A 144,179-nucleotide genomic window follows, 5' to 3' on the forward strand; every position below is an offset into this window, starting at 1 on the left:
TGAAATAATTTTTTTTTAAATGCATATTTAAAGAGGTATTCCAGTTTAACTCATTGCATTTATTTATGTAGAGACTAGGATGTTCAACAATTTTCTAATATACATCTGCTCATAAACCTTTATTATATCCATACAGTAGCCTCTCCCTAAAGAAGAGCAATGGCACTGCCCAATTTAGTCCCGTAAAATCCATCCATAGGAGAGCTGAATAGAACTAAACATGGCATCAGTCATGTGACCCTCACAAGTATCATGTGACCTCGTTTTTGGTTAACTGCCCAGGTATGAATAGCAGTGTAGTGAGCCGTCATGTGTCAGTTAACTGCCCAGGTATCTAACAGATGAATAGTGGTATACTGAAGAGCAGAACATGTAGTATTACAGTATTACTACCTGCAGCAACACCTCATCATGTCTGTCAGTGTCTGTGAGGAAGCAGAGCTCTGTGAGTGTGTTTTTGTTTTTTAACATTAAACTTTACTAACAACATCACCTAGAGACAGGCAGCCATTTCACAACATCAGCTAGAGGCAGGCGGCCATGTAAATACGCACAGTAATGTAGTTACTGTAATAACTACAATAAAATGATTCCAGCACTAGTCTTATGTGTGCTGACCCAGCACATGTACGTCATGTAACATTGCTGCTTACTGAATGTCTGGGATTATATGATTTGAAGAGTGCTGCATGACTGATGCTATGTTTCAGTAAGGCCATGGATCATTTACACAGGCTTTACTTCTTCCATCCAAGATGGCCGCACTACTACCTGCATACTGTGCATTTGGTAGTTCAACACTCTTACTGCTGGCCAATCCAAGAGTAAGGCTGGAAAAGTAACAAGTGTTTTGGACCACCAAAAGCACAGTATGCTCCAGGTAGTCTGAGAAGTGGTACAACCATCTTGGATGGCAGAAGAGAAGCCCTGGAATCGGCAGATCTGTAGCTGAAAAGATGAAAAGGAGGTTTCCGGATAAGGCTACTTTCACATCTGCGTTTGTAATTCAGGTTTTCAGATCCAGAAGAGGATCTCAAAACGTGAACTAAGGGTCAGTTCCATTTTAGTGTTCTGTTCCTTCTCCAGTTAATGTGAATTTTTTCCTTGAACCAGAGGGCCACTTTAACTTCCACAGCTTCCATCATATTCTACCAATATTTAAGGTCTGCTGCCAGAGTTATCAGAGTTTCATGAAAAGTTATAAAGAAATAGATTTTCAGCAATGGCCTCTCTACTTTCTGGACTGGAGTGGCTATTCTTTTCCCATCCAGTCATGCCACCGTTTTATCTGTACTAATCAGTACATTGAGCTGTAGAGAGGTCATACTGTACTGCACACTACTCCATTACCTCGAACAGCAATACCACGCTTCTACTGACCATTGGTTACCAAATATAATAACAAAACTCTTAGGCTGGGTTCAGACCTGAGCGTATTTTATATGCGCGTTTAACGCGCGTTTTTGTCGCGCGTTTTTATGCAATAGTAAACGCGCGTTTGACGCGCCTTTGTGTGATTGACTGCAGTGTCCTATGGCCACAAACGCGCGTCAAAACGCCCCAAAGAAGCTCAAGAACTTGTTTGAGCGTAGGGCGTTTTTCAGCGCGTTCAAACGCGCTGTAAAACGCTCAAGTGAGAACCAGGGCCATAGGGAAGCATTGGTTTTCATGTGTTGAGCGTTTTACAGCGCGTTTGAACGCGCTGTAAAACGCTCAAGTGTGAACCCAGCCTTAAAAAAAACAAAAACACAAAGCTCCTCAGTACTACTATCAACGTTGCTGCAGACGATGTACATCAAACACATACAAAACTAAACATGTTAAAAAAATATATAAAAAAACACCAAAGAGTTCCAGATACTAAACAAGTGCTAAAAGCAACACAATACCCAACACAATAAAATGGCCCAAGTGCCCCTCGGCCAGAGATGCTGATTCCCAGCCACTTTTATACAGGGATCTGAATCAACATCACAATTCACATAAAAATACCACATCAAAACTGACCAATATTAGAAACAGAAGGGGTTTCCAAGCTAAACAAAAGAACAGTATTAATAATAATACCTACATGTTTTTGAACACTCATGAGATAATGCCACTATAGCTCAAAAATAGTCATTTTTCATTGTCACAATCTTGGCTAGTTTTCTGCTGCACCTTTGTTTTTATTTTGCCAGGGCTTGCTGATGGCAGAATTACCATGGTTTAGAAGTACTGTTTTCATAATTACAAGGAGACCTACATCACTCTTAAGGCTCATGCACACGACCGTATGTATTTTGCGGTCCGCAAAAAATACAGATGACCTCCGTGTGCATTTAGTATTTTGCGGAACGGAAAAGCTGGCCCTTTATAGAACAGTACTATCCTTGTCCGTAATGCGGACAATAATAGGACATGTTCTATTTTTTTTGCAGAACGGAAATACGGAAACTGAATGTACACGGAGTAACTTTCATTTTTTTTATGGACCCATTGAAGTGAACAGTTGCGCATACAGACAGGGAAAGAAAATACATGTGTGCATGAGCCCTTAGGCTTCATGCACATGGCTGTATTTTTCATCTGTGCCCAGTCCCAGACTCTTCATTTCTATGGGACTGCAAAAAAACAAAAACAAAAAAACAGCACATGAATGCCGTCTGTACTGTAGACAGGAATAGTGATGGGACTGAGAAAAATGTGGAATGCCAGCGGAAGGTACTTGTTGTTTGCGGACCACAATACGGACATGGTTGTGTGCATGAAGCCTCAATCTGATGTGCTTGAATAGGATCCAATACACCAATCGTAACGAAAGGGCCCTTTACATGGGCCAAGAATCCTAAAGATAATCGCTAACAATTACACGCAAAAATCGTTGTTAGGCGGGAAACAACGAGTCAGTATGGGCAAAAGCGATTTGTGATTGCTCCTCCCCATACTGGTAGTAATAATGGTTTTGATCCACACATCATACACTATGACCGTACACAATTACAGCTGCCGAATGCTGGAAGGACCATAGGGACTACAGTAAAGCTGCACTTGTAGAAAGTGTCTAGATCTTCAAGACAAGATTTCTCAATTAGGATAAAAGTGGTTTACATTTGTTTGCACATTTGGTGAGTGCACCATAGGGACACCTACATACAGCTATATTCATTTTCTTTCTAATAAGCTTTAGGCTTTCTCTGTGCATTCATGACCATACACAAAGGCTGGAACTATAAGGCCCCTTTCACACGGGCGAGTATTCCGCGCGGATGCGATGCGTGAGGTGAACGCATTGCACCCGCACTGAATACCGACCATTCAGTTCTATGGGGCTGTTCAGATGAGCGGTGATTTTCACGCATCACTTATGCGTTGCGTGAAAATCGCAGCATGCTCTATATTCTGCGTTTTTCACGCAACGCAGGCCCCATAGAAGCGAATGGGGTTGCGTGAAAATCACAAGCATCCGCAAGCAAGTGCGAATGCGGTGCGATTTTCACGCATGGTTGCTAGGTGACAGTCTATTCACTGTATTATTTTCCCTTATAACATGGTTATAAGGGAAAATAATAGCATTCTGAATACAGAATGCAAAGTAAAACAGCGCTGGAGGGGTTAAAATAATAATAATAATAATAATTTAACTCACCTTAATCCACTTGATCGCGATGTCGGCATCTCCTTCTGTCCCCTTTACTGAATAGGACCTGTGGTGAGCATTAATTATAGTTCAAGGACCTTTGATGACGTCACTCCGGTCATCACATGGTACGTCACATGATCTTTTACCATGGTGAATCACCATGGTAAAAGATCATGTGACGTACCATGTGATGACGTCACCACAGGTCCTGTTGCTGCACAGAGATCAGATGAAGCCAGAAGGAGATGCCGGGCCGCGAACAAGTGGACTAAGGTGAGTTAAATTTTATTTTTATTTTTTTTAACCCCTCCAGCGATGTTTTACTATGCATTCTGTATTCAGAATGCTATTATTTTCCCTTATAATCATGTTATAAGGGAAAATAATACTATTTACAGAACACCGATCCCAAGCCCGAACTTCTGTGAAGAAGTTCGGGTTTGGGTACCAAACACGCGCGATTTTTCTCACGCGAGTGCAAAACGCATGACAATGTTTTGCACTCGCGCAGAAAAATCGCGGGTGTTCCCGCAACGCACCCGCACATTTTCCAGCAACGCCCGTCTGAAAGAGGCCTAAGGCCCCCTTCACACAAGCGAGTTTTCCACGTGGGTGCAATGTGTGACGTGAACGCATTGCACCCGCACTGAATCCTGACCCATTCATTTCAATGGGTCTGTGTACATGAGCGTTTTTATTTCACGCATCAGTTCTTTGTTGCGTGAAAATCGCAGCATGTTCTATATTCAGCGTTTTTCTCGCAGCCCTGGTCCCATAGAAGTGAATGGGGCTTCAGTGAAAAACGCATTGCATCCGCAAGCAAGTGCTAAGAGATGTTGTTTGTAAACCTTCAGTTTTTTTATCACGAGCGTGAAAAACGCATCAAAACGCATTGCACCCGCGTGGAAAAAACTGAACAACTGAATGCAATTGCAGACAAAACTGACTGAACTTGCTTGCAAAATTCTGCGAGTTTCACTGAACGCACCTGGACCTAATCCGTCACGCTCGTGTGAAAGGGGCCTAAAGCTTTACCTCCACAATGGATTTTAGAAAAACATCACGGAATAATAGTAACCGATTACAAGAAAGTATATATAGCTCTGCTCTATTCCCTACATACACTAAATCAAGACCATAATTCAGACTCCACCGCCCTATAATATTTTAAAGCAGTGCAATATTCCTGTTAACGACATTGCAGAATTCCCAGCCTTGTCAGCCATACAGATGAAAGGTCAGGCTACCGGCAGGAAAATCCCCTTCAATATTACATCGAGCAAACAAATACTGACATATCCAAGATCTCTGACATTCAGACACGCCACACAATTTACTGAATCCCCCATGTTTGTCAAAGAACTGAAGGACACCCAGCGGATTTTACTGAAAGAACTGTATGATCTATGTGGCATTAAACTCCGCAAACAATGCGCTAAAATTTCACCGCAATTCAGCGTACTCAGTAAACCCAATAATTATTCTCAGGTAGAGTATATGAAAACGTCTTGTATAACAGCATACTATAATAAGGAAAAGAAAAAACAAGATATCCTGTACGGTCCATTGCTGTATTGCCCCCAATGCTTACAATGCAAGCAACCCACTGCGGGTGGGACGGCAGTGTGATGGACATATTAGCTCTGAAGTTACAGTTCACGCAGCCATGAACACCAAGGCCAGTTTTACACGAGTGTGTTCAGTGTGGGAAACGTGCTCCATGCGGTATTTCCCAGACTGAACACTGCTCCTCTAAAGTGAACTCGCAGTATCAAAGATTTACGGCGCTGTGAATTCACGGCTCACTGAGGATCTACTGAACTGTAGTCACAGCATATTATGGGACTACAGTTCAGTAGGCCTGCCGTGAGACGGGAATTCACAGCGCCATAAATCATTTTGATGCTGCAAGTTCATTTTAAGGCTCCGTTCACACGTCCGTGGTGTGTTGCGGATCCGCAACACACCCGCCCGGCACCCCTATAGAAATGCCTATTCTTGTCCGCAGCTGCGGACAAGAATGGGACATGTTCTATCTTTTGCGGAGCTGCGGACCCCGAAGATCGAAGCCGCGCTCCGCAATTGCGGATGCGGACAGCACACTGTGTGCTGTCTGCATCCATTCCGTCCCCATAGAGAGTGAATGGGTCCGCACCCGTTCCGCAAATTCGCGGAACGGATGCGGACCCATTTGCGGACGTGTGAATGGAGCCTAAAGGAGCAGTGTTTAGTCCCGGAAATACTGCTCCCGCATGGAGCGTTTCCCTGGCTGAATACGCTTGTGTGAAACTGGCCGAAGGGCTCTTTCAGACAAGTCATATGAAACTTGTTTGTGATCCAGGCTGAAAAAACGGAAAGGTTTTTATGGTTCAATAAGATTTTATTATTATTATCAATTACAAACATAAGAGAACAACACAAATTGCAGTATACATACCGCATACAAAGATACATTGCGACATGCAATCATGAACATCAGTACAGCATAAAGGACAAGGTATAAGCATGTATCTGTATAACAAATAGTCAGCTGTCAAGAAGTCAACGGAAACAAAGGCCCTAAAGGGCTAAATAAGGCCTCAAACAAATCATGTATAGGCCAATCAATCTAGAAAAGGTTTTTAAATAGACCTCACACGGGTATCATCCTTGCGCAGTCTATTTTTGTCACCCACCAATTGAAGCTGGATGGTGAATGCTGTGATTTCCTCTGCACGTAATGATGGTCCGTGCGGAAAAATTGCACATGTGAGCTGGCCCATCGACTTTAATAGATCAGTGTCTATCCCACAATCACACAGCATCTGGACGTGAATATGAGCATTAATTTATAATAATGTGAGCATTAAATAATAATACTATTCATGTGATCTGCTGATGACTGCGGGCCTGACTTCAGTAATCACGAGCAGTTATCGTCCAGGGAATCTACCCTACATTGCAGTATTACAGCACCCAATCTAATGGGCTACAATGGCTCGTCACATCGAGTCCACCAGAGCAAGATAGGCTCATTTCAGCATCCGAAATAGTGGTCTAGGTTGGAGGACCTCACCTCTGGGACATCCCTAACCTTTAAGGCCAGACACACAAACGAGTTCAATGCGAGAAACTCGCAGCGTGTGATTTCCCGTTCTGACCTTGGCTCCTCGGACAGGATTGTACAGCATTATAATGAACTTAGAACGGGACCTCACACTTCCACATGTCGCAAGTTTCTGGAATTGAACTTGCTCATGTGTGTCTGGTCTTGATAGGGATATAGTTACCATGCCGATAAAATATGGTACCAGATATAGTACCAACTACTGTCTAGCTCCAATAAAGCAACTGCATAGGGCCAATAGAAAAGTAATGTAAAGAACAATATAAAGTAGTTAGGATCTGCAGCTCAGACACGGTCCTCTCCAAAACCAGCCCAGAAAAAAACAGACCCTTATGGACTGTCTATACATTTAGAGGCAGAGGACAACCCCCCTCCAGTGCTCAGTAGTCTTTACTAAGGCAATAATAGTGCATTATTAAAGGTCCCCTGTCAGCAGGATCAACACTACTAAACCACCAGTCCTAATGCCTGGTAGATCCACTGACATGTTTAGGTGATATAAGGGTTCTGAACGGGAACCTATCACCATGGTACATAGTGCAGCCTGCAGGCAGGAGGAGCCGAGCAGATTGATGTATAGTTTTAAGCCTCATGCACACGGCCGTTGTTTTGGTCCGCATCCGAGCCGCAGTATTTGCGGCTTGGATGCGGACCCATTAACTTCAATGGGGCCGCAAAAGAAGTGGACAGCACTCCGTGTGCTGTCCGGATCCGTTGCTCCGTTCCGTGGTCTACAAAAAAAAATATATAACCTGTCCTATTCTTGTCCGTTTTGCGGACAAGAATAGGCAGTTATATTAATGGCTGTCCGTGCCTTTTCCGCAAATTGCGTAACGCACACGGACGCCATCCGTGTTTTGAGGATCCGCAAAACACACAACGGTCATGTGCATGAGGCCATAGACCTCCTGCACACGAACGTGTGTTCCCCGTGGTCGCCCCGGACCGCAATGCACGAACACCGTCCGTGGGGCAGCCGCAGCGGAACGCGGACCCATTCACTTTAACGGGTCCGCGATCCGGCAGTTCCGCAAAAAGATAGGACATGTTCTATCTTTTTGCGGAACGGAAGTACGGGACGAAACCCCACGGAAGCACTCCGTAGTGCTCCGTTCCGTGCCACACCATTCCGCATCTCAGGATTTACGGACCCATTGAAGTGAATGGGTCCGCATCCAGGATGCGGAATGCATACGGAACGGTGCACATGTATTGCGGATCCGCAAATGCGGTCCGCAATACGGCCACGGAGCGCACACATTTGTGTGCAGGAGGCCTTATGAGAAGGGAAAAAAAACTGATGGCTTTGCATGCAAGATCAGTCAGTTTTGTCTGCGATTGCGTTCAGCGTTTCAGTTTTTCCCGCACGGATGCAATAAGTTTTGGATGCGTTTTTCATGCGCGTGAAAAAAATAATAATTAAGAAGAATAATCTACATCTCCTAACAACCATCTGGGAAAAACGGACTGCATCCATATGCAATGCGTTTTTCACACAAGCCTCATTCACTTCTATGGAGCCAGAGCTGAGTGAAAAAACACAGAATATAGAACACGCTGCCATTTTTCCTGAACGCAGAAATGATGCGTGAAAAACTAAATGAATGGGTCAGGATTCGGTGCGGATGGAAAACTCCCTTGTGTGACAGAAGCCTTAATGGTCAATCAGTAAGTAGGATCGCCCACAGGACTCCTAAGGATAGAAAGGGCAGAGGTTTTAATGACTGGATGACAAGTCTTTTCAAACTACAACTCTGCTCAGCTCCTCCTGCTCTATAACATGCTGCCTGCAGACTGCACTGTGTTTCATGGCGACAGGTTCCCTTTAAAAATATGCAAATTAGGGCTTCCGTGCATCAATAGCGGTCCCTAGCAATCGTGCATGGTAATTCCCCTGCTCTGCTTCCCTGGACACCCTCCCCTCCACCTGGATGTCTGACCCTGTCAATAAAATGTAGGGGGATCTGTCCAGAGAAGCAACGGAGCAAATAGTTGCTAGGGCCCGCCCTCAGTGCACTTAAGCCCTAAAGTGCATATTTTTAAAAAACACTTATTTGTCCTAAATGCAGCCACGGATTGCAAAAAAGAAAATCATGATTTCAATCAGCCCTACCAGACATTATGGTTGTTTCATAGGGTTGATCCTGCTGGCCCATGTCCTTTACCTGCACAGATCATTAATCGACAATGCATACTTTCTGCTATTGTTTTATGCTGTCATGGAGAAAAAACTGTAGTTAATATCAGTAAGAAGAGCAGAAAGAAGGGATTTAACGTGGAGGAGGAGGAGGAGGAGCCAGGTCTCACAGGCCGTCATTGTGACGGGGGTGCTAGTCCTCAACATAGCTGGTGTCCCCCATGCCAGTCAGACCCCAAATGTAATTTATCATGGCAAGTGGATTATTTCTATAAAATGTTTGTATATCTGTACCCCTTTAACACCACAGGACGAGGCCACACAGACGGGGTGAAGTAACACGGCCCTGAGCGTCTCCTGCTCGTGTATTCCGTATAGGCAGAATTATTTCAAAGTAAATATGTAGAGGAAATTCACAGCGCGGCACCGCCCTGATGGAGATATCAGCGTCCTATACTTCTAAAAACATCCTGTTATGTATACGTAACAATAGGGGGACTGAGATATCAGCAGAAAGCCACTTCTGGAATCAAGGATGGAAACGGTCCTAATAAAGGAAAATTCCGACTGTAATCAGCTGCTTTTTCCCATTTCCATCAATTACTAATCAAAGTATATAACCCCAGTGATCAGGTCATTATGGGAAGCGCCGAGTGTCCGATACTAAACAGGACGGTCAAAGAGTGGATTGTGATGTTTTTGTTTCAAGGGAAACTTCAGTCAAAAGCGGGTATTTTTTTAATTCAAAATTCATTAAAAAAAACTATTTTCGGCAGGTTTTTTTATTTTATTCTGGCACTACTATGCCATAGAACATTAAATACAAAATACTGCCTTTCTGGATCAGTCACCACAGAGAGATAAAGCTCCGGCATCAATAGGGAATCCATTGTCAGTTTACTGCTGCAGTGAGGGAAAGAGGTTATCTACTAGTAAAATAGTAGATGGTAGAATTTGGATAAAGGCTAATGCACATGACCGTATGTATTTTGCAGACCACAAAACATGGATCCGCAAAAATAAAAACCGCATGACATCAGTGTTGCATCAGTTTTTTTGCTGATCCATTGTAATGCAAAACGGACAAGAAAAGGACTGACAGCTCTATTCTCTTGATAGGTCTAGATAAAGATGTCCCCAGAAGAGCACTGCACTTATCAGCATAAGGTTGCATTAACAAGACTATACGTATTTTGCGGACTGCAGAAAAATATGGATGCCGTCCATATTGCATCCTTTTTTTTGTTGTTGAAAATCCGTTGTAACAATTCCTTTTCTTGTCCGCAATTTTTTTTTGCAAGGCTACAGAACGCACATATGGATGCGGACAGCACACAGACCCATTTAAATGAATGAGACCGCATCCTATCCGCAAAAAATGCAGATCGGAGGCGGACCAAAAATAGGGTTGTGTGAATGGGGCCTAACGGTGATGCTCTAATTCAGTCACTCATCCCTCTTTCCCCTCTGGTCAAAATGAATGGTCTGACTGAGAAAGTCAAGCGAGGCTGTTTGTCGTGATAAAAGGCCAAACAAAGAGGAAGTTAAAGAGCGGGGACAGGAAGGAGTGACCAGAAAACCATATACATTTTATGTTAAAAAAAATAAAAAAAATAAAATAAAAAATACATATAATATTTGCATATAGGCTGTTAATATGTGATAAAAAAAAATAAAAAATGTTGATGATGATGTCGTCCCCTTTATGCGTTTCATGAAAAAAGAATTCTGATGCATGGTGTCCTAGAAATATAGAAAGAAATTGACAACTGGGTGTCACCAGTTGGGGACTTGCTTTTACAAGTATCAGACTGCATAGGGAAATACCCCTTTGATAAAGGGAATGGTAACCTACCAATTTATTCACAAGAGAAAAAAAAAGGTCAGTGTTTTCCTAGAAACCGCTCCAGTTCACAGTCTGAGTCTGGTATTACAGCCTTTCCCCAATCGAGGGCTCAACTTCAGTCCCAAATACAGGCCACGGACAAGAATTTACTAGGAAGGAAAAAAAAAAAAAGCCTGTTTCTGAAACTTCCCTTTTAAAGAGGTTTTCCAGTGCTTAGATATGATGGCCTGTTCTCAGGACAGGTCATCAATATCAGATTGGTGGGGGTCCTGAATAACTTATTTCAGCTCATCGGAGCCCATACCTTCTAATACAGGAATTTTTTTGCGAAGCGGCTTCAGATGTAGCATCCGAAGCTCATCCCATCTCAGTCACTGAGTAGTCACTGTGTGAATGCGAGCCGAGCTGCAGTATTGTCGGACCACACTGATCCAATATTGAGAATAGGCCTTCAATATCCAAGTACTGGAAAAACCCATTTAAAGGGTTTGTTCACTATTTTGATATTGATGACCAATCCTGAGGATAGTCCATCAATCTCAAAATCCCGGACAACCCCTTTTATAGCCCGGGGTCAACTACTGGGCCCTGCCATGTGAGGCTTGCACGACTGGCTTACCATTTAGATGCAGAGGTGCCAAGTGTAGCCTATGACCGTTAAAGGTTGTCAGGCTAATGTAACGTGGAGCTGTACCCCCTGAAAGTCACCTTAATCACCACTCCAATATACAGAAACCCATCTAACATATAGTATTTTGTGCACATAAACGGAGACGCTGTCTGGCTTCCACAAAACACCAGGATCTAAAAATCTAAAGTTGGGAAGAGATAGAGACCTTCTGCAACCATCCCAGAACTGGGCTCTTGCACACGACCATACTGGCTCAGTGGAAGCACGACAAAGCACTTCCGAGGGCTTTCTGGTCTATGCCTCCGCACCGCAAAAAGATAGAACATGTTCTATGTTTGCCCTATGTTGCAGATCGCGGACCCATTCAAGTCAATGGGTTTATATCCGCAAATGGAGTGCACACGGCCAGTGCCCGGGCATTGCGGACCGTCGCACAGGCACTGAGCCATTACTGTCGTTTGCATGAGGCCTAAAGGGAACCCTAGAGCCAGGCCTCTCCGCTGGCATCGCTTGTGTGTGTATATAAGGCTTTGTTAGAATGGGTATCCAATGCCAGACTGAAATCAATCACAGACGCTCCAGAGGAAAAATGTTCAGCAGCGGAGGGAATGGGGGCGGGGGGGCACCATTGTCACCAAGCACTGTAAGCTAAAAAGGCAAATAATGCAAGTTAAGCATACAGTAAAATAATGCCGGAGACAGAAGTGCTGCCGAGGTAAGGTAAGCAAATATAGAAATGAATTATAGCCCGAGCAGACAAAGGGCTCTGTGAATTTCCTACAGTAACGCACAAACGGGCCTTGAAAACCATGACTAAGCTCTGTAATCAGGAGAAAGGGGAGCAAAGCCAATCCACCGAATACTATGTCACCAGGGTAGGCGTCTGTGGATCAGCACTCACTAAATGGCATCTTTAAACAGGGGCATCACTTTTAGGCTACTTTCACACTAGCGTTTCTATTTTCCGGTATTGAAATCCGTCATAGGGTCTCAATACTGGAAAAAAATGCTTCCCCTGGGGACAAAATGGAAGCATTTTTTTCCAGTAGAGACCCTATGACGGATTTCAATACCGGAGAATAGAAACGCTAGTGTGAAAGTAGCCTAAAAGTGATGCCCCTGTTTAAAGATGTCAATGGAGGCAAAACGTAACTGAACAGAACGGAATGCTCCAAAATGCATGCCGTTCCGTTTGGTTGCGCTCTCATACTGTAGAGCAAACTGCAGCAAGCTGCGGGTTTCTTAACGTCATGGGATGCGGAGCAAAACGGATCCGTCATGACCCACAATGCAAGTCAATGGTGATGGATCCGTTGGACTCTGACACAATAGAAAACAGATCCGTCCTCCATTGACTTTCAATGGAGTTTATGACGGATCCGTCTTGGCTATGTTACAGATAATACAAACTGATCCGTCCATAACGGATGCAGACGGTTGTATGATCAGTAACGGAAGCGTTTTTGCTGAACCATGACAGATCCAGCAAAAACGCTAGTGTGAAAGTAGCCTTACACACTTGTGGTCAGAGGGGGCTCCACCTTCTTAAAGAGGTCCTCTCACCTCCCCTGACATGTTTTACTATATACTCATGAACTGACAACTGGCTGTTACTATTCCTCTTGTCGATGGGCATGTCCCCAACAATTCTAATAGTTCTGACAGTGCCAGACTGTATGGAGGCAACACCCTCTTGACACAGGAAACGGTAACATCCAGTTGTCAATTTAATCATACATTTCTGGTAGGTATAACAGAGGAAAGGCACAATGCACAGTTGCTCCGGAATTATATCTATGGTTTTCTGGGCTCCATTTTAAATTTGCTTCTTAATGAGTGGTACCTGTGGCGAATTACGTACTCCCCTGCAGAACGGTTCCCGGCTCCCTGGTTCACTTCACCAGACTTTCGGTCCTCGCCTGTCAACTGAAGCACATGCTCCGCAGTAGCCAATGACTGGCCTCAGCGGTCATGTGTTCCCAAGCGAAGCGGCACATGCAGTAAATGTCTGGACACATGTGACTCAGTCTACGAATGGAAAATTACAAGAATGTCTTCTTTTCCCCACTGATAGCTTCATTTCTAGCCAATTCTGATTGTAAGGGCTCAAGCACACAAACGTATTTACTTTCTGTGTCCATTCCGTTTTTTTTTTGTGGACCGTATGCGGAACCATTCATTTCAATGGGTCCGCAAAAAAAAAAAAAAAACAGAAGTTATGTCCATTTGCAAAAAAATAAGACTTTTCCTATTATTGTCTGCATTACAGACAAAAAAAAAAGAACTGTTCTATTAGGGACCAGCTGTTACGTTCTGCAAAATACGGAATGCACATGGACGTCATCCGTATTTTTTTCAAATCCGTTTTTTTTTGCGGACTGCAAAACACATATGGTCGTGTGCATGAGCCCTAATAGAAATCAGAGCTACAACCATTAAATTAGTGAACTTGTGCTAATTAATGCACAGCAATGAAAAGTGTGCAGCGCTGCAGTATAAATCATGGGAGAGAGACATAGCAGCAGCCTGCGGTGGAGTAGCCATCACAATCAGATAATCCAGTATATAGTATATAGCCGATGCATCAGGGCCCCATATCACCGCCATGTTCTGCTATACCTGCGGTTATGCCCTTCAGCAGAAATAAAGCACCATTCATCCAGTCCCAGCTCTTTATTATACAAAGCTCCTTGTCCTTGTTTCTAGCAATCATCAGAATAATGTTTATTTCCCTTGGGTTAGTCTATGACAACACATTGCGGGCTGACCTGGCAGAAAAATGCAGAATTACTTTTATCCGTATTACCGCCATTGTGTGCTACATCGCTCAGCACTCAAGACTCTGGCTGCTATGTGACAGCAGCCAAGTTCATAAGACGGCAGTAATTGCGAGACAATTAAATACAGTATATGCTGTGCACAACTGAAAAGCATGCCCACTGTAATAGAGATCAGTGTAGATTAATACTTCTTCTCATGGGAAGAGCTAACATTTGGTACAGTATAAGACAGGAGAGATGGAAGAGAGTAAAGCCTGTATTACACCTGCCGATTTTTCGGAAGATGATGCGTTCGTAGGAACGCTCATTAGCGATCATCTGGCACGTTCATCAGGCAATCCAAATCTTTTGACAAGTTAAAAAATTATCGTCTGCAGGCGGCAGACTATGGTGTCTAATAGCGATCTGCTGCGGGCAAACCAGTATGCAGTGAGCTCCCTCTAGTGGCAGATACAGACAGCTAGAATTCTTATTATTTAAAGGGCATCTGTCAGCAGATCTGTCCCTATAACACTGACTGACCTGTTACATGTGCACTTGGCAGCTGAGGGCATCTGTGTTGGTCCCATGTTCATATGTGCCTGCTGACTAGGGCTGAAACGATTACTTAAATTAATCGATTAACTCAACACGAAAAAATCCTCAATGCTAATTTTTTGAATCGATGATTCGTTTGTGCCATGTGGCCACAGAGTGTGAGTGAGGAGCTTGCCATTACGCACGGTCCGTGGTAACCCGCCTGCCCGCACAGCGCTGCACTGGATCCTGACAGACACACATCGTCAGGACATAGTGCGCGATGACCTGATGCTGTGTGACATCAGGTCCCAGTGCAGAGCGTGAAGAAGAGGATGGAAAGGTATGTATTTTCCCCGACAGGAAAGGTAAGTATTTTAGTTCACTGGCGCTGCGGCTGGGCACTGATGGCTAGGAGGGGGAGTGGGGGAACTGATGGTAGTCGGGGCAGCTGGTGGCATTGGGGGAGCAGCTGGTGGCATTGGAGGGGGAACTGTTGGCACTGCTGGAGGAAGTAATTGCAATGGAGGGGAAGCAACTGATGACACTGAGGGAGGAACTGATGGCACAAGGGAGGGTGAGCGACTGATGGAAGGGGGGCTGATGGAGTTTTTATAGGAAACGTTATTTTAATTAGTTTTTTCTTATTAGAGTACTCGATTAATCGTTGCATTGGATAGGCCATCAATATCTGATCAAACCCCTGAACTAGACAACTCCTTTCAATGCTGTTCCCATTCACTTCAGTTGGCGCAGCGCTGTGGTTATCAGCTCCGTCCATGCATGCTCAACCATCGCTCCATCAAACTCCTGGTTGTCAGGCAGCCTGGGGGGGGGTTTACAGGGGACCTATTGATCAGACTACCACCAATTTAACATTTATCACCTATCCATTAAGGGTACTTTCACACTTGCGGCAGGACGGATCCGACAGGCTGTTCACCCTGTCGGATATGTCCTTCCGCTATTTCGCCGTGCCGCTGGACTGCCGCTCCTTCCCCATCGGGACGGGGCGGAGCTCCAGTGCAGTACGGCAGTTCGCGGTGAGAGGCCACCGGACTAAAAAGTCGGACATGCAGGACTTTTATTCCGGCGGCCTTTCGCCGTGCATTGCAGTGCTGCGCCGCAGCTCCGCCCCCGTCGGATCCATGAACAGCCTGTCGGATCCGTCCTGCCGCAAGTGTGAAAGTAGCCTAATAGATGACCATACATCTACCCATATCAGATGTCTTAATTGAATAATATGAGAAACTTGAGACGTTTACGGAGATACATTTTGGTCGATAGAAGTTACATCCTCCATGCCACTAACAACTGATGTGGAACCCACCAGCAGCATAAAAGCACCATGGATGCTCTAACAAACAGTAAGGTGGCCCTTGTGCACAGGTTGTGTGTGGTATTGTAGCTCAACCCCAGTTAAAGGAGTGCACAGGAAATGAAAACGTGAGCAGGACTGGTTGCCACCACCTGATAATAATGCGATCCTGCCTACGATGTGTCATCATGGCTGAGCAGCCTGACAGGAACGCTCACTACGAATGAGTAGTGATGGCCAGTTCGCAGTGTTCCCCGACGAACACATTCGATCTGCCATCTTTATTCCCAAGGCCGGCGATGCAGAGGTAAGTCCTTACCTGTGCCTGCGCCGCGAGCCGCTCTGAACCAACATGCGGTCACCAGGAGCAGGCTGTTCTCCGAACTGCCTGCTCACGGTGACCGCATGTGTTTCACAGCGGCTCGCGGCGCAGGTAAGGACTTACCTCTGCATCGCCAGCCTTGGGAATAAAGATGGCAGATCGCATGTGTGCGTCGGCGAACACTGCGAACTGGCCATCACTACGAATGAGCGAATTGACTTCGGATGTTGATTTGTATAAAACTTTGTTTCAATGCTGTACGGAGCGAGCGCTCCATACAGTATTAGAATGTATTGGCTCCGATGAGCCGAAGGTATTACTTTGCGAAGTCTCGTGAGATTTCGCGTAATAACTTCAGAAATTGATTTCTACTGTAAAAAAAAAAAAAAAAACACATTTCCCGAACGCGGGTTCGGTTCCAGGGTACCACTTGGAACTCACTCCGTACAGTATTGAAACAAAGTTTTATGCCAATTGACTTCGGATGTTCACCAATGTGTAGTATATCCAAGTGTCCGAGTGTGGTGTGTAGTGAGACCCCAGCATCTCACCCCCTAGGAGGCTCTGCAAGTGGAGGCAACCAGTCCTGGTGGATTTTAAATCATTCCTGGAGAACACTTTTAATTCAATCGTGCTGAGCTGCAATACCAGTGGTGCTGTTAGCGGCAGAAGGTAGCCATCTTTTTCTAATCCTATAAAACACCTTTAAGAAAGGCTTATCTGAAAACTAGGAAGCGCCTTTGATACCCTTTTGAATTTCTGCACAACAGCTACGCTGTTCCATTATTTTCTGAACATATTATTGTAGCAGTATTTCTCCCGATCTTAAACTTTCTTCATTTTACATTCTAAGAGACATAAAAATTACACGGTACACACAATGCACTGATAACAAGTGTATTATTTATTCAGAAATTATACCTGACATGGTCTATGTCTGAATAGTGCGAGGCACGATAGGATGACAGAGCGCAGCGCCAATAACAATAAGGCACAATGCTGCAGAAACAGGATGATTGATCACCGGGCTCGGTAATGACTGCAGACCGCTGGCTCATAACTCTGCCACAGCCATGGATAATTACGTTACTTAATACAATGCCTCTCAATTACAAAGTTTGCGGCAATTACGTGTCAAAAGCAGTTGTGCAGCCATGTCAGTGATAAAATCCTGCTGGCACAAAGCGTCTGCTGCTACTACTACACGGCAGGATAACGGCAAAAAACACCAACATTCGCCTGCATGTAAAACACAATAGTGACTAAGAAGACATAAGGCCACATAAAAAGCTATCAATACCTGGTTTATTGCTGCTTTTATCACTGTAATTCACCACAGCAACCAGATGTGATGTCCTCTAGGTTGCACATTGCACTTTCATGCTGCAATTTCACTGCCGTATCCCCACTGACTGTAATGGGATTTGGAGGTGATCCGGCCTCTCTCAAGTATAAATGACGGGGTCCAGATGGACAAAAGCTGTTGAATGCAACCGTTGTTAGTCCGGCTGACATTCGGCATTTGTGCCAGATCAGGCAGTTGGATCATCTTGCCAGAGATATGAACGCAGCTTTATGACTCTTTGGGTAGGGCTCACACAGTTTTTTGGAGTACATTTTGGAGAAGATTTTCCTGCAGCCAGAATTGGATCCAGCAGGAAGGAGAAGTCCGTCCTTTATATTTCAGATCCCTTTGGAAGACACGAAAATCTGACTCAAAACCACATCCAAAGAATTCTGTGTAAGCCTATCCATTCACATGTCAGTGAACCGTGGGCATATGGTGTCCGTGGTCTCCACACACCACTCACGTATCCATTGACTTTAATGTCAGCATTCACACCTCAGTGACCAGTGTTCCGTTGACCGTGCGTCTGTGGTGACACCATGGGAGCACGCCTTATTACGGATCCCCCATGCACATTATACTCTATGGGTCCATGAAAGCCACAGACACAACATGGATGCCAGCCAAAATCTCCCATTTGCTTGAGGACCCAAAACGGACACACCTGTTTAAGTAATGCACATGACCGTGTCCGTATTAGGCCTCTTTCACATGAACGATACGGATTGTGTCAGGATGCGTTCAGGCACCATTGAAACTCGCACCATTTCGCAAGCAAGTTCAGTCAGTTTTGTCTGCAATTGCGTTCAGTGTTTCAGTGAAAAATGCAGAATATAGAGCTTGCTGCGATTCTCACGCAACGCACAAGTGATGCGTGAAAAACAACGCTGATGTACTCACTTCTCACATTGCACCCGTGCGGGAAAACTCGCTTGTGTGAAAGGGGCCTTATAGTCCACAAACCACAGATCCCCAAAATACTGTCTGCACCTTCTGTCATTCCCATCAATAGAAATTACTATTCCCGTCTGCAATACAAACCAGAATAGGGCATGTTCTATAATTTGCGGGACAGACACATGAAATTAATGGGTCACTGTGCTGTCCGCAAAAACATGCAGACAGCACATAGATGAAAAATACGGTAGTGTACATGAGGCCTTACTCTGAGGCTGGTATCCCATGCAGCCGCTGCGGCATGGACAAAATTAGGCCAAAAGTCCAGATTCCACACTGTTTGCAAATGAATAAAGGGCAGAATTTATCCTATCAGATCGGTGAAGCGCAGATCAGCACTCCTGTGAGCGCCGCTGACTTCTCGCAGCTTACAAAGCACAGCACAGCACATTGTACAGCAACAGTTCAGCCCGATTCACTTCTATGGAGCAGAGCTGTGCCTATGCCATGTGACCGATGAATGCGACACTGGCCTAGGAAAAGCTGGAGAAGGCCGCGGCGCTACTGCCTTCTCAAACAGCTGATTGGTATTAAAAGCTGGGAAAACCCCTTCAAGCTGTCGCTCTGCGATTCTCAGAGGTGCCTCTCATTGAAATGAATGGCAAGCAGAAACCACTTGGCCGCAGGCGGGATTTCGGCACAGCTTCCCACGCCAAAATTCCACGGTAACAGCTCTGCTGGATCTGTCACGCAATGGACACTAGCGACACCCCATGATCTGTAGTTTTGACAAGAATCTGCCACAGAAGCTCCTTAATGAACGGTGTCTGGCTGTAAGACAGCTGGCTGCTTCACAGGCCTCCTCCTCTCTCTCTAACCGGTCTGCGGTAGGACAAAATGAGTGCCGCCACCACAACAGCCTATAAACAAATAGAGGCGAGGACCACAGCGGCAGAGCAGAAATGATGGGAGATTAACTGGTCACTATACCACCTTTTATTATTTTAACACATTTTAAGGGAGATTTTCAAATGTCAAATAACCCCTTTAAGGCGCCGCTGTTCTTTCCCTGTACTGAATTTTAGCTTCTGTAGCAATACAGGTCTCTGTGAGATGAATGCCAGTGTTTGGCATAGCAGGTTTTCCTTTATAAATTCCTCCGGTTAGAAATCTCAGCTCCCCCGCCGGCTCCTAACTGTTCCACACGTAAGCTTTTAAATAGAGATTGTGATTATTTATTGACTTCTCGGGAGTGTGCAATAAAACTTCACAACATGCGGCTGAAGCCGCTCTCATGGCTCAGCGAAAGGTATGTTCTTTGTCTCACACTGCAGAGAAAACTCAGCTTGGGCTAATGAATTCACACAGTATTCTGTAAACCGGCGCAATCTCTCCACGCCGAACCAGACGGGATCAATCAATACCCTGATTCTCATTAAAGGGGGTAGGCTGAAAACCAATATCGGGAACGAGGTGGAGATACGCACTCTGCAAGGTCTTCTAGCTACAGATGACCTCCACAAAGAGGACAAGCTTGGTTATGGTTCATTCAGTGCCTTTCATGGAATACACATTAAAGGGAACCTGTCACCGGGATTTTGTGTATAGAGCTGAGGACATGGGCTGCTAGATGGCCGCTAGCACATCCGCAATACCCAGTCCCCATAGCTCTGTGTGCTTTTATTGAGTAAAAAAAAATATTTGATCCATATGCAAATTAACCTGAGATGTGTCCTGTACGTGAGATGAGTCCAGCGTGAAGGAGTCCAGCACCGCCTGCATCCTCAGAATCTCCTCCTTGCTCCCTGACGTCAGAAAGCTAGAGCGCCGTAATCTCATGATGCGTGAGCTAGCGCATGCGCAGTTCCTTCCCTGAGGCTGATGCCAGCACAGGGAAGGAACACTATGACGACACTGCGCATGCGCTAGCTCGCACATCGTGAGATTACGGCGCTCTGGCTTTCTGACGTCGGGGAGCAAGGAGGAGATTCTGAGGATGCAGGCGGTGCTGGGCTCCTTAACGCTGGACTCATCTCACGTACAGGACACATCTCAGGTTAATTTGCATATGGATAAAATCAGGTTTTTTTACTCAATAAAAGCACACAGAGCTATGGGGACTGGGTATTGCGGATGTGCTAGCGGCCATCTAGCAACCCATGTCCTCAGCTCTATACATCAAATCCCGGTGACAGGTTCCCTTTAAGGACTCGTACACACAACTGTATGTATACTGCGATTTGCAAATAGATTATATGCAAAATACGGATAACATCCGTATTGAATCTGCATTTTTTGCAGACCCACTGGAGTCAACAGGTCCGGGGTCTACATTGTGCGGCCAAGTATAGGACATGTTCTATCTCTTTGCAGAGACATACGGATGCAGAATGCACACAGATTACGCAAGCTGAAGTCAACGGGTCTGTAAAAAAATAGGGATGGCACACAGACCGCATCCGAATTTTGCAGCTCCACAGTCTGCGGCAGAGGTCTGAATAACACCTGTAGTCATAGACGCGCGTTCAGGCGATTTTACTCCTTAAAAAAGGGTTAAGGCGTAAAGGTTAAAAAAGGGTTAAGGTTAAGGCGTACCAATACACCTTAGAATCAGCGCAGTGAGCCCTGTAAATGGCACGGGCAGCGCAGTAATGCTGCCTGTGTCTGAAATGACCCTTAACAAAGCTCCTTACATCAAGGAGCTTTGTTATTGGGCAGTTCAAGTGGGCAGCCAGACCATTCAGCACACTGCTCTGAAGTGAGGAGGAAGAGTCCTGCAGCGGCGTGAGGTTCTCACAGGGTGGCGCGTGGCGGGGTAAGTGGTCTTGGGCTGTGGGTCACTTCCTCCATGTGCTCACAGTGTCCTCTCCAGTGAAGAACGTGCGCACAAACTCCATAGTAACTAGATACCAACAGACTCCCCCCCAGGGCACTATATGTCTGAGCATGCTTGCCCTGGTCAGATGAATAAAATGATCGGGGTCCATGCCCGGCGAGTCGGGCGCAGCGCATGTTGACAAGGAGATTGAGGGGGGAATGATGGTGATGTGTTGGGGTGGGCTATGAGTTTGGGCGCACGTTCTTCACTGGAGAGAACCCTGTGAGCACATGGAGAAAGTGACCCGCAGCCCGACCGCCCAGAACTTCATAAAGCGAATGTGACAATTGGACTAGTAGCTTGTCATCACATGGAAGACTTATGATAGTTGAGCACATTAAATGAATCTATCGTAATTAGACAGCACAATTTGTGATTGGTACAATGTTATATATGTCCTGCTGGGTTCTAAGAGAAAAACCAAGCAGGGTTGGCAAATAGGCAATAGATTGTCCCAGATATACAGTGAGGAACAGAAGTATTTGAACACCCTGCGATTTTGCAAGTTCTCCCACTTAGAAATCATGTAGGGGTCTGAAATTCACATTGTAGGGGCATTCCCCCTCAGAGACAGAATAAATTGTATGATTTTTAAAGAATTTATTTGTCTTGCACTGCTGAACATAAGTATTTGAACACCTGAGAAAATTAGTGTTAATATTTGGTACAGAAGCCTTTGTTTGCAATTACAGAGGTCAAACGTTTCCTGTAGTTCTTGACCAGGTTTGCAGACAATGCAACAGGGATTTTGGCCCACTCCTCCACACAGATCTCCTCTAGAGTTTCAGCTCCCTCCAAAGATGTTCTATTGGATTTAGGTCTAGAGACTGGCTAGGCCACTACAGAACCTTGATATGCTTCTTACGGAGCCACTCCTTGGTTATCCTGGCTGTGTGCTTCGGGTCGTTGTCATGTTGGAAGACCCTGCCATGACCGATCTTCAATGCTCTGACTGAGGGAAGGAGGTTGTTGCTCAAAATCTCACAATAAATGGCTCCATTCATCCTCTCCTTAATACAGTGCAGTCGTCCAGTCCCCTTCGCAGAAAAGCACCCCCAAAGCATGATGTTACCCCCCCCCCATGCTTCACAGTAGGGATGGTGTTCTTGGGATGCAACTCATCCTTTTTCCTCCAAACACGACGAGTGAAGTTTAGACCAAAAAGTTCTACTTTGGTCTCATCTGACCACATGACTCTCCCATGCCTCCTCTGGATCATCCAGATGGTCATTGGTAAACTTCAGAGAGACCTGGACATGTGATGACTTGAGTAGGGGAACCTTCCATGCAATGCATGATTTGAAACCATGACGGCGTAGTGTTCTACCAACTGTGAAACTGTGGTCCCAGCTCTCTTCAGGTTATTGACCAGCTCCTCCCTTGTAGTTCTGGGCTGATTCCTCACCTTTCTTATCATCAGTGATACCCCACGACGCAAGATCTTGCATGGAGACCTAGTCCGAGGGAGACTGACAGCCGTCTTTAGCCTCATCCATTTTTTAACAATTGCTCCAACAGTTGATCTACAGTACAGACCAAAAGTTTGGACACACATTCTCATTCAAAGAGTTTTCTTTATTTTCATGACTATGAAAATTGTAGATTCACACTGAAGGCATCAAAACTATGAATTAACACATGTGGAATTATATACATAACAAACAAGTGTGAAACAACTGAAAATATGTCATATTCTAGGTTCTTCAAAGTAGCCACCTTTTGCTTTGATTACTGCTTTGCACACTCTTGGCATTCTCTTGATGAGCTTCAAGAGGTAGTCCCCTTAAATGGTTTTCACTTCACAGGTGTGCCCTGTCAGGTTTAATAAGTGGGATTTCTTGCCTTATGAATGGGGTTGGGACCATCAGTTGCGTTGAGGAGAAGTCAGGTGGATACACAGCTGATAGTCCTACTGAATAGACTATTAGAATTTGTATTATGGCAAGAAAAAAGCAGCTAAGTAAAGAAAAACGAGTGGCCATAATTACTTTAAGAAATGAAGGTCAGTCAGTCAGCCGAAAAATTGGGAAAACTTTGAAAGTAAGGTCTATTTGACCATGAAGGAGAGTGATGGGGTGCTGCGCCAGATGACCTGTCCTCCACAGTCACCGGACCTGAACCCAACCGAGATGGTTTGGGGTGAGCTGGACCGCAGAGTGAAGGCAAAAGGGCCAACAAGTGCTAAGCATCTCTGGGAACTCCTTCAAGACTGTTGGAAGACCATTTCAGGGGACTACCTCTTGAAGCTCATCAAGAGAATGCCAAGAGTGTGCAAAGCAGTAATCAAAGCAAAAAGGTGGCTACTTTGAAGAACCTAGAATATGACATATTTTCAGTTGTTTCACACTTGTTTGTTATGTATATAATTCCACATTCATAGTTTTGATGCCTTCATAGTCATGAAAATAAAGAAAACTCTTTGAATGAGAAGTTGTGTCCAAACTTTTGGTCTGTACTGTATTTTCACCAAGCTGCTTGGCAATTGCCCCGTAGCCCTTTCCAGCCTTGTGGAGGTCCACAATTTTGTCTCTGGTATCTTTTGACAGCTCTTTGTTCTTGCCCATGGTAGTAGTTGGCATCTGACTGACTGTGGGATGGACAGGGATGGAAAGAGCTCAGACAGGTGCTACTAAGTTAGATTAATGAGTGGAGTAGAGGTGGACTTTTTAAAAAGGCACAGTAACAGTTCTTTGAGAGCCAAAATTCTTGCTGTTTCTCAGGTGTTCAAATACTTCTGTTCAGCAGTGCAAGACAAATAAATTCTTAAAAAATCATACAATGAGATTTCCTTTTTTTTATTTTTTATTCTGTCTCTCAGAGTGGGAATGCACCTACAATGTGAATTTCAGACCCGTCCATGATTTCTAAGTGGGAGAACTTTCAAAATTGCAGGGTGTCCAAATACTTCTGTCCCTCACTGTAGGGACAGCCATTTTGCCCCCATTAGGTCTCATGTACACGACAGTATCCATTTTGAGGTCTGTAAACCGCAGATCCACAAAATATGCACATCCATGTGCTATCCTCATCTCCATACTGCAAAAGATAGAGCATAGCATGTCCTGTTATGGCGGACCCACAAGAAAATGCGGATTGCACACTGACCACATCCGTGATTTGCATACCGCAAAAAGGATACAGTCGTGTGCTTGAGACCTTATAGTGAAAGCCACAGTGCCCACAGATATAAAGTACACTATACTGTTCAATAGTCACATATATCGTGTATAAGACTGTCCTATAACTGCCTCCTGTGCATTCGTCCCAGACCCCACCCAGTGCCACCAAGCCACAACGACCAGACGTCCCTGTTCAATTCTTATTGCATTGAGTTTTGCACAATCTGCAGCTCCAATCCCTACAGGACAGATTTGGTGCTTCAAGAAAGGTAGGGATTTGGTCTTCTGAGAGATAAATTTTTCGGTGGCTCACCTATTGATTACAACAAAATGGGTGCACACCTCCTGGACTCGCCCCCATACCAAGAAAAGAAAAATGTATAGAATTGTGGAGGGGCACTCCCTATATGGGAATTATGGTACACAACAATATTTATTACAATCGCTTCAATTAATTACACATATATAAAATACATATATTAAAACGCATGCGGTTATTAAAACTTCAAAAACAGGCACAAATGATGAAATGGTTCCAAGGGCACTGTAATATCCTGATTACATACAGCCCGTAGTTGATATGTCCCCCGGATCAGGTAGTATCTAATTCAAATCGTAGGGGAGTCCAGACTAGTGCTAAATAACCAGCAGTTTATAAGCGCACAGCCCGACTCAATAAATAGCAGTATGGCCGTGTTAGTAGATATGGTATTCCTCCCTCAATTTGGGTGGAAGGATGTTAGTAACACTACACTTGTAGTACTTTACCACTCCCGAGGTGTCCGGTTCGTGCAATCGACGGTTCTAATTCTGCCAGGACCAGCGCGGTGTCCCGCGCAGTCTCTGGGTTCAAACGTGGCGTCCCACGTGACCCTGCAGCCGCCTACAGCAACTTCCTTGCAGTCTGCTGGGTCCTAGATCCCCCTCAGCCTCCGGAACAACCGCCTTGGAAGCAAAGATATGTACGGAATTATGAATGTCCATACTTAGAATTCTCTGTATGAGATAAGTCTATTGTCCAACTCCAAACGCGTTTCAGGGTCTACACCCCTTCATCAGTGGCCATAACAATAGACTGCTTCAATGGGCTTTTTATACCCCAAGTTCTTTGAGATGATATGGACACTTATAAATCCTGGAACTGAACTCAGTGTTGAAATGAATCGATCTCGGGTATAATTTACTCACATATACCACCATATTTCAGTATACAGTCCCTATTAAATTACCATATAGACAAATAGGCTCCCATACATGACCATATATATATATATATATATATATATATATATATATATATATATATAATAAAAATGGTCAAAATTTGCTATTTCTGCATAGAAGACATTATAGAGGAGACTGGTAATGGTTTCCTTGCAGAAATAGCAACTTCTTAACATTATTTAGGCCTATGTATTATATATATGAATTACCGCAAATTTCGTACTCCTCCTCGGCTAAAAATACTCCTCAAAATTGGTAATAAGGAGTATTTTTACTGTTCCAGAAAAAAATGTAGCGCGACGTCTGGTCCGCGGACTGCTAAACGTACCTGGAAGCTCTCCTGACATGGCTGTTTTATTAACTACCTGCATTTCCATTTCCATAAATTACCAATTCTGGATCATCTTTTCTTATAACTGTATGCTGTGCAGTTCCTACATTATTCCTGCTAGAAGTTCATGAATGAATTACCAGCTGGGGTGTGTCCATGAACAGTCTGCCACTAGCAGCACTAATCCGAATATGTCAGATTGTGCAGGGACACACCCCAACCAATAACACCCAGTTGGCGGAGGAATTGCACAAACTTGCAAACGGTTGGAAAAAGCGCCAGCCTCTGTGTTGGCAGGAACAATGGCAGCGCACTCCCATCACGGCCACCTCGTATCTGTGCTGCAGCGGTGGCCATAACCGCAGGTTAAGAGCAGTATATAATGTGATGGAAAAGTGCCTTGTAGCAACTTCTCTACATAATAAATGCCATTTGCTGAAGTGAGACAAACCCCTTTAAGGGACCTTTTAGACCGGCTTATTTCAGCACAGAACTGGCACCATTTGACCATATAACTATAAGTCATAATCAAAACATGCAAGTCAAACGGCGCTTGGTTAAAAGAACCTTTTAGACAGGCCTGCGCAACCCGAAAAGGGGGATGATTGGCATTATAATCTTTTGTCCGCCAATCAGTCGGCACATTGTTGGCAGCAGTGTGCATTTTTATGGATTGCTTGTTAGTTGGCTAGGGCTAGGCAATTATCAGGAACAGGCGTTCTTCTGAATGCTCATTTAGCTGATCATCGTCCGGTGTAAACGCCCTGATGTCACTTGACCCGCCGGCCGCTGGGTACGCATCCTGTACCGACTGACTCATCATTGTCCCTCATAGGCAGAGGTCGCACTACATTTTTTCCGGAAGAGTAAAAATACTCCTTTTACCATTTTTGAGAAGTATTTTTAGCTGAGGAGGAGTTGCAGTTATATATATATATATATATACACACACACACACATATATATATATAATACGTAGTGCTACATTCCCTGAAGAGGTTGGTATTTATGCAAGGAAACCATTACCAGTCTCCTCTATAATGTCTTCTATGCAGAAATAGCACATTTTGACCATTTTAAATTTCTCTCTCAGAAGACCAAATCTGTCACGTAGGGATCAGAGCGGGAGATTGCGCAAACTCAATGCAATAAGAATTGAACAGGGACGTCTGGTCATTATGACAGGGAGCAGTGGGTGGGTTCTGGGACGAATGCGCAGGAGGCATATATAGGACAGTCCTATACACAATATATCGGACTGCTGCACAGTATAGTGTACCGTGTAGTCTTCTCTGATCTGTGGGCAGTGCGCTCCATACATAAACCATACAGGAAAATAGACCCCTCAGTGGTCCAGGGTACTTACATAGAAAAACTAATAGCCAAGAGGCTAAACAAAACCCTGTTTCTGACCCTTACGTTAAAGGGAACCTGTCATCAACTTTATGCTACCCATACTAATGGCAGTATAAAGTAGTGACAGGCGAGTTGATTTCAGCGGTCGGTCATTTATAACTTAAAAGTAAGTGGTTGCCGAGAACCAACATCACAATCATTGCAGACTGGGACTGGAAAAGAGTCACGGCCGCCTGAGAAGAGTCCTGGTTATCCATGAATCCCTGCTCTCCTGCCCACCTGCTGATGACTGACCGTCTTCTACCTAGTTTTCTCCCTTTCTCTCTAGGAGAGAACTGCCAGTCATCAGCAGATGGTGAGAGAGCAGGAGATTAGGAATAACCAGGACTCTTCTCAGGTAGATTTGACTCTTTTCAAGGCCTGGGCTGCAATGATTATGATGCTGGTTCTCAGCGACCACTTACCTTTAGCTCCTGAGTGACACACCGCTAAGATAAGCATTTCTGTCACTATTTTATGCTGCCCTCAGTGAGGTTAGCATAAAGTTGATGACAGGTTCTCTTTAAAACATAACTTTCATTTGATTGCTCTAATACCTAAACACCCACAGGAAAAACTGAATTTGAAAAACCTGCTGTTTCTCTAGATGACCTTATGTTGATAGTAGTGGTAATAGAGTGGGTACCCTGCTTTTTGAGACTCTATTAACACTACTATCATCATAAGGTCATCTAGAGAGCCTTTTTTTTTGTTTGTTTTTTTAAATCCTGTGGGCGTTTAGGTATTAGAGCAATCAAATGAAAGTTAAGATTTAGGCTACATGCACAGAGCAGTGGTTTTTTGCGGCCTCCATTCCAATTTTTTTGCGGATCAGATGGTTTCCCATTCATTTCTATGGATCCGTGGACTCAACCATTTCTTGTCCGCTGTCCGTTTTTCACGTCCGCGAAAAAAATATGGCATGTCCTATTCTTGTCAGTAAAAAACTGCAGACCCATAGAAGTCAATGGGTCCGCAAAAAATGCGGATGACCAACGGAAGCCATCCATATGTCATCTGCATCCGTTTTTGTTTTTTTGCGGATGGTTGCTGGGAAACCTGTAAATACCTGTATCCTGGGTGGGGATATTTAAATTTCAAGAATTACAGCCTTCAAGGTTTTTTTTGCGGACTGCAAAAAAAAAACTGAAGACACACGGAAACACAACCTACAAAATTTGCGGACGAACGGAACGGATGTGGATGTAAAAAAAACAAAAAAAAACAAAACACAGGAACACGGATCCGCTATTTGAGGACCGCAGAAAACAACTGTCGTGTGCATGTAGCCTTAACGTATAAGGGTCAGAAACAAGGTTTTGTTTAGCCTCTTGGCTATTAGTTTTTCCATTCATAAACCTCCACATTGAGCTCCCAGCAGCAGATAGAAGCCTGCAGGGCACGCTGGGACTTCTGGTGTGAAATCACCTGGGCACATGGTCTTTCCTCAGCAGAGGCTCCGTTTCTGCCATGCTTTCCCTTCAGCAGCAGTACTTCATCCGCAGCCGGCAATGGCGCGGGGGGTGGCGCGCGCTCCCCAGTTTCATAACAACTAAAAAGGAAGCTGGTGTGTTCAGCGCGCGGGAAAAGGGGTGTGAGAGGATCGGCCAATGGCGTGGCAGCCCGCTGATACTGGCAAATCAGCAGCCTCCTCCCTAATAACAAAGCTGTGTACGGGGCTCTGTTATTGGAGCTTTCAGGCACCAGCGGCATTGTGCTGCCTGTGCCGTTCACAGCGCTCAGGAATGGCAGTGAAATTATTGTGAGTATTTATACGCATTAGACATTTTTTAGGGAGTAAAACTGCCTGTCCAGGCGTCTATGACACTTGTACAGGCGTTATTGCGACCTCTGAATTATTCCTGGACAGAATTAGAAAACTTTCAACCTATTCTTGTAGAATACTGATCTGACCTACACAAGAAATGTTGTACCGACAATTCCCGCTTGCTCATAATATGATAAAAAGAGCCAGAAAACATGTGAAATTACTGTTCAACGCACATGTCACTGACCAGAAAAGGCATTTTCTATTATAGTGTCTGCGATATGCGGTCCGTACATTGCAGGTGTCCCTGTTTTGCGGATCCGCAAAACACTTACGGACGTGTAAATGGACCCTAAATGTGTGACCATTGGGGGACAGGCTAGCAGTTACCAGAACAGGGTTCCCGGGCCCCAATCTTCACTGCATGACCACAGCGAGGAGAAGTTTGAACGGAGCAGCAGCATTCAATGACCACAGGACTGACAGACGGCGGAGTACAGGGCTCGACTCAGTCCCAAAAACTTTGGAACTCCTCCTCACTGTAGTGGTGCAGAGAGAAGAAATGGAGGTCATATTAGTGGTGCATCCAGAGATCAAACATTTATCTCCTACCGGACGGATCCGTTGTGCAGCCCATAGACCTCCATTATGACGGAATAAATAACGGAATGCCTCTAAAGGAATTCTGTCATGGAATTGCGTTATGGTCCGTGGTAACGGAATCCATAACGCAATTCAGTAAATACCACAACACGAACTTCAAAATATGAAATTCGCTCATCCCTAGATACTATATAACATGACTAGGTATGGCGGGACTAGACCACTCGCCCCGATCACAATCATATCTGCATAACAACAGGGCACCACACCAGACTGCCCTCCTTATGAAGAGAAGCGAAAATTAAATCAATTCCTACGTCCTCTTGTGCTGCAATGCTTTCGAACAGCTGATTGGTGCGAGTGCTGAGACTCGGGCTCCGAGTGCCTATCCTGGGAAAAGGCTGATCCCGGAAAACCCCTATAGGCCTCATGCACACGACCGTATCCGCTTTGCGGTCCACAAATTACGGTTGCGGTCCGTGCGCCATCAGCATTTTTTTCCGGACTCATATACTTCCATGGGTCCGCGGTTCAGATTTTGCAGACATATTCTTTTGCGGAACGGACATACAGATGCTGAAAGCACATTCTGCAAAACGATAGAACATTTCCTATACTAGGCTGCAAAATGTGGACATGTGGATATGGGATAGCTTCTAACAGCTGGAATACCCCTTTAAGCTGCTGCGGAATTATGAACTCCAAATGTTCAGGTATTAGGAGACTGAACTCCGGGCTTTTAATATAGATGACCTATCCTCAGGATAGGTCATCAATATCAGATCTGTGGGGGTCCAACACCTGGCACCCCCACAGCTCAGCTGTATGAGAAGAAGGGGTAAGCCATGCGTGCCGTCTCTCTTCCTGCTGGCCCCCTTCTGTGGTCCACCAAGCACTAGCACAGGAGCCCATGTTCCTCCTTTTCAATGGAAAGCCTAACACATGCATGTCCAATGCTCCATATAACACTACGTGGGCTGCTGGAGATAGCCGAACACAGGCTAATGCTATGTCCGTCCTCCATGCTTCACACTGCAGCTCTGCTTGTTCAGAAAGATGGCAATATACAAGCTTCCAGCATCGAATAAGCCAACATAAGGGGAATTTAGAGGGGCTTTAAGGTTTTTTTTTCTCCTGTACATTTTCACATAAAATAAGCTGAAAGAAATCAAAGCAGCAGAAGTGACGGGGAATGAGAGACGGTATTACACAGTGTACAGTACAGTACTACCGTGTACAGTACTAAAAGTTTATAGGGGTCACAGCCGGCTTAGCGCCTCGGACGGTTGGCCTGGTTATAAATCCATTCGCCTCAAAGTGGATTATTGAGTGAAAGGTGCGGAATCCTTCCTGTCATCATGTGGTTTTGATAAGCACAGGATGGGCCGTAATGTTTATTCATACCCTGAACTGCGGCTTCACACAGCGCAGACACTGCACCAATGTGCACAAGCGCCATCGATCTAAATCTAAGCTCTACAAATAGGCTTTTATCTAATTCCTGTTAAAGGGAGTCTGTCACCACTTACATGGCTCTCTAGCACACCTATCCATGATTCAAATGGTACCTTCATAATTTTCTTCTGACTTTCACCAGCAGGAAAAACGCACTTTAATCCATATGCAAATGAGGGCTCGCAAGTGCCCAGGGGCGGCATTCTGTGTGTAGGTGCCCAGGCTGCTCTGCCTTCTTTTTTACGTTACTCCTCCCCAGCCTCTTCCTTGGCCCGCCCTGCAAGTCCCTTGCGTCATCCACAGGACCGGCCGATATACCGTGCGTGCGCGGTGCACCGCCGGCACGGGCATGCGCACTGTGATGCCAATTGTGGGCACGGCATCTCTACATGTAGCCAGCACAGGCATGAAACCAGTGACTAGAGGGTGGACCAGAAGCAAACAGGAGGACTGCACATGCGCACTACATGTGCACATGCTCGCGCTGGCGGTGCACTGCGCACGCGCGGGATATCGGCCGGTCCTGTGGATGACACAAGGGACTTGCAGGGCGGGCCAAGGAAGAGGCTGGGGAGGAGTAACGTAAAAAGAAGGCAGAGCAGCCTGGGCACCTACACACAGAATGCCGCCCCTGGGCACTTGCGAGTCCTCATTTGCATATGGATTAAAGTGCGTTTTTCCTGCTGGTGAAACTCAGAAGAAAATTATAAAGGTACCATTTGAATCATGGATAGGTGTGCTAGAGAGCCATGTAAGTGGTGTACAATGTCATATTTGGGTGACAGACTCTTTAATTAGTTCTTGCCACTCTTTTTGGCAGAGAAAGGATTCAATACAGTTCAAGAAACTTAAAACTGTCTTACAGACAGTGGGGGTCATTTCTCCAAGACTGGCGGTTTACACGCTGAATTTAGGACTTGCTTGAAAACTGTATCCAGGCGTAAATGTTAGTGAATTTGCAGGGGCCGATGGCCCGGCCCCCTTCTCCTCAGCAGTGAGGACAGCGGACAAAGTTTTGTCACACTGGTGTCTAAATAGTCAGAAAACAGGGTCTTGCAACTTTTTTTATGCCAAAAATTTGGTTAGACTTCTTAGTAAATGGCCCGGAAATGCAGCGGGGCTCCTCCATACAAATCCATTACTGCAATACAAAGGGGATTAAGGCTGGAACCTAGCAGAGTAGACACGTGTTGTAATAACTTTCTGTCTTCTATTGTATATTACATATATAATTTACTTAATTTCACCTAACAGTATCCAAAAGGTCACAAAACACAATAACGTCATATCAAGTATCCAAAGAATGCACTGCACTATAGGTAACAGATGATAAAATAATATAAGGCCACTTTCACACGAGCGAGTTTTCCGCCCGGGTGCAATGCGTGACGTGAACGCATTGCACCCGCACTGAATCTGGACCCATTCATTTCTATGGGGCTGTGCACACGAGCGGTTATTTTCACGCATCACTTGTGCGTTGCGTGAAAATCGGAGCATGTTCTATATTCTGCGTTTTTCACGCAACGCAGCCCCCATAGAAGTGAATGGGGCTGCGTGAAAATCGCAAGCATCCGCAAGCATGTGCGGATGCGGTGCGATTTTCACGCACGGTTGCTAGGAGACGATCGGGATGGGGACCCGATCATTATTATTTTCCCTTATAACATGGTTATAAGGGAAAATAATAGCATTCTTAATACAGAATGCATAGTACAATAGGGCTGGAGGGGTTAAAAAATAAATAGATAATATAACTTACCTTAATCCACTTGATCGCGCAGCAGGCATCTCTTCTGTCTTCTTCTTTGCTATGCACAGGAAAAGGACCTTTGATGACGTCACTGCGCTTATCACATGGTCCGTCACATGACCATCACCATGTCAAAAGATCATGTGATGGACCGTGTGATGAGCACAGTGACGTCATCAAAGGTCGCATTCCTCAAAGAAGAAGACAGAAGAGAAGCCGGGCTGCGCGATCAAGTGGATTAAGGTGAGTTAAATTATTTTAGATTTTTTTTTTTAACCCCTCCAGCGCTATTGTACTATGCATTCTGTATTAAAAATGCTATTATTTTCCCTTATAACCATGTAATAAGGGAAAATAAAAAAAATGTACACAACACCTAACCCAAAGCCGAACTGTGAAGAAGTCCGGGTTCGGGTCTGGGTACAAAACATGTCGATTTTTCTCACACGCGTGCAAAACGCATTACAATGTTTGGCACCCGGCGGGAAAAACGCGAACATGGAACGCAATCGCAGTGAAAACTGACTTGTTTTAGTCCATTTTCCCTGAACGCATCCAGCCCCAATCTGCAACGCCCGTGTGAAAGGGGCCTTAATGTTGTCATTTAAAGGCGAGCTCCAAATACTGAAATATATGGCATCACTACAAGGAATGGCATACGAGACTAACAGGTCGACCGCCATCTATTGGGAAAATGGGAAAGAGTGGCTATGTGTAGTTTTCTCCATTGAAGAGGACCAGTCACCTCTCCTGATAAGTAACTACTTCCATTCATTCCCCTTGTAATAAAATTTCTGGAGCATCTATTCGTATGACTCTAAGCTGTGTACCAATGGAGCGGGGAACCCCGGGTTTCCCGGGTCCAGCCATCACCAAGTGCTCTCCCCATAGAAGTGAATGGGAACGCACCGCGCTTGCGCGGCCACCGCTCCTATTTATTTCTATGGGGCCAGCGCTCGGCTATATTCAGCGGCCCCATAGAAATGAATGGGGGCGGCTGCGCATACGCCCTCCACCACTTTCAGGGCTCCGTTCTTGGTGTAGATGTAAGTCCCAGAGGTGGGACCCACACCTATCAGACAAACGGGGCATATCCTAGCGATATGCCCCCATTGTCTGAGATGGGAATACCCCTTTAAGCGCATCCTCCAGTGGATTATGAGATATCAAGACTGGCATTGAAAATGCCAGTTTTGATAAATCTGCCCCACTGTTGGCAAAAAACGCCAAAAAATTCTAAAAAAAACCACAAATAATAATAATAATAAAAGAGCAAATCTGTGTGTGTACGACACTTACAGTTTTTATGGTAAGGATCTGTATGGCCCTTACAGTTTTTGTATGTATTATTACTAAAGCGCCATTTATTCCTTGGCGCTGTACATATGAAAAGGGGTATACACATACATAAAAAAAAAAAAAAGCATGAACAAGACAAGCTACAAACTGGTACAGAAGTAGAGACGACTCTGCCCGCAAGGGCTTACAATCTACAGGGGTGTATGTATATGTATGGCCCGTACGGGTTTTGGGACAATTTTTATGTCTCTCTTGCCCTTTAAGGATGCAATGGAAGCTGCACAAGCCGGCTTTATAATGACAGCCCGGAACTGACTGAACAGAACAGCCAAACACCACAGGCACAAAGAACAAGCAACACAGCAAAACAAGTCATGATCTCAATGCAGGGAAGATGTCTACAAATTTCCTCAGTCACTGACATTGCTCTAAATCAGTGATGGTGAACCTTTTACAGACCGAGTGCCCAAACTGCAACCCAAAACCCACTTATTTATCGCAAACTGCCAACACGGCAATTTAAAGGGTTTCTGTCACCTGAAAAATGGGTATCAAGCTGGATGACATTAGCTGAACATAACTATATTACTGCCATCTCACTGCCTGCCGCCGTTATTGAGAAAAACAAAACTTTTATAATATGCTAATTAGCCTCTAGGAGTGGGGGGGGGGCGGTGTTCCCGCTCCTAGAGGCTCCGTTCTCCCACCTCAGGCCGCGCCCTGCTACACTAGATGGACAGGGGCAGGCAGCGTTGGTCTCCTACCTCCGGCCCTGTCTGTAGTGGAAATCTTACGCCATTCGGTATACGGCGCAGGTGCAGTGAGGAAGCTGGCAGCTGGCGAGCGCCCTTCACTCACTGAGCCTGCGCCGAATACTGAACGGCGTGAGATTTACACTGCAGACAGAGACGGAGGTAGGAGATCTACCGAGCACAATGGAAGTCAATGGGAGAACCCGAGCATTAAACCATGCACCCCCTGCTCTGAAGAGGGGAGGGTGTCTGGTTCATAGGAAAAGGTCAGAAATTGATGAAAACACCACCGAAATGGTTCGGGAGCAGCATGGGGAGGATGTCTGGATGCATCTTGGACTCCCAGGTCACTGCTGGGAACGATGTTGTCCGAGTAGTACGCCAATTTTACAGACTGACAATAATACGCACAAAACTGAAGCTAAAATCGATTTTAGAGGAAAAATTGTTAGGAAACATTCTTCCCTGTATATTTACTTGTATATAAAGTGCAAGTGCTGCCAAAAATTACAAGGAAGAGGCACTCCGATACAACCTGTATATCACATAATAGAGGGCCTCATTCACATTGTGGTACAATTGTTCAGGTAGTGGGAATCCTACACTCATAAAGCCAATGCACTAAGTGAAAGGGCTGCCAAAAATTACAAGGAACCGGCACTCCAATACACCCTTCATTACACATAAAGGAGGGCTTCATACAACCTTGAAAAATGATGATTGATGGCCTGCTGGTGACCCTCAAAAACATTATGGGCGAGGGCCTGCTGCTGAGCTGACCATCTAAAACATTAGGGGTGAGGATCTGCAGCAGAGCTGACTCTCTAAAAAGCGTTGTCAGCTGGAAATTTTTGGAGCAATTTTTCCACAAGTACCTTCTGGTATTGCACCATTTTGCTCGTCCTCTCCACCAGAGGAATGAGAGATGAGAAGTTCTCTTTGTAGCGGGGGTCGAGAAGGGTGAACAAAGTCAGCCATGTGTGCCAGAGTCCCAACAGGCAAGACTTCGCTGTCATTATCAGGAGGATGACTCAATCTCCTCATCCTCTTCTGCCCATCCACGCTGAACAGATGGAATTAAACTTCCATGAGTACTACCCTCTGTAGCGGAGGCAACCGTCTCCTGTTCCTCCTCCTCATCCAATTTGCGCTGAGAAGACGAACAGAGGGTGGTCTGGCTATCACCCTGTGTAATGTCTTCCGACATTTCATCCTCTTCCACATGCAAAGCGTCGGCCTTAATTGTGAGCAGCGAGCATTTGAGTAGACACAGAAGTGGGATGGTGACGCTGATAATAGCGGCATCGCCGCTCACCATCTGTGTTGATTCCTCAAAGTTTCTTAAAACCTCACAGAGGTCAGACATCAATGCCCACTCCTCGCTTGTGAAGAGCGGAAGCTGACTGGAAAGGCGACGACCATTTGGCAGCTGGTATTCCACTACTGCCCTCTGCTGCTCACAAAGCCTGGCCAACATGTGGAACGTCGAGTTCCAGCGCGTGCTCACGTCGCACAACAGTCGGTGAGCTGGCAATCGTAAGCGCTGCTGCAGCGTTGCCAGACCGACGGCAGCTGTAGATGACTTGCGGAAATGGGAACACATGCGGCGCACCTTCACCAGTAGCTCAGGCAAATTGGGGTAGGTTTTGAGAACCAACTGAACCACTAAGTTGAACACGTGGGCTAGGCATGGGATGTGTGTGAGCTTGCCGAGCTCCAAAGCCGCCACCAAGTTACGGCCATTATCAGACACAACCATGCCTGGTTCTAGGTTGAGTGGCGAGAGCCACAGCTCAGTCTGGTCTCTTATCCCCTGGCACAGCTCTGCGGCGGTGTGCCGTTTGTCACATAAGCAGATCAGCTTAAAGGGACACCGACAGGCCCAATTAGCATATTTAGGCATATATGTGTCAGTACAGGTCTTATAAAGTCTATTAAAATCATCTAAGTATCCCCCCTGTCCACCTTATAAATACCGAAATATTAAGTTTTATAACCTGCTTGTCCGGTCACAAATCTGCCCAAGGCGCGGCGTTTCATCTGAAAATGCGCCCAGCCAGCCGCTCCCAACTGCCGTCTGAAGCCCCGCCCAGCTCATCAATATTCACTTCGCTGGGCGGCGGCTACAACTCTCCCGACTCAAGTGCCCGGCGCATGCGCATAAAGCAGGGGCTCTGTACGCAGGCGCGATGTGACCCCGGCCGGGCGCATGCGCTGAAGATTGGACGGAGGACGTGCCCAGAGGATCGAATGGGCTGTGCGCAGAATCTTGAGTCAGGAGAGTTGTAGCCGCCGCCCAGCGAAGTGAATAATGATGAGCTGGGCGGGGCTTCAGACGGCAGTTGGGAGCGGCTGGCTGGGCGCATTTTCAGATGAAACGCCGCCCCTTGGGCAGATTGGTGACCGGACAAGCAGGTTATAAAACTTAATATTTCGGTATTTAGAAGGTGGACAGGGGGGATACTTAGATGATTTTAATAGACTTTATAAGACCTGTACTGACAGATATATGCCTAAATATGCTAATTGGGCCTGTCAGTGTCCCTTTAAGCACGGCCTGTTGCCGGCTTCTCACTGCAGTGCTACACTGCTTCTAGCTACCGACTGATGGCTGACTGGTGCTGCAAGAGGATAATTCTGAGGTGGAAGTGGAGGAGGAGAAGGGGGGGTTGGAGCACACCGTGAAAAACAGTGGCGGCTGGGGACTGCGTAACGAGGGACGGCTGCTGACATCAGGCTGCGGAAGGCCTGTGTCCAAAATGGCAACATTTCCAGGGCCCGTAATTTTGAAAGTTGCGCATTTAGTGCTATGGCCTGTGGGTGGGTGGCTGGGTATTTGCGCTTGCTTTCAAATGCCTGGGGTAAGGACATTTGTACGCTGAGCTGGGACATGGAAGTGGATGTGGTCACTGATGGTGCTTGCGAAGGTCCAGGTGCAGGGCGGGAGGCATCCGGGCCTGCGCCTTCGACAGGGGATTGGCCAGCACGTAACACAGCGGAAGAGGAGGCAGTGGTGTGACCTGCAGACACAGATTGTGGACCCAGGCAATCGGCTCATCTATTACGGTGCTTTGATGCCATGTGGCGGATCATGCTGGTGGTGGTGAGGTTGCTAGTGTTCACGCCCCGACTCATTTTTGTATGGCACAGGTTGCAAATGAATTTTCTTTTGTCGTCCGCACTTTCCTCAAAAAAGCGCCAGACTGCGGAACACCTACCCCTTGGCAAGGGAAATTTCCGCAAGGGTGTGCTCTGGGGAACAGTTGTGGGCCTGTTTGGTGTGGCCCGCCTTCTCCCTTTTGCCACCCCACTGCCTCTTCCAGCCTGTTGCGGATTCCTCCCCCTCTGTACTGCTGTCCTCACTCGGCTTGCCACCTTCCCAGGTTGTGTCAGTAACTTCATTGTCCACCACCTCCACTTTTTCACTCTGCTCATCCTCCTGACTTGTTGAACAACCTCAGTTATTGACAACTGTGTCTTATACTCATCAACCTCTTGAGACACTAATTGCTGTTGACTTATTGGCAACTGTGTCTCATCATCATCATCATCATCCACCTCGTGAAACACTAACTGCCGGTCCCCACCGTCATCTTCTTGTGACTGTGGATGCTCAAGAGTTTGGGAATCAGGGCACAAGACCTCCTCATGCCCCTCTTTAAGCGGGCTTGTCGAGAGGCCCAAATTAAGGAATGGCGCTGAAAATAACTCCTCGGAATATCAGAGTGTGGGATAAATTGTTTGGCAAGACTCTCCATGGTGGGAGGAAAGAGGATCAGGGTGAGGATTGTGTTGACCAGACTCTTGGCTATCGAGACTGGACTTGGTGGAAGACAGGGTGGTGATTAATCGACTGGAAGCATTATCTGCTGCAATCCAACCAACCACCTGGTCACACTGGTCTGACTTTGAGAGCGTTGTCCTGCAAACTGGTACATGAAGCTAGGTATAATGGTTGATTTTTTTTTCCTTGTGCTCTGACAGCAGGCACAGTTTCAACGCGCCCAGGACCACGGCCTCTGCGTGCACCATCAGCAGCATGGCCACTTCCCCGTCCCTTACTGCTCGCCTTCTTCATATTAAATGTTATATATGCTTGGACGTATGTCACACGTACAGTAGTGTAGGATTTGAAAGTATGCGCCAAAAAATTTAAAAAGGTATTTGGGATGTGGAAACGTCACACAGGAGATATACTGCAGATAATGTCGCTGATGTCAGCAGCGGCTAATATAAAATTACAGGGAATGTCACAGGTTTTTGGATGTGGAAACGTTATACAGGTAATGTCACTGTCCACAGAGGACACCGTCTATGGAAAAAGTACACTGGATGTCAGACATTTTTGGGATGAGCACACGTTACACAGGAGATGTAGCGCAGATAATGTCGCTGTCTGCAGCGGCCTAACTATTGCACACTATTGCGCTAAAAATATATATTGCTGCTACCACACACAACAATAGTCCTTAAAAGGACTTTTGGGCCTCTGACAAGTTCTTCAACTTCCCCCCAAAAAAATTCACTCCCTACAGTATCTTTCCCATCTTAAGCACAGCTCTCCCTGACTAACACTGAGCCGAACAAGTCTCATCGGGTGCTATATAGCACCCGATGAAGCGTCTTGGCCAGCCAATCACTGTAATGCCAATAACCAACATGGCTACGGCATTACAGTGAGGGCAGTACTTACCTGCACGTTTATTGGCTGCGTAGAAGCCAACAAACATGCGAGGAGGAGACTAGAGCATGGCGCTCGAGCACATGCGGTATTCGGCCGAACACCGCCATGTGCCGAGCATCGAGATGCTCGAGCCGAACTAGTGTTTGGCCAAGCATGCTCGATCAACACTAGTGCAGACAGTAAATCTTTAGCCCATCCTTAATGAAAATGAAAAGCACATAACAACATGTCCCAACCAATGGCAATCTTCTGAACTGCTGGTAAATGACAGGATCAGTCGGTATAATGGCGGTATGTAACCTGATCGGACGGTGGAGCCTATATGAAATCTCTACCATGCACATGAGATGTAGAGGACATTCTGCAGCCTCAGATAACACACACTGCCCTGGAAGAAGTTCCACAGGAGACATGGTGATGAATGGGAGCATGCACTGCGGAGGAGGCGGCTGCTGCTGCTGACAGGTGCACAGGATCTCTTTGCAGATCTCATTAATCATGACCTTGTTCCATCCAGCACAGCAGCAATGATGTGACGGTCCTGCTGCCGCCAGCACTCAGTATAGGACAGCACAGCCCCCATACACCCTGGCGGTAGATGCCCCTGTCACTAGAGCCCGCGGAGCAGCGGCTGCCAGGCTCCGTCTATGAGCAGTTACACAGACATATGGGGAGCAGCGGCTGCCGGTAACTTACCTGGAGTCCACGGCCGCGGAACTATGCAGAGGATGCTTCCCCAGCACACAGCGGAGGGCCGGGCTCAGTCCGGGATCACACACCGGAAGTGACGTCGGCGCCTCACTCACACGTGCAGTGTCAGGGAACTCCATAGTAGAAGAGGGCAGTGAGCGCCTAGTGACGGGACAATGCAATGTAGTATTCAGACCTGCCGTCTGCCTTCTGTACTGAGTGGAGTTCAGGGTCAATGATATTACAGAATGAGGTCTTGGATAAAAATAAAAGAATAGGGGTCATTTATGTAACTGGTGTAAAGTAGAACTGGTTTAGTTGCCCATAGCAACCAATCAGATTCCACCTTTCATTTTGGACAGCTCCTTTGGAAAATGAAAGGAGCAATCTGATTGGTTGCTATGGGCAACTAAGCCTGTTTTACTTTACAAAACGAGCCCCAATGACTTTAAAAAAAGAATGTTGTAAGATTGCGCCCCTTGGATTTCTAGTTGCAATAATTCCTGTAAAATCACATTGCCATAAGACGGGTTAATAGAAAGAAACACCCCTCAATACACAAAGAGGCTTATATGGAGAAAAGTCTCACAGAAACTGTCTTCGCTGCCTATGACAACCAATCGCAGCTTTTACAACTCTCATTTCATAAAGATGCTCATGACAAATAAAAGTTGCCTTATGATTAGTTGCTATGAGCAATCAATTTTTCAGTTTGGGTATATTCACATGGGCAGGTTTTTTGTTTTTTTTAAAGGGAACCTGTGACCGTGATTTTGTGCATAGAGCTGAGGACATGGGCTGCTAGATGGCCGCTAGCACATCCGCAATACCCAGTCCCCATAGCTCTGTGTGCTTTTATTGTGTAAAAAAACAGATTTGATACATATGCAAATTAACCTGAGATGAGTCCTGTACGTGAGATGTGTCAGGGACAGGACTCATCTCAGGTTAATTTGCATATGTATCAAATCGTTTTTTTTACACAATAAAAGCACACAGAGCTTTGGGGACTGGGTATTGCGGATGTGCTAGCGGCCATCTAGCAGCCCATGGCCTCAGCTCTATACCCAAAATCCCGATGACAGGTTCCCTTTAATGCAGTTTTTGAAGCCAAAACCAGAAGTGGATTTCAGTAAAGAGAAGACGTCATATCTGTCTTTAAAGGGGAAGGTAGTTTGTAAAAATGATTGCAGATAAGTCCTAATCTTTTTATTGTGTGACAAACCTCTGTCCCCATAGGGTGCAAGATGATGATGGTGGTGACGTCATTCACCCTCATCACCAGCGCTGTCCTCTTCTGCGCATGCACTGAGCAGTCAATGATGTGCTCCTCGGGGCAGTAAAGTGTGACATCCAGATGTATGTCACAATAAATAGATTGAGACCTATTTGCAATGATTTTTACAAACTGGCCATTCCCTTTCGGTTTCGGCTACATGCCTATTTTGGGTTTGACCCAGGTATCGCAGTGTAACAGGGCAGCCATAGCAATTAATGGGATCGCGGCATGACTCTCACGTTTTCCGCAAGCCCGGAATCGCAAAAAAAATACAGCAGTGTCAAGCCATGTAGCCGCTTCATTTGTCAATAAACCTTTGTCATGAATCTCCCCCATTGTTAAAACTACTCCATACTCCAATATGGTGCCCAAATAATACCTCTAGGGATGAGCGAATCAAGTTTGGATGAAACATCCGTAGTCGATTCGCATAAAACTTTGTTTCAATACTGTACGGAGCGAGCGCTCCATATAACATTAGAATGTATTGGCTCCGATGAGCTGAAGTTATTACTTCGTGAAGTTTCGCATAATAACTTCAGAAATTGATTTATACTGTAAAAAAACATTTCCCGAACTCTGTTCGGTTCCAAGGTACCTCTCGCTCCGTACAGTATTGAAACGGTTTTATACGAGTCGACTTCGGATGTTTCATCAGAAGTTGATTCGCTCATCCCTAAATACCACCATACAGCAGTAATACTGTCATACTGCATCCAATGTACTACCATATAGTGGTCAAATTATACTACCACATAGTGGCCAAAATACTACCACACAATTCACAAAAATACTGCCACTAGTGGCAAATTAAAACCTTCATATAGTGCTCAAATAGCAGATCTAGCCCTGCGGCTCCAGTTCTCTACACTGGGCTAAGCTTACCTGACTGCATCACTCAGATAGCACATGACCACTGCTGCCAATCACTTGCCTTCTTAATGCAACTCTGAAGCCAGTGATTGGCTGCAACGGTCACATATTTTTAACTTGTTGTTACATGCAGCGGTAGTGCAGGATCCACTAGGTACGTACAGCTCACTTCTTTATAGCTGCCTATTTCCAGTGTTTTCCATTTTCTTACTGAAATGAAGTGGCCAAAAAAAGTATTTTAATAAGCCGCAAATTGTTTGCATAAATTTTTGCAACTGAAAATCAAATCTTTTACGGTACTTTCATTAGATGTGGATTTCTCAAAGTCCCATACTACAATAGAAGACTGGGGGCCATTTACTAATATCTCTATGCCACTATTTGGCTTAAAAAAAAGTTGCAAGACCCCATTTTAACACCCGTGTGATGTCATTTTTGCTGCATGGTAATTTTTACGCTGTCCTCGCCTCTTGGGACTGGTGGGGGCTGGACCGGGACATCAGCCCCGGCACATTTAATAACATTTATGCCTGGAAACATTTTTTCGTCACTTAGGCTACTTTCACACTAGCGTTCGGAGCGGATCCGTCTGATGTTTCATCAGACGGATCCGCTCCGATAATGCAGACGTTCGCATCCGTTCAGAACGGATGCGTCTGCATTAAAACTTAGAAAATTTTCTAAGTGTGAAAGTTGTCTGAGCGGATCCGTTCAGACTTTACATTGAAAGTCAATGGGGAACGGATCCGCTTGAAGATTGAGCCATATTGTGTCATCTTCAAGCGGATCCGTCCCCATTGACTTACATTGTAAGTGTGGACGGATCCGCTCGCCTCCGCACGGCCAGGCGGATAACCCGAACGCTGCAAGCAGCGTTCAGGTGTCCGCTCACTGAGCGGAGCGGAGGCTGAACGCTGGCAGGCGGATGCATTCTCAGTGGATCCGCCTCCACTGAGAATGCATTGGGGCCAGACGGATGCGTTCGGGGCCGCTCGTGAGCCCCTTCAAACGGTGCGCACGAGCGGACACCCGAACGCTAGTGTGAAAGTAGCCTTAACACCCCCCCCCCCCCCCAAAAAAAAAAAAAACTGAAAAAAAAATTATCAAAAAGTCATACACATTCCAAAATTATATAATTGAAAAGTACAGATAGCCCCCCCCCAAAAAAAAATAATTATTTTTTTTTAAAATAAAATGAGTCCTCACATCATCTCCGCAGACTCAAATATAAAAAAGTTATTGGTCAGAACATGGCGATAAAAATAACAACTTTAAAAAAAAAAAAGTTTTGTTCAGTATTAAAACACAATAAAAACTATATAAATATGGTGTTGTAATCGTACTGACCCAGAGCATGAAGGTAACATGTCAGTTTTACTGCTTAGGAAAACAAGACCCGTAAAACTGAGGCAGAATTGCAGGGTTTTTTTTCCAATTCCACCCCGTTTCGAATTTTTTTCCAGCTTCTCACTTCATCGTATGCGATTAGAAAGTACAACTTGTCCCGCAAAAAAAAAAACATGCCCTCGGGCGGCTATGTGAAGGGAAAAATAAAAAAAGTTATGAGTCTAGGAAGGCAGAGACTCAGAGAGTAAAGAGAGAGACCCTGCTCACAAGGGCTTACAATCTACAAGGGATGGGAGAAGGACGCAGTAGGAGAGGGTAAAGCTGGTCATGGTGGTATGGCAGCAGCAGGGTCACTGGTTGTAGGCTTGTCTGAAGAGGTGGGTTTTCAGGTTTCTCTGAAGGTCTCCACGGTAGGTGAGCGTCTATGTTGGGGTAGAGTTCCAGAGTATGGGGGATGCACTGGAGAAATCCTGGAGGCGATTTGGGGATGGGTGATAGAGATTAGAGAAGGAGGTCTTGTGAGGATCGGAGATTACATGTGGGGATGCATCGGGAAGGTAGCTCAGAGATGTACGGAGGAGACAGGTTGTCGATGTCCTTATACGTAATTGTTAGTGTTTTAAAGGACATCTGTCAGCAGATGTGTCCCTATGACACTGACTGACCTGTTACATGTGCGCTTGGCAGCTGAAGGCGTCTGTGTTGGTCCCATGTTCATATGTGCCCGCATTGCTGAGAAAAAGAAAGTTTTAATATATGCAAGAGAGAGCAGAGCCTCTAGGTGTAATGTCAAGGGCTTTTTATGGAGATCTGGTGACGTACCAGGCTTCTGCCTAGCAGTGAGCCCAGTGATATTACCGGCACTGCCCAAGCCCGCCCATCAGAGCCAGTCACGTCACTGGGAACACAGCTAGGCAGAAGCCTTCACCTAGCAGTGTCAAAATATAACAAACAAGCCCTTGCCCTGCGCGATACAGCGCAGGGCAAGGGAGAGCATCGGAGCATTTCATGTTAGAGGGGCCAGAGGGGTGAAAATGGGGATATGTCCGGGATCAGCTCTGAACCCAGACAACCCCTTTAAGGTACACTCACACGCAACAGGTTTGTTGCAGAAATGTATGACTGTCCTATAGGACCTTATTCACACACAGCAGATATGGTCAGTATTTTGAACCTAAAGCCAGAAGCAGATCCTAAACTTAGGGGGCACACTTATCAAGCTCGCCTGTTTTTAGGTGTACAATTAGACGGGTGTATTTGCCTTGTCTTTCTTTCTTTTGCCAACTATTTATCAAAAGTCGCACGACACTTCATAAATGAGACTAGGCGTATTGTTATTAGTCTGACCTCTAGTGGTTATTTATCAGTACGACAGGCTCATACTCACTAAGGCTACTTTCACACTAGCATTTCTATTTTCCGGTATTGAGATCCGTCATAGGGTCTCAATACCGGAAAAAAACGCTTCCGTTTTGTCCCCATTCATTGTCAATGGGGACAAAAACGTAACTGAACAGAACTGAGTGCTCCAAAATGCATGCCATTCCGTTTGGTTGCGCTCTCATACTGGAAAGCAAACTGCAGCATGTTGTAGTTTGCTTTCCGTAATGGGATGCGGCTCAAGGCGGATCCGTCATGACCCCCAATGCAAGATGGGGGATGCAGACGGTTGTATTATCAGCAACGGAAGCGTTTTTGTTGAGCCCTGCCGGATCCAGTACAAACGCTAGTGTGAAAGCAGCCTAGGACTGGTCTAATTAGTATGTGCATGAAAGCGTGGCACAAGCGAGCTGAAAGTAGGCACACGTCTCCATGAAAGGGCGACTTTTTAGGCAAAATGTGGCGCAACTCACCACTCACAACTGAAGTGCCCCAGGGAATATAATGGAAAGATTTCTACTTCTCTTCATTGCATCCACTCCTGATTTTGGCATCTAAATACTGGTGCTAAATATTAATAAAATCTGCAAGGTATGATTAGGAGCTGTATCTGTATGGAGTTTTCATAAATCCATGCACAAGCTGAAGAAACGACCACATGCAGTGCAATTAACTCAATGAACAGACTGCATGGGTTTTAAAAAAGTCAAAAAAATTAGGTCTTGTGACTTTTTTACACCAAAAACATTTACTTTGTAAATGACTCCCCAAGACTAGCATTGAGCGAACTTCTGTTTTCAAGTTTGGCGTACAAGATTCGGGTTACCTAAGAATTCCGTTATGGATTCCGCCACCACGGACCATCAGTTACGGTCCGTGGTAGCGGAAACCATAACGTAATTCTTAGATAACCCGAACCTTGTAAGCCGAACTTAAAAACAGAAGTTTGCTCAACACTACCCAAAACCTCATGAACCTGCGGCGAAAAAGTTATAAAAATATATATATATATTAAATTATGTCTCTCAGAGTGACACAAAAACAATAATTAAACAAATTGTTTAGGGGGGAAATGGTGCGTGCATAAGAAACAAAACGTGTCCTAATACAGGTATAAAGCCAGGGCAGCCAGACATATTACTATTCTACACTACATTTATACAGTTTGGTAATATCACCCCCCTAAATGTTAAAATCATAGGCCAGCAGGGTGCCACGTCATTATCCACGGATTTGAACAGGAAAAGGTTTGCAAAACAGTAAAACTCGTGGTTTGGAGCATTACAAGCGTTTCCTATTGCCCAGAGTAAAGATGGCGTCGGTGCGCGCTCGTCCTGTCGCAGACACGGCGTCACCAAGTGAGACGACAGGTGTACAATATGGCGGCGCCCACGAGTCCAGGAGTGATCTAATAACCAGGGGCCAGTGAGAAGGATGTGGTGCGCGGTGCTCAGGTCGGTCCGAGCCGTCCGTGTGGTGGCTGAGAGCAAAGGGGCAGGTCAGTGATGGCGCGCCGTGATGACGTACCTCCTGTCAGGGAGCTGCACCAACAAGCTTGTAGAGAGCGCTGGGACTTGTAGTTCTTCAGCAGCAAGTTACCTTGGTCTTTGCTGTGTGTGCCTGATACGCTTATTACACTATACAACGATTAGGACTGCAACATGTCAGACTGCTACTCCCAGCATGTCCAGTCAGCCTGTAACCAGGTGCTGGATTGTCAAAATCTGAGGTGTCCTCATCTTTGTGCAGCTTAGCAAGCAGACTGTAACTGTAATATGACCTCTGTGACGTCCTTGCCCTTGGACCTTCACCATATTTACCAAGGGATTTTCTTATAGGGGGTTGTCCTGTTTTTTGTTTTTGTTTTTTCATGTTTTTTTTTTTTTTTTGTCTTTGGGCTGAGCAATTTCAGGGCCATAAGTTAAATTGCTGTGGGGGTGCACAACCTATTTAAAGGGGTTATACAAAGACCTAGACCAATTGCACAGAATACAAAATGACATCACTGTGAACCTGTCGCCGTCCTGAAGACTAGGTTGGTAGCAGCTTAGCTTCAATCCAGAAGACAAACTCCCTTAAAGGGGTTATCAAAGACCTATAATAATAAATAAAATGGCCGCAGTCTTATTACACACAAAACCTGTCCTAATCACACAGGAGGACAAGTTACTTCACAACACTGAGCTAAAGAGCTGCCTCATCCTCCTCTCTGCTTGTCAGGGATTATATTCCTGAATACAGTTTAATATGGTCTTCAGCTGAATATCTATAGGAATGGAGTTCATGAGGAGACGAGCAGCACTTGTATGCAGTCTCCATTACCACAGCCTGTCCTGTCCGTCCTCTCTATACTTCATGTCTCCTCATGAACTCCATTCTTACAGAGATTGAGTTGAAAATCTTATTATCTGTATTCATAATCCCTGACAAGTAGGATAGGAGGATGAGGCAGCTCTTTATCTCAGTGTTGTGATGTAACTTGTCCTGCTGTGTGATTATTACAGGTTTTGTGTGTACTAATAGGACGGCGGCCATTTTATTTTCCTAATGATTGCTCACCAGACAATACAAGCTATTATTTTTTTTTGTCCAAATCTTATTTTATTGTTATGACAGACATGTTACAACAACAAAAGAGAACAACATAGTACTCCATATTCAAACATTGGTCGATAAGCAAGATTACATTAAAAGATAATAAATTGGGTGTAATATGCAGAGTGACAACTTAGCATCATACATGTGGAAACAGCTTCTATGTATTTAGTCATGATATCGCACACCTAGTTCCACAACTTTGGCTAACCATACGATTTAACATTAAAGTAATTCCTCTTGTTCCTTAAAGTAACTCCTCCTGTTCCTTACCCCTAATGTAACTTCCCTTATTTATTGCGTTCCTTATGCCAATCCACCCATTTCACCCAAGTCAGCAAAAACTTGTCATGAGACAATGACTCCCAGCTTGTCAATTCCTCTAGTTGACATATCTCCTGAACCTTATTGACCCATTCTTGAAGGCTAGGAGTTTCTTTGGATAGCCAATATTTAGGTATGAGCAGTTTCGCTGCAGCTATGAGGTGCGCCGACAATGAGTGTCTGGCAAGTGGATAATTGCAATCTGGCAGGTTCAAGAGTGCTACGGTCGGGGATATAGGTGAGCCCACCCGGCAAATCTCCTGCACTGCTTTACTAATCCTATCCCAATATTCTGATATAATAGGGCAAGACCACCAGATGTGATACATAGTTCCACTATCTCCGCCACACCTCCAGCAATCAGCTGAGTATGTAGGGGAAATAGAATGCATTCTCACTGGGGTCTTATACCATCTGGTTATTATCTTATAGGAATTTTCTTGTAATTTAATACATCTTGAGTGGCCATGTGAGTGTGATAATATTCGGCTTGTGATCTCTTCAGTCAATGACTGCCCTATCTCCTTCTCCCACTGCTCGATAAACCAGGGTCTGGTGTCCGTACTTGACTCCAAAATTTTTCTATATAAAAGTGATATCATGCCTTTCTTACCTACAGATTGGTTCCACACTACATCATACCAAGTGGGAGTATAGCTACTTGGAGAAGTGGATAAATATAACTTACAGTACCAATTAAGCTGGGAATATTGTGGAGTCGTCCAAGGGATATGCTCAAATCTAGCCTTCAAATCCGATACTTCTGGTACTTGACGCCCTATAAGGAAGTCTCCGACTGCTACATCGCCTAGCGCAGCCCATAGACCTAAAGCATCTTGAAAATCAGCATTTAACAAGTAGGGTAAATGCCGAACAGGTGTGAGAGGGGACACTGAGGTAGAGGCGCATAAATGACTTGATAGTTTGTGCCAACAATCTGCCACTCCCTTCAATGATGCCGGTAATCTAGAGAAGTGTCGGGAAGGCCCACCCGGATCCCATAACAAGGCCAGAGCTTTTGATCCCAATACTCTCCTAGCAATTAAGCATCCTAACTTATTAACTTTGGGATTTATTATCTCTGCGTGTAACCTCAACTGTATAGCCTTATAATAGCTGCTGATGTCCGGCAAACTAATGCCCCCCTTAGATCTAGAAAGGGTCAACCTCCGGTAAGCTAGTCTAGGACGGGTCGGGTTCCATACAAACGCTGAAAAGATTTTTCTAAGGGCTCATTCAGACGGCCGTATGCTGTCCGCAAAAATACTGAATGCTATCAGTTTTTTTGCGGATCCGCAAAAAAAATGAAACATGTCCTATACTTGTCCGTGAAAATCAGGACATGGCCCCATTGAAGTCTATGGGTCCGCAAAAATACTGAATGCTATCCGTTTTTTTGCAGATCCGTTTTTTTTGCGGATCCGCAAAAAAACGGATAGCATTCAGTATTTTTGCGGACAGCATACGGCCGTCTGAATGAGCCCTAACTTGCGTCAAAAAGTGGTGGGGTAGTTGCACCGGTAACGCCTGCATTAAATAAAGTAGTTTGGGGAGGATATAGGTCTTTAAAATATTTTTTCTCCCCAGCCAGGACAGGAACGGTATTTTCAACTCTTTCAATTGAAGTTTAATGTCAGCTAAAAGTTTAGGATAATTCCGGGAGAAAAGTTGTTCCGGATCCCTAGTAATTTGAACCCCTAAGTATTTAATGTGATCTTTTTCCCATTGGAAGGGGTAATTCTTCTCTAATTGGGCTATAATCGCCGGAGGGGTATTAACTCCTAGTGCCACACACTTGGCCAGATTTATTTTAAAATTGGAGATATAACCAAAGACATCTAATTGTCTCAGCAAAGCGGGAAACGCAACCTTGGGGTCAGATAGTAGGAGAAGCATATCATCCGCAAATGCCGCTATAGTATGCGTCTGGGACCCTATACGTAAGCCTTCTATCTCCTTGTCTTGCCTAATAGCTTGCAGGAAAGTTTCCAAACAAAGAATGAAAAGTGTGGGGGAGAGTGGGCAACCCTGTCGGGTCCCATTCCTTATCTCGAAGTGAGGAGTGAGGATGCCATTTATGCGGATTTTAGCCGTGGGGCAGGAGTACAAGGACAGCACAGCAGTCACAAACTGAGAGGGAAAACCAAATTTGTGTAAGGTAGCTTCCATGTAGCACCAATCTACTCTATCAAATGCCTTTTCTGCATCTGTACTCAATAGGGCAAGTCTCTTACCATGAGTCAAGGCATATTGTTGTGCTTGCATTACCCTAAATGTGCTGTCCCTGCACTCTCTACCGCTCACAAACCCAGACTGCTCTGGGGAAACCAGGCCCCCCAACCAGGCTGCTATACGGTGAGCCAGGATCTTCGCCCAAAGCTTGATATCAGCATTAAGCAATGAAATTGGGCGATAGCTAGATGGGAGGTTCAAGTCCTTCCCAGGCTTAGGCAAGACCGTAATGTGGGCCTCTAATGACTGTTTGGGGAGGGTCGTTCCATTCATCAGGGAATTGAACAGTGACACTAGTTGTGGGCCTAATATGCTGAAAAATTTCTTATAATATGCAACGGTTAGGCCGTCTGGTCCTGGACTCTTACCTGTAGGGGTCGATTTTAGGATTTTCTTAACCTCATCTAAAGTCACTGGAGCCACTAGCGCCTCTCTGCCGGCGTCTGATAAGACTGGCAGGTTAAGAGACTGCAAGTATGCGGTCGTTTTTTCCCGACGGTCGTTCTACACTTCTTCAGTATCATTTTTCTGTATATTATACAAATCATGATAGTACGTGGTAAACACTTGTGACACGACTTTAGCGTCAGTGGAGAGACTACCATCTTGAGTCATCATCTGCTTAATATACGACTGCTCTGTCCTCTTTTTAACCTCTTGCCGCCACGCTAACGCCGAAAGGCGTCATTTCTGCGGCGCTCCCAGGTCACACTAACGCCAATAGGCGTCATCTCGCGTGAGCCGAGATTTCCTGTGAACGCGCGCACACAGGCGCGCGCGCTCACAGGAACGGAAGGTAAGAGAGTTGATCTCCAGCCTGCCAGCGGCGATCGTTCGCTGGCAGGCTGGAGATGTGTTTTTTTTAACCCCTAACAGGTATATTAGACGCTGTTTTGATAACAGCGTCTAATATACCTGCTACCTGGTCCTCTGGTGGTCCCCTTTGTTTGGATCGACCACCAGAGGACACAGGTAGCTCAGTAAAGTCCCACCAAGCACCACTACACTACACTACACCCCCCCCCCGTCACTTATTAACCCCTTATTAGCCCCTGATCACCCCATATAGACTCCCTGATCACCCCCCTGTCATTGATTACCCCCCTGTCATTGATTACCCCCCTGTAAAGCTCCATTCAGACGTCCGCATGATTTTTACGGATCCACTGATAGATGGATCGGATCCGCAAAACGCATCCGGACGTCTGAATGAAGCCTTACAGGGGCATGATCAATGACTGTGGTGATCACCCCATATAGACTCCCTGATCACCCCCCTGTCATTGATTACCCCCCTGTCATTGATTACCCCCCTGTAAAGCTCCATTCAGACGTCCGCATGATTTTTACGGATCCACTGATAGATGGATCGGATCCGCAAAACGCATCCGGACGTCTGAATGAAGCCTTACAGGGGCATGATCAATGACTGTGGTTATCACCCCATATAGACTCCCTGATCACCCCCCTGTCATTGATTACCCCCCTGTAAAGCTCCATTCAGACGTCCGCATGATTTTTACGGATCCACTGATAGATGGATCGGATCCGCAAAACGCATCCGGACGTCTGAATGAAGCCTTACAGGGGCATGATCAATGACTGTGGTGATCACCCCATATAGACTCCCTGATCACCCCCCTGTCATTGATTACCCCCCTGTAAAGCTCCATTCAGATGTCCGCATGATTTTTACGGATGCACTGATAGATGGATCGGATCCGCAAAACGCATCCGGACGTCTGAATGAAGCCTTACAGGGGCATGATCAATGACTGTGGTGATCACCCCCCTGTCATTGATTACCCCCCTGTCATTGATTACCCCCCTGTAAAGCTCCATTCAGATGTCCGCATTATTTTTACGGATGCACTGATAGATGGATCGGATCCGCAAAACGCATCCGGACGTCTGAATGAAGCCTTACAGGGGCGTGATCAATGACTGTGGTGATCACCCCATATAGACTCCCTGATCACCCCCCTGTCATTGATCACCCCCCTGTCATTGATCACCCCCCCTGTCATTGATCACCCCTCTGTAAGGCTCCATTCAGACATTTTTTTGGCCCAAGTTAGCGGAATTATTATTATTTTTTTCTTACAAAGTCTCATATTCCACTAACTTGTGTCAAAAAATAAAATCTCACATGAACTCACCATACCCCTCACGGAAACCAAATGAGTAAAATTTTTTAGACATTTATATTCCAGACTTCTTCTCACGCTTTAGGGCCCCTAGAATGCCAGGGCAGTATAAATACCCCACATGTGACCCCATTTCGGAAAGAAGACACCCCCAGGTATTCCGTGAGGGGCATATTGAGTCCATGAAAGATTGAAATTTTTGTCCCAAGTTAGCGGAACGGGAGACTTTGTGAGAAAAAAATTAAAAATATCAATTTCCGCTAACTTGTGCCAAAAAAAAAAAATTTCTATGAACTCGCCATGCCCCTCATTGAATACCTTGGGGTGTCTTCTTTCCAAAATGGGGTCACATGTGGGGTATTTATACTGCCCTGGCATTCTAGGGGCCCCAAAGCGTGAGAAGAAGTCTGGTATCCAAATGTCTAAAAATGCCCTCCTAAAAGGAATTTGGGCACCTTTGCGCATCTAGGCTGCAAAAAAGTGTCACACATCTGGTATCGCCGTACTCAGGAGAAGTTGGGGAATGTGTTTTGGGGTGTCATTTTACATATACCCATGCTGGGTGAGAGAAATATCTTGGTCAAATGCCAACTTTGTATAAAAAAATGGGAAAAGTTGTCTTTTGCCAAGATATTTCTCTCACCCAGCATGGGTATATGTAAAATGACACCCCAAAACACATTCCCCAACTTCTCCTGAATACGGCGATACCACATGTGTGACACTTTTTTGCAGCCTAGGTGGGCAAAGGGGCCCATGTTCCAAAGAGCACCTTTAGGATTTCACAGGTCATTTACCTACTTACCACACATTAGGGCCCCTGGAAAATGCCAGGGCAGTATAACTACCCCACAAGTGACCCCATTTTGGAAAGAAGACACCCCAAGGTATTCCGTGAGGGGCATGGCAAGTTCCTAGAATTTTTTATTTTTTGTCACAAGTTAGTGGAAAATGCTGATTTTTTTTTTTTTTTTTTTTTTCATACAAAGTCTCATATTCCACCAACTTGTGACAAAAAATAAAAACTTCCATGAACTCACTATGCCCATCAGCGAATACCTTGGGGTCTCTTCTTTCCAAAATGGGGTCACTTGTGGGGTAGTTATACTGCCCTGGCATTCTAGGGGCCCAAATGTGTGGTAAGGAGTTTGAAATCAAATTCTGTAAAAAATGACCTGTGAAATCCGAAAGGTGCTCTTTGGAATATGGGCCCCTTTGCCCACCTAGGCTGCAAAAAAGTGTCACACATCTGGTATCCCCGTACTCAGGAGAAGGTGGGGAATGTGTTTTGGGGTGTCATTTTACATATACCCCTGCTGGGTGAGAGAAATATCTTGGCAAAAGACAACTTTTCCCATTTTTTTATACAAAGTTGGCATTTGACCAAGATATTTATCTCACCCAGCATGGGTATATGTAAAAAGACACCCCAAAACACATTCCTCAACTTCTCCTGAATACGGAGATACCAGATGTGTGACACTTTTTTGCAGCCTAGGTGGGCAAAGGGGCCCATATTCCAAAGAGCACCTTTCGGATTTCACAGGTCATTTTTTACAGAATTTGATTTCAAACTCCTTACCACACATTCGGGCCCCTAGAATGCCAGGGCAGTATAACTACCCCACAAGTGACCCCATTTTGGAAAGAAGAGACCCCAAGGTATTCGCTGATGGGCATAGTGAGTTCATGGAAGTTTTTATTTTTTGTCACAAGTTAGTGGAATATGAGACTTTGTATGAAAAAAAAAAAAAAAAAAAAAAAATCATCATTTTCCACTAACTTGTGACAAAAAATAAAAAATTCTAGGAACTTGCCATGCCCCTCACGGAATACCTTGGGGTGTCTTCTTTCCAAAATGGGGTCACTTGTGGGGTAGTTATACTGCTCTGGCATTCTAGGGGCCCAAATGTGTGGTAAGGAGTTTGAAATCAAATTCTGTAAAAAATGACCTGTGAAATCCGTAAAGGTGCTCTTTGGAATATGGGCCCCTTTGCCCACCTAGGCTGCAAAAAAGTGTCACACATCTGGTATTGCCGTACTCAGGAGAAGGTGGGGAATGTGTTTTGGGGTGTCATTTTACATATACCCCTGCTGGGTGAGAGAAATATCTTGGCAAAAGACAACTTTTCCCATTTTTTTATACAAAGTTGGCATTTGACCAAGATATTTATCTCACCCAGCATGGGTATATGTAAAATGACACCCCAAAACACATTCCTCAACTTCTCCTGAGTACGGAGATACCAGATGTGTGACACTTTTTTGCAGCCTAGGTGGGCAAAGGGGCCCACATTCCAAAGAGCACCTTTCGAATTTCACTGGTCATTTTTTTACAGAATTTGATTTCAAACTCCTTACCACACATTTGGGCCCCTAGAATGCCAGGGCAGTATAACTACCCCACAAGTGACCCCATTTTGGAAAGAAGACACCCCAAGGTATTCGCTGATGGGCATAGTGAGTTCATAGAAGTTTTTATTTTTTGTCACAAGTTAGTGGAATATGAGACTTTGTAAGAAAAAAATAAATAAAAAAAAAATCATCATTTTCCGCTAACTTGTGACAAAAAATAAAAAGTTCTATGAACTCACTATGCCCATCAGCGAATACCTTAGGGTGTGTACTTTCCGAAATGGGGTCATTTGTGGGGTGTTTGTACTGTCTGGGCATTGTAGAACCTCAGGAAACATGACAGGTGCTCAGAAAGTCAGAGCTGCTTCAAAAAGCGGAAATTCACATTTTTGTACCATAGTTTGTAAACGCTATAACTTTTACCCAAACCATTTTTTTTTTACCCAAACATTTTTTTTTTATCAAAGACATGTAGAACTATAAATTTAGAGCAAAATTTCTATATGGATCTCGTTTTTTTTGCAAAATTTTACAACTGAAAGTGAAAAATGTCATTTTTTTTGCAAAAAAATCGTTAAATTTCGATTAATAACAAAAAAAGTAAAAATGTCAGCAGCAATGAAATACCACCAAATGAAAGCTCTATTAGTGAGAAGAAAAGGAGGTAAAATTCATTTGGGTGGTAAGTTGCATGACCGAGCAATAAACGGTGAAAGTAGTGTAGTGCCGATTTGTAAAAAAGGGCCTGGTCTTTAGGGGGGTATAAACCTGTGGTCCTTAAGTGGTTAATCATTGCAGTCATTACCTTACCGCCTCTATTTCCATGTATATAGTGTTTGTGTTTGACCCGCATGTAAGCCTTAGCTACCTTAACATTTAGTACCGACTTCAATTCCTGCCGTAGTGACACAAGTTGTTCTAATTCCCGCTCTGCTAGGGACTTTTTGTGTATTCTTTCTAGTTGGGATATGCGGGTCAGGAGTTCAGAGATGCGTTTTGCCCTTTCTTTCTTGATATAAGAGCCCAATGCAATGAATTCCCCTCGAATTACCGCCTTATGCGCCTCCCAAGAGATAGCTGGGGAAGTAACAGAATTCACATTAAGTTCAAAGTAAGTTTGTAATTTCTTCGTGATGGTCTCTGTATGCGCTTGCGTATCCAGTATTGTGTGATTCAGTTTCCAGGTCCACTCTCTCCCGACTAAGTCAGGAATCTGAATGACACAAGACACCATGGCGTGGTCTGACACAGTTATATTATCTATGTTGGCAGATTTCACTAGAGGTAAGCTATTTTCTGGTAACATGAGATAATCCAGCCTCTGGTACGACCTATGTGGGTTGGAATAAAAGGTGTAATCTCTTCTGCTCCCATGTACAGACCTCCAGATATCGGCTAATCGTAGGGCCTGTAATCTGACTTGTATGGATTTCAGGGCCCTAAAAGAGATAGCTGAACGCTGAGTCGAGGAATCTAACAAGGGGTTCAAGGTTAAATTGAAGTCGCCTCCTAGTAGTATTTCACCAAATGCAAAGGCTGAGATTTTGTCTAGCATCTCCAGTAGCCACTGGACTGTTCTAACATTAGGGGCATATAAATTACATAGCGTAAATTTTTTATGACCTATTTCGCAGTTTACTAGTAAGTAACGCCCCTCCGGGTCAATCAGCTGGGAGTGCAAAGTAAAGGGGACATGTTTCCGTAGCCCAATACTAACTCCTTTGGACGCACTCCTATCGGAACAGGAATGGAGCCAATAATGAAAGTTGGAATTACCTAAATTGGGAATATGATTAACCGAGAAATGTGTCTCTTGCAGCATAATAATGTCCACCGATGATGTCTTGATAGTTCTGAAAATCCTACCCCGTTTCACCGGGCCCTTGCAACCGTGGACATTAAATGTCCCAATGTTAATAACTAATGGTGCCATTCCTATTCCTTATAGAAGAAGTCACTCTGCCTTTGCCTATTAGGACCAGAATTAGAGTACATAACATAAAACATTTCAAAACAACAGTTAAACGTACAATATAAGATACAAGCAAAAATACTCTTGGGCCAGGCTTTTAGGCATGACCCTGTACCTTGGGGGGTGATCGTCTGTAACATGAACAAACCCTGATCGGCCTAGATCCTTTTTAGAATACCCGATAGGTTAAATCAACTCCATCAGGAGTAATATATTATTTTGCTTACAAACCCAAAACCCCATATTTCGGTAACATATATATATATAATAGAGTGGAATTATAAGGTGCTATAGCACGTCCTGCGGTTCTCGGACGCACAGACTGATACTAGTGGGTAATGGTAATAAGATATAAACAATATGTGCAATACTTTCTTGATGAACAGTCAGAAATAAAGGGGAAAAAAATGAATGCTGTCCTTCAACAGGCACATACTTTGATTAAGGCTGATTCCTTTGGCATCAAATCTCCATATTATTCCTGGCCGCTTTCCTATATCTCCCGCTCCTTTGCTGCTTAGGCTTCAGCCATGGAGATGTCTCTGGTAGAGGCGGCAGTTCTTCTTCTGCAGGAACCGGCAACCAGGAGGCGATCTCTACAGGTGCTGTATCCGTCATATTCCAGAAGGGTACCAAATCTGCTGGAGATCTTACTGTAAAACGGCGATTTCCAGCTGTAATCAGGATTCCAAATGGGAATAACCACCGATACGGAAACTTCAAGGTACGCAGCAAATCCGTTAATGGTTTCAATATTCTCCTTTTTTGTAAGGTAGATGCTGCCAGGTCTTGAAATAACTGGATGCTCCTGCCCTGCAGTGTCACTTCTTTTAGCTCTCTGGCCTTTTGCAATATTTCCTCAGTGTCCCTGTAGCTCAATATGCCACATATAATGTCCCTGGGGTTCTCTGAGGTATTTGGCTTGGGTCTCAGTGCACGATGCACCCTTTCTATAATTACACTCTGGGCTCTCTCTGGGCCTAACAGAGTGGCGAACAATGAGACCATTACTTGTGTTAGGTCCTCTTTATCTGCTGCCTCAGGAAGGCCCCGTATTCTGATGTTGCAACGGCGGCTCCTATTTTCCTGGTCTTCCATTTGTAATAGCAGGCTGTTCATTGCTCTAGAATGAGAGCTTAGTGAGTCCTTGACCGCTGTGTTAAAAGTGAGCAAGGAATCTTGTACCTGCTCTAAAGACTCCACTCTGTCCCCAATATGCCGGACATCCGTCTTTATGGCGGCTAAATCTGCAGCGATAGGTGCCAGGGCTCTTTGTAATGCCTGTTCAATAAAATCCCTAGTGAGCGCCGCTCTCCCCGGCTCTGCCTGCTCCCCGCTCACCTCGCTCGCATCGTCACACTGGGCTCCAGGGCTTGAGGCCTCGCAGGCGCCATCTTAGAAGTGCGTGCTGGAACCTGGGAAGCCGGTTTCTGAAGGTATTTCTCCATATCCGACTGGTGCGGTGAGTCCCTCCTTTGCTCTGAGGTAATTCTAGACTGTTCCTTGGACTGGATCTTCATTTCTGTGGTTCGGGTATCGCTGTTACAAGGCGTACTTAGGATCTAGTGGCGGGAGCTCCGCTCTCAAGCAGCCACCATCAAGCTCGGTCAGGCCACGCCCCAATACAAGCTATTATAACTAAAGAAAGGTATTTGGGAATATATTTATAATAAAGTAATATTTAAGTATTTTCATTTTCTTAGTTCCCAGAGAACCCCTTTAACTTCTGCATAGATTTTACTCTTTTGTGTAGCTTTGACTAGTTTTATTTCTCTAATATGGTTTGTGTTCCTTTTTATTTTCACAGGAACTGTCATACTCCTAAGGAAGAGAGGGCATCAAAGGGTTAATAGATTAGCCGCATGTCTATATGGAAAAGACTCTGCTATTGGAACCCTGTTGGGGGTGAACAAGCATGAGTCCACCAGTGAACTTCTCAGCCCACAGGCCCCAGCTATCTCCTTCAATAAAGGTGAATATGTCCATGGAACAGTTGTATCGCTGAACGCTTCTTCAACCGACGCCCATCTCTCCCAACTTCCCCATACACATAAACACTCAGTTCATCAGACCGCTATCTCTCCTGACTCACACATATGTGCACAGTTCATCTGACAACTTTCTCTCCCATCACCTCCATACAAATATAAATGCTCGGACCGGCAGATCGCTATCTCTCCCATCACCGCCATACAAATATAAATGCTCGGACCGGCAGATCGCTATCTCTCTCCCATCACCGCCATACAAATATAAATGCTCGGACCGGCAGATCGCTATCTCTCTCCCATCACCGCCATACAAATATAAATGCTCGGACCGACAGATCGCTATCTCTCCCATCACCTCCATACAAATATAAATGCTCGGACCGGCAGATCGCTATCACTCCCATCACCTCCATACAAATATAAATTCTCGGACCGGCAGATCGCTATCTCTCCCATCACCTCCATAGACATAAATGCTTGGCCCAGCAGATCGCTATCTCTCCCATCACCTCCATACAAATATAAATGCTCGGACCGACAGATCGCTATCTCTCCCATCACCCCTATACACATAAATGCTCGGACTGACAGATCGCTATCTCTCCCATCACCCCTATACACATAAATGCTTGGCCCAGCAGATCACTATCTCTCCCATCACCTCCATTCATATAAATGCTTGGACCATCAGATCGCTATCTCTCTCCCATCACCTCCATTCATATAAATGCTCAGTTTGGTGGAGCATGTTTGTGTTTTCAATGGGGAGAGAGGAGAAAGCCACTGCCAGATGCCTCTGGTGGGGTGTTATCTTCCCGGAGGAAAAAAAGGATTACAATTCAAAGTGCCCCAGCCTTTTTCTCCCCATGAATCATACTTCATGGGAGAATCAGGAGTTCCCCGTACACAATAGACTTTTGACCAAACCTGCCAAGAGCAGCGAGCTTGGCCAAAAAAACAAAACTATAATGTGTTTGGGATTTTTAAGGGATTGTCCTGCAGTAGACACTTATCTCCTATCCATAATGGAACAGGGATGCAGACACCCTTGTTTCTCCTCATGGGACAGCTGCAATGAGGAGCAGTTTGAATGGAGCTACAGTCAAGCTTACCCCTTGCCATTAGTCTGTGGAGCGAACGGAAACAGCTGAGAGATCTATCTCCAGGGGTCCCATAGACTTTGAGCTGAGTGGCACTGAGCTGGTTTTGAAGTGAGGACATACGGGGGGCTAGGGACCCCGTTTTAGTGATTGGTGGGAGCGCCCCACAATCAGATATTTATCACCTGTCTTTTGAACCCTTTTAAGTGTGCAATATGCATGAGATCTGTCTGGTGAATGAGCATTCGGATCACAACTATTCCTTCTTACTTCACCATAAGTTCGGGTCATTTCAATGGGTGGATTGGAATAAGCCACCGGCAGAGCCCTCTGGCAACAACTTATCTTCTACAGGAACAAGGATCTTACTTTTCTCCAAGATCTGCCACTGTGGAGAGGTTCTTCAGGGCGGCCCCCATACACATTAGATGGTCTGCCAATCCAACCAAAATCCTCGGCTAATTGTCATCTAAGCCATATGACCAGCTTTACAAATATTGCATCAACCTTAACCATTTATGTCTTTTCCCCATTTTCTGCCGTTCAGACTAAAATACATTTCTCTCTCTTTGTAGATGACCAAGACCGTTTAATAAAGCATGCTCCTGACCAGCCAGAGAACCCAAAAGTCCTAAAACTTGCTATTATAGGAGCTCCCAATGCAGGGAAATCAACTTTATCCAATCAGCTTCTGGGCAGAAAGGTAAAGAGCATCACACAAGGCTTATGTTTAAGATATACGTTATGTTAATAATTTCACATTTCATCAAGAAGTTCCCAGGCCTTATAACAGCATTAAACTATAGAAGTTACAGTACATCAAGGGTCTGCGACCTTTGGCATATCAGCTGCTCTAAAACTACAACTTCCAGCATGGACCCTTGCTCAGTTGTTTTCAGAACTCCCATAGAAGTGACTGTAGAATGCTGGGAGTTGTAGTTTCACAACAACTGGAGTGTTATAGGCTTCTTATCCTTGCTGTACATCATAACTTATAGTATGTGTCCCAGCTGCTGCAGAATCTCTTTGAAAGAAAAGAGAGGGTTTGATGAAAAACATTGACTGATCTATATAGCCTTCTTGTTTTTTTCCTGATTGGCTCTGGTGCAGCTGGGTAGTGTATTGTCTGGTTCTGCAGCAGCTGAAACGGCTTATAATATAAACTACAGCTGCTGCAGAACCTCCTTGTTAAGAGATGAGGGAGCTTGATGTGTTAGTTCCAGAGCACAGTTCTCCAGCTTTTTCAGAAGCATGCATGAGGAACCTCTGAGGAGCGGCATAGGCCAAACCAGAGAAGCGTCCTAGAAGGAGAAGTGAATCGCCTAGTGGTGCAGTATCACAGTCAGGTAGCTGAGCACAAGATCTATAGAATTATGTCATTTTATCTTTATATTAGGCAACTTGCATATACGACTATGTATTTTGCAGTCCACAAACCACAGATCTGCAAAATCCGGATAGCAGCCGATTGCGTCCCACACTTTCCTCGGTTCTTATTATAGAAATGCCTATTCTTGTCCGCAAAACAGATTAGGATATGTTCTATAATTTGCGGAATGGCTGTATGGACGCGGACAGCACACAGATGAGATCCGTGTGCTGTCCGCTTTTTTTTTTGCTGTCCTATAGATATGAATAGGCCAGAAAAAATGCGACTGACGCGGACCAAAAATACTGTCGTGTACATGAGGCCTTATACTAATTAAAGGGGTTTTCCAACATTTAAATACTGATGACCTATCCTCCAGCTTTCTTAGGATAAGTGACATCACATTCATCAGTCACATTGCCTAGGCACAGCTCAACCCCATAGAAGTGAATGTGGTTTAGCTGTGATACCAAGCACAGACGCTATACAATGTACGTCCTTGTGCTTGGTAAGCTGAGAGAAGGCATCGCCACTCACAGGAGCTCCGGTGCCGTCTCAACACAGCTGATCGTCGAGGGTCCCGGGTGTCAGACCACCACCGATCAGATACTGATGACCTATCCAGAGGATAGGTCATCAGTATTAAAATGTTGAAAACCCCATTAAATGCTAACAGACAATGCATGAAGATTTTCACCAGATAAAATACTCTTGTGTGTCTAGGTTTTTCCTGTATCCAGTAAAGTGCACACCACACGCTGCAAAGCACAAGGTATTCTCACAGAAGGAGACACCCAGATGGTAAGTACATGTCGAGTACCTAAAACATGAATAACTTTGTGAAGCCAGTGTTAGACTTCCTTAAACCTTACACCATGCAGCAGTGGGCTCTATTTGGTAGCTCTCCAGCTGTTACAGAACTACAACTCCCAGCAAGTTGAGGACTGTAGTTTTGTATCAAGATACAGTACTATACAATGTGAAATGAAGTTGCTGGATCCCAGATTGCAGATGACTAGACCAGGTTGTTAAATGGGTTGTCCCAGTTAAAAAGCTAATTTGGGTAAGACATGGCAAGATATTAAAGTAATAACAGAACTTGCACTGTCTCCATTCCTCTCTCCTGCCACTCCAGTCCCCCCCCCCCCCCCCCCCGACCATGCTGTGTTTTCATGACTGCAGCGTTGACATGCCTGTATACCGTGTGTGACTGCTGCAGCCAATCACTGGTCTTGTGCTGTATACTGCTGAAGCCAATGATAGGCTGCAGTGGTTCTGTGCAATATACAGGATGTCGTAGCTGCAGTGATCGGACCGTTGCCGCTGGAGTGAGGTGGGTCTGGAGTGGTAAGTATAAACATTTCATTATTATTATTTTAGTACATTTCGATGCCAAGTCTGACAGCAGTTTTACGCTAGCAAGTAGATTACAGCTGTAAATCCTGTAGGACTATGAATAGATCTAGGCAAAAATGTCGACTACATCTCAATCTGTTTGATATATCAGTAGTGATATATTTGCATGGTTTGCCTGATAGACCTGAGATGTACCTTATTTATTGATTATGATATGCTGTCCATTTCACTGCATTATTCCTAACAATTCTTGTGTGGATGTGAGACTGTAGTACTGTATGGTCTTTTGTACTATGTGGCGCTAGGCAATATTTTAGGAGAGCTTCACACAGTGATGTTAAATCCCAACTAACTATAGTGAATGTGGTCCAGCTGCAACCTTAAGCAAATGCAACTCGACATTTGCGACAAATCCAAACCTTTTGGATTTCAACGCTACTAAATTCACTATCATTAGTTGTGATTTAGCAGCATGTCATTAAAATTGTAATGTCACACAGCTACAAGTTGCAGTGTAGCCCTTGAAGGAGTCAACCCTTGATTCAGGTAAAAAATGAAAATCAGACATCATGAAAGCTGGAACAAGCCCTGTAGTTCTCCTCCAGAGATTTGCCCATTTATTGTTCCCGTTGCTCTGCTACATTTATTTCAGGCTGGTAGTTGAGGAAGTGTGTCCATTCTTGGGGAGCATGTCCTTTCTGCTGCAGCTCTCTCCCTGTGACTGTCTCAGCTTCTGACAGAAGATAGACGGGTGGCAGTTGAAGGATAGAACTGAGCATGTGCGACCACCTCAGTTAGGTGGAGGGAGAAATAATGAAAAGAACAAACAGCAGGTGGCGCTATGCAGATAGATTTTATTGAGTAACTCAGTGGCTATACTAAATTATTAATTACACACAATTACAAAATTATTCATATCTAGGTGTTGGTTTGAAAAAATGTAGAATACTTTTTCATGGGACAACCCCTTTAAATAGAAGTGCTTGCACATGAAACACTTTATGGTCTTTTTCTGTTTAGATCCTCCTGGATACTCCTGGTATGGTCAATTCTATAAGAGCTGGAAGGTGAGCTGCCTGTTTGTCTGGATTGGACCTTGTGATTCTTTTATGTCTGTGTTTCATGGCTTAAAGGGACACTGACAGGCCCTATAAACATATTTAGTTATTCCTATGCAGTCATAGATCTATTAAAGTGTATTCCAATGATATAAGAGTACCCCCTGTCCGCATTGTAAACCATGTAAAACAACTTTATATTCATCTGTCAATCACATTTCTTTATGCCCAAGGGGTGTTTTTTCTCCTACCTTCGTGCCCAGCCGTGCCTGAACTGTCGATTCCTAGCGCCGCCCAGCTCATTATTATTCACTGCGCTGGGCGGCTCTTACATTCCCCGATCCTGTCACCCGAGAGAAGAGCGCTGGATTCAATTACAGGCTTGGGAGGGTGCCGGCGCATGCGCAGATGGTCCGATTGAGGCCGATGCCCATAAGTGTCTATCGGGCATGCGCGGCAACTAACAGGATCGGGGAATGTAAGAGCCGCCCAGCGCAGTGAATAATAATGAGCTGGGCGGCGCTAGGAATCATTTCTCATTTCAACAGTTCAGGCGCGGCTGGGCACGAAGGTAGGAGAAAAAACGCCCCTTGGGCATAAAGAAATGTGAAAAAACGTCCCTTGGGCATAAAGAAATGTGATTGACAGATCAATATAAAGTTGTTTTTACATGGTTTACAATGCGGACAGGGGGTACTCTTATATCATTGGAATAGACTTTAATAGATCTATGACTGCATAGGAATAACTAAATATGTTTATAGGGCCTGTCAGTGTCCCTTTTAAATAGTTCTGGACAATTAAAACGTCGCGTTTACGGCAGAAAGATGCGACTTTTTGTCGCATTTATGAAAAGAAAAACAACCCGTCGTGGGAACATGTGATGGGTAAGTATTAAAACAGGAGGCATTTATTTTTATCGAATATGAATGGGCTAAACAACAGGGTTTTGTCAATAATTGACATACTGTACAACAAAAACTAAACTAACTAAAACATCCCGAGACAAAAGTCGCAATTTATTACTGGAAATGTCGCAAATATGCTTCAAAAGCCGCATTTTAGTGCCAAGGGTGTTAAAATATCGCAAATAGAGAGAAATAGGCAGATAATCAAGTTTATATTTTAAAAAGTCTAATTTTTCAAAGTGGTGTGCGCTTTGATACATAAGGTGAAGTAAATCGTCACTTTTCACTTGTAATCTGTACTTTTTTTTGGCTCAAGTTGCGCCATTATTGATAAATGTTCCCCAAAGTGTCTTGTAGAAATCCTGCAGGTTTTCTTCTGATACTTTCTATATTGGGTTGTCTACTAAAGGTTTGGCGACGTGTTTCAAATAAAAGTCGCAAAAAATCACAAAAATATGTGCCACTTGCTGACTGGCAGCTATTTTAGAACTTTAATTTAGCTGTAAAAACACAGACGAGTCACCTGTATCGTGGGACTTACGTTAAAGCCAATGGAGTAAAAGTCATAATGTCTGGATTTTTGCAACTATTTTGTGGCAGTATGTATCATGCCATTGACAATCATGGGAGGAAAGGGATGCCAATTTGCTCTTAACAAGCTCTGCCTATAATGCCACTAGATGTAAGGCAGCTATCCTAGAAGCCAATGTTCAGCTCTTTAACTAAGCCTTGAGACATGACTTGGATATTAAATAAGCCAGCACCTTCTCTGCAGACAGCTGTTTCGGGGTGATTGCCCCTCAGCAGTGCAGAGCAGAGCTGGGTGAGAGGCCTGTCAGGGTTAGGGGGATACTATCTCTCCTTAGGGAGAGAGCGCCTTAAAGGGGTTGTCCGAGTTATGAAAAAAAAATCTATAGCACTGAAAATCCGATGGGCAGCAATATATAACTAAGCTAAGCAAGTTTTATGCAAAAAAATATATATATTTCCTCATTTCCCTGGTTTTTTTCTGGCCCTTTGTTTACATGCAATAAAACAATCTCTGCCCCTCCACCCGCTCTGCTAAGGGAGTGGCTACAAGAGCTGCCCTGAGTGACATGTCTGCCTGCTGGGAGAATCAGCAGCATGTTGTATGTGTAGGACTACAAGTCCCAGCTGTGTAATGACACTGCTAATACACACAGGACCTTCCCCCTACCTTCTTGTGCAATGCTCTCTCTAGTCTGTCAGCTCCTGTGCCCAGAATTGTCACTGCTGCAGTTAGCCAGTGTGTGCAGCTGAAGGGGTTAGGAATCCTAGGAGAGAGTAGACAGCAGTGAAGGGGGGCGTGGCCAGCACAGTGAGTTTAGTTTACAGGCTTGTAAATGAACTCTATCAGAGCAGGGAGAGAAGCTGACATCACAGGTCATGTGACCCTCAGTGAAATCTGAGAAACCAGCCACTGGAGATAGTGAGTTAATTAGAAAGCTGTTACATTTGCTTAGTTAGGAACATAGAAAGAACAAAAAAATAACTCGGACAACCCCTTTAATCAGCGTGAGGAGACTTATAGGCCATACATGCTCCTCTGGAATTCTGGGAGGAAAGGATAAAGAGCTGAACATTGATTTATAGGATAGCTGCCTTACATCTGGTGGCATCAGAGGCAGAGCTTGTTAAGAGCTCATTTGCACACCTTTCCTGTCACGCGACACATTTCGTTTTGTAGCTGAAGCCCAATGGGTAGAAATTTTGACCATCTTTGTGTCCTACTGAAGACAGACCAGAGGGAGGAGGCTCCTGCTGCATCCAGTTGTCTTACAGACAGACACAAAATAGTGGGGAATGGCTGATATTCTGGGACACACAGGGAAGATTTCTTTATATGTTTCTCAGTTATGCAAACACAAGGATAATAAAGGACATATGGGGTCATTTATCAAACTGGTGTAAAGTAGAACTGGCTTGGTTGCCCATAGCAACCAATCCGATTCCACCTTTCATTTTTGACAGCTCCTTAGGAAAATGAAAGGTGGAATCTGATTGGTTGCTATGGGCAACTAAGCCAGTTCTACTTTACACCAGTTTGATAAATGACCCCCATAGTTCTGAGATTTATTTTTTATGAGTATTTTTTGTGTTTGGTGTTCCTTTATGGACCATGTAGTTTGGTGCAGTATTTTGGGTGCTGGCTTTACGTGGCATTATGCTTTGCATGTTCTAAAACTATGGCTTGTCTAAGGCCTAGTCCACACTTCAGTGATTTCCAGCAGTGATTGTGCACCAAAACCAAGAGGGGAGGCTACACAGAGATTAGCTATAAGGCCTCATGCAGGCAACCGTAGTTTCGGTCTGCACTCAATCCGCTTTTTTTGCAGATTGAATGTGGACCTATTCATTTCAATGGGGCTGCAAAAGATGCAGACAGCACAACGTGTGTTGTCCGCATGCGTATGTCTGTTCTGCGACCCCCGCAAAATATAATAGAACATGTCCTATTCTTGTCTGTTTTGCGGACAAGAATAGGCATTTGTAACATGTTGCTGGGCCTGCGGAAGGGGAAAGTTCAGGATGCACATGGCCGTGTTTTGCAGATGTGGTTGTGTGCATAAAGCCTAATGGAAAGATTTGCACTTGTCCTGTATATTTGACCCACACTTGGTTTTGGCTCACAGATGACCATATCACTGAAGTGTGAACTAGGCATAAGACGATCACACAGCAGTTTATAGAAACTTGTTTTACGCAGTCTGCCTTTTATATCGAGTCTGCTAATATTCATTACAGTGCTTGTCATTCTTTGATTCCTTTCATACTGTGGGGATCTCAGAGCTGAATGTTTAGGCTTGCGTTTTCTGTCGGTCACCCACTTGATTTTCGCAAGTAGCAGGGTTTCTAACTTAGCAAAAGATCAATGACACATTTACATGGATCAATGGGGTTTGTCAGTGCTAGCTTAAGGGCCTCGCTTCACACAGGCAATCGATGTAGTGAGGGGATGTAGATAATGCCACATTACTCCTGCTTTAAAGAACCAATAAACATAATAAATCACCACGTATAAAATCACAGATATTGGTTCCCAGGATTGAAAAGCGTTCCATTCTTAATATGCTTCTTATGTAGCTGTATTTCAATGGGAACTGTGGTTTGTAAATGGTAATTATTCATTAGTCATTCAGAGTTTGTAATGAAACATATTTCACAGAAATTTCAAAGGCAAAGCTAAGCATTAAACATTGGCTAAAATATGTCGGGGCTCTTAAAGGGGTTTTCCAGGAATAAAAAAAAAATGAAAATACTTAAATATTAATTTATAATAAATATAATCACAAATACCTTTCATTACTTATAATGGCTTGTTTTGACTAGGGAGCAATCATTAGGAGAAATAAAATGGCCGCCGTCCTATCAGTACACACAAAACCTGTTCTAATCACACAGGAGGACATGTTACTTCCCCACAATGAGCCATAGAGCTGCCTCAGCCTCCTCTCTGCCCTGCTTGTCAGGAATCATGATCATGAATACAGGTGAATCTCTGTGGGAATGGAGATGATGAGGAGACATGAGAGGAGGTGGGGATGCGGCTAATGAGCAGCAGCACTTGTTTACAGTCTCCATTACCACAGCCTGTCCTGTCCGTCCTCTTGGTACTTCATGTCTCCTCATCAACCACCTAAAGTTCTTATTTGTATTCAGGATCATAATCCCTGACAAGTAGAGAGGAGGAGGAGGCAGCTATTTTCCTCAGTGTTGTAAAGTAACTTGTCCTCATGTGATCAGGACAGGTTTTGTGTGAACTAATGAGACACCAGCCATTTTGTTTCCCTGATTGCTCCCCAGACAAAACAAGCCATTATAAATAATGAAAAGTATTTGAGAATATATTTATAAGTATTTAAATTTTCTTAATTCCCGGAGAACCTCTTTAATAATATCTGTAAAGAATAAATCAAGGCAACTGGACTTATTGTAGATTTCTTGAAAACGTTTCACTCGTTCTTCCAACGAGCTTTCTCAATTCTGAGTGACTGTACAAGAATTCTCTGGGAATAAATACGTAACTGAATCAACATCTGGTAATTATACCCAGCATGGGGTCAGAGGTCATTATACCCAGCATGGGGTCAGAGGTCATTATACCCAGCATGGGGTCAAAGGTGTTGATTCCATTATCCGGAATTGGAGTCAGTAGGTGATAATGACCTCCCAGAAAAAGGTGTCAAGACAGCATTGTATGTGGCAGACAACAGCTTTGACCCCATGCTGGGTATAATGACCTCTGACCCCATGCTGGGTATAATTACCAGATGTTGATTCAGTTACGTATTTATTCCCAGAGAATTCTTGTACAGTCACTCAGAATTGAGAAAGCTCGTTGGAAGAACGAGTGAAACGTTTTCAAGAAATCTACAGTAAGTCCAGTTGCCTTGATTTATTCTTTACAGATATACCATGACCTGGATAAATGAGAACCTTCACAGACTCTTTAATAATAGAGTAGATAAGAAGAAGGTTTCACAGCAGCATATCCAGTGTGACTTTTATTGGGGACCAAGAGTGCACACACAAATACACGACGTTTCGGCTACGCAGTAGCCTTTCTCAAGTAAACTGGTACAAAATTCATTAAACCTATAAATACCCTATTAAGCCCCCCTGTGACAAAATATAGCCAATGAACAGAACATACTACTTAATATCACCTGTGTATTATTAAAAACAGTCTCTGCTACCAATGAGAATGTTGTTTCAAAGTCAAATGTACCTGTTATTCATTAGGCAACATCCAACTGCATCACCATAATGGCTATACCTGTCGGCGTCTCCATGGGTCCACTGCGCATGTCCGTGATGTCATCCCGTCCATGAATGGTCGGGGCGCCGTCACCACTGTCAGCCGAGAGGCCGCTCCCATCCATATACAAGCGCCGCATGTGAGCCAATAGACACCGCTATTCATGGTCACATGTCAAGCGCGTCATAGATCAAGTGACAGTCACCTGACCCGCAAAAGGTCCTGGAGCGCTGAAAAAGACACAATGGTAAATCAGCGCTCCAGGACCTTTTGCGGGTCAGGTGACTGTCACATGATCTATGACGCGCTTGACATGTGACCATGAATAGCGGTGTCTATTGGCTCACATGCGGCGCTTGTATATGGATGGGAGCAGCCTCTCGGCTGACAGTGGTGACGGCGCCCCGACCATTCATGGACGGGATGACATCACGGACATGCGCAGTGGGCCCATGGAGACGCCGACAGGTATGGCCATTATGGTGATGCAGTTGGATGTTGCCTAATGAATAACAGGTACATTTGACTTTGAAACAACATTCTCATTGGTAGCAGAGACTGTTTTAAATAATACACAGGTGATATTAAGTAGTATGTTCTGTTCATTGGCTATATTTTGTCACATGGGGGGCTTAATAGGGTATTTATATGTTTAATGAGATTTGTACCAGTTTACTTGAGAAAGGCTACTGCGTAGCCAAAACGTCGTGTATTTGTGTGTGCACTCTTGGTCCCCAATAAAAGTCACACTGGATATGCTGCTGTGAAACCTTCTTCTTCTCTATTCGTATATATGGGGCGGCGGTGGATTGGCGGTTCCATCACGGCTGATGCATTCCGGACAGGTCAGAAGATCCATTTTGTGCTGCTCTGCAATTACTTTTTATTTCTTTAATAATAGAGGTCACAGGCTCACAGCTACTCAGAAACCATCACATGAGTGTGAACAATGCCTAACAGATCCAATGTAATGTTAAATATGTATAACATGGTTAGAAAAGCAGAATATAGTATGGAAACAGAAAGATATTTGTCTACTGTTTCCTTACATTACTGTGTAGTTGAGATGACTGATACAGAGTGTGCATTTGTACTGAATAACGAGAGCAGTGTAATCTCCAGACTCCTAGTTTAGCGTCTTATCTCACCGAAAATAAAATGATTAAGCATGTTGGAATGTAATGGCTCAATCCTCATATAGCTGACCTTTTTTTTTTTTTTGTGTTTAGGCATAAACTGGAGAAAACGTTTCAGGAGGATCCCTGGCAGTCAGTGAAGTTGGCTGATGTAGGTAAGGTCTCTTCTTCATACTTTTACTTGGAGGCGATTTTTAATTCAAAGCTGTAAAAATTCCTCTCTGCTGTGCACTCTTCACTTTTCAAGTCTTTCTTTCTCTTTCTCTTTCTCTTTTTCTCTTTCTCTTTCTCTTTTCATCCCTCTTGCATACTGGATGATGTGTTGATCTCTAATGCTCTCTTGTGCAGTGTTGGTTTTAGTGGATGTGTCAGATAAGTGGATGCGGAGATCTTTGCACTCCGAGGTGCACAAGTGTCTAGCCAAGAACTCCCACATCCCCAGCATTCTTGTGCTGAACAAGGTAAGACCACAAAACGTATGCACTTTGCTAATCTCAGTCGTGTTTTTAGATTCTCTTAGGTCTAGAGTGCTGTGTAGACTGTCTCCTGCCCCATTTACATATTGTAATATATTACGTTCATTAGGCCATCAATCTTGCTGTATGCATTCTCAATATAAGTGAGCAAATGGGAAACAGATGATAAATTGCATCTGAAGCACTCATCACTTTTCACTACTCTTGATCTATTGACCTATTTCCTAAGAAGCTTGTGTACATTGCGGGTGCATTTAGAATAATTGCTATGCTTATACTGCAATATCTGCACAAGAGTTGAGAAGCTGGCTGGTAAGTGATGGTCCATGCTATCAGTCTGCTCCCATGGTTTCTAATGCACATTGACTAGACCACAGAATCTTAATACCGTACTTTAGTCGTCTAATAATGTGGAAATGTTGATAATTCAGCACACGGCTGTATAACCATTAATTTCACAAAATCAAAAACCTAGAGAAGTGTTTACAACACGTTTCAAGAATATTTGATAATCTGGCACCCTTCAAAGCCACTGAATGTGACATAAATGTCTGATAAATGCTAGTGCCACCTCTGTACCAATCTGTAGAGCGTGGTTCCCCTAATACGCACCCCTCCTGGGGAGGTGGCCGCTGCATCTAGACGTAGAGTGTATGGAGGTGAATGTAGACGCCTTTCTTCATTCACTTATATGGGAGTTAGTGGAGGAAGCATTCCCAAAGTGGATGGAGTGAATGACGCATTTGCTTGGCCACGTCTCCACTCATTTTTCGCCCGGATGCGGCAGCTGCCAGGTGGATCACTGGACCCAGAGGTGGGATCTGCATCTTTTAGACTTTCATGGCATAGCCTGTGGATACACCTTAAGGCCTCTTGCCTACAAACGTAAGGGGCCCATGCTGTGGACCGCAAATTGCGGTCCGCAGTGCCCAGCCACCAACCGTGGGGCAGCCGCATACGGATCACAGACCCATTCACTTGAATGGGGTCTGTAATCCGTCCGTTCTGCAAAAGGATAGAACAAGTTTTATCTTTTTGCGGAACTGAAGCACAGAACGGAACACAACAGAAGCACTCCGTAGTGCTTCCGTGGGGTTCCGTTCCGTTCAGCACTGCATCAAGTGAATGGATCAGCATCCGTGATGCGGAATGCGCACGGCTGGTGACCCGTGTATTGCGGAACCGCCGTATGCAGTCCACAGCAGAGGCACGGAGCCCTTACATTCGTGTGCAAGAGGCCTAACTATGTATGAAATATCCCTTTAATGATGGATTCAAGGAAACTTGTCATCAAGTTCATGTTACCCAAAGCGAAGGGCAGCATGAAATTCTGATGAGCTCTCTGATCAGAGCCGGCAGTGTTTTACTATAAAATACTGCAGGGTTTCAGATAGAATGTAGTTTCATAACTAGGCAGGCACATGCCCTGGACTCTGCTCCCCGTGCCTACCTCATTTTTAAACTATGGGGCACATTTTTTAAGATGGGCATTTTAGAGGCTGGTCTTAATAAAGGCCCAGCGCTGGGGGGGTTGGCCTCTCCATAACTTCGGCGCATCTGAGCTGTCTTACATTTATACCATAAAATTTTTTTTTTTTTTATCAAATCTTTATTTATCACAGCAGGCATGATAAAAATGACAATAACATAGTGCGGGCAACAGCCCAACAATCGAGGTAGGCATATAAGATACAAAGTTGTAATATGTAGGTACAGCAAAATATGCAGATATGCAAATATGTTAAGTTTGACTGATTTAGGCAGACATGGCATAAATGGTGAGTATGGCAGATAAGGTACTGGCTCCCGCAAGAGTATAGCTACTAAGGGTCAGAAAGAGACAGAAAGGGAGCAGGCGAGAGGTCATCATAAAATAAGACAGATTGCTGGTTAAGACATGAATAATAATAATATAAATAATTATGATAGGCGTTTAGAGGCGTATGCAACCTAAAGGAGTTATCTAATGGAGAGGAGTAATTACTGCTGGGTCCCGGTGGAGGGCCTCAGACTCTGCGTCTCCATCGCCCAGCCATTTTAGCCACGGACCCCAGAGGTCAATAAATTTGTCGTGCGAGAGGGTCTCCCAACTGGTTAGCTCCTCGAACCTGCAGATCTCATGAACCTTTTGGGTCCATTCCTCAATTGAAGGAGCTTGTGTCGAGAGCCAATGTAGGGGAATCAAAAGCTTGACAGCTGACAACAGGTATGTTTTATAATGAGTGTTTGTGTAGGGAGAAGTCTTTTGAAGGCGCATTGAGTAGTACCAAAGTCGGAGAGAGTGGAGAGGCCGAGGGGCATATTTGTTGCAATGTCCTACTAAGCGTGGTCCAGAACTGGGAGACCCCCCTGCACGACCACCATATGTTTGAGTGTGCTAACCTCTTCGTGGCATCTCCAGCAGACCGGGGGAGTGAGAGGGTCCAACCTGTGCATCACATCTGGAGAGCGGTACCATTTTGTCAGCAATTTAAAGTAGGGGTGCACCGAAATGAAAATTCTGGTCCGAAACCGAAAATTCAGGATGCCCTTGACCGAAAACCGAAACCGAAACTGCCTTTTTGCCCAAATACTTTTAAAATACTTTTTTTTTAATGATTGGCGCTGTTATGGAGAGGGGGATCTGTGGGTGGCTCTGTTATGGAGAGGGGGATCTGTGGGTGGCTCTGTTATGGAGAGGGGGATCTGTGGGTGGCGCTGTTATGGAGAGGGGGATCTGTGGGTGGCGCTGTTATGGAGAGGGGGATCTGTGGGTGGCGCTGTTATGGAGAGGGGGATCTGTGGGTGGCGCTGTTATGGAGAGGGGGATCTGTGGGTGGCGCTGTTATGGAGAGGGGGATCTGTGGGTGGCGCTGTTATGGAGAGGGGGATCTGTGGGTGGCGCTGTTATGGAGGGGGGGGGATATGTGCACTGTTATGGGCATAACAGTGCACAGATCCCTTTCCCCATAACAGTGCACAGATCCCTTTCCCCATAACAGTGCACAGATCCCTTTCCCCATAACAGTGCACAGATCCCTTTCCCCATAACAGTGCACAGATCCCCCCTCCCCATAACAGCCCCGGCCCTGCTGCTCACAGCATCACTCACTGCATCTTTATTTTACCTTACAATCGTGACGCTCCAGTAAGAACTCTGCAGGCAGAGCGGAGGGCGGCGTAACGTCACTTACTCACGTGACGCACCTGCTCCGCCCACTTTATGAATGAAGGAGGCGGAGCAGGCGCGTCACGTGAGTAAGTGACGTTACGCCGCCCTCCGCTCTGCCTGCAGAGTTCTTACTGGAGCGTCAAGGTGAAATAAAGATGCAGTAAACCGCCCGCCCGCAGATGGTGGGTGACAAATCCCACACCCCATATTTTCGGCCGATATGTAACAATATCGGCCGAAATGGATAAGGTACATTTTCGGCCGATATTTTCGGCTGCCGAAATTTCGGTGCACCCCTAATTTAAAGGAATTCTCCTGGATTCGAATGCATCTGGAGAACCCGTGAGAATTCCTCAATATCGAGGAAACCGTCTCATCCGACAAGGCTATACCCAATTCCTCCTCCCATTTCCCAATAAAGGCCGGTCTGCTAGGTGCGCCCTCCATTAACAGCTTGTTGTAAATTAGCGAGAGTCTTTCTCGCCGGTTTGGGAGAGGCCACAAGAACGTCGTACCAAGAGGGAATAAAGTTTTTGTTGCCTTTTTTAGGGTCCTGTTGACATATGAATGAGAAATGTGAATAGTGCAGTGGGGTCCAGTTCAAGGCAATTTGCGATGCCCGGAGGTCCGCCATGGATGGGACCTGCAGATCCCACAAGAAGTCCCCCACAGAGAAGGCGCCAAAGGCAGACCAGATTCCCAGAACATCTGAGTAATTTGAGACTAAACTGTACGGCAGCACGTGCATGGGTAAGAGGGGTGAGGGACCAGGGAGAAATCCGAACCTCCTAGCTGCGGTGTGCCAAGAGACAAGTAGTCCTTTAAAAAGGGTAGGTGCGTCTGAACATTGGCCCTGTCTGGCCGTCCAGAAGCTGGCAAGTTCCTTTGGTGAGAGTAGTTGGCGGGCAATTTGGCAGACAATTTTTTAATGTTAGTGTTTAGTAATTCACTCAACAGGCGGAGTTGAATAGCCCCGTAGTAAAGTTTAATATCTGGTAAGCCAAAGCCGCCTCTATGTTTGGGAAGGGTCAGCAAGGCATGTGCCAACCTCGGACGTGCTCGCCTCCAGATGAAGCCAGAGATGATCCTACGCAGGTCCAGGAAATAGGACTTTGGCAAGTATATAGGCAATGTCTGAAGTAGAAAAAGCACTTTGGGAAGAATGAACGTTTTTATGATGTTTTTCCGCCCCATCCAAGAAACATATGGGATATCTAAATTTTTCAGTTGGTCTTTGATTTCGGTGAGGAGTGGGACGTAGTTTAACTGATAGGCCTGATCTATTCAGGCGGAGATCTTTACCCCTAAGTAGGTGACATACAGTCAGGTCCATAGATATTGGGACATCGACACAATTCTAACATTTTTGGCTCTATACACCACCACAATGGATTTGAAACAAACAAGATGTCCTTTAACTGCAGACTGTCAGCTTTAATTTGAGGGTATTTACATCCAAATCAGGTGAACGGTGTAGGAATTACAACAGTTTGCATATGTGCCTCCCACTTGTTAAGGGACCAAAAGTAATGGGACAGAGTAATAATCATAAATCAAACTTTCACTTTTTAATACTTGGTTGCAAATCCTTTGCAGTCAATTACAGCCTGAAGTCTGGAACGCATAGACATCACCAGACGCTGGGTTTCATCCCTGGTGATGCTCTGCCAGGCCTCTACTGCAACTGTCTACAGTTCCTGCTTGTTGCTTTTGCAACTCTTTGGTTGCTTTTGCAGTATGCTTTGGGTCATTGTCCATCTGCACTGTGAAGCATCGTCCAATGAGTTCTGAAGCATTTAGCTGAATATAAGCAGATAATATTGCCCGAAACACTTCAGAATTCATCCTGCTGCTTTTGTCAGCAGTCACATCATCAATAAATACAAGAGAACCAGTTCCATTGGCAGCCATACATGCCCACGCCATGACACTACCACCACCATGCTTTACTGATGAGGTGGTATGCTTAGGATCATGAGCAGTTCCTTTTTTTCTCCATACTCTTCTCATCACTCTGGTACAGGTTGATCTTGGTCTCATCTGTCCATAGGATGTTGTTCCAGAACTGTTAAGGCTTTTTTAGATGTCGTTTGGCAAACTCTAATCCGGCCTTCCTGTTTTTGAGGCTCACCAATGGTTTCCATTTTGTGGTGAACCCTCTGTATTCACTCTGGTGAAGTCTTCTCTTGATTGTTGACTTTGACACACATACACCTACCTCCTGGAGAGTGTTCTTGATCTGGCCAACTGTTGCAAAGGGTGTTTTCTTCACCAGGGAAAGAATTATTCGGTCATCCACCACAGTTGTTTTTTGTGGTCTTCCGGGTCTTTTGGTGTTGCTGAGCTCACCGGTGTGTTCCTTATTTTTAAGAATGTTCCAAACAGTTGTTTTGGCCACGCCTAATGTTTTTGCTTTCTCTCTGATGGGTTTGTTGTGTTTTTTTTTAGCCTAACGATGGCTTGCTTCACTGATAGTGGCAGCTCTTTGGATCTCATATTGAGAGTTGACAGCAACAGATTCCAAATGCAGATAGCACACTTGAAATGAACTCTGGACCTTTTGTCTGCTCATTGTAATTGTGATAATGAGGGAATAACACACACCTGGCCATGGAACAGCTGAGAAGCCAATTGTCCCATTACTTTTGGGCCCTTAACAAGTGGGAGGCATATATGCAAACTGTTGTAATTCCTACACCGTTCACCTGATTTGGATGTAAATACCCTCAAATTAAAGCTGACAGTCTGCAGTTAAAGCACATCTTGTTTGTTTCATTTCAAATCCATTGTGGTGGTGTATAGAGACAAATGTTAGAATTGTGTCCATGTCCCAATATTTATAGACCTGACTGTAGGTCAATTGAAAGGGATGTTCTTGGGCCAGCGATGAGATGATTGTGTCAGGGATGCAGACCCCCATTGCTGTGCATTTAGAGAGGTTATCTTGAAGTTAGATAAGTGGCCAAAGGATTCGAAAAGTCTCAGGATGGCTGGGAACGCCTTCACAGGATCCGGCAGGAGGAGCATCATGTCGTCAGCAAAGGCGGCGACCTTATGAGTCAGTGTGCCCACCTTTAGGCCTGTAATGTCGTCGTCCTGTCTGATGGCCTGCAATAGCATCTCCAGACATAGGGTGAAAAGGGATGGAGAGAGGGGGCAGCCCTGCCTGGTGCCATTTGCAATGGTAAACGAGGGCGAAAGTACCCCATTGACCCTAACCCTCGCTTGGGGTGAGGAGTACAGGGACAGCACTGCGCGAACGAAATGTGGAGGGAATCTAAATTTATTCAGGGTGGCTTCCATGAATCTCCAATCTACCCTGTCGAATGCCTTCTCAGCATCAGTGCTGAGAAGGGTAAGCTGTGTGTTGTTCGCCAGGGCGTATTCTATGGCTTGTAATGCCCTAAAAGTGCCGTCCCTGCACTCCCGACCCCCCACGAACCCGGCCTTATCCCCTCCTATCAGCCTCTGGAGGAGGGGGCTTATTCTATAAGCCAGGATCTTTACCCATAGTTTAGTATCTGCGTTTAGCAGAGATATAGGTCGGAAGCTAGACGGAAGAGACAGGTCTTTCCCCTCCTTAGGAAGCACCACTATGTGCGCCTCCAAGGACTGTGTATTCATGGAAGCACCGGATAGCAAAGCGTTAAAGCAAGTAACGAGCTGAGGCCCTATTACAGGGGAAAAAAAATTATAATAAGACTGGTAGCCCGTCAGGGCCCGGACTCTTCCCTTGGGGAGTGGAGGAGAGGGTTTTCTTAATTTCTTCAAGTGTAATCGGAGAGAATCCTTTTCGGATTCAGACAAGGCAGGTAAGGTGAGAGAGTCTAAGAAGTCTGCGACTTTCTTCGACCTTTCCTCGAGCGCAGCAGGGGTCTCCTCCGGGCGTATGTTGTATAGGGAGCGGTAATACGCATTGAATGTTTTAGCAACATCTGCAGTGGCGGACACTAAAGTGCCATCAGCAGTTTGCGAAGAGCTGATATGAGTTTGCTCCCTGCGCTTTTTAATTAGGGCTGACATAATCTTGTTGCCCTTGTCGCCATGGGCATACTGTTTATGTCTCAGCTTGAAGTAAGCGTTCGCGGCCTTGGCGTTTAAAAGCGCTTTCAATTCGTTCCTTAAAGATGGAAGTAGCGTATGGTCCTGAAGGGCCAGTGATTTTTTTTATGTGTGCATTCTATTGCCGCAATTTTAGATAGGAGGGAAGTGATGTCCGCAAGACGCTTCTTCTTCAGGAAGGCCCCAATCGAGAGCAGCTCCCCCCTAACAACAGTTTTATGGGCCTCCCATATGGAGGCGGGAGATGCCTCTGTGTCCGGATTGGTCGTGAAACAATCTGTTAGTGTGCGTGAAAGAGAATCCAGCTGTGAGGGGGTATTAAGAAGCGTGGGATTTAGCCTCCATGTCCATTCCCTTGAAGCAACCCCGGGCAGTATCAGGGACATAACAATAGGGGCGTGGTCAGAGACCGTAATGTTATGGATATCTACCCCATGCACCTGCTGCAAGTACCTGTCCTGTAGAAAGAAGTAGTCTAGCCTCTGATACGACCTGTGCAGGTTGGAGTAGAATGTAAAATCTTTGGCATCGGCATGCACGGACCTCCAGACATCGCTCAGGTTGAGGTCTCTCAGGCGTCCCTGAAGGCTCCCCAGAGCACGGTATGATATAGCCGATCTCCCCGATGAAGCATCTAGAATAGGGTTGAGAGTAAGATTCAAATCACCTCCAATTATCAACATTCCCATATGGACTGCGGATATGTTTCTTAGGGTCCTGGTAAGCCAGGGCACCGTTTGCTCATTGGGAGCGTATAGATTACAGAGGGTGACTGCCAAACTCCCAATCTTACAATTGAGGAATATATAGCGGCCTTCAGGGTCCGCAACCACAGAAGGATCAGTGAAGGGGACATTCTTGTGGATTCCGATGCTAACCTCCCTGGAGGAGCTGGTATGACACGCATGGAACCACTTAGAATAGCTAGAGCGTGATAAGTTAGGAACATGCCCCTCTCTAAAGTGGGCTCCCTGAAGTAATACGACATCAGCCTTACTTCTTCTTAATATTTGAAATATGCGGCTTTGCTTAACGGGATTGTTACACCCGTTCACATTGAACGAGGCTATGTTGAGAGTCAAAGCCGCCATATCATAAAATAACAAGAAGAGCGCCAGTACCAGCGAAACATGTCCTCGATACAACGAACTGGTAATAAAGGTAACAAGTATTTCTCCACAAGAGGAGCGTTTTAGTATATATAAGCATTATAATGTGCTGCATTATAGCCGAAGGGGCTGAGCCGTAAGCTGACCCAGGAAGTGGGATCGGAGGGATCCAAAAACGGAAAGAGGGTGACAGGGATGAGAGGGGGAGGAAGGATGGCCTCCCCCCACCACCCCCAACCTCAACCCAATGACCAGCCCATTGTAAAAGTGAAAACCTTGGTAACCCGGGTAGGGGCCTCAATCCTTAGAGTCCATCCGCGACATTCTGTGCTTTTTAGGTCTCTGCTTCCCGACGGTGAACCATGTAATCGGGAGAGGCGGTAGCTTGCCATCCGGCTGAACTGGAAGCCACGACGGGATGTTGATCGGTGAGATCTGTAATACGTCCCAGAGTTCTTGCAAGTCCTCGGGTGCGCGAACCGTTACACGCCTATTTCCGGATGAGATCTGCACACCAAAGGGGTATAGCCACTTATATGGGATCCTGGCTGTGCGCAAAGCCTCTGTGAGGGGCTTCAACACTCCTTTTTTGAAGAGTGGAAGGGGCGACATCCTGGAACAGCTGTACTGTAGAATCCACAATTTTCACCTCTTCCATGCTTCTGGCCTTGTTTAAAATAGCCTCTGTAGCTCAAAAGGCCACATATAATGTCCCTCGGATTTTCTGCCGGAGAGGGCTTAGGACGGAGGGCTCTGTGCACTCTCTCCACAGTGATAGTTTTGGCGCGCTCCGCGCCCAGGTGGTAGGTGAAAAGATCATGCATGGCCGCAAAGAGATTCTCTCTATCCGGGGCCTCCGGAAGGCCTCTCTCACGGATGTTTTTTCGGCGGCTGCGATTTTCCTGATCCTCTAGTAATAGGAGGGCCGTATTAATGGCAACTCTGTGGGAATTCAGGGTTTTAGCCGTGGACGCCGCCTGTGAGAAAAGCGCGTCTTGCGATTTGCTCCAGGGCCTCCACACGGTTGCCTATATGGGGAATATCTATCTTAATTGATGACAAGTCCGCAGCAATCGGAGCCAAAGCTCTCTGCAGGGCCATATCAAAATAGTCCTTAGATAGGGGGTTGGAATCGCTCACCCCTTGTAGCAGCCGGGCATCCTCCTCCGAGGTCAGGGAGCCGTCTCCATGAGCCACATCAGGTCTGCGAGTCGGCGCTTTCGGCTCCATCTTTTCCTCCCTGGCGTGGGGCTGCGCCCGCTTATGGACGAATTTCTCTATCTTGCTTCCCGCTGGGCAGTCCGAAATGCCTCTGGCAAGCTCTTCCGCTCCGGGCTTGGGCTGAATCTTGACCATAGCACGGGGATTAGAGTGCTAAAGTTGCTGAAGGCAGCTTGGTGGCCACAGCATCCCGCCCCTTTAACGGTGATTTCCTCAACACCCCGTCCCCTTAACAGAGGCCTCTACAGCAGCCTGCCCCTAGGGTGGCCAGAGGTCCGGTTTTAGGCCAGACAGTCCGGCTTTCAGACTACCTGTCTTCCGTCTGGCGCAGGGCCTGGACGGACACAAGGATGTCCTTTTGAACAGCTCACTCTCGGACAACAGCACTGTGCTGTCTGAGCGTGAGCTGCAGGAAGAAATTCACCCTTCCTCCCACCCCTGCAGCTGACAGAAGTTGATTTTTGCCTTCATTTTTTTCAGTCCCCATCGGCTGCGGAGTTGAAGGAGGCGTGGCCTAACCGGGTCAGGGGCGTGGCTTTGTGGGACCTGGGGGCGGGGTTTTTCAATACGTGTTTTGAGGGTGGCCTGATTGACCACCAGAAACCAAATTGTAGACCTGCAGCAGGCTGGGAAGACTGAATCTGCAATAGGCAAGCAGCTTGGTGTGAAGAAATCAACTGTGGGGGCAATTATTAGAAAATGGAAGACATACAAGACCACTGATAATCTCCCTCGATCTGGGGCTCCTTGCAAAATCTCACCCCGTGGGGTCAAAATGATCACAAGAATGGTGAGCAAAAATCCCAGAACCACACGGGGGGACGTAGTGAGCTGGGACCAAAGTAACAAAGGCTACTATCGGTAACACACTGCGCCGCCATGGACTCAAATCCTGCAGTGCCAGACGTGTCCCCCTGCTTAAGCCAGTACATGTCCGGGCCCATCTGAAGTTAGCTAGAGAGCATTTGGAGGCCCGGGAGTTCGTGGATTCCCTTCTGGGACGGTCGGGTTACCGACGCAAGATTTGGCCGTGTGGTTGCGCTCCCGCACGTGATCTCGTAATACCTCGTGGGATTTTGCCGCCATGTTAGAAAATGCCATCTAACGCCATGCTCGATTTATGGGACATATCCGCAGATCACAGGTGAATGACTTCATTGATAATGAGGAGTGAGTGGTTATATTGTAGAGGGTATATATAGTATGAGACCAGGTCAGATAGACATGCCCCCGGAAGAAGCGAGGCGAAGCGCACGCTGCGGTTTTCCTGCCCCCTCCAGCTCGTGGTCGGTATGTCCCAGTTGTTTCAATGTCCTTTTTTCTTGTACCTGCCCCTATGTATTATTAAGTTTTATTTTGATTAGGGGAGGGGGGATTCTTCTAACATTTTGTGGATGATGATGTCTGGGTCCGATTACCTCCCCACTATATACTGATAATCTAGATAATGTGATTGAATGTGGAGGAGTGGATTCAGACATCATCCATTAGTGATTTGGATATAGGCACTGACCCGGGATTTAGTTCACATATATTGTTGACAATTGTACATTCGAAATAAAGTGTGATTAGATATGTGGATCTAGAGCTTGGCGGGGGAGATCCCTCTCACAGCATCTACCTGCATTGTTGTTTTTATTGATTGTCCCTGATATTTACATCTGTATATCTTTTTGGAGAGAACATAATAAAGATGTTGTTTTTTTTTTTGTATTATATGTGTGCTGTTTTTGAATTGGGTTTCAGAGTGGAGACCCAGTCCTAAAACCTTCCCGGACACCTGATGTACCCGTGTGCCAAATTTCGTGATTGTAAATGCGACGGTGCGGATTCCTTTAGCGGACATACACATACACACACTCAGCTTTATATATTAGAAATATATACATATTATACACAGAGTAGAAATGCTCCATACTAAAGGTATAGAGGGTTTCCGGATGTTCGACATTGATGGTCTGTCTAGGCCATCAGTATTTGATTTGGTGGGGGTGTGATGCCTGGCACCCCCCCGCTCTTCAGCTTTTTAAGGAGGCAGTGACACTCCAGTGAGTGCTGCTGTCTGTCCTAGGCCAGTGACGTCGCGTTCATTGATCACATGGCCTATTTCCAGCCCAGTCCTATTCAAGTGAATCATATTCAAGTGCGGCCACTATGCAATCTACGGCGATGTGTTAGGTAACCTGTGAGGAGGCTGCAGCCATCACTGGAGCGCCGCAGCCTCTTCAAACAGCTGACCAGCGGGGGCGCTGTGTGTCGGACCCATACTAATCGGCTATTGATGACCTATTCTGAGCATACGCCATCAGTGTCAAACTCCTGGAAAGCCCCTATACAACTATGTCTGTTAGGCCTCATGCACACAGCCGTTGTTTTGGTCCGCATCCGAACCGCAGTTTTTGCGGCTTGGATGCGGACCTATTCATTTTAATGGGGCCGCAAAAGATGCGGACAGCACCCAGTGTGCTGTCCGCATTTGTTGCTTCGTTCCGTTGTCAGCAAAAAAAATAAAACCTGCCCTATTCTTGTCTGTGTTTTGCAGACAAGAATAGGCAGTTATATTAATGGCTGTCTGTGCCGTTCTGCAAATTGCTGAATGCATACTGACACTATCCGTATTTTGCGGATCCCCTTTTTTTGGACCGCAAAACACAGAACGATCGTGTGCATGAGGCCTTAATGAGAGAGCCGTCTGACAACCAAAGCTCTGTGAAAATTGTCATAACTTGTCATAACTCCCATGGGCAGCTGTGTTTGTGCTCACACCATTTATATTTCATTTGTTGTATTTTAGGTTGATTTATTAAAGCAAAAAAGTACTTTGCTGGAAGTCACGGGTAAACTGACTGAAGGGATGGTGAATGGGAGAAAAGCTGTGATCAAATCTAGTAAAAAGACATCAGAGAGAAGTGTTCAACCAGATGAAGAGAGCGCCTCCGTACTGAAAAAAGAGACCAGAGAGCAGCCCGAGGGGCATAGAGAGCTCTCAGGGGTTAATCCTAAGGATGGAGGTCATCAGGAGAGGACAGACAAAGACCTAAAGGACAGGACCGGGTGGCCTCATTTTCAGGAGGTGTTCATGCTTTCAGCCTTAGAAGGAGATGAAGTGGAGACGCTGAAGGTGAGTGGGTATCGCACCAATATGATCCTGGTATTGATGGTATATAATGATAATATTGGATGACTGTACACAATACATTTCCTTTCAGCTCTGTCATAGAGGACTTGGAGGCATCTTGTTCTTCCTCTAGATGTCCTGTGTATCTATAGGAGTATGACAGGGGAGGGGGGTATAAAGTCTCTGATGGACCCTCTTAATGCTTTCCATTAGACAATAATGTAGTAAGGATGCATTGTCCCTGTCCCATTGGACAGAGGCCGCACAGTGCGCTATGGCATGCCAAAATTTGTGCATGTGTGTTTATAAGTTCCAAAATATGACTGCCTTCATATTGCTTCATAGATGAGACCTATCAGAATAATTCCTCATTCACATGTCAGTGTTTGGTCAGTGATTTCCATCAGTGATTTTGAGCCAAAACCAGGTGCGGCTCAAAACACAGAACAGGTGCAGAGCTTTCCCTTATACCTTATGTCTGTGGAGGCTCCAGTCCTGGTTTTGGCTCACAATCACTGATGGAAATCACTGCCCAAAACACTGACATGTGAATGAGGCTTAAAGGGGTATTCCCATCTCAGACAATGGGGGCATATCGCTAGCATATGCCCCCATTGTCTCATAGGTGCAGGTTCCACCTCTGGGACCCGCACCTACATCGAGAACGGATCCCTGAAAGATGTGGAAGGCACCCTGCGCATATGGGGCCGCCAAAAATAGCTGAGCGCTGGCTCAGCTATTTCCGTCGGCCCCATAGAAATGAATGGGAGTGGTGGCCACGCAAGCGCTGTGCGCTCCCATTCACTTCTATGGGGAGAACACTTGGCGGTGGCTGGACCCCAGGAAACCCTGGGTCCTCTGGCCACCACCTTCCCTGCTCCATTCTCAGTGTAGGTGCGGGTCCCACCTCCGGGACCCACCCCTATCAGACAATGGGGCATATCCTAGCAATATGCCCCCATTGTCTGAGATGGGAATAACCCTTTAAAAAGTAAAAAATGCCATGCAGTATACATGATTGCCTGAAGCTACTGATGACACTGCTCTACTGAGGGATTGTGAACAGAGCTTGCACTCTCTGATTTCTGGGTGTATATGGGGACTTTGATGTTGATGGTTTAAGTCAAGACTTCCCTTGAAATCAAGTCATTTATCAGAATCTCTAAGTGGCGCAGTCTCAGGCTTGAGGCTGATAGGTTAAAATGATATCTCTGCATGGGAGAAGTTATAACGAAAAACATAAGAAATTTTCAATTGATATTATAATTTAAAAAACCTGCTCCTGTGTCTAGCTATTGCTGTTACATTCTTGTTATAGTGCCCCCTGCTGTTTCTTTTATTTAATCTTAGTGCTCGGTACCTCCTCTCCACAGCTTGGATCCTGCAGTGCTGGAGTGGAAGTCAGTCAGTAAAAATTGGCGCCGTTAGAAGCCGCTTTTTATCACTAGATCGAGTCATAATAGGTGGATATTGAGACAGGGAATTAACAAGAACACCAGAAGGCGCCATAAGACGTAGGCGTAGGTAGCACCAATATCTGGAGACATAGTTTTAAATGATTCCAGTACTATATTTTACATAATCTAACGCAAAGTAGTAGTAGTAGGACATAGTTTATGCAGGGCACCCCTTCTATTCTCTAATTCTCACTGGTAGGTCTCTTTAACTGGTTTACAATCCTGTTGAGCGAGCTTCTGTTTTCAAGTTCGGTGTACAAGGTTTCGGGTTCGGGATATCTATATATCTTATTGTCCGTGGTAGCGGAATACTTAGATAAACCAAACCTTGTACGCCAAACTTGAAAATAGAAGCTCGCTCAACACTAGTTAGCAAGTAACCTTGAAGGGAATCTGTCACCAGCAAATTCCATATCCAGCTGTTTCCATAGACCCAGCTGTGGTTCACCTGTTTTTCTGCTGTTGATCTGTGGCCTTTGGTGCAGTGAGGGCATCACCATTGCTCTTGTTGCACCCAAGCTCCGATCATATCTGTGGCCAGAGCCTCCCTCGCCAATGCCTGGCCCTGTCAATCAAAGCAGCGAGGGAAGGGCTGGCCATAGAAAGAGTGGTGTTTGGTTGCAACAAGAGCAATGGTAATGCCCTCATTGCACCAAATACCTCATTTACATATTCAGAAAAAAGTATCATAACTCTGGAATAGAGCCTCGAATCAACAAAAGAAAAACTGTGTTTGAATCATGTGAACCACAGCTATGTGTCTGTGCAGATTCCCTTTTAAATTGGTTGTCCCATGGAAACAAGTTATCCTGTATCCAAAGCATAGGGGATAAGTTTGCATGGAGCGACAGTCACGTGTGCGCACTTCCGCTCCATTCAGCTCTTTGAGTCTGCATGAGATAGTACAAATGCTCAGCTATCTCCAGCAGTTAGAGTTGAATCCATTTAAAGGGGGAGTATATGTCCCCTTTCTTGTGATTGTCAGAGACCCCAGCAGTTGGACCCCTGCCTATCAGACACTTATCCCCTATCTATCTTAATGGGACAACCCCTTAATTCCTAGAAGTGTATGTGGATTTGGACTGGATAAGCATAACAAGTAGAGTAAACCTGTCTTTCTCTCATTTTAGAAATATCTGCTGACTCTTGCCAAGCCTGGAGAATGGGAATATCACAGCGAGGTTGTGACCACTCAGGCACCACAGGAAATTTGCAATAATATCATCAGAGAGAAACTTCTTGAATACTTGCCCCAGGAAATTCCTTACAATATTACACAGGTACAGCATTCAGCAAATGGCCTTTGTGGCTTTTCCACAGGTGTATTCTACACTGCTCAAAAAAATAAAGGGAACACAAAAATAACACATCCTAGATCTCAGTTAATTAAATATACTTCTGAAATACTTTGTTCTTTACATAGTTGAATGTGCTGACAACAAAATCACACAAAAATTAAAAAATGGAAATCAAATTTTTCAACCCATGGAGGTCTGGATTTGGAGTCACACTCAAAATTAAAGTGGAAAAACACACTACAGGCTGATCCAACTTTGATGTAATGTCCTTAAAACAAGTCAAAATGAGGCTCAGTAGTGTGTGTGGCCTCCACGTGCCTGTATGACCTCCCTACAACGCCTGTACATGCTCCTGATGAGGTGGCGGACGGTCTCCTGAGGGATCGCCTCCCAGACCTGGACTAAAGCATCTGCCAACTCCTGGACAGTCTGTGGTGCAACGTGACGTTGGTGGATAGAGCGAGACATGATGTCCCAGATGTGCTCAATTGGATTCAGGTCTGGGGAACGGGCGGGCCAGTCCATAGCATCAATGCCTTCGTCTTGCAGGAACTGCTGACACACTCCAGCCACATGAGGTCTAGCATTATCTTGCATTAGGAGGAACCCAGGGCCAACCGCACCAGCATATGGTCTCACAAGGGGTCTGAGGATCTCATCTCTGTACCTAATGGCAGTCAGGCTACCTCTGGCGAGCACATGGAGTGCTGTGCGGCCCTCCAAAGAAATGCCACCCCACACATTACTGACCCAATGCCAAACCGGTCATGCTGGAGGATGTTGCAGACAGCAGAATGTTCTCCACGTCGTCTCCAGACTCTGTCACGTCTGTCACATGTGCTCAGTGTGAACCTGCTTTCATCTGTGAAGAGCACAGGGCGCCAGTGGCGAATTTGCCAATCTTGGTGTTCTCTGGCAAATGCCAAACGTCCTGCACGGTGTTGGGCTGTAAGCACAACCCCCACCTGTGGACGTCGGGCCCTCATATCAACCTCATGGAGTCTGTTTCTGACCGTTTGAGCAGACACATGCACATTTGTGGCCTGCTGGAGGTCATTTTGCAGGGCTCTGGCAGTGCTCCTCCTGTTCCTCCTTGCACAAAGGCGGAGGTAGCGGTCCTGCTGCTGGGTTGTTGCCCTCCTACGGCCTCCTCCACGTCTCCTGATGTACTGGCCTGTCTCCTGGTAGCGCCTCCATGCTCTGGACACTACGCTGACAGACACAGCAAACATTCTTGCCACAGCTCGCATTGATGTGCCATCCTGGATAAGCTGCACTACCTGAGCCACTTGTGTGGGTTGTAGACTCCGTCTCATGCTACCACTAGAGTGAAAGCACCACCAGCATTCAAAAGTGACCAAAACATCAGCCAGGAAGCATAGGAACTGAGAAGTGGTCTGTGGTCACCACCTGCAGAACCACTTTTTTATTGGGGGTGTCTTGCTAATTGCCTATAATTTCCACCTGTTGTCTATCCCATTTGCACAACAGCATGTGAAATTGATTGTCACTCAGTGTTGCTTCCTAAGTGGACAGTTTGATTTCACAGAAGTGTGATTGACTTGGAGTTACATTGTGTTGTTTAAGTGTTCCCTTTATTTTTTTGAGCAGTGTATATTGAATTTCTCTTAAAGGGATGTAATAGTGAAACTCACTGACCATTGAAGGGCACCTGTCAGCGGATTTGTACCTATGACGCTGGCTGACCTGTCACACATGCACTTGGCATCTGAAGACATCTGTGTTGGTCCCATGTTCGTATGTGCCCACATTGCTGAGAAAAATGATGTTTTAATATATGCAAATAGCCATGGGGGCGTTGCGGTTACTCCTAGAGGCTCCACCTTTCTCTGCAACTACCGCGCCCATTCAAATGAATAAAACAGCATGGGTTTACTTCAGGGAGATCATGTCAAATTAATCTTATAGATTTTTTTTTGATTAGGTGACTAAAATAATAAATGGCGGAGGTGCAGTAGACATCGCTGATCTAGACTTTAGTAAGGCTTTTTATACTGTCCCACATAGAAGGCTTATCAATAAATTGGAGTCTTTGGGCTGGGACTCCCATATTGTTGAATGGATTAGGCAGTGGCTGAGGGACAGGCAACAGAGGGTTGTAGTCAATGGAGTATATTCAGACCATGGTCTTGTTACCAGCGGAGTACCTCAGGGATCTGTTCTGGGACCCATATTGTTTAATATGTTTATCAGCGAAAAAGCAGAAGGCCTCGATGGTAAGGTGTGTCTTTTTGCTGATGACACAAAGATTTGTAACAGGGTTGATGTTCCTGGAGGGATACACCAAATGGAAAAGGATTTATACAAACTAGAGGAATGGTCGAAAATCTGGCAACTAAAATTTAACCACTTCCCATCTGGGCCCTTTGCCCCCTTCCTGACCAGGCCAAATTTTGCAAAACGGACATATCTCACTTTATGTGGTAATAACTTTGGAACGCCTTTATTTATCCAAGTCATTCAGAGATTGTTTTCTCGTGACACATTGTACTTCATGATAGTCATAAATTTGAGTCAAAATATTTCACCTTTATTTATGAAAAAATCCCAAATTTACCCAAAAATTTAAAAAAAATCGCAATTTTCTAAATTTCAATTTCTCTGCTTTTAAAACAGAAAGTGATACCTCATAAAATATTTATTATTTAACATTCCCCATATGTCTACTTTATGTTGGCATCATTTTGGAAATGTCATTTTATTTTTTTAGGACGTTAGAAGGCTTAGAAGTTTAGAAGCAATTCTTCAAATTTTTAAGAAAATTGCCAAAACCCACTTTATAAGGACCAGTTCAGGTCTGAAGTCACTTTGTGGGGCCTACATAGTGGATACCCCCATAAATGACCCCATTGTAGAAACTACACCCCTCAAGGTATTCAAAACCGATTTTACAAACTTTGTTAACCCTTTAGGCGTTCCACAAGAATTAAAGGAAAATGGAGATCAAATTTTTAAATTTCACTTTTTTGGCAGATTTTCCATTTTAATCAATTTTTTTCTCTAACACATCGATGGTTAACAGCCAAACAAAACTCAATATTTATTACCCAGATTCTGCGGTTTACAGAAACACCCCACATGTGGTCGTAAACTGCTGTATGGGCACACGGCAGGGCGCAGAAGGAAAGGAACTCCACATGGTTTTTAGATGCCATGTCCCATTTGAAGCCCCCTGATGCACCCTTACAGTAGAAACTCCCAAGAAGTGACCCCATTTTGGAAACTAGGGGATAAGGTGCCAGTTTTATTAGTACTATTTTTGGGTACATATGATTTTTTGATCATTCAATATAACACTTTATGGGGCAAGGTGACCAAAAAATTGGTTGTTTTAGCACAGTTTCTATTTATTTATTTTTACAGCGTTCACCTTAGGGGTTCAGTCAAGTGACATTTTTATAGAGCAGATTGTTACGGACGTGGCGATACCTAATATGTATACTTTTTCTCATTTATTAAAGTTTTACACAATAATAGCATTTTTGAAACCAAAAAATTATGTTTTAATGTGTCCATGTTCTGAGAGCTATAGTTTTTTTTATTTTTTGAGAGATTTTCTTATGTAGGGGCTCATTTTTTGCGGGATGAGGTGACGGTTTTATTGGTACCATTTTGTGGGACATACGCGTTTTTGATCACTTGGTGTTGCACCTTTTGTGATGCAACGTGACAAAAATTGCTTGTTTTGACACCGTTTTTTTTGTTTTTTTTTACGGTGTTCACCCGAGGGGTTAGGTCATGTGATATTTTTATAGAGCTGGTTTTTACGGACGCGGCAATACTAAATATGTCTATTTTACTTTATTTTTTCTATTTTAATTTTTTTTTTTTTATTCCTAACTTGGGAACTTTTTTTTTTTTTACATGTGAAACTTTATTTTATTTTATTTTTTCAACCCTTTATTTTTTTTTTATTTTTTATTTTTTTTTACACTTTTCGTCCCCCATAAGGTCATACAAGACCTCTGGGGGACATTTGCTTCACTTTTTCTTTTTTTTTTCACAGTTGATTTCTCCTGTAACTGGGGCTGAGATAGTAGCCCCAGTTACAGGACAAATGCACCCCTATAGAGGCTGTACAGCAGCAATCCTGCGCTGTACAGCCTCACAGCAGGGCTGATCGAGGTCTCTGAGAGACCTCACACAGCCCCTGCACTCTCCGGTCACGGCGGTCACATGACCGCCGGGCCGGAACAGGAAGCGCACAGCGCTTCCTTCTCTGCAGACACAGCGCTCGGTGAGCGCTGTGTCTGCAGCGATCGTGAAGGCAGGGACACCTGGGAACTGTCCCTGCCTTGTCTTAGGGTTGCCCTGCTGTCACTGACAGCGGGCAACCCGATCAGCAGCTGCACGATTAGCGTGCAGCTGCTATTTCTGACAGGACGTTTTAAAACGTGCTGTCAGAAATAGACGTCCACCCATAGGACGTTTATATCCTATGGGCGGACGTGAGGCGGTTAATGTTGATAAGTGCAAGATAATGCACCTGGGGCGTAAAAATCCAAGAGCAGAATATAAAATCGGTGATACAGTCCTAACCTCAGTATCTGAGGAAAGGGATTTAGGGGTCATTATTTCAGAAGACATAAAGGTAGGCAGACAATGTCATAGAGCAGCAGGAAATGCTAGCAGAATGCTTGGGTGTATAGGGAGAGGCATTACCAGTAGAAAGAGGGAGGTGCCCATGCCGCTCTACAGAGCACTAGTGAGACCTCATTTGGAGTATTGTGCTCAGTACTGGAGACCATATCTCCAGAAGGATATAGATACTCTAGAGAGAGTTCAGAGAAGAGCTACTAAACTAGTACATGGATTGCAGGATAAAACTTACCAGGAAAGATTAAAGGACCTAAGAGGACCTTTCACCGATCCTGACATTGTGAACTAAGTATCATTACATATACAGCGGCGCCCAGGGATCTCACTGCACTTACTATTATCCCTGGGCGCCGCTACGTTCTCCCGTTATGTCCTCCGGTATGTTCGGGGACTTGGTTATAGTAGGCGGAGTCTACCCTTGTTCTTTTGGGGGGCGTCTCCTTCTTTTAGGCTGTAGCGCTGGCCAATCACAGCGCAGAGCTCACAGCCTGGGAGAAAAAAAACTCCCAGGCTGTGAGCTCTGCAATGCGATTGGCCAGCGCTACAGCCTAGGAGAAAGAGACGCCCGCAGAACAAGGGCAGACTCTGCCTACTATAACCAAGTCCCCGAACATACCGGAGGACATAACGGGAGAACGTAGCGGCGCCCAGGGATAATAGTAAGTGCAGTGAGATCCCTGGGCGCCGCTGTATATGTAATGATACTTAGTTCACAATGTCAGGATCGGTGAAAGGTCCTCTTTAACATGCATAGCTTGGAAGAAAGACGAGACAGAGGGGATAGGATAGAAACTTTTAAATACATAAAGGAAATCAACAAGGTAAAAGAGGAGAGAATATTTAAAAGAAGAAAAACTGCTACAAGAGGACATAGTTTTAAATTAGAGGGGCAAAGGTTTAAAAGTAATATCGGGAAGTATTACTTTACTGAGAGAGTAGTGGATGCATGGAACAGCCTTCCTGCAGAAGTGGTAGCCGCAAATACAGTGGAGGAGTTTAAGCATGCATGGGATAGGCATAAGGCCATCCTTCATATAAGATAGGGCCAGGGGCTATCCATAGTATTCAGTATATTGGGCAGACTAGATGGGCCAAATGGTTCTTATCTGCCGACACATTCTATGTTTCTAAATTAAAGGGGTTTTATGAAACTTTAACTGATGACCTATCATCTAGATAGCTCATCAGTATCTGATGAGTGGGGGTCTGCCACCTGGGAACACCGCCAATCAGCTGTTTGAGAAGGTATCAGCACTCCTGTAAGTGCCGCGGCCTACTCCTTGCTCACTAAGCACAGCGTCGTACATTGTATAGCGGCTGTGCTTGGTATCACAGCTCAGCCCCATTCAAGTGGAGCTACACCTAGGCCATGTGACCTATGAGTATGAGAAGGCCACAGCACTTACAAGAGTGCCAGTGCCTATTCAAATAGCTGAGTGGCGGGGGTTCCAGGTTTCGGGCCCCCACTGATTAGATACTGATGGTCATCAGTTAAAATTTCATAAAACCCCATTAAAGCTGAGCTGTGATTGATTGCCATGGGCAACAAAGGCTGATTTTTCTTTTGAACACTTTTATAAACCTGCACCCATATACTTTCTGCGGATCAGTCTTGAGAAGCCGAGCAGAGCGGAAGAAAGCTAAAGGGGCAGAGCGTTTTTAGAAGCAATTTTTTTTTCCAACAAAGGTTTAGTAATGCAGTCAGGGGGACAACAGATGACATCACATTATTGTATGTAAGGTATAATAGGAGTTTTCAGCACTAACCATTTTGGTTATGTTACCTTGTTCATGGTAGTATGCTTTACGTACCAGAAATCTATATTTTCTTGTCAATTATACAATATACACGTTACACTGTCAATTGCTATGTTGGTGGTAAGATCTGACTTTGGAACTTATCTTCTTTACTATGTAATCACAGGTCAATGAATTTTGGGAGGAAGGTTCTGGCGGCGAACTGGTTATTAAGCAGACTTTGCTAGTGCCTAAGGAAAACCATGTGGTGAGTATCTTAGCAAAATTATATCACTGGCAAATCTAATGCAAATTACATTTATCTCGTAGAGAAAGTTAATACAAAGCACTTGCTAATGTATTGCGATTGTCCGTATTGCCTCCTTTGCTTGCTGGATTAATTTTTCCTGCAAGGAAATTTAGACTAGCACATCCATAGTCACAGGTGCACATCCATAAAGCTAGTATGCAGACAGCAAACAAAAACATATGGTAGCACACCATTTCACATGCAAATAATAGAACTAAAGATTAGGGATTATTCTGGATTAAAGTTGTACAATACCTGCTATACATAAAAAATGGAAGCTCTTTGCGTACATTTTTGATCAACCGTGTGTCGGGCCCATCTACCAACATCAAGGTGGCTTCCGCAGATGGGTACATTACACTAACAGTGTTCCATCAAATTATACACTGCTCGTTTCCATTGTTATGACCACCCTGCAATCCAGCAGAGGTGGAAGTGCTTGCACACTATAGGAAAAAACACCACCCGGGTTTGTGGGAGCTCACATAGGCACGCATGCACAGCAGCCCCTATCCCGGCCACCTCGTATCTGGCTGTAACTCCTGGATAGGAGCAGTGTATAATGTGATGGAAAAATGAATCAAGCTAGCAAAGGAGGCAATATGGACAATCACAATACATTAGTAAGTGCCTTGTATTAAAGGAAAACAAAAAAGCGACCCAAGGTGTCCCAGGGAAGGGTGAAGGACAGTACCCACCCAATGCAACCACAAGGGACACCCTAAAAGGGTAACTCGGCACAAGCTCCCGAGTACAACAGCAGAAACACAAGAAAAAGGAGCTCATAGTACCAAAAAGATAATATATTTTATTAGAGCATGATTAAAATTACATGAAATGAATGACGAAGGCATGGGGTAGCGCCATTCTGGGTAATCCAGCACACGATCTGATTTAGGTGAGCTCTGGTCCTCTTGTTACTCCCTCCTGGCTATATGACCTTGGTGTTTTTATACACCTGGTCTTTATGGTTGGCCTGTATTGTATTTTTACCTGTATTTGCTCCAGCACACCATTATTACTGCCATGTGGGAGTGCTTGTGTTTGACCACTGTCTCACCTATATATATTAGTTTTATTGTCCTGTTTCATAGGTTGGGCACCGTACCCAGTATTTTTCCTGTGATCCATTGATATACAGCATTTTTTGATCTGTGTGCTTCCCCAGGGTGGCGCTCTTTCTTTTCTGTCCTCTGTTCTTATTTTATCACATTAATGGCATCACATTTATTGTTTTTTCATTTCATGTAATTTTAATCATAACTTGTATTAAAGGAGTTGTCTGGGTTCAGAGCTGAACCTGGACATACCCATATTTTCACCCAGGCAGCCCCTCTGATGTTAGCATCGGAGCATCTCATGCTCCGATGCGCTCCTTTGCCCTGCGCTAGATAGCGCAGGGCAAGGGCTCTTTTGTTTACAATAACACACTGCCGGGCGGAAGCTTCCACCCGACAGTGTGTTCGGTGAAGTCACCGGCTCTGATGGTTGTGCTTTAACGCTACCCTAGCCGTTTTACAGGCTAGGACAGCGCTAAAGTCCGCCCATCAGTTCCATTGACGTCACAGGGCTTCCTGGCAGCCCCGTGGAGAGCCCGGTACGTCACCGGAACTCCATAAAAAATCGTGCAGGGCAAAGGAGAGCATCGGAGCATGAACTGCTCCAATGCTCAAGTCAGGGGGGCTGCCGGGGTGAAAATGGCGGTATGTCTGCGTTCAGCTCTGAACCCAAACAATCCCTTTAACTTTGTCTACATGATAAATGCCGCTTGCTGAAGTGAGACAACTCCTTTAACAACCCAAGGCACCTCTGATATAAAGCTGGCCTGTGTGCTGACGCATTCATTGTGCAGCTGTTAATAACATGTGGATATTTGTCTTTACATAGAAACTTATCATTGGCCCTAGCGGGGAGCTGATCAGCAGGATTGCAAAGGAAGCCGGGTGCGATCTAATGAATGCTTTCCTGTGTGATGTCCGGCTGCAGCTCGCAGTGAAGTATAGGAAGAGATAGCAGCCAGATGTCTCATTTAAAAGCATAAACTGGTTGCTGCCGTTTTGGATTGGACTGCCAAATGTTTTTAGCAATGTTCAGAAGAAAATATACCGTAACCCATGGTTCATAATGATTGATTTAATATTCTTTAAGTGGACATTCTGAGTAGATGACCAAATAACTTTGCACAAATCTACATGTGCATCATTTCCTGGAGCATTTGGAATGAAATCTCAATGACGTTGTCCTAGGAAAAAGTGGGACAGGGTATGGTGCAAAATAGGGATCGACCGATTTATCGGTTTTACCGATATTATCGGCCGATATTTAGGATTTTGAACGTTATCGGCATCTATTTTGTCGATATACCGATAACGTTTTGGGAACAAGAACTGTCAGCGCTTTCCGTGTTCCCTCAGCAGCACAGGGGAGAAGGAAGCAGTGTCTCCCTCCCCCCTGTGTTGCTGCGGCCACCAATGAGATGAGGGAGGACAAGAGGAGGGGAGGGGCTGTGGCCACTGCGCCACCAATGAAGAGAAGTCTCTCATTAATTTATATACAGGAGGCGGGAGCTGTTGCAGAATCACATAGCCGGCTCCCGACCTCTATGAGCGGTAGCTGCGATCCGCGGTAGTTAACCCTTCAGGTGCCGCGGATCGCAGCTACCGCTCATAGAGGTCGGGAGCCGGCTATGTGATTCTGCAGCCAGCTCCCGCCTCCTGTATATGAATGAATAAGAGAGTTATCTTCATTGGTGGTGCAGGGCGCCCCCCGCCCCCCCCCCCCACCCCAGTATTAATCATTGGTGGCGCAGTGCGGCCCTGCCCCCCCCCCCCCCCCCCCCCCCCCCCATGTATTATTATCATTGGTGGCAGTGGTCCCCTCCACTCCTTCTCATTGCATTGGTGGCAGTTCCGATCGGAGCCCCAGCAGTGTAAGCCTGGGGCTCCGATCGGTTACCATGGCAGCCAGGACGCTATTGAAGCCCTGGCTGCCATGGTAAGCTCCATGCTGCTGTGTGCACAGAGCAGCAGGGACAGTGTGAGCTCCTATTCACCCTGATGGAGATCTATCAGGGTGAAGAGGACAAGGGTTCTAGTCCCTAAGGGGGTTAAAAGTTGTAAAAAAAAATAAAAAAAAAACACACACCAAAATATTAATTATAAAAAGAAAGATTTACAAAAAAAATAACTACACGTTAACAATAAACATTCATTTTCAGCAGATTTGAGTAGGAATTTTTTATTTTTTTTCAAAAATGAAAATTCACAGAATATCTGTATAAATTATCGGCTATCGGCCAGAAAGTTCACAGATTATCAGTATAAGCCCTAAAAAAATCAATTTCGGTCGATTCCTAGTGCAAAATAAGCATTACTTACCTGTTGAATGCCCGCTGCTTCTGGTTCTCCTCGCTGGTCTTTGCTAACAGGACTGTAGTGCTAATGTTACATGGACAACACATGACGTCCGTAGCCAATCGCTGGTCTCCATCTTTGTAAAGCCTGTTATAAAGGTTTACATATAATCAGCAATAGTGAATCCATCATGGCGCACGCCAACATCGGTGTGTGTGGCTGGACAGTGACTATTGATCTAAGGCCCTGGTTACATTACGTTTTTGAAAGGTATCTTTAAAACAGGATGCAACCGCACAGCTTTCTCCTGCTGCCATACACTAAAAAAAACAGGATCCATCTTCAAAAAAATGTTTTTGTTATCTAGAAACAGTTCCACTTTTGTCCATGGATGTGTCTGGTATTGCAGTTGATTCCTATTCAACTAAATGTGAATAAGCTGTAATACCACTCATAACCCATGGCCACCAGTGGCGCTGTTTCTACACTAAAGTGCACTTTTTTATTTTTATAAATCTTGTTCAGTCTTTTTTAATATTGATCTTTTCAACCCCCTCCCCCCCAAATAAATGGGCGCTGAAACTAGAGCTGCAGCTATCGATTATTTTAGTAATCAAGTATTCTACCGATTAATCAAATGCTAATTAAAAGAGCTTTTTCTAAAAAAAACAATCAGCAAACTTGTCATCCGTCCCCCCTCCAGTGCCATTAGTTTCCCCCCCCCCAGTGCCTGTGCCATCAGTTCCCCCTTCAATGCAGTTAGTTCCTCCAGCAGTGCCACCAGATCCCCCCAGTGCCATCCGGTCTCCCTCCAATGCCACCAGCTGCCCCCACTGCCATCAGTTCCCCCACCCCCCCTGCTAGCCATCAGTGCCCAGCCACAGCGCCAGTGAACTAAAATACTTACCTTTCCTGTAGGGGCACTGACGACACTCCAGAGATTTTCCATCCTCTTCTTCACGCTGTGCACTGGAACCTGACGTCACACAGCATCAGGTCATAGTGCATGTAAGCGCGCACTATGTCCTGACTATGTGTGTATGTCAGGATCCAGTGCACCGCTGTGCGGGCAGGCGGGTTACCACGGAGCGTGCGTAATAGCAAGCTCTTCACTCACACTCTGTGGCCACATGGCACAAACGAATCATCGATGCAAAAAATTAGCATTGAGGATTTTTTTGTGTCGAGTTAATTGATTAATTTGAGTAATCGATTCAGCCCTAACTGACACATCTGCAGTACACTGGATTATAATAACTCTTCACCTGCAGTCCTGTAACAGTCACAGACCGCACATCTTTATATCGACATGCTGTACAAAATTACAAGATCTGCGATATATAATAAAGTGACGTGTATCCATTATACGTGTATATGTCTACCTACATCTTAAAGTGTCTGCATATGCTGCTGGATCACATCTTCTCTTGATTTCCCAACAACCAGGAGCGGACTTGGAACTTAGTAGTCCTGGAAAGAACCTAAAAGCGGCCGCCTCTTGTAGGGGAGTCCAAATTGACATAATGCAGGGCAGCACAAGTAGGGAGGGACAAAACAAGCCACAACAGAAGTAGACGAGGCCAGCAATACAGTTGTACAGCACAAAATACCACCCCAGCAAAACCAAACACCACAGTGCAGCACAAAATACTGCCATATCACCATCCTGAGGAAGGCACCTGCATTAATTAATGCTGAGAGAATCAGATTTATTGTACCCAGCCAGAGGCCACGAGGAGGGCTCGGGCGCCCCCCTGGACATTGGCCCACTGGCAAATTTCCCTGTAGGGTCTATGGCCAGTCCGCCCCTGCCAACAAACCAGTGGGGTACATGGACAAACTTCAGTGCTCATGTGCTTGAATATGAGGTGCAAGAGTATCCTGGCTTACCAAGAGGTGCGCTTCCATGTACGCACATGTAGTGGAGCTGAATTTGGGGTTTGTTTGTGTGTGTGTGTGTGTGTGTGTGTGTATAATACACATACACACACACACATCTATACATACAAACACGCTGCTACCACTACTATTGCACCCCTATCACTGTGCACAAGACAAGCATTAAGATACCAATATATATTTATGGTGTGTGTATATTATATATATATATATATATATATATATATATATATATATTTTTTTTTTTTTTTTATGGTGTGTGTATGTATGTATATGTGTGTGTGTGTGTGTGTGTGTGTGTGTATATATATATATATGTATATATATATATATTAATTATATAGTGTCTTCTAAATATCTATAAAATGCACAACTTTCCAAGGCCTGCCTTGCTGTTATGTAGCTTTTGAGACTGAATGAGGAGGAGCATTACATATAATAAATGACTGGACAGCTAAGACCATGAGAAGACTTTATTTAGATTTACATGAGAAGCGAATAGACCTAGCACAGCATTCTGTATCTGTAACCCTGGATAGCTTCTCCTCCTCCGTGGCCTCTTGTGTGTCCTGCGGGTCTTGAAGGTGAGTGTTGGAGCAGCGATAGAACCCTTACCATTACAAAACTCAGTAATGGTAACGGTTTAATCGCCGACTCCTCTGTCATCATCCGTGCGCTGGTGAAGAGTTTCCAGTTTTGCATTGTTATAAGTAAACTACATCATATTATCTACATAGATTTTTGCTATGTTGGTCATTATAGGGGAATATCAGATCACAGTGTTACAAAGCATAATGCTTATTATTTTTAGCCTATGGGGGGCGTTGTACAAGGTTCTTTTTTCACCCAGTTGTATTAAGGCTTTGGTATAGTACATCATCTATACTGTAGTGTCGTATAACAAACTTACAGTATATGATGATATCCCACACACAACACCTGTAGAGCAGCCTTTACCGAACCCTCCAAAATTCTCCTTCAATAAACCTGTTAAGAAAACAAAAAGAAGCGGTTAAATGACTAAGGAGCAATGTTTTCCCTGATGTCTTTCACTAATCTTTTCAGTCTTCCTTTGGGAATTTCTCACAATTTACACCAAAATGAAAAAAAAAAAGAAGGTAAATCTACCAGGGACGAGGACATGTGTTCAGTAAATGTCTAGGTGAATGCAGACGTAGCAGGTCTTTGTGTTATTTGTGGTATTACATGGGGCTGTTTGTAGATCTTGTAAATTATCTATACTCCGGTGTCTAATCCCACCCAAACCTGAATATTCACACCTGACTTGCCATGAACCCCAGTACCCATTTCCCTCACCCTCATAGGGATCCAGGAAGCTGAGATAGGTGACGTAGGATGCGGTCCACACACTGTAGATCTGCTTTGAGCTTCATTCACATTTGCATCACAGGCTCTGGTAGGAACTTGCATCATCTCGGCCGCTAAAGTGATTGACATAAGTTATGCAAACCCAAGGGACCCCATTATAGTCAACGGGGTCCGTCACGTGACAGATCCATCTTAGGTTTGTATTCCGTTTTATGTTCCTATGGCCGCTTTCACACGGTCAGTATGATCAGTATTTGTAAAACCCGAAGTGGAACGTAAGGAGATAAAACATAGCGGAAATATTAGAGTTTTGGCTTACAAATACTGATTAAAAATACTGACTGCGTGAAAGTGACCTATGACTGCACAGAATGCCCCCTGCAGAGGTTAATGAAGCCCTAAATGTCTGTGTAACTGCTTTTGGTATGGGGAAAAAAACTGTGGACACTGGTTCTGTTAACCTGTCTGACAAAATCGAGCCCATGTTGGGTAGATGTTCCATTTTGGGCTTGAAAATTCTACAGAATTTTGTCACCAAAAAAAAAATTCGCCAGCAACCACATTTTGTTTGTTTCCCCCCCCCATCAAATTATGGAAAAATTTTATAAAATCAAGTTATTATAAAAAAATTTAAAAAATACTGGGATAAATTTAAGCTCTAAAGTCGCTAAATGACTCCTACCTCTTCTTTCAGGGCCCTTTTGAGTGGGACATAGCTTTTGACTATCCAAAACACGCACCCAACACTGCTACATCTATAAGTGATGCAGTACTGACATAGTATATTCTACAATGTTAGAAAAGCTTTGTTTTCTACAACTCGAACGATTGACATAAAGTGAGCAGTATACAATATACAGAGTATATAACGAGTGTCCGCTTTCCCCTGGTCTCCATTCTCTTACCTTAAGAGTTGCAGCAGGACAGTGGCTTAGGGTTCATCTTGCTCCATCTACCAGCGAGGTGACATATCTGCTGGCTCCGGGGTCACACTTTTATAAAGCCCTACACTCATTTACATATTAACTAGCAGCTCTCGTCAGACCCTCCCCTTGTAACGTTGTCAGCATTTAACTGATAAAGAAAGTGCATGCAACAGGAGGCTTGTGAAACTCCTCTATATCATGTGTCTATAGTGTTCTATATAGTATACTTACATTTGCTTGCATTTTTTGTAAACTGCTCCAAAAAAAATAAAAAAATCCTAATCTCCCTGGTCCCTCACATACAGGTTGAATGTTAATCCATTGCACATTTCTATATGTGGTTTTAAGGATAAATGCTCACATTGTGGTTATTTTGGTGCAGAAAAAAAAAATGCAGTGTAATACAGTACTGGCAAAGTGAGATTTGTCAACTCTCATGTAGAATTAGCTTATATTTTCTGTGTGGAAATTGACCCGTCGTGCGGATTTTGAAATGCGTAGCGTGTCAGTTGTTTCTGCTGATTTTAGAGATCAAAGCAACAGTAACATGCAGATTTTGGTGTGGATACTTTGTGAAAATGCTGAGAAATCTGCACAAAATCCATAGAAATTCAGTTTCACAACTGAAGGAATCGTGTACTTGGTACTGTGCTATGCAGTGCTGTGTTCTTTATGACTGTAGAGTGACATTATAGTTTGATTAATTCTTGTGCTATTTCATCACTCAGTAGAATATCTCTGTGGTTTGATATCACTGTGTGCATTATTCCTGTACTGTGACGTCACTGTGCACATTATTCTACCATTATTACATCTCTGTGGTTAATATCCCTGTACTGTGACGTCACTTTGTACCTTACTCTTGTACTGTGGCATCACTATGTAAATTACCCCTGAGCTGTGACATCACTGTGTGCATTATCTCTTTGTTTTAAGTAGATTAATCATGAGCTTTTTTTTAACTTGGTAATGGATATTGTAATGGAAAAGTAGTTGCTCATACTCTCATACCAGGTATTGCGATGGTGACTTGTTATGCCCCTGATGGAATGTCTTCACTTTCCCCTAATGAATTACATGGTGCCCAATGGTATAGGTCTGTCTAGTGTTTCTGTTGCTCTGGAGTCTGGAGGCATGTAGTCCAACAGAGCACCACTGTTTGCACAGGTAGTAAAGGGGGCCGATTGGGACCAGCTTTTATCTGATAACATTATGCAGTGTGAGCACCATGTTGCTGTAAGTTTAAGGTGGATTCAGACGAACCAACTATCGTCCAGATTATTGGGAGCGACTGTTCCTGCGAACTCTCGTTACCGATAATCTGGCCATCAACGAACAAAACTTTCGATCATCGGGTGATCCTGTCGTTTGTGCAGGCACATCAGTCATCGTTTCTAGGCAGCAGATCGTGCTGTCTAAACAGTGATCAATGGGGCACATTTATTAAGACCAGCGTTTTAAACTCCCGTCTTAATAAAGCCCTGCAATGGTGGTGGATCCGCCGTAGTTATGTACAGGCGCCAGCCTCTCTATTACTTCGGCGCATCAACCACCACTTCTAACTGTAAGACAGCTTCCTAGGTGTCTTACAGTTAGACCATTTTCTAGGTGTCTTACAGTTAGACCATTTTCTAGGTGTCTTACAGTTAGACCATTTTCTAAGACAGGCGTAAAAAAAAATGGTAAATGAGACGCCCTTCCACGCCCACTTTTTTAGAGCTGGCATGAGCGGGGAAAAGTCTGATTGTGGGCCAAAGGACCTCTGCGCTAGAAATACACCTAATTTTGGCGTATTTGTTGTTGGGTTTCGCTCTTCTAGTTAGGACTAGCGGATGCAGTATAGAGGCAAAGTACACAGTTCTTGAATCAAACAGCAGTGTTTATTCACACATTGGTGTATTCCAAAACGCAGATGGCTTGGTGTTTGTTCACACTCAAGGAAAGTCCATAAACTATAAAAGTCACCTTTTCTCCTGGGTGTTAATTCACACCCTGTTAGCAGTTCAGCCTCATCAAGTCCATAGGTGGCCTGTTCACCTTTTTAGAGGGGCTTGAGTCCTCCATTCCGGCTCAAACCACAAATCCCAGCACAGCCCTTTAGTTCACAGCACACAGACTCCTGTCAGAGGGAGGTAAATCCAGTGCTGGCTGGTTTTTATGCCTGTCAAAACCCGGCCTGGAACATGGGGAGAGGTCACCCACCCAGCACTTTGACTACTCCCAGTAAGAGCCGTTCTGGATCAGCTATGACAGTCATGCTAAATCTCATGGTGTCAATTAGCAATAGCTGCTGCTGACACATAAAATACCGGCTCTTACTTCACCGAGGCCAGGGACCTCGGTGACATATACCTTCCATCCACGATGATTCCAGGTACCTTCTTACATTGTTTAATAAATGACCCCCAATGATTCTGTATAAGGGCGAGGGATCGCAATAGCCATCCCTCGTCTTCATACTGTGAAGGAGATCGCTGCATGTAAATGCAATAGTCGTGAAGGAACTCTTTCATTTTTAACATATTTTAAAAAAATGTGGGTGATATTTTTAATTTTCCATGTCAATATCTATATTTAAACAAAAATAGCAAAAAATCCTGCAGTATTTGCAGTGGCCATTAAGCTGACCACTAATAATAAGCTCCACTTGGTCTGTACAGATCACGTTACTGCAGTTACCTGCTTATCTGTCATGCTAATCCTGCCTGTAATGATATCACCTCTGTGTATAGATAAGACAGGATCCACCATTCACTATGGGCGATTGTCAGAGTTTATATATTCTGTCCTTGTACAATGACCTCTGCACAGGCCACAGAGCATGCCTAGAACACTTTCCCATGTTAGTCAATGAGGTCCCCTCCTGACCATTGTGTCTATGGCCCATGTGGCTGCCGTAAAGCAATTTTCTTAATGCTTTCTACACTGCGTGCAGAATTATTAGGCAAATGAGTATTTTGACCACATCATCCTCTTTATGCATGTTGTCTTACTCTAAGCTGTATAGGCTCGAAAGCCTACTACCAATTAAGCATATTAGGTGATGTGCATCTCTGTAATGAGAAGGGGTGTGGTCTAATGACATCAACACCCTATATTAGGTGTGCATAATTATTAGGCAACTTCCTTTCCTTTGGCAAAATGGGTCAAAAGAAGGACTTGACAGGCTCAGAAAAGTCAAAAATAGTGAGATATCTTGCAGAGGCATGCTGCACTCTTAAAATTGCAAAGCTTCTGAAGCGTGATCATCGAACAATCAAGCGTTTCATTCAAAATAGTCAACAGGGTCGCAAGATGCGTGTGGAAAAACCAAGGCGCAAAATAACTGCCCATGAACTGAGAAAAGTCAAGCGTGCAGCTGCCAAGATGCCACTTGCCACCAGTTTGGCCATATTTCAGAGCTGCAACATCACTGGAGTGCCCAAAAGCACAAGGTGTGCAATACTCAGAGACATGGCCAAGGTAAGAAAGGCTGAAAGACGACCACCACTGAACAAGACACACAAGCTGAAACGTCAAGACTGGGCCAAGAAATATCTCAAGACTGATTTTTCTAAGGTTTTATGGACTGATGAAATGAGAGTGAGTCTTGATGGGCCAGATGGATGGGCCCGTGGCTGGATTGGTAAAGGGCAGAGAGCTCCAGTCCGACTCAGACGCCAGCAAGGTGGAGGTGGAGTACTGGTTTTGGGCTGGTATCATCAAAGATGAGCTTGTGGGGCCTTTTCGGGTTGAGGATGGAGTCAAGCTCAACTCCCAGTCCTACTGCCAGTTTCTGGAAGACACCTTCTTCAAGCAGTGGTACAGGAAGAAGTCTGCATCCTTAAAAAAAAAACATGAATTTCATGCAGGACAATGCTCCATCACACGTGTCCAAGTACTCCACAGCGTGGCTGGCAAGAAAGGGTATAAAAGAAGAAAATCTAATGACATGGCCTCCTTGTTCACCTGATCTGAACCCCATTGAGAACCTGTGGTCCATCATCAAATGTGAGATTTACAAGGAGGGAAAACAGTACACCTCTCTGAACAGTGTCTGGGAGGCTGTGGTTGCTGCTGCACGTAATGTTGATGGTGAACAGATCAAAACACTGACAGAATCCATGGATGGCAGGCTTTTGAGTGTCCTTGCAAAGAAAGGTGGCTATATTGGTCACTGATTTGTTTTGGTTTTGTTTTTGTATGTCAGAAATGTATATTTGTGAATGTTGAGATGTTATATTGGTTTCACTGGTAAAAATAAATAATTGAAATGGGTATATATTTGTTTTTTGTTAAGTTGCCTAATAATTATGCACAGTAATAGTCACCTGCACACACAGATATCCCCCTAAAATAGCTAAAACTAAAAACAAACTAAAAACTACTTCCAAAAATATTCAGCTTTGATATTAATGAGTTTTTTGGGTTCATTGAGAACATGGTTGTTGTTCAATAATAAAATTAATCCTCAAAAATACAACTTGCCTAATAATTCTGCACTCCCTGTAAATGCTGTTAAGAACCACTCAGGTGAGATGGCCGCCCCATAATCACGTTCAGTAAATAGAATTTAAAAATCTGTAATCAGAAATTAAAAACAGATTAGAAAAAAAGGATATGTGTTGCTATCTTGTGTAGCCTGTTTTAACCAGCAGAAAAAAAAATTGGTGACACATTTCCTTTAAGGCTCCCATACACATTAGACCAGATGACCGTTTAATGTGTATGGGGAGTTCCCAACTCCCCCCCTGACAGATGACGTTGGAGGAGAGAAGGATCGGGCTAATTTAATATTTTTGCCCCAAACCTTTTGTTCTCCTGGGAGCTAAACTGCCGGCAGAAGTGTTTTACAGCAACTTTCTCCTCATTAACCCCTTAGTGACCACTAATACGCCTTTTTACTGACCTAAACATGTTTTTTTTTTTTGCTAAACAGCTGGCTTTAATCAATCATTACATGTACCCAAAATGGTGCATTAAGAACTAGAACTTGTCCTGCAAAAAATAAGACCTCACTACAAGTATATTGATGAAAAAACAAAAAAGTTTTATAGCTCTTGGAATGCGATTAAAAAAATAAATAAATGTGCGTGGTCACTAACGGGAGTTGTGAGGGAATCTGGAGAGAGAGTATGACCGCTATTGAATGAGTATGGCCGCCATTAGTCTCTGGATCACTATATATATATATATATATATATATATATATATATATATATATGTGTATATATATATATATATATTATATTAAACACGTAATGAAGAAATAAAAATTTGTCGATCACCTCTAGTGCTGATGGGTAGTGATGGCCTTGCGGTTTCGCATGGCGAACTTTGCTCATTCGCGATTCGCCAAACATATGGCGATATTCGCGCCCGCCATATTCTTTTACATTGTGAAGAACTTTCACCCATGACACATCCATCAGGTGGTACAGGACAGCCAATTGAAAAGTTTCAGCACGTGGACATACCCCCTACCTTTTATAAATAGACCCGATCTGGCCGTCATCTTACATTCAGTCTTTTGTCAGTGTAGGGAAAGGTTGCTGTGTGGAGCAGGGACAGACTGTTAGGGACAAAAACGCTATCAAATATGTCCACAAAATTCCTTTTAACTCCTTAAGGACACCGCCTTAAGGACCAGGCTATTTTTTGCAAATCTGACCAGTGTCACTTTAAGTGGTGATAACTTTAAAACGCTTTGACTTATCCAGGCCATTCTGAGATTATTTTTTCGTCACATATTGTACTTCATGACACTGGTAAAATGAAGTCAAAATAATAAATTTTTATTTATAAAAAAAATACCAAATTTACCAAAAATTTGTAAAAAAGTTCCAAGTTTCAATTTCTCTACTTTTATAATACACGGTAATACTTCCAAAAATAGTTATTACTTTACATTCCCCATATGTCTACTTCATGTTTGGATCATTTTGGGAATGATATTTTAATTTTTTGGGGATGTTACAAGGCTTAGAAGTTTAGAAGCAAATCTTGAAATTTTTCAGAAATTTTCAAAAAAACAAATTTTTAGGGACCAGTTCAGGTCTGAAGTCACTTTGTGAGGCTTACATAATAGAACCACCCAAAAAAAAAATACCCCATTCTAGAAACTACACCCTCAAGGTATTCAAAACTGATTTTACAAACGTAATTTTTTTTTTTCCAGTAACAAAGCAAGGGTTAACAGCCAAACAAAACTCAATATTTATTGCCCGGAGGGTGCAGAAGGAAAGGAATTCTATATGGTTTTTGGAAGGCAGATTTAGCTGGACTGGTTTTTTTGACACCATGTCCCATTTGAAGCCCCCCTGATGCACCCCTAGAGTAGAAACTCCAAAAAAGTGACCCAATTTTAGAAACTACGGGATAGGGTGGCAGTTTTGTTGGTACTAGTTTAGGGTACATATGATTTTTGGTTGCTCTATATTACACTTTTTGTGAGGCAAGATAACAAGAAATAGCTGTTTAGGCACAGATTTTTTGTTATTTACAACATTCATCTAACAGGTTAGATCATGTGGTATTTTTATAGACCAGGTTGTCACGGACGCGGCGATACCTAATATGTATACTTTTTTTTTATTTATGTAAGTTTTACACAATGATTTAATTTTTTAAGCAAAAAAAAATCATGTTTTAGTGTTTCGATAGTCTGAGAGCCATAATTATTTCAGTTTTTTGGCAATTACCTTGGGTAGGGTATGATTTTTGCGGGATGAGATAACTGTTTGATTGGCACTATTTTGGGGTGCGTGTGACTTTTTGATCGCTTGCTATTACACTTTTTGTGATGTAAGGTGATATAAAATGGCTTTTTTTTACATCGTTTTTATTTTAATTTTTTTATAGTATTCACCTGAGGGGTTAGGTCATATGATATTTTTATAGAGCAAGTTATTACGGACGCTGCGATACCTAATATGTATACTTTTTTTTTATTTCTGTAAGTTTTACACAATAATATCATTTTTGAAACAAAAAAAAATCATGTTTTAGTGTCTCCATATTCTGAGAGCCATAGTTTTTTCAGTTTTTGGGCGATTATCTTTGTTGGGGTCTAATTTTTTGCAGGAGGAGATGACGGTGTGTTTGGCACTATTTTGGGGTGCATATGACTTTTTAATCGCTTGCGATTACACTTTTTGTGATGTAAGGTGACAAAAAATGGTTTATTTAGCACAGTTTTTATTTTTTACGGTGTTCATCTGAGGGGTTAGGTCATGTGATATGTTTATAAAGCCGGTCGATACAGACGCAGCGATACCTAATATGTATATATTATTTATTTTTTTCCTATTTTCTACCAATTTTATTTTTTTTTTTTATTTGGGGAAAATGCCGTTTTTATTAATTTTTACTTGAAACTTAATTTTTTTTGGGGGGGAAAACGTTATTTTATCAACTTTTTTTTTTCTTCACTTTATTTTTTTGTTCCACTTTGGGACTTCAACTTTTGGGGGTCTAATCCCTTTACAATGCATTCCAATACTTCTGTATTGGAATGCATTGGCTGTATGAGTAATACAGTGAGTATTACTCATACAGCTTCCGGCCTGTGAGATCCAGGGGGCTGGATCTCACAGGCTCGTCACGAGAAGGCAGCGCAGATGACTAAGGAAGGCATCGCGCTGCCTTCAATGCCATCGGGTCCCCCCTACAGCCGCATGGGGACCCAATGGCACGCCCGATCACCGCCACAACCACAGGTAAAAGCTGCAAACCGCAGGTCTGACCCCCCGCGCATTTAGCCAAGGTGCCTGCTCAATGATTTTGAGCAGGCACCGGGTTCCGATCACCGCCCGGCAGTGGTGATCGGAACTATACATGACGTACCGGTACTTCATGTGTCCTTAAGTACCAGGACAACATGCTGTACCGGTACGTCATGTGTCAGGAAGAGGTTAAGGACTGGTATAGGTGTACTATTGATAGGTGTGCAGTACAGAGGCGTGTAATACACTTATAATTTACTTTTTTAACATAGAAAGCATATTATAGTGGATTTGTATTGTGCAGCAGTGGTGAGCGGTTCTGCAGCGATACTGCAACTACTGTACACACAGTGACAAACGAAGAAAAAATAAGTATAACTGGTGTGATAGACCAGTCGCCCCCCAAAAAAACTGATAGAAGTGGGATGTATACCAATAATATACTTTCTATATAGTGCATTTGGGTACTGCAGCATTTGTTTGCGGTTTTGCTGCGTTCCCTCTGCTACACACAGTGACAAATGGTATTGGAAAAAATAATTATAACTAGTGTGCGCATGCGCGTACGTGAAAATTATATTGCCGATATTTCGCATTGAAAAAATGGAGATCGCAAATTCGAATAATACTTCTGGTATGTCACTGTCCATGTTGTGGGACTATTTGTGCACTTCTAGTAATTATTTCTTGGCTGCAAATATGAGCTGAAGGTTTTTCAGGTTCGCCTGCCATTAAAATAAATGGGACCTGCCGCGAACTTGCAGTTCGCGAACATTTGATCGCGTTTGCGAACTGTCCCGGCAGATGTTCGTCCATCACTACTGATGGGTACAGATGCATGGGCCAAAGTAGTAAGGATACAAATTATTAGTTACTACGTGTTGCACCACCAAACCAGTGCCTTCATTAGGTAAACTGCTCTTGATGCCTCAGTGTGTAGTAACCAGCTTCAGTGCATGAGTATTCAGTGTTGGACTGCATTTTAACATGGTCTCCTGCCCTATTTTTGAAATGCATGATACTCAGCCAGACAAAGGGTTCACACCAGTGTTCCCTCTAAGCTGCGCAGGTGCCCGGACGCGCAGCAATTATGGTGTGCCCGCTGACAAGTTTTTAATGTCCACTCACAGGCTGCTGGCAAAATGCCCACACTTAGGACTCATGCGCACAAACGTATTTTCTTTCCGTGTCCATTCCGTTTTTTTGGCGGACCGTATGCTGAACCATTCATTTTAATGAGTCTGCAAAAAAAACTGAAGGTACTCCGTGTGCATTCTGTTTCTGTATGTCCGCATTTCTGTTCCGCAAAAAAATAGAACATGTCCTATTATAAGGGTAGTACTGTTCTATTAGGGTCCAGCTGTTTCGTTCCGCAAAATGCGGAATGCACACGGATATCATCAATATTTTTTGCAGATCCGTTTTTTTGCGGACCGCAAAATACATAGTTAAAAGTTGTAAATCCACAGTTTCTGACTTTTTGAACACCATTGCACCTAAACCTAGGTGCAAGTGGCGTTTCTATTCCGCCCTCGCCACTTTCTCAAAAGGGAGATTGTCAGGCTATCGCCCCCAGCACATTTACCATCATTAAAGAGGACTACTGTTGAGCGCCATGCTTGAGTCTCCTCCCCGCACGTTTCGCGGCCGCTAAGCAGCCAATAAACGTGCAGTTATAAGTACTGCCGTCACTGTAATGCCAGTAGCCATGTTGAGCCAGGGAGAGCTGTGCTTAGGAAGGGACAGATAGTGTAGGGAGTGTGACCGCAATATATTTGATAGAAAAACATTTCCTTTTAAGGACTATTGTGTGTGGTGGCAGGCTGGCAGCAATATAATTTAGCCAGCAATTTTTTTTTCCGATACTTTACAATACTTTTTCGATAGAGGGTGTCTGCAGTGACTTGTGACATCTGTGTTGCAACACCTTCTGTGTGTCAGGGCCAGATATTGGGAAAAATATTACTGATAAATTACTTTTTTTCCGTACGCCTCCCCACTAAGCAGGAGGGTACCCCGCCTCCCAGGGACAGGAAACAACGTAGAGAACAAAGTTTAAAAGTCTCCTCCCCTTTACCTTCTCCAGTTTCTTGTCCCTCGGGGATGAGGTAGAGAACTAGCGGGTTCCCCTGCTATCTTCTTCGCTCAGCCTTTTGATAAGTATTCCCTGGCAGGGCTGTAGCAGAGCAGCGGAGATCTGGGACGAGAGACGGTTCCCGCCGCTTGCTTTGGCGTAAGTCCTTCTCTTCAGGGCAGCAACGGCTCATATCGGAGCCTACAGAGGTGACGGACGGAACGCGAGACGCTTTTGGGCCGAAGTCTCGTGAGATCGGGTCACATGGTCACGGCAGATGCCACGAGACTTCCCGGCCGTACCATGTGACCCGGAAGTATTTAAGAATGCAATATGGAGATCCGGACGCCGTGCAGAGCATTTTGGCGTTCCGGATTAAGCACTGACTATGTCGCTCCCCATGGAGAGGCCTTCCGACCCCGTTAAGGCCCTCAGCCCGGTAAGCCTCTTCTTGGGAGAGAATTATATTTCTTTCTTCACATTTGTGCCACTGTTTGGTTTACTGGTGGAGGTTCCCCATTTATTTCCTATTCCTTAGGGTCCATTTACACATCCGTGGTGTGTTGCGGACCCGCAACACACCCGGCCGTTACCCCCTATAGAAATGCCTATTCTTGTCCACAGTGCCGGACAAGAATAGGACATGTTCTATCTTTTGCGGAGCTGCGGACCAGAAGATCGGAGCCGCGCTCCGCAAATGCGGATGCGGACAGCACACTGTATGCTGTCTGCATCCATTCCGTCCCCATAGAGAATGAATGGGTCCGCACCCGTTCCGCAAAATTGCGGAACGGATGCGGACCCATTTGCGGACGTGTGAATGGAGCCTTAGTTAGGAGTTGTTTTCTGTGCTTTCAGAGCAGAGATGCCGGAAGGAGCGGGGAAACTGCGCAGAAAAAGAAGTGTGCTATCTGTAAAAAGCAGTTGGCAGGTCACAGTAAGAGACCTATCTGCCAGAAATGCACAGTCAAGATTATGTCTAAAGAGGCCCCTTCCTTGGTGGATAACTTAAAAACCATCATTAGAGAAGAAGTAAGCTCAGCCGTTGAGGCAAAAATAGCCTCCCTGCCCCAGAAACCCTCCACTTCCAGATCTAATATAGAACCCCAGATGGATTGGGACCTGGAGGTAGCGGAAGACATGGATTCTTCTGAGTCAGACTCTTCCTCTGAGAATGAAGCAGGTAGACCCCTGTGTTCAATAGAAGAAACAGACTCTCTCTTCTACCTTAAACATTGAGGAGTCAAGAGGGATCCAGACTGTTCAAGATCAAATATTCAAGGGTCTAGGAGATAGGAAGAAAAGAGTTTTTCCGGTCCATGACAACATTAAAAAACTTATTTCTGAAGAGTGGAAGGATCCTAAAAAAAGGGCTGGTACATCTAAAGTATTTAAAAGGAAATATCCCTTTAACGAGGATGACTCAGCCACTGGGATAAGACTCCCAAGGTAGATGCGCCAATAGCCAGAATTTCAAAAAAAGCATCCCTGCCATTTGAAGACGTGGGGCTCTTAAAAGACGCTATGGATAAGAAGTGCGAATCAGTTCTAAAGAGATCCTGGGAATCTAATACTGCTATGTTGAGACCAAGTATTGCAGCCACTTATACGGCTAGGTCCTTATCCTTGTGGTTGTCGCAGCTGGAGGAACATTTGGTTTCAGGCACCCATAGAGAAGACATTTTATCTTCACTGCCGATTTTGAAACAAGCTTCTTATTTTTTAGCTGACGCTTCTGCGGACTTGGTTAAATTATCCGCTAGATCTGTAGCTCTTCCAAATACTGCAAGGAGGTCTGTTTGGTTAAGATCCTGGACAGGGGATACTGCTTCCAAAAATAGACTTTGTGGTATCCCCTGTGAAGGAGACAGACTTTTTGGTTCAGTTCTGGATGACATTCTGGAAAAAGCTTCCGAAAGGATTCCTGACTGAGACCAAGTTTTTCCAGCAGCGGCGGTCATTTCGAAACCAAAAAAGGGGTAGGCAAGAACAGAGAAAGGATAGCTCAAGTTCATGGCAGCCATCAAAAGGTAGAGGATTCCTCTTTAACCAGGACAAATCTTCTAAGCAGTCAAGTTTATGACGCCAGAGATCCTGTGGGGGGAAGACTAAAAAATTCTGCACGGCATGGGAAGGAATCTCAAACTCCCCTTGGATTCTGGACATTATCCATCAGGGATACAAGCTAGAATTTTCCTCTCCCCCTCCAGAGAGGTTTGTAATAAACAAGAAACTAAGAATAGATCACCATCTCTTAGAATCTCAGATTCTCCTCTTGTTACAAAAGAAAGCGGTTATTCCGGTCCCAGAAGACCAGATAGGCGCAGGCTTCTACTCCCCAATATTCCTAGTAAAAAAAAAAACGAATGGCTCTTTCAGAGCTATTATCAAGCTAAAATATCTCAACAGGTTCATCCAATACAAAAAGTTCAAGATGTAGACTGTGAAATCAACAATTTGTTAACACGGGATTGCTACATGGTAACGCTCGACTTAGCAGACGCCTATTACCATGTACCAATTTATCAAAAACATCAGAAATATCTATAATTTACAGTATTCTTGGAAGATCACCTAATACATCTACAGTTTCAGGTTCTACCTTTCGGCCTGGCATCAGCTCCCAGGGTGTTTACAAAAATGGTAGCGGAGATATCAAGTTTTTTTCATCAGAAGGAGATCATTTTTATACCATACCTAGACGATTTCCTCATTTCAGGATCCTCACAGATACTTCTGCAAGATCATCTGAGGACTGTTCTAAATGTCCTCCAGTCTCTAGGCTGGAAGCTGAATTTGGAAAAATCGGATCTAACACCCACCAGGGTAAAGGTATTTTTGCGGATACAGATGGATTCCCATCAAATGATCTCCTCTCTTCCAGAATCAAAGAAGAAAGACCTCATTTCAAAGATCTCAGCAGCTCTAAAAGGTTTCCTTCAGGAGGATCATGAAAATTCTGGGGCTTATGACTTCAACAATTCCGGCAGTCAAGTGGGCTCCGTTCCACGGAAGACCCTTGCAGAAGTTTCTCCTGAAACATTGGAACAGAAGTTCGCCTTCACTGGATAGGTCTGTGACCCTCTCCCCGAAAGTGAAAAGCTCCCTCTATTGGTGGCTGAACATGTTGAACCTGAACCAGGGAGTTCCTTGGCGGACCACATTACAACGGACGCAAGCGGGTCAGGTTGGGGGGCCCACTGCAAGGAACAACTAGTACAAGGAACATGGGACCCAGACATTCTCCCCTTATACTCAAACGCAAAAGAGCTACTGGCAGTATTTTTGGCTCTAAAGGCCTTTTTACCAGTCATTCACTTCCAGAATATCAAGATCCTCTCAGACAACAGCACTACTGTTGTATATCTAAACAAGCAGGGGGCACGAGAAGTCGGACTCTGTGCCAGTTTGCATCCCAGATTTTTTCCTGTGCCGAGACGCACATAGAGACAATCTCCTCAGTCCATCTAAGAGGAGACAAGAACATTCTGGCAGACTTTCTGAGCCAGAGAGGTTATTTCCAGGAGAGTGAAGCCTCAAGAGATCAGTCTTTTTGAAAATTTGCAGCAAATGGGGACATCCGAAGGTGGACCTTCTCGCTTCTCAGAGAAACAAACAGATCAATTTTATTCCCTCTCATTCAGGGACAACCAAACGAGAGTGGATGCATTTTCAGGTCCTTGGCCGCCAGGTCTTCTATATGCCTTCCCACCAATCCAGTTAATCCCAAAAGTCCTGATGAAGATTGCAGAAGAACGCTCTCACGTAATCCTGATTGCCCCATATTGGCCAAAAATGACTTGGTTTCCCCTGCTTCTGAGTCTTTCCAGAAAGAGGTACTGTATTCTTCCTCAGATCCCGGACCTTCTGCTGCAAGGACCGGCCTGGCACCCAACAATCAGCCAGTTAAAGCTCACTGCCTGGAATTTGAACGGTCCATCCTGAAATCAAAAGGGTTATCCAACACAGTCATCAACTCCTCTTCTTTCCAGCAGAAAAACGGTCACATCCAACATCTATCTTAGGAGTTGGAAGACCTTTCTCAAATTTTCCAAGGACTCCTGGAATCCTACTTTACCACCTGATACTAAGGTAATTTTAGACTTTTTGCAAAAAGGTCTTGACAAAGGACTCCGAGTTAGCACCATTAAAGTCCAGATAGCCGCTCTTAGTGCCTTTTATGGAGGTTAGGTTGGCCGGGCTGGATTTGATCAAGAGGTTGATTAAGGGGGCAAGTAGGCCTCATCCTGTTCATAGATCCACGATCCCTCCCTGGGATCTTAACCTGGTCCTTTCGGTCTTGATGGATCATCCCTTTGAGCCTCTTGACAAAATCTCTCTGACTCCTATCTCTCTAAAAACAGCCTTTTTTATAGCCATCACCTCTGCTAGGAGAATCTGAGAAATTTAAGCCTTGTCCTTCAGTCCTCCGTATCTTAATATTTTGGAAGACAGAATAGTGCTAAGACATGAGCCTTCTTTCTTACCAAAAGTGTTCCTGAAATTTCACGGTCAACAGGGAATCTCGTTGCCTACATTCTGCGCCCAAGAAAAATCATCTAAGGAATCTAAGTTTTATCATTTGGATGTGCGTAGATGTGTGCTGTCTTATCTAGATTCTACGAAAGAACTAAGGAAAACAGACCGTTTGCTGGTCCAGTACGCAGGACAAAATAAGGGACAGGCAGCTTCAACAGCTACCATCGCTCGCTGGATTAAAATGACATGGCATATAAAGAAAAAGGACTCTCTCCACCAACTGAATTAAAAGCCCATTCCACAAGAGCAGTGTCTGCCTGCCTCTTGGGCAGAAAATGCCTCCGCATCTTTCGTCTCAAATTTGCCAGGCAGCAACCTGGTCTAGTCCATCAACCTTTTTCAATCACTATAGGCTGGATGTACAGTCTAATAGGGACTTGTCCTTCGGACGAAAAGTTCTGTCTGCAGCAGTCCTTTGTTAATTTCTTTGTTAATCCTCCTGCTTAGTGCCGTTGGGGAGGCGTACGGAAAAGATGAAGATTACTCTTACCGGTAATTTGGATTTTCCATATAGCCTCCACAACGGCACTGGGTTTTTTCCCACCCTGATACTTTTTCGATTAGGTTATGTGCTAATGAATGGGAAAGAAAATTTCTCTCCCAAAATAAGTCTTGTTTTCTTCAGCATCATCCTGATTTCTTAGGTATTTACTGGAGAAGGTAAAGGGGATGAGGCTTTTAAACTTTGTTCTCTTCGTTGTTTCCTGTCCCTGGGAGGCGGGGTACCCTCCTGCTTAGTGCCATTGTGGAGGCTATACGTAAAATCCAATTACCGGTAAGGGTAATCTTCATCTTTTTTCCATAATTTATCCACACTTTGCCTATAAACGGGGTCTGTAGTGAATTGTCACATCTGCGCTGTAAAAGCATGTGTCAGGGCCAGATATTGGGAAAAATATTAGCGAAAAACAATTATATTTTTTCCATAATTTATCCACATTTTTCCTATAAACGGTCCCATATAACCTGAAGAAGGCGAGCATTAAGGGACGGGGAAGTGGCCGTTATGCTGATGGTGCACGCAGAAGCCGTGGCCCTGGGCGCGGTAAAACTGCACCTGCTGCCAGAGCACAAGAAAAACAATCATCCAAGATACGTACCTAGCTTCATGTCCCAGTTTGCAGGGCAGAGCAGGGCACCACTCTTGAAGTCAGCCCAGTGCGAGCAGGTGGTCGGGTGGATTGCAGCAGATAGTGCTTCCAGTCAGTTAAACACCACCCTGTCTTCCACCAAGTCCAGTCTCAGTAGCCAGGAGTCTGGTCCACACAATCCTCACCCTGAGCCTCCTTCCTCCCTGGCGAAACAAGTGATCCCACACTCAGATATTCCGGGGACCTCTTTGCATCGCCATTAATTGATTTGGCCCTCTCGCCAAGCACGCTTGAAGAGGGACCTGACAGCTTGTGCCCCGATTCCCAACCTCTTGAGCATCCAGAGTCACAAGAACATGACGATGGGGAACGGCAATTAGTGTTTAATGAGGTGGATGATGATGAGACACAGTTGCTAATGACTCAACCGCAATTACTGTCTCAAGAGGTTGAGGAAGAGGATGACACAAAGTTGTCAATCACTGAGGGTGTGGTTAGGTCAGCAAATCAGGAGGATGATTAGAATGAGGAGGTGGAAGAGGAGGTGCTGGACGACTAGGTCACTGACCCAACCTGGGAAGGTGGCAACAAGCTGAGCGAGGAGAGCAGTACAGAGGGGGAGGGATCTGCAGCACTGCAACAGGCTGGAAGAGGCAGTGGGGTGGCAAAAGGTAGAAGGCGGGCACCACCGAACAGGCCCGCAACTGTTCCTCGGAGCACCCCCTTGCGTAAATCTCCCTTGCCAAGGGGTAGGTGTTCGGCAGTATGGTGCTTTTTTGAGGAAAGTGCGGACGATAAAAAGAATAGTAGTTTTCAACCTGTGCCACACCAAAATGAGCCGGGGCATGAACACTAGCAACCTCACCACCACCAGCGTGATCCGCCACATGTCATCAAAGCACACTAATAGGTGGGCCGAACGCCTGGGTCCACAATGTGTGACGGCGGGTCAAACCACTGCCTCCTCTTCCCTTGTGTTACGTGCTGGCCAATCCCCTGTCCAAGAAGCAGGCCTGGATGCCTCCCATCCTCCACCTGGACCTTTGCAAGCACCATCAGCGACCACATCCACTTCCCTGTCCCAGCGCAGCGTCCAAATGTCATTACCCCTGGCATTTGAACGCAAGCGCAAATACCCAGCCACCCACAGGCCATAGCACTAAATGCGCAGCTTTCCAAATTACTGGCCCTGGAAATGTTGCCATTTAGGCTTGTGGACACTGAGGCCTTCCGCAGCCTGATGTCGGTGGCCGTCCCTCGTTACCAGTCCCCAGCCGCCACAATTTTTCACTGTGTGCCATGCCAGCCTTACACCAACATGTGTCCCTTTAACATCACACGTGCTCTGACCAACGCAGTTACTGGGAAGGTCCACTTAACCACGGACACATGGACAAGTGCTTTTGGCCAGGGACGCTACATTTCCCTCACAGCACACTGGGTGAATGTTGTGGAGGCCGGGAGCGACTCGTACCCTGGGAAGGCACAGGTGCTACCGACGCCATGAATTGCGGGCCCCAATTCCATCAGGGTTTCCGCCACCACCTACGTTGGTGGCTCCAACCCCCACTTCTCCTCCGCCTCCTCCACTTTCACCTCCGAAGTAGCTGCGTGCTGCACCAGTCAGTCATCAGTCGGTAGCTGGAAGCAGTGTAGCACTGCAGTGGGGAAGCGGCAACAGGCCGTGCTGAAGCTGATCTGCCTAGGTGACAAACAGCACACCGCTGCAGAGCTGTGGCAGGGGATAAGAGACCAGACTGAGCTGTTGCTCTCGCCACTCAACCTAGAACCCGGCATGGTTGTGTCTGATAATAGCTGTAACTTGGTGGCGGCTTTGGAGCTGGGCAACCTTAGACACATCCCATGCCTTGCCCACGTATTCAACCTTGTGGTTTAGCAGTTTCTAAAAGCATACCCCAATTTTGCCAGAGCTACTGGTGAAGGTGTGCTGCGTGTGTGCACATTTCTGCAAGTCACCTACAGCTTCAGCCGGTCTGTCAACTCTGCAGCAGCGCTTGAAATTGCCAGCTCACCGGCTGTTATGCGACGTGAGCATGCGCTGAAACTCCACGTTCCACATGTTGGCCAGGCTTTGTGAGCAGCAGAGGGCAGTTGTGGAATACTAGCTGCAACATGGTCGTCGCCTTTCCAGTCAGCTTCCGCTATTCACAAGTGAGGAGTGGGCATGGATGTCTGACCTCTGTGAGGTTTTTTACGCAACTTTGAGGAATTAACATAGATGGTGAGCGGCGATAACGCTATTATCAGCGTCACCATCCCACTTCTGTGTCTTCTCAAATGCTCGCTGCTCACAATTAAGGACGACGCTGTGCATGTGGAAGAGGTGGACATGGGGGAAGACATTACACAGGTTAATGATGGCCAGACCACCCTCAGTTCGTCTTCTCACCGCGAATTGGAGGCTGAAGAGGAGGAGCAGGAGACGGTTGCCTTAGCTACAGAGGGTAGTACCCATGGAAGTTTAATTCCACCTGTTCAGCGTGGGTGGGCAGAAGAGGAGGATGAGGAGCTTGGGAGTGATCCTCCTAATGACGACAGCGAAGTGTCACCTGTTGGTACTCTGGCACACATGGCTGACTTCATGTTAGGCTGCCTTTCCCGCGACCTGCGCGTTATATGCATTTTAAACAACAAGGATTACTGGTTGTTCACCGTTCTCGACCCCCGCTACAAAGAGAACTTCTCATTCCTCTGGTGGAGAGGACAAGCAAAATGGTGCAATACCAGAAGATCCTTGATGGAAAATTGCTCCAAAATTTTCCATCTGACAATGCTGGTGGTAGAGTCCGTACTTCCTTGGCCAACCGAGGAGGGGAGACAAGGGGAACACACAGCAGTTCCAACAGAGGCAGGGCAACACTCTCCAAAGCCTGGGACAGTTTCATGACACCCCGCCAGCACCCTGACCCTGATGTGTGGCCTACTGCCGCAAGGAGAGAAAAATTTTGGAAGATGGTGAAGGAGTACATAGCATACCGTGTCAACGTCCTCAATGTTTCCTCAGTGCCTTACAACTACTGGGTGTCCAAGCTGGACACGTGGCACGAACCTGCGCTCTACTCTTTGGAGGTGCTGGCCTGCCCTGCCGCCAGCGTTTTGTCTGAGCGTGTATTTAGTGCTGCTGGTGGCATTATAACAGATAAGCGTATCCGCCTGTCAACTGAAAATGCTGACAGATTGACTCATATAAAAACAAACAAGGCCTGGATTGACCATGACTTCTCGACTCCACCAGAGGAATGCTGATGAACATAAAGGCACTTTACATGTGTTGTTTTTAATGTAGTTAATAGACTGTATTCCCATACACCCCTTCCACCACAAACAAGGGTATATGGTTGAATCTTTCTTTTCTCATCCTCCTCTTCCGTCATATCAACATGCATTGTTTATTCGTCACATATAATGCCCTCGCATATATGTCCTTCGAATATAATTTTTTAGAGGGTCCGCTCACCAGCAGGCCCTCACATCTAATTTTTTACATGGTCCGCTCAGCAGCAGGCATTCACATATAATTTTTAGAGGGTCTGCTCACTTGCAGGCCCTCACATCTAATTTTTTACAGGGTCCGCTCAGCAGCAGGCACTCACATGTAATTTTTTACAGGGACCGCTCACCAGCAGGCCCTCACATCTAAGTTTCTACAGGGTCCGCTCACCTGCAGGCCCGCAACTCAAATCTTTTACAGGGTCAGCTCACCTGCAGGCCCGCAACTTAAATCTTTTACAGGGTCAGCTCACCTGCAGGCCCGCAACTCAATGTGAATGAGGCCTCCTTTGTGATACACAGGTTGTATCGGAGTGCCTCTTCCTTGTAATTTTTGTCAGCACTTGCACTTTATATACAAGTAAATATACAGCAAAGAATTTTTTCAATAAATCTTTCCTAGAAAATTGATTTTTTACTTTTGGTTTTGTGTGTAAAACCTTTATTAGATTGTGGGCCTGGTGATCAGTTTAAGGCCTTTTAAGCAGCAGCAGCATGGTGATAAAAATTAGTGGCAAGGTGACATGGTGTGGAGATGGCAGCATGAGAAGGCCACATAGTGGTACAATGTCTGGATAAAAGACTAAGGCCACAGATTGTTGAGAAAGATGCAGAGGGAAAGAATCTGTGGAGCTGTATCACGGTCACCTGCAGATTAATACAGCCATCAAAATAAAGTTGGGTTTGTAGGTTCCACTTCAGATTACCAGCAGGCCCGCAACTCAAATCTTTTACAGGGTCAGCTCAGCTGCAGGCCCTCGCATATAATGTTTTACAGGGTCAGCTCACCAGCAGGCCCGTACCTAAAATCTTTTACAGGGTCAGCTCACCTGCAGGCCCGCAACTGATGCTGCCTTGCTTTGAAGTAGTAGCCGTAGCCGTTTATCAGGCTCCCTCTCCAAAATCGAACAATGAGTCCCCATTACCGGTGGTCACCATGTTAGGCACATAAAAGAACATCGAAAGTTGATAGGAAAGATATCCAAATGGATCGTGGACGTCACGGGGACGTGCGATCAGACAGAAGTTATCTAGAGTCAACCAAGCGGCAGCAGGGCCTCTCATGTATAAAGTTTCCTCATTAGTGTTGAGCGAGCATGCTCGGCCGAATACCTGTTCGGCTCGAGCATCACTATTCTCTGCACGCCAAAATACTGCAGTGACATTCCCTGTAATTTTTTAATTACTCATTCCAATAACAGGGCATCTTAAGAGTCCTGTATTGTTATTTATTGTCACTACCTCCACGAGTTGAGTGTGTGATTTGCGTGCCACCCGCTTGCTTTCCTTGGATGTGGTAGCCGTTTCTCAGGCTCCCTCTCTGGAATCAAACACTGATTCCCCAGTACCCGTAGTTCACAATGGTTTTGAACTGACAATTACATCCAAAGTTGATAGGCCAGACATCCGAATGGATCGTCGCCGTCACTGGGACATGCCCTCGGCACCAGGTTAACTAGAGTTACCAAAGCGGCAGCAGGCCACCGCCCATAATGTTTTAGATGGTCAGGTCAGCAGGCCCTTGCTCCTAATGTTTTTAAGGGTCACCAGCAGGCCATAAATCATAATTTTTAAAGGGTGTGTATGATACACCCTTAGTTACACGAAAAGGAGGGTATCTCTTCCTTGTAATTTTTGCAGCACTTGCACTTTATATACAAGTATTCAGGAAAGAATGTTTTCTATACATTTTTCCTCTAAAATCGATTTATTTTCCTTGGTCTTGTGCGTATTATTGTCATTATGTAAAAGTGGCGTACTATTCGGACAACATAGTTCCCATCAGCAACCAGCTAGTCCAAGATGCATCCATACATCCTCCCCATGCTGTTACAGAACTATTTTGGTGGTGTTACCACATTTTCTTATGAACCAGGCAACCTCCCCTCTTCAGAGCAGGGAGTACCTGGTTTAATGCTCGGGTTCTCCCATTGACTTCCATTATACTCGGGTGCTCAGTCGAGCACCCGAATATGACGATGTGTTCAGCCCGAGCACTACGGTGCTCTATCAACACTAAAGAGGACCTGTCTGTCACCGCCCCTGACATGTCCGTTTTAGTAACTACTTACATTTCCTATGTAATAATTTAGGAACATCTACCGGTATTCTTATGACTGATTGTTCTATTATTCCTGATAGACGTTTATCGATATACAGTCAGGTCCATAAATATTGGGACGTTGACACAATTCAAAATTTTTTGGCTCTATACACCACCACAATGGATTTGAAATGGAACAAACTAGATGTGCTTTAACTGCAGACTGTCAGCTTTAATTTGAGGGTATTTACATCCAAATCAGGTGAGCGGTGTAGGAATTACAACAGTTTGCTTATGTGCCTCCCACTTGTTAAGGGACCAAAAGTAATGGGACATAATAATAATCATAAATCAAACTTTCACATTTTAATACTTGGTTGCAAATCCTTTGCAGTCAATTACAGCCTGAAGTCTGGAATGCATAGACATCACCAGACACTGGGTTTCATCCCTGGTGATGCTCTGCCAGGCCTCTACTGCAACTGTCTTCAGTTTCTGCTTGTACTTGGGGCATTTTCCCTTCAGTTTTGTCTTCAAGTAAAATGCATGCTCAATCAGATTCAGGTCAGGTGATTGACTTGGCCATTGCATAACATTCCACTTCTTTCCCTTAAAAAACTATTTGGTTGCTTTTGCAGAATGCTTTGGGTCATTGTCCATCTGCACTGTGAAGCGCCGTCCAATGAGTTCTGAAGCATTTGGCTGAATATGAGCAGATAATATTGCCCGAAACACTTCAGAATTCATCCTGCTGCTTTTGTCAGCAGTCACATCATCAATAAATACAAGAGAACCAGTTCCATTGGCAGCCATACATGCCCACGCCATGACACTACCACCACCATGCTTCACTGATGAGGTGGTATGCTTAGGATCATGAACAGTTCCTTTCCTTCTCCATACACTTCTCTTCCCATCACTCTAGTACAAGTTGATCTTGGTCTCATCTGTCCATAGGATGTTGTTCCAGAACTGTGAAGGCAAACTCTAATCAGGCCTTCCTGTTTTTGAGGCTCACCAATGGTTTACATCTTGTGGTGAACCCTCTGTATTCACTCTGGTAAAGTCTTCTCTTGATTGTTGACTTTGACTCACATACACCTACCTACTGGAGAGTGTTATTGATCTGGCCAACTGTTGTGAAGGGGGTTTTCTTCACCAAGGAAAGAATTCTTCAGTCATCCACCACAGTTGTTTTCCGTGGTCTTCCGGGTCTTTTGGTGTTGCTGAGCTCACCGGTGCGTTCCTTCTTTTTAAGAATGTTCCAAACAGTTGTTGTTTTGGCCACACCTAATGTTTTTGCCATCTCTCTGATGGGTTTGTTTTGTTTTTTCAGCCCAATGATGGCTTGCTTCACTGATAGTGACAGCTCTTTGAATCTCATCTTGAGAGTTGACAGCAACAGATTCCAAATGCAAATAGCACACTTGAAATGAACTCTGGACCTTTTATCTGCTCATTGTAATTGGGATAATGGGGGAATAACACACACCTGGCCATGGAACAGCTGAGAAGCCAATTGTCCCATTACTTTTGGTCCCTTAACAAGTGGGAGGCACATATGCAAAGTGTTGTAATTCCTACACTGTTCACCTGATTTGGATGCAAATACCCTCAAATTAAAGCTGACAGTCTGCAGTTAAAGCACCCCCCCCCCCCCACCACCACCACCAGCTGGTAACACCCATCTGTAAATATATCCATAAACTTCTAGCAAGAATAGAAGAACGGCACAACATCGAGTCATAAGAATAGATGCACCAGAATTGTTATTACATGGGGAATGCAAGTACCGGTAGTTACTAAAACTGTTAGGAGTGGTGACAGGTCCTCTTTAATGATAGTAAATGTGCTTGGGTCTGACAAACCTCCCTCCACACCCCTCACCCCACCTTTGAGAAAGTGGCCCTCATTTACTAAGCCTTTTATGAAAGTTTTCAGCATAAATTATTCCCCAAAAAGTTGCAAATGATGATGTGGGAAAGATTTTACTAAACTTGCCCACTTTTCTCACCATTCCAAAGGTACAAAGTTGCAAGAAAAGTTTACCCAGTCTCTGAGGAGCCATAAGCCTGCACTGCCGGAGGAGGCATGTCATTTATGACAAGGCACAGGCCTTCCTCTGGCTCTCTGTGCGCCAGAATGAAATCTATGGCAGCTCTAAGCTGGCGTAAATAATGATGAATTAACTGGGGCTGATGACTCTGCCCTTGCAATGCCCTCTCCAGGCCCCCTCTTCATAGACTTGGCAAGGGCGGCGTGAAATGCAGATTGCGGTTTGAAAAGTTGCAGATGTGTTGAACAGTCACAAATATGTAGATTTGTAACTTTTCTTTGCCAAAAAGTGAAAGGAAATCATAATTTCCCCCCATAGTTTTAGTCAAATTTAGTAACAAGAAAGCCTGAAAGTGCCACAAATTTTGGTGAAAATCTTTGCTTGCCTATTGCAGATGTAGGTCTGATTTTCTGATAGACCATCCCAAATGCGGCAAATGTTTTAGGCATGCACCTTTTTAACCCCTTATGGACCGGGCTAATTTTCACCTTAAGGACCAGGCCATTTTTTTGCAAATCTGACCAGTGTCACTTTATGTAGTGATAACTTTAAAACGCTTTGACTTATCCAGGCCATTCTGAGATTGTTTTTTCATCTCATATTGTACTTCATGACACTGATAAAATGGAGTAAAAAAAAATCATTTTTATTTATAAAAAAAATACCACATTTACCAAAATTTCTTAAAAATTTGCAAATTTCCAAGTTTCAATTTCTCTACTTCTAAAATACATAGTAATACCTACAAAAATAGTTATTACTTTACATTCCCCATATGTCTACTTCATGTTTGGATCATTTTGGGAATGACATTTTATTTTTGGGGGATGTTACAAGGATTAGAGGTTTAGAAGCAAATCTTGAAATTTTTCAGAAATTTTCAAAAACCCACTTTTTAAGGACCAGTTCAGGTCTGAAGTCACTTTGTGAGTCTTACATAATAGAAACCACCCAAAAATTACCCCATTCTAGAAACTACACCCCTCAAGGTATTCAAAACTGATTTTACAAACTTTGTTAACCCTTTAGGTGTTCCACAAGAATTAATGGAAAATAGAGAGAAAATTTCACTTTTTTGGCAGATTTTCCATTTTTATAATTTTTTTCCAGTTACAAAGCAAGGGTTAACAGGCTAACATCCAAACAAAACTCAATATTTATGGCTCTGATTCTGTATTTTACAGAAACACCCCATATGTGGTCGTAAACTGCTGTACGGGCACACGGCAGGGCGCAGAAGGAAAGGAATGCCATACGGTTTTTGGAAGGCAGATTTTGCTGGACTGGTGTTTTGACACCATGTCCCATTTGAAGCCCCCCCTGATGCACCCCTAGAGTAGAAACTCTAAAAAAAAAGTGACCCCATTTTAGAAACTAAGGGATAGGGTGGCAGTTTTGTTGGTACTATTTTAGGGTACATATGATTTTTGGTTGCTCTATATTACACTTTTTGTGAGGCAAGGTAACAAGAAATAGCTGTTTTGGCACCGTTTTTATTTTTTGTTATTTACAACATTCATCTGACAGGTTAGATCATGTGATATTTTTATAGAGCAGATTGTCACGGACGCGACAATACTAAATATGACTACTTTTTTTGGTTGTTTCAGTTTTACATAACAAAGCATTATTTTTTTTTAAATGATTCTTTAGTGTCTCCACATTCTGAAAGCCATAGTTTTATTTATTTTTGGGCGACTGTCTTGTGTAGGGGCTAATTTTTTTCGGGATCAGATGACTGTTTGATTGGCACCATTTTGGAGTGCGTATGACTTTTTGATTGCTTGCTATTACACTTTTTGTGATGTAAGGGGAAAAAATTAGCCTTTTTATTACACCGTTTTTATTTTTTTATGGTATTCACCTGAGGGGTTAGGTCATGTGATATTTTATAGAGCATGTTATTACGGATGCGATGATACCTAATTTGTATACTTTTTTTTATTTACTTAACTTACACAATAACAGCTTTTTTTAAAACCAAAAAAATGATGTTTTAGTGTCTCCATATTCTGAGCCATAGTTTTTTAAATTTTTGGGTGATGAGGTGACGGTTAGATTGGTTCTATTTTGGTGGGCATACGCGTTTTTGATCGCTTGCTGTTTGTACTTTTAGTGATTTAAGGGGATAAAAAAACAGTTTTAAATTTTTTTTTTTACGGTATTCATTTGAGGGGTTAGGTCAAGTGATATGTTTATTGAGCTGGTCGATATGGACACGGCGATACCTAATAAGTCTACTTTTTTTCCTATCTTTTCCCTTTTTTTTTTTACTTTATTTTGGGAAAAATACTTCTTTTTTTTATTGAAACTTTTTTGGGGGGGGGGGGGGACTTCTTCTTTTTTTTTTTTTTTTTTACTTTTTTTTTCACTTAATTTTTTGTCCCACTTTGGGACTTCAACCTTTGGGGGTCTGATCCACTTTACAATGCATTCCAATACTTCTGTACTGGAATGCATTGGCTGTATGAGTAATACAGTGTGTATTACTCATACAGCTTCCTGCCTGTGAGATCCAGGGGGCTGGATCTCACAGGCTCTTCACCGGAAGGCAGCGCCGATGCCTAAAGAAGGCATAGCGCTGCCTTCCATGCCATCGGGTTCTTATTACAGCAGCACAGGGACCAGAGGGCACCGCCGACCGTCTGCCGGAACGACCCGTAAATGCCGCAAACCGCAGGTCTGAATTGACAGGATTCCTCCACGCATTGTCCCAGGGTGCCTGCTGATTGATTTCAGCAGGCACCCACCTCCATACCGGTCGGAACTACACTACACATGACGTACTGGTACGTCATGTGTCCCCAAGAGGTTAAAGGGCATCTGTCAGCAGATTTGTGTGCTCTCTTTAACTGACGCTCCCTCTCCACTTTGACAGAGCCAGGTATTATGTTTTAATATATGTAAACGAGCCTCTAGGAGCAAAAAAAGGGGCTTTGCCGTTACTCATAGAAAATACGCTCTCTCTGCAACTGCCGTGCCCTCTCCACTTTGATTGACAGGTCCAGTCAGTGAAAACATTATTGTGCCTGGCCCTGTCAATCAAAGTGGAGAAGGCACAGCAGTTGAATAAGAGAACAGAGCCTCTAGGTGTAACGGTAACGCCCCCGTTGCTCCTAGAGTCTAATTGGCATATATTAAAACATTATATTTCTCAGCAGTGCGGGCACATATGAACATGGGGCCAACACAGATGCCTTCCGCTGCCAGGTGCACATGTAACAGGTCAGCCAGTGTCATAGGGACAAATCTGCTGATAGATGTCCTTTAATAAATCTACAAGATATGCCAGTGTTAATAAATGTTGCCCTATGTGTGCTGACGCCGGTATCTCTGTATTACGACTGCAATACAGCGCAGGATAGAGAAGGTCATGATTCTTTTTCTCAAGAAAATTTCGGAGCGTCTCCACGTGATATCAGATGTACTGAGAAGCGTAATACTCTAATAACAGTAATAAGAAGTTTAGGCTGTTGTAAAGGGGGAATATTAATCACCAATATTTATGCAAATATCGATAATTAATATTCATAAATGGGAGGAGCCATCTATTGATAACTCCGCCCATTTATGCCTTTATATAATAACACAATACTTTCGCTATGCTCTACACTGATCACTTATGCTAGCTGCATGCGCCTTACTAACTCGCTACCGCTAACAAGTACACGCTACACAAAAGGGTACAAATATAACAGTATTTATTACACCAAGCAATACACTAACAATACACTACGCACGCAGTACACTACAATACACTACGCACGCAGTACACTACAATACAGCACTAAATATACAATCCTAAACTACACTACACATTCCCAATTCCACCCATCAACTAACTATACAATTCACACATTCAATATCAACAGCCCACCCGCCTGGCTACTCACTGTCCCTACGGGGTTACAAGAGGGTTCAGGGTATTGTTTGCAGAACAGAGGCATGCTCTACAGAACCAGGGTAACCACCAGGGGTTAACCAGGGGATGCCGGGGAAGGCAGGGGTTAACCAGGGGAATGCAGGCATGGGCAGGCAAGGGACCAGGGGTAATAGGGTCCCAGTGGTAACCAGGGGATCCAGGGGTACAGATCAGGGGATCAGGGGTGACATGGGGTAACCAGGGGAGAGATCAGGGGTCTAGGGAAAGGACACAATGGAGCAAGGGACCAGGGGTGAACAGTAGGGGATAGTTTCCAGGGGATGCAGGGGTTGTGGCAGGGAAGGGGTTAAGGACAGCAGCAATGCTGCTGAGGTAAGGGGTGTAGGAGGGGGAGGTTGATACTTAGGGTTAACTGCTCGTTCTTCTAAGGGGGATCCTCGCCAGCCAGGGGGCCGCTCTGTACAGAGCGTCAATCGCGCTCTCCTCTGGGGGGGGGGGGGGGGGGCGGCAGGGGTCCGGTCGTGGGTCCTTGTGTCGGAGCAGGTGGGGGCCCAGACCCTCTCTTCCTTGGGCCGGCCTGAGCGCCGATGCGCTCTCCAGCTGGGGGGCCCCGATCCTAACTTAGGCAGGGGGACCGCTTCGTCCTAAGCGCCGATGCGCTTATCCAGGTGGGGGGCCCTCTCCTCACAGACAGAGTGCCGGGGCCGCCGGATATTTATCCCCCCGGCGGCCCGCACTCCCGCGCCACCAGGGGGCGCGCGCCCCCGCCCCCATCATCCACGTGGGCCGGCGCAGTGATATGACGTCACTGCGCCGGCCAGCACATCGGGGACGCGCTGCAGACAGGCGGGAGAAGCCTTTGATCTCCTGCCTGCTGCACCTAGCATTCCGGACAGTGCGATAGTAATCGCACTGTCGGAATGCACATAATAGAAGGAGGAGAGGCTTCTCCTCTTCTTCTATCATGTGTAATTATCTCCAGCGGCGCCGGGGATAATTACAACAAAGGGCTCAGATTCTGTTGAATCTGAGCTCTTTGTATCCATCAGGATGACCGGACCCTTGTCCGGTCATTCTGATGCAATTAGCCAGATTGCATCGGTGCGAATGCTTGGGGCACATTCACACCGATGCACCTGGTTTCAGTTGTAGGAGGGGGGGGGGGGGATATATATAATATACATGTGTATTGATGCTTGGGGCACATCCATACACATGTATACATTAATTCTAAGGGGGATTATAACTCACATAAGGGGCCACATTCATGTATATAAGGGGGCACAGATAAGGGGGCACCAGCCCCTACAATATAAGGGGGCACCAGCCCCTACATTATCAGGGGGCACCAGCCCCTACATTATCAGGGGGCACCAGCCCCTACATTATCAGGGGGCACCAGCCCCTACATTATCAGGGGACACATATTTCCCACAGGGGCCAGCATGAGCCCCTGGGGATCACCATGGGCAGACATGCGCAGATGCTGGGCACATCTGCGCACATCGTCCCATGATGCTATGTCTAATGTATGCACATATATACTATACATGCCCGCACGTGTTTGCAGGCATGCATGGATATATATGCATACATCTCAACCGTTCCTCAACAATCCCCCTGTTGTCGGAATATAATACGACAATATAATGGGGGAACGGGTTGAGATATATTTGCCCCCCTTCAACCCCATCTTTGGTTGAAGTTCAGGAAGAACTGTAGTGCACACTGATCTTTAGGTACTTAGACATCCCTCATCCAGCTTCCTCCGACCTGCCCTTCACCGCAACCTCCTCCTCCGTCCACAGGATACACCGTCTTCTTCTTGACATCTTTAGGATACCACACACCCACAGTCTCTCGGTTATTCTGCCGATCTTCAGGTATCTTCGCCCCCCCCCCAATTCTGGAGTGGGTTCACCCTTACAGTCTTTAACTGGCCTTTCTATAACAGTCTCTTGGTGTTGGCCACCCCCACTTTGGAGTGGCCACACCCCCACAGTCTCTCGGTAATTCTGCCGATCTTCAGGTATCTTCGCCCCCCCCCAATTCTGGAGCGGGTTCACCCTTACAGTCTTTGTCCCAACTTTCTTCTATCCAATGTCTGTTTCCATCTTGATGGGTGCGGTTCTCCCGTGGACAGATTAATAGGTCTTTACAAGGCAGGTCAAACTCTTAAGCGGTGATGTCATGGTACCTAAATTCTACTGTGGAGAACACCTCCGCCACACTACACCTCCAGCCCTTCCCTTAAGAACCTCACCGTTCAAGGTGGCAAATGAATGATGCCTGTCCCTATCGTGACCTAACCTTATCCCCATTCACACAAAATACATGTCACATCCCTCCCAACACCACCAAAATCATTATATGTATGTGTACCCATAGAGACTCATGCAACCTGGCATATCTCTACACCTCCAAAGACACAGGTAGGTCGCAGACCCCTGTGTCAATGGGAAACGACTGTAGGATGCAAATGTGTACAGCCGAATATAGGCTGTCACACATTTGCACCTAGAGTGTCCATGGGTACACAATCAACCGACAAACAAAATCAATACATGTACAATACAATGTGCTATGGGGTTTCAGGGTAGTACAAGTTATACGTCCCGAACCCTCATAGGAAACAAAGTGTGTCCATACAATATTTGGCTACAGGAACAATGTTTGAGTTATGTCCTGAGCCTACTCCTCCGGATAGTTCTGTAAAGTTCTGTCTGGTTCTGGTGTATTTGGTCAATAAGTCCCTTGACCCTCTGATTACGATGACCAGAACCAGAAGAAGTTTCACTGGGTGAAACAAGTGATAAGTTCTTCCACCCGAACGTCTCCCAAGTCTTCCTCCAGAGCCTAAATAATGCTCCCGCTGGATTGTGGCAGTCTTCATTGCAATAACACCTCTAGGCAGAGGTCGCTTTGTTGCCAAAATCCAGTGGGATCCTCTGGAGCTTCACAACAGTGTCAGGGGGAATAGCTGGCCTCTTCTGTGGCATCTCCTAGGTTTTTCTTCCGCTCCATATAAAATCACACCTATGGCAGAAGAAAACACCAGGCGCTCCCAGGGGAATTTCTCCCCTAACAGTGCAATTAATGTGAAAATTTCCAGCACCAATACCTTTGACCCATGGGTAGAGAAAGGTATTGGGCTGCCCTTTGTCTCACAGGACCCCTCGTCATCCCAACACTGGTGTCTGAACATCCTACCTTCAGAGGATTGAGTCCTCTGCTGCACATCCCTCTGCACCAACAGATAAGGATGGCCACCCTACTAGGTTAGGATAACTGGAGTACTGTGGACAAAGCACCATCTTGTTATTGATGGCACCGCATCCCTGTCCACTCGTGTGCACCCAGGCTGATTTCCCCCTGTGATCCCGTCCTGTGGAGGCCTGCAGAACCAATGGCATAGTCATGCCCTGGCTCCCCAGGACCCCACAACACAAGAACACAGTCCACACTCTGCTGCCAAACACTCTGCGTCCAATCCCTATCAGAGCTGTGCTGCCTGCTCGGACTAGAATCAAGTGCGCAGCACAACATTACACCAATGTTGTCTGTTCGCCCCAGTCCCCAGCGCAACACAGCCCTACCGAAAACCTTGAGCAAAACAGCGCTATCTGTATCGATCTGAGACCCTGGTTGCCCAGAATAATATCACATCATCCTTTGTGTGCTGCATGGAGAAGGTCCTTATGCCTTCTCCCGACCAGCAGGATTTCCCGTGTGATATTATCTGCTCGCAAACCTATACGTTCTCGATCCACAGTATAACACTGTTCCACTCCAAGGGGACACAGAATGAAACAAAGACAGCAGACGGGACTTACAACACTACATAAATCAGCATGGTGGAACACATCCGTAGACAAGGACTATCAACATCAAGAAGAACGTACAAACAGATAACAAAAACACACAACATGGACATACACAGGGAACAAACGGTGTAACAAATAGTACAGGGGTGTCAAGTGTTGCCTAGCCTAGCTTGGCCACTCTGACCCCTCAGCAGCTGGTGATGCTGCCCAGAGGTAACCCCGTTATGGCCAGGCTGAATAGACCCCACTGCACAATTTGTTACCTGGCTGATACTGTTGGACACATTGCAATTACTTGCACAAGGGCAATTCCTTGCAATGTGTCCTTTGTTCCCACACCTGAAACACGTGACTTGGTTTCCTGTCCTGTGTGTTTTGCAGTATCTCGCTATGTGACCTAGGCCACCACATGCAAAACATCTGATGTTTGCTCTGCATGGCCCAGGTCCATCTACACTGCATCCGTGCTCCCTTCTCCTGAATTGTACCATCCTCAGGGACGCACTCTTCACAGTTCTTTTTCTCAAAGTCAGGGAAAAATCTCTGTTAGTCTGGACCGGCTTGACCTGATGATCAGACCGGTCACAGACTACTCTCCCCCCTTGTGGCCCTGCACAGGGCAACGTTTTGGGAGATTCCGACCCTGGCTTTACGGAAAAAGAAAGGGCCGGCACCAACTTGGTGATAACCTGTTGCATGCCAGACATTAGCTGGGACCTTACAGCAACCTGAGCCTTCAATTTGGCTACCGTCACGTCAGTAGAGGCAGTCCGCTCCTTGAAGGCCTTGACCTCAGTATAAGACTGAGTCAACTTAGCCTCAATTTCCTCCTTCTGCCTCTGCAGCTCTACTAACTGTGACTCTATCTTGGCCACCTGCGCATCTCGGTCAACAGTAGACTGCACATTCTCTGCCAGCCGTGCCCGCAATGCCGAAACCTGGTCCGAATTACTGGCACACCACTGGCAGTGAATGGCCGGAGGAATTGTCTCCATTGACTGAGACACCAGCGCCACTTCCTTTGGCTTACAGATGCTAGCCTCAAACGTATGAACGAGTTTGGCTAGCATCCGAAGTCGTTTGGTGGTCTTGTTCAAAACCATCCGTTTGTTCACACAAAGCTTGTCGTAACTACAAGCCTGTGCCAACAAATCGGACCACAGCATTTCTGCTGACTTGTATGTAGTGGGGAGGATGGGGTTAAATGTGCTGTGTTTGGCTAAGTGTTGCAGTGTGGGGAAGTTCATACTCACCGTTTGAGTGTCCATTTTCTCCTTGGGGCCGTACCTCTTCGTCCTTGCAGCTGCTTGGAAGAAGTCCATTTTCCCGGATCGCTTCTTCCCCAGCCGGACTTGTACGCCGCTCCCACGAAGATGGATCTCCTTCAGTGACGTGTACTCTTCTCCCTTGAGCGATGCTTGTTGGTGCTGTACTTTTCCGTGTCTTCTTCTCTTACCCCAGCGACGGTGACCGTGTAAAGCAAATACAAAAATATTAATTCACAGAACAATTATAGATTCTCTGCAAAAGATTTTGTTTTATTTCTGGAACTCTAAGGGAAGTATCGCTTCTCCTGTACGAATTATCGGGTACTAGACGCTCAGACACTCCGCTGACCGCGTCTCTCCTGCCCGCTAATTCACAGTACCAGCGACCCTCAGCCTTAAGACCAAAAACAAACGCAAAATCCACGCAGTGGGCCTGGCTCGCCAATGTAAAGGGGGAATATTAATCACCAATATTTATGCAAATATCGATAATTAATATTCATAAATGGGAGGAGCCATCTATTGATAACTCCGCCCATTTATGCCTTTATATAATAACACAATACTTTCGCTATGCTCTACACTGATCACTTATGCGAACTGCATGCGCCTTACTAACTCGCTACCGCTAACAAGTACACGCTACACAAAAGGGTACAAATATAACAGTATTTATTACACCAAGCAATACACTAACAATACACTACGCACGCAGTACACTACAATACAGCACTAAATATACAATCCTAAACTACACTACACATTCCCAATTCCACCCATCAACTAACTATACAATTCACACATTCAATATCAACAGCCCACCCGCCTGGCTACTCACTGTCCCTACGGGGTTACAAGAGGGTTCAGGGTATTGTTTGCAGAACAGAGGCATGCTCTACAGAACCAGGGTAACCACCAGGGGTTAACCAGGGGATGCCGGGGAAGGCAGGGGTTAACCAGGGGAATGCAGGCATGGGCAGGCAAGGGACCAGGGGTAATAGGGTCCCAGTGGTAACCAGGGGATCCAGGGGTACAGATCAGGGGATCAGGGGTGACATGGGGTAACCAGGGGAGAGATCAGGGGTCTAGGGAAAGGACACAATGGAGCAAGGGACCAGGGGTGAACAGTAGGGGATAGTTTCCAGGGGATGCAGAGGTTGTGGCAGGGAAGGGGTTAAGGACAGCAGCAATGCTGCTGAGGTAAGGGGTGTAGGAGGGGGAGGTTGATACTTAGGGTTAACTGCTCGTTCTTCTAAGGGGGATCCTCGCCAGCCAGGGGGCCGCTCTGTACAGAGCGTCGATCGCGCTCTCCTCTGGGGGGGGGGGGGGGCGGCAGGGGTCCGGTCGTGGGTCCTTGTGTCGGAGCAGGTGGGGGCCCAGACCCTCTCTTCCTTGGGCCGGCCTGAGCGCCGATGTGCTCTCCAGCTGGGGGGCCCCGATCCTAACTTAGGCAGGGGGACCGCTTCGTCCTAAGCGCCGATGCGCTTATCCAGGTGGGGGGCCCTCTCCTCACAGACAGAGTGCCGGGGCCGCCGGATATTTATCCCCCCGGCGGCCCGCACTCCCGCGCCACCAGGGGGCGCTCGCGCGCCCCCATCATCCACGTGGGCCGGCGCAGTGATATGACGTCACTGTGCCGGCCAGCACATCGGGGACGCGCTGCAGACAGGCGGGAGAAGCCTTTGATCTCCTGCCTGCTGCACCTAGCATTCCGGACAGTGCGATAGTAATCGCACTGTCGGAATGCACATAATAGAAGGAGGAGAGGCTTCTCCTCTTCTTCTATCATGTGTAATTATCTCCAGCGGCGCCGGGGATAATTACAACAAAGGGCTCAGATTCTGTTGAATCTGAGCTCTTTGTATCCATCAGGATGACCGGACCCTTGTCCGGTCATTCTGATGCAATTAGCCAGATTGCATCGGTGCGAATGCTTGGGGCACATTCACACCGATGCACCTGGTTTCAGTTGTAGGAGGGGGGGGGGGGGGAATATATATAATATACATGTGTATTGATGCTTGGGGCACATCCATACACATGTATACATTAATTCTAAGGGGGATTATAACTCACATAAGGGGCCACATTCATGTATATAAGGGGGCACAGATAAGGGGGCACCAGCCCCTACAATATAAGGGGGCACCAGCCCCTACATTATCAGGGGGCACCAGCCCCTACATTATCAGGGGGCACCAGCCCCTACATTATCAGGGGGCACAAGCCCCTACATTATCAGGGGGCACAAGCCCCTACATTATCAGGGGACACATATTTCCCACAGGGGCCAGCATGAGGGGGCATTTTTTACACCATTTGTACGTGTATGGGAGATGTAACACACAATCTCCCCGTGCTCCAGGCTCCCATCTGATGTGCGGCCTATGGAAATGGCGGTTGCTTTGCTGTGAGGACTCTTGTCCGCCATGTGATTACTCTGCCTTTCATCACATTCTCTGGGTGGGTCAGCTCATCACACCTACTCAGCAGCATTAGATTAGGGAATGTTGCTGATGTTCCTGGGACTTATCAGCCTCCTCCAGGGCGATGTTACTTTGAACACTCATTACCAGTCAGCACGTACATGTTGTGACCCCTGATAACGGATGGAGCAGCTGCAGTATACAGTATATGTGTAGCAGGAGGGGCAAAACCTCACGATTACAGATACCTTATTGCATGCATTGCAGCAGCGGATGAAGTCTTTCACTTTGCAACAACATAATAATCAATTGTAGTTACAGTCCTGGAAATAATATGGAGAATATTCAGACAGTGTAACTACTATTCACTACCAGCGACTCTTTTTTAATTCTTCCCCATGTCATTAAGAGGAAAGGTAAAAGTTATATTTTAAGCAGAAACCACTGGGTTATAGGAGGGGTTTTATTAACGTATTTATTTATTATTACATATTTCAATTATTATAAATTATTTTTTCCTTTCACACACTGACCACCCTTTCCCAGGTATAGCATGAGAAATGTTTGCCTTCAACCAACCATCTTTTCAATGTAGCTACCGTAAGTAGTTTTTATGAGATTTAATGGCTGCTTATAAAGTTAAAGGGGTTTTCCGAGAGTTTTATACTGATGACCTATCCTCCGATGTCAGACCCCCACCAATCAGTTAAAACAACTCTCTGAAAACCCCTTTAACCAAAAAGATTTTTTCACATAAGAATAGGATTGAGCTGCAATAACAAACGCAGCTGCTATACAATGTACGGTGTTGTGCTTGGTATAGTATGAAGAGGTCTCGGTGCCTGCCCGTGTGCTGCGGTCCATTCAGACCGCTAAATGGCAGGAATTCGGCTTGAGCGTATCGCCCTTCGATTTGTTCTAAAACTTCCTTTTTAATGCTATTTCCATACAGCATTATAATGTATTAGCTCCGTGGGGCCAAACTTCGTCTCGTCTGAAGTCGCACAGTAGTAATTCACCGAAGTCTCGTGCGACTTTAGGTGAGACGAAGTTTTGTCTCCAATAATGCTGTATGGAAACAGTATTAAAACAATGTTTTTGAACAAATCAACTTCAGATCTCTAATCCGAAGGTCGATTCACTCAAGCCTAGCAGGGATGCGGCGTATCAGAACCCCCATAATCATATATTGATTAACAGAGGATAGATTGACAGTATTAAATTCCCTAAAAATCCCTTTAAGGCCTCATTTACACTAACGCATTTTAATTCCGTGTCCGTTCCGTTTTTTTTGCAGACCGTATACGGAACCATACATTTCAATGGGTCCGTAAAAAAAACAGAAGGTACTCAGTGTGCATTCCGCTTCCGTATGTCCACATTTCCGTTCCGCAAAAAAATAGAACATGTCCTATTATTGTCTGCATTACGGACAAGGATAGTACTGTTCTATTAAGGGCCAGCTGTTCCGTTCCGCAAAATACGGAATGCAAACGGATGTCATCCGTATTTTTTGCGGACCGCAAAATACATACGGTCGTGTGCCTAAATCCGATGTGTGTTTCAGCAGTAGAAATCTGAGACGACACTCAGATTCCTGCCACGGATGTGCAGGGGAGCTGCAAGAGGATCAGCCCAGTTGTTAATGAATGGGGCTAAGAGCTCATGCACACGAACACTATGGGGACTGGGTATTGCGGATGTGCTAGCGGCCATCTAGCAACCCATGTCCTCAGCTCTATACACAAAATCCCGGTGACAGGTTCCCTTTAAATCAGAGGGGAAAAAAACCTCAGATACGGAACAACAGATCTGTGAAAAACGGACCACAAGACAATGTGCATGAGCCCTAACCCTCAGCTTTTCAGTGTGGCATCTGCAGAAATACCGGTAAGTAGCAGGGTACTCTTCTCCGAAATAGATGTTTGCCACAGTGTGGAAATTTTTTGTAGCATGTAAAAGGGGTAGAGAAACGATCCTAAGGAGGTTTAACGACCATAACATTTTCGGTTTTATTGATTAGGTCAGCTATAAGACCTTGTGACCCCAATGGGGCTTATATGATTTCATTTCAGTAGTTAAAGGGGTTGTCTCACTTCAGCAAATGGCATTTATCATTAGTCCCTTAAGCAATTGTATAGCAGTGGGAGCCGTCTGCATAATATCGCCGGAGTGGAAGCGCTGACTGCGCTCTACAGACCGGGAAAAGCGCATGCGTTCCACCAACTGGAAGCACGTCTTTTCACGTTGCTACCGGACGCTGTGGGACATGCTTTTAAGGATGGAGGTAAATTCTTTTCGGCTCCTGCACCATCAGATGTGAGACAGGCGATACACCTTGCCATGGGTCATCTTTTTGTAAGTTACATTTTGTGTGCTTTGTCATGGCTTGTTTGGCTGGGACTAATGTCTTTGTATGAAATGACATATCTGGTTGGTTACACATGGTGCTTATATGTCACCTTTGCTTTGTAGGTATGTATTCAGCAACATCTACAGTGTTTATGTACAGGACCCCTCTGCACACGCCTGATTGAACTACTACCATAAGTATTGTATACAATCTTATTTTTAGCCCCCTGAGGAACCCATTTGTTTTTGGGGGAAACGCGTCGGGGAATGTGTTTATAAGTCCTTTACCATAGGGACATTAAGGGTCATTCAGGTATAGGTTCGGGGACGGAGCAATCCCACCATCAGGGGTTGTCTCCGGGCAGAGGCTATAATAGGGCTGAGTCAGGGAAAGAGCAAGGATCATTTGTTCTCCCCATGTTTGGACCGATTCGGCCCTCATTGTCTTTTACCTCTGCCATGTTTTCACCTTTTGGGTATTGTCCCCTGCTTTATGACTCATATGTATGATATCAATTAGGTAGCAATATTACGATATTGTACCCTGTCTGACTAAGTCTGCGTATATATGTGGCTTTCGAGGTGACCCATTATCCTCAGGGTTCGCTTTCTTTACTGATCTATTAAAATAATTGTTTTTAGGCGTCCTTTGGCGCACTTACTAATGTATTGTGATTGTCCATACTGTCTCTTTTGCTGGCTGGATTCATTTTTCCATCACATTATACACTGCTCATATCCAGGGGTTACAACCACCGCTGCATCGCAGATATGAGGTGGACAGGAGCTGCTGCGCATGCGTTCCTATGAGTGCTCCAACGGTCCGGGCCACCAGAGAGGCTGATGCCTTTTCCTATAGTGGATTGCAGGGTGGCTACGAGAAGTGTATAATGTAATGGAAAAATTTATCAATCCATCAAAGGAGGAAATATGAACAATCACATTACATTAGTAAGCGTCCTGTATTAAAGGGGTTGTGCAGGCAGTATCCTCAGGATAGGTCATCAATCACTGATCGGTGAGGGCACCCCCGCCAATCAGCTATTTGAAGAGGAGGTGGCGCCCTTGTGAGCGATACTTCCTCTTCATTACACTGTCCATCGTCTCGGAAGTCACAGTGGCCCAGTGTAATTACGAATTCTCGGTCCGTTCACAGTCTGACCCCCACTCATCAGGTTTTTTGTTTTTTTTTACAACATAAGAATGGTGTTAATAAATTTCGTACATCATGATAATTAAGTGAATTATGTTATGCATTTAATTTACCTACTGTCCTGTAAAACACACCAATACCACATGAGGCTACCACTGCTTATAGTGCCATGTACAAACTGATCTTTGCTACATCTGTACAGCAGCATCAGGAGAATGACGCTGTATTTGGTATTACACAAAGTTCTGTAGTTTGGGTGTGTTTGGGTCTGTATCTGTGAGGGGAGGGAAGCCATGATAAGGCACAGACCTTTATATCACTGTGATCCTGACTCGGGACTTGCTTATCAGTCTCCAAATGAAGGCAGAGCTGCAAAACAAGCAATATAGCAGATGGGATTATACGAGGCGAATGTCAGTTTTACAGTAAACATAGGTACATGACACGAATCCTCCATCACAAGAGCATTTTATGTAGCCTGCTTTAGTTTATATTCTTCATAAAGGTGAAATGCATCACCACATATTGGCGTAACCTTCAGTGGCGCTCCATTGTCTTATAGAAATGTGTTTTAACCTTACCTCTATGCCCTGTGGTCCTCACTAATCTGAGGGCCAGGAGCTAGAGTTGGAATGCTGGTTGAGATATGTTCCTCAATAAAGCCGAGATATGAACATCAGGGGTAGGGAAGGCTCTTATGGCAAAAAATGACCCCCTCCCTCCAGGGAACACAATTAGGCTACTTTCACATCTGCGCTTTCCATTTCCGCTTTTAAGATCCGTCACATGATTTCAATAGGGGAGGAAAATGCTTCAATTTTGTCCCCATTGTCAATGGGGACAAAACTGAACGGAATATAATGCCCCAAAACGCATTCCATTCCATTTGGTTGCGCCCCCATCGTGGACAGAAAAACGATGCAAGCATCGTTTTTCTGTCCGGCATGGGGTGCGGAGCATGACGGATCCGTCTTGACACACAATGTAAGTCAATGGTGCCGGATCCGTTTTCTCAGGCACAAAAGAAAACTGATCCATCACCCTTTGACTTAGAATGGTTTTAGTGATGGAACAGTCATTGCTTTTTTAGAGATAATACAACCAGATCCGTTCATAACAGATGCAGCAAGTTGTATTATCATGACAGAAGCGTTTTGCTGATTCATGATGGATCCAGCAAAAACGCAGATTTGAAAGTAGCCTAAAGACTCATTCACATGTCAGTGTTTTACGGACGCGTGCTGCACGTGTTCTCCACGGACAGCACACGTCCCCATTTATTTTAATGTGTGTATTCAGAAATCAGTATTTTAGCACGGGCCGTGGGTCCCGTGTTTTTAGCGAGGAAGCATTCTCTATTTTGTCTATGTTCACGGATCCATCATGCCCATTATAGTCTTTGGGTCCGTGAAAGCTACTGATGCAACACAGATGCCATCCGTGTTGCATCCGTGTTTCACAGATCATTAGGAATAGATGCTTTGAAAATTATTTTTCAGCTGTTCAGGGTCAGTGAAACACGGATGGCACACGGACAATAAAAAATGGACGCACAGATCTTTCACGGACAGCTTCATGGATGCATCATTGACCACGTTTTCACGGATTCGAACACGGACGTGTGAATGAGGCTTAAGTCTGGTGCATTTAATCACTCGCAGAATGCTTTCTTTCTTTGCACCTAAAATACAGATATAACATAGTAATTAACACAAATCCATACTAAAGCCATGTAATATCACACACAAATACTAGGTCCTGTGCCGCACCAGTCAGTTTTGCTGGCCCTAAATATGAGATTTGCCATCACCAACCATATTATTTCTATGGGGCCTATCAATCAGTTCCCAAAAATCTGACAGACACTGTGGATGTACTTCTATAAATGTGTCGGATATAGTGCCCTCATAACACCTGCAGCTACTGTGCCCACATATCGGCGTCTTGTGTCTATAATACAGCCATGTGAAACTGCACTAAGGTAACATAGTAACATAGTACATAAGGCCGAAAAAAGACATTTGTCCATCCAGTTCGGCCTGTCATCCTGCAAGATGATCCAGAGGAAGGTCTTTTCTGTTGGCAATTGTTGCCCTCTACTTTGTGTTGCACTGGTGAATGTCTACCTAGCCGGAGGGCATTCTGTTCACCTGATTTGTGGCGTTATTTTTTTCCCTGTCGTGAGTCTACTGATGAAAGTGCACTTGAGGTGAAAAGCATCGGGACAGTGTAGGGGTTTAACAGGGTGCATCTGGGTGGGTTTCTGTGTGGGTGTCGCTCCTTTAGAGGTTGTTGCTCTGCAATCTCTAGAGCAGTTAGAGTACAGTGTAGGGTAAGGGGTCCCCTTCTCCTCCCCCTTTTGTTTGTTTTATTGTTATGATCTGTTGTTATGTTTGCTACCTCCTCCAGTGCTTGAAAAAGTATTCATACCCCTTCAACTTTTCCACATTTTTTTTTTACATTACACCCACAAACTTAAATGTATTTTTATTGGGATTTTATGTGATAGACCAACACAAAATTGCAAGTAAGTGTGAAGTGAAAAGAAAATGATACGTGGTTTTCTAAATTTTTGCAAATAAAAATCTGAACAGTGTGGCGTCCATTTTTATTCAGCCCCCTGTACTCTGATACTCCTAAATAAAATCCAGTGTGACCAATTGCCTTCAGAAGTCACCTAATTCGTAAAAAGAGTCCACCCGTGTGTAATTTATTCTCAGTATAACTACAGCTGTTCTGTAAAGGCCTCAAAGATTTGTTAGAAAACATTAGAGATCAAACAGCATCATGAAAACCAAAGAACACACCAGACAGGTCAGGGATAAAGTTGTGGAGAAGTGTAAAGCAGGGTTAGGTTATAAAAAGAATATCCCAAGCTCTGAACATCTCACAGAGTACTGTTCAACCCATCATCCAAAAATGGAAAGAGTACGTCACAATTGCACACCTACCAAGGCATGGCCGTCCACCTAAACTGATAGCCCAGGCAAGTAGAGCACTAATTAGAGAAGCAGCCAAGAGGCCAATGGTCGCTCTGGAGGAGCTGTGGAGATTCACAGCTCAGGTGGAAGAATCTGTCCACAGGGCAACTGTTAGTCGTGTACTCCACAAATCTGGCCTTTATGGAAGATTGGCAAGAAGAAAGCCATTTTTTAAAGCAAGCCATACGAAGTACAATTTACAGTTTGCCACAAGCCATGTAAGGGACACAACATGTGGAAGAAGGTGCTCTGGTCAGATGAGACCAAAGTTAAACTTTTTGGCCTAAATGCAAAATGCGTGGCAGAAAACTACGACTGCACATCACCCAGAACAAACCATTCCCACCATAAAACATGGTGGTGGCAGCATCCTGCTGTGGGGAGGCTTTTCTTCAGCAGGGACAGGGAAGCTGGTCAGAGTTGATGAGAAGATGGATGGAGCTAAATACAGGACAATCCTGAAGGAAACCCTGTTAGAGGCTGCAAAAGGCTTGCGACTGGGGAGGAGGTTCACCTTCCAGCAGGACAACAACCCTAAACATATAGCCAGAGCTACAAGGGAATGGTTTAGGTCAAAGCATATTCATGTGTTAGAATGGCCCAGTCAAAGTCCAAATCCCATTGACAATCTGTGGCAAGACTTGATATTTACTGTTCACAAATGCTCTCCATCCAATCTGACTGAGCTTCAGCCATTCTGCAAAGAAGAATGAGTAAAAGTTTCAGCTTCTAGATGGTAGAGACATACCCCAAAAGACTTGTAGCCGTGATTGTAGAGAAAGTGGTCCTGCAGAGTATTTACTCAGGGGGGCTGAATACAAATGCACGCCATACTTTCAGGATTTTTATTTATTATACATTTTGAAAACCATGTATCATTTTCTTTTCACATCATACATACTTCCTACTTTGTGTTGGTCTATCACATAAACCCCAATAAAATGCATTTAAGTTTGTGGGTGTAAAAATGTGGAAAACTTTCAAGACACTGTGTATGTTTGTGACCTCCATGCTGATGGAAGTTATAATATCTATTTTTTTTTATTTATTTTTTTAATTACTGTGCATTCAGAAAGTCTTAAGGCCCTTTCACTTTTTGACATTATGTTATGTTGCTGCCTTGTACTAAAAAAAACCCCCCAAAATAAGCATCACATTAATGGAGGTTATTAAGGGTTCCTATATATTCATATGGAGAGACAGACAGGAGGATTGCCACCTTGCCACTATTATTGTTGCTGCCTATACACAGTCATTGGCAAGAGCATTACTGTGTAACTTACTACTAAAGTGTTCCTATTGCTACTATCTGTACTACTACCTCCATCATCCCTTGAGAAAAGAGATACTTTATTTATTACAACCAAACAGGCCTGGGCATTGACTCCACCACCATGGATCCGCCGGCCCAGTACACTGACCACTGCACGGCCCCAGGGAATGCAGAAGTGCAGACAGCCGCTGTGAACTACTATCACTCCCATTCCCCAAACGGGTTGCTGCAGAAATAGATACATTATTGAGGCAACAACTATATTTGTGTGTTTCCACCAAAAACATACCGATTGGAGTTAATTGGCATTATATGAAATCGGCCATAGTGCTTTTTCAGGCTCCTGATATTGATGAAATATCCTCAGGATACATATGGACATGGGACCAACACAGATGTCTTCAGCTGCCAAATGCACATGCAACAAGTCAGACAGATTCATAGGTACAAATTGGCCGACAGATGCCCCTCGGAATACACAACACTCGTATTAATAAATCTACCTAAAAAATTAGGTAACCTTGCAAATAGTCTTAAAGGGGTTGTCCGAGACGCCAAACGATCCTGTGCATCTGGCAGTCCAGGATCACATGCTTGGAACCTGCAGCGCACACGTGAGTCTGAATCACTCGCTAGCACTTTAGCAAGAGATTCAGACTCACGCATGCACTGCAGGCTGGGATCACATGCCGAATGTATGGCACATAATCGTATGGGATCTCGGATAACCTCTTAAAACATTTCTTTCCAGATGCATTTGGACAAATATGAAGATGAACGGTTGCAAAGTTGCACACAGCCTTTTCAGAAAACATCCATATCACATCATATCATGCAAAACATTTTTACAGCTATGGACAACTTCAACAATGCCTGTCTGAATATGTAATTATTTTTGGTGAATTCTGCATGTTTTTGCTGCCCTTTTTTTCTATATGTATTTTTAGTGGCATGTTTTTTCACTTGTGGTCCATAACCCAGGGATTGGGATTTAAAAAAAAAAAAAAAAAAAAAAGCCAATGAAATTAATCAGTTAATTGTCAGGAAATTGATGCATACACCAACGGTCTTCTTTTGTCGTGTGAATGTAGCCTAACCCTTTTCCATCCCACTTGATTCACTTTTGGCTTTGGCTAAAAAAAAACTGCATCAAAAACTTATGTGGCATTTTAAAAAAAAATTACGAAAACACAGTGTGAAGCCAACCATAAGCAGTTATTTTGATGATTCATATCAAGTGACAGAGGCCACTGTATTGAA

At 44.9% G+C, this 144,179-nt stretch overlaps 1 protein-coding gene and 1 long non-coding RNA gene across 3 annotated transcripts; one reads left to right on the forward strand and one right to left on the reverse strand.

The window, feature by feature from the left end:
* Positions 1–46,717: 46,717 nt before the first annotated feature.
* Positions 46,718–95,505, forward strand: ERAL1 (Era like 12S mitochondrial rRNA chaperone 1). 2 transcript variants are annotated; one of them, XM_040423407.1, is made up of 11 exons: positions 46,718–46,851; positions 58,786–58,950; positions 60,645–60,772; positions 62,162–62,239; positions 63,815–63,861; positions 70,770–70,831; positions 71,025–71,137; positions 83,490–83,816; positions 86,401–86,550; positions 93,113–93,193; positions 95,123–95,505. In XM_040423407.1, the coding sequence occupies exons 1-11, from the start codon at positions 46,788–46,790 to the stop codon at positions 95,246–95,248; spliced, it is 1,341 nt and encodes a 446-aa protein (XP_040279341.1). In that variant the 5' UTR covers positions 46,718–46,787; the 3' UTR covers positions 95,249–95,505. The 2 variants fall into 2 exon arrangements, with proteins under 2 accessions (XP_040279341.1, XP_040279342.1); XM_040423408.1 differs by lacking the exons at positions 93,113–93,193; positions 95,123–95,505 and adding an exon at positions 88,182–88,368 and having other exon boundaries at positions 86,401–86,598.
* A 3,437-nt stretch (positions 95,506–98,942) lies between these two features.
* On the reverse strand, positions 98,943–100,839 carry LOC120994676. The gene is made up of 2 exons (XR_005777453.1): positions 100,722–100,839; positions 98,943–99,474 (listed from the first exon to the last, which is right to left on the reverse strand). It is a non-coding gene; the product is annotated as an uncharacterized LOC120994676 (long non-coding RNA).
* Positions 100,840–144,179: the final 43,340 nt, after the last annotated feature.

Source organism: Bufo bufo, chromosome 3 (genome assembly GCF_905171765.1).
Source record: "Bufo bufo chromosome 3, aBufBuf1.1, whole genome shotgun sequence".
In the NCBI taxonomy this organism is placed as follows: Eukaryota; Metazoa; Chordata; class Amphibia; order Anura; family Bufonidae; genus Bufo; species Bufo bufo.

Bases quoted from the DNA above. Each gene is read 5' to 3' on its own strand.
- ERAL1 (XM_040423407.1), top strand. From the start codon at position 46,788: ATGTGGTGCGCGGTGCTCAGGTCGGTCCGAGCCGTCCGTGTGGTGGCT. The intron at 86,551-93,112 runs GTACAGCATTCA...ATGTAATCACAG, and splicing joins TTCCTTACAATATTACACAG to GTCAATGAATTTTGGGAGGA. The intron at 93,194-95,122 runs GTGAGTATCTTA...GTCTTTACATAG, and splicing joins TGCCTAAGGAAAACCATGTG to AAACTTATCATTGGCCCTAG.